At 38.7% G+C, this 144179-nt stretch overlaps 9 protein-coding genes and 1 long non-coding RNA gene across 11 annotated transcripts; 4 read left to right on the top strand and 6 right to left on the bottom strand.

The window, feature by feature from the left end:
- Window positions 1–4748: 4748 nt before the first annotated feature.
- Window positions 4749–16343, top strand: LOC135081572 (mediator of RNA polymerase II transcription subunit 29). The gene is made up of 5 exons (XM_063976315.1): window positions 4749–5075; window positions 5250–5311; window positions 6235–6319; window positions 13543–13641; window positions 16155–16343. The coding sequence occupies exons 1-5, from the start codon at window positions 4863–4865 to the stop codon at window positions 16269–16271; spliced, it is 576 nt and encodes a 191-aa protein (XP_063832385.1). The 5' UTR covers window positions 4749–4862; the 3' UTR covers window positions 16272–16343.
- A 1921-nt stretch (window positions 16344–18264) lies between these two features.
- On the bottom strand, window positions 18265–30994 carry LOC135081751 (uncharacterized). The gene is made up of 8 exons (XM_063976535.1): window positions 30821–30994; window positions 28356–28411; window positions 27970–28104; window positions 25243–25381; window positions 24828–24889; window positions 24352–24486; window positions 23531–23669; window positions 18265–18822 (listed from the first exon to the last, which is right to left on the bottom strand). The coding sequence occupies exons 1-7, from the start codon at window positions 30903–30905 to the stop codon at window positions 23538–23540; spliced, it is 744 nt and encodes a 247-aa protein (XP_063832605.1). The 5' UTR covers window positions 30906–30994; the 3' UTR covers window positions 18265–18822; window positions 23531–23537.
- Window positions 30995–37725: 6731 nt separating this feature from the next.
- On the top strand, window positions 37726–55439 carry LOC135081876 (uncharacterized). The gene is made up of 19 exons (XM_063976661.1): window positions 37726–38187; window positions 38263–38522; window positions 38935–39088; window positions 39289–40033; window positions 42494–42689; window positions 44405–44529; window positions 45318–45450; window positions 45675–45848; window positions 49172–50026; window positions 50574–50759; window positions 50916–51034; window positions 51467–51575; window positions 52177–52283; window positions 52800–52900; window positions 53541–53757; window positions 53838–53933; window positions 54018–54113; window positions 54204–54287; window positions 55254–55439. Exons 1-19 carry the CDS (start codon window positions 38052–38054, stop codon window positions 55426–55428), a joined length of 4068 nt encoding a protein of 1355 aa, XP_063832731.1. The 5' UTR covers window positions 37726–38051; the 3' UTR covers window positions 55429–55439.
- A 4909-nt stretch (window positions 55440–60348) lies between these two features.
- On the bottom strand, window positions 60349–65602 carry LOC135081580 (regucalcin-like). 2 transcript variants are annotated; one of them, XM_063976324.1, is made up of 7 exons: window positions 65495–65602; window positions 65247–65337; window positions 64711–64870; window positions 64064–64261; window positions 63045–63263; window positions 62376–62491; window positions 60349–62069 (listed from the first exon to the last, which is right to left on the bottom strand). In XM_063976324.1, the coding sequence occupies exons 2-7, from the start codon at window positions 65331–65333 to the stop codon at window positions 61827–61829; spliced, it is 1023 nt and encodes a 340-aa protein (XP_063832394.1). In that variant the 5' UTR covers window positions 65334–65337; window positions 65495–65602; the 3' UTR covers window positions 60349–61826. The 2 variants fall into 2 exon arrangements, with proteins under 2 accessions (XP_063832394.1, XP_063832395.1); XM_063976325.1 differs by having other exon boundaries at window positions 65247–65596.
- Window positions 65603–67851: 2249 nt separating this feature from the next.
- LOC135081875 (SWI/SNF complex subunit SMARCC2) lies at window positions 67852–103920 on the bottom strand. Its single transcript, XM_063976660.1, has 24 exons — window positions 103701–103920; window positions 103096–103215; window positions 102427–102540; window positions 100775–100943; window positions 100050–100204; window positions 98392–98535; window positions 97489–97616; window positions 96524–96634; window positions 94903–96233; window positions 94480–94598; window positions 83808–83989; window positions 83136–83277; window positions 82351–82471; window positions 81299–81432; window positions 79035–79224; window positions 77586–77740; window positions 76913–77066; window positions 75233–75376; window positions 74842–74946; window positions 74401–74467; window positions 73862–73968; window positions 73491–73700; window positions 72714–72831; window positions 67852–68394 (listed from the first exon to the last, which is right to left on the bottom strand). The coding sequence occupies exons 1-24, from the start codon at window positions 103815–103817 to the stop codon at window positions 68301–68303; spliced, it is 4431 nt and encodes a 1476-aa protein (XP_063832730.1). The 5' UTR covers window positions 103818–103920; the 3' UTR covers window positions 67852–68300.
- Window positions 103921–104717: 797 nt separating this feature from the next.
- Window positions 104718–109397, bottom strand: LOC135081569 (regucalcin-like). The gene is made up of 6 exons (XM_063976311.1): window positions 109029–109397; window positions 107503–107638; window positions 106367–106573; window positions 105746–105964; window positions 105416–105528; window positions 104718–105082 (listed from the first exon to the last, which is right to left on the bottom strand). Exons 1-6 carry the CDS (start codon window positions 109113–109115, stop codon window positions 104834–104836), a joined length of 1011 nt encoding a protein of 336 aa, XP_063832381.1. The 5' UTR covers window positions 109116–109397; the 3' UTR covers window positions 104718–104833.
- A 711-nt stretch (window positions 109398–110108) lies between these two features.
- LOC135081570 (uncharacterized) lies at window positions 110109–110743 on the bottom strand. Its single transcript, XR_010259214.1, has 2 exons — window positions 110528–110743; window positions 110109–110285 (listed from the first exon to the last, which is right to left on the bottom strand). It is a non-coding gene; the product is annotated as an uncharacterized LOC135081570 (long non-coding RNA).
- An 11170-nt stretch (window positions 110744–121913) lies between these two features.
- LOC135081568 (mitochondrial glutamate carrier 1-like) lies at window positions 121914–132643 on the bottom strand. Its single transcript, XM_063976310.1, has 8 exons — window positions 132446–132643; window positions 132026–132086; window positions 128680–128814; window positions 127388–127537; window positions 124852–124985; window positions 124151–124346; window positions 123236–123376; window positions 121914–122199 (listed from the first exon to the last, which is right to left on the bottom strand). Exons 2-8 carry the CDS (start codon window positions 132067–132069, stop codon window positions 122061–122063), a joined length of 939 nt encoding a protein of 312 aa, XP_063832380.1. The 5' UTR covers window positions 132070–132086; window positions 132446–132643; the 3' UTR covers window positions 121914–122060.
- A 613-nt stretch (window positions 132644–133256) lies between these two features.
- LOC135081749 (uncharacterized) lies at window positions 133257–135671 on the top strand. Its single transcript, XM_063976534.1, has 5 exons — window positions 133257–133600; window positions 133760–133916; window positions 134100–134274; window positions 134540–134733; window positions 135142–135671. Exons 1-5 carry the CDS (start codon window positions 133583–133585, stop codon window positions 135324–135326), a joined length of 729 nt encoding a protein of 242 aa, XP_063832604.1. The 5' UTR covers window positions 133257–133582; the 3' UTR covers window positions 135327–135671.
- Window positions 135672–136374: 703 nt separating this feature from the next.
- LOC135081566 (glutamate [NMDA] receptor subunit 1) lies at window positions 136375–141564 on the top strand. Its single transcript, XM_063976309.1, has 15 exons — window positions 136375–136523; window positions 136712–136834; window positions 136913–137184; window positions 137256–137408; window positions 137539–137712; window positions 137796–138057; window positions 138144–138357; window positions 138443–138610; window positions 138697–138821; window positions 138891–139125; window positions 139209–139357; window positions 139450–139607; window positions 139688–139860; window positions 139953–140206; window positions 140816–141564. Exons 2-15 carry the CDS (start codon window positions 136775–136777, stop codon window positions 140993–140995), a joined length of 2577 nt encoding a protein of 858 aa, XP_063832379.1. The 5' UTR covers window positions 136375–136523; window positions 136712–136774; the 3' UTR covers window positions 140996–141564.
- Window positions 141565–144179: the final 2615 nt, after the last annotated feature.

Genomic DNA, 144179 nt, shown 5'->3' with positions numbered 1-144179 from the left:
TGGGATCATTTTTATCAAATAGATCATAAAAAACATTAAGTGCAAAGGAAAGTGATTCATAACTGGAACTAAAAAGAGGGAGATTGTCAGATCTGTGGGTCGGGGACGATAGAGACTGAAACTTAAGGTAACTAGTAACCAAGCAGGGAATATATTTGTGGCTCCAATAACTAGATGTATTTATTATTTCGGAGAGGGATTGAAGTTTGGCTATAAGGGGGTGGTTAGAAAACTGAATAATTCTGAACAAAAACTTATCAGACAAAAACTGTCGTCTTAAGCTTAATGGAGGTTCACATGTTTCAACTTGGAGGGCGTTAATCGGACTAGACCGCATAGCTCCAGTTATCAATCTCAAAGCTTTATATTGAATTTTATCCAGTTTTTTAAAAGATGTAACACTGCCAGGTTCTAAAACGAAGGTCCCATAGTCTAATATACTCCTAATAAGCGCATTGTAGAGTAATTTCATGGAAAAAGGGTGGGCTCCCCACCACACGCCAGAAAGACATCTAAGCATATTTAAGAGTTTCTCACATTTAGTGATAACATAATTACAATGTGGAGTACCAGTGAGCTTCGAATCTAATATAACACCTAGATATTTAAAATGATCTACTAAAGGAATAATTTGATTATTATAAAGTACTTCTAGAAGTGGGGGTGAGCGCATACGAGAGAATAACATGACTGCACTTTTGGAAGTTGAGATTTGTAAGCCGTTGTCATCCATCCATTTGCTCAATAAGACTAGTGAGGAACTTAATACAGATTTAGCAACTGTAGGTGATTTATCAGCACAATACAGTAACAGATCGTCGGCATATTGAAGAATTTTGATAGTATTACCTAGCGCTGGTTCTAGGTCGTAAGTGTAGATATTGTATAGAAGAGGGCTGAGAACCGAGCCCTGTGGTAATCCTCTCCATACAGAGCGATCAGTATCTACAAATGGTAAACTAATACGACGATCCGATAAAATGTTAATAATAAAATTACAAAAAATTTGCGGTACATTCAATTTATCAAGTTTTGTTTTTAAAATCTGTAAAATAACGTTATCGTATGCAGAATGGATGTCAAGAAAAGCAGCTAACAATGACTCATTCTCGGACAAGGATAATCTAATATCTGAAATAAGTAAGCTTAAACTATCAACAGTACTCCTGGCCTTCCTGAATCCATATTGACTGCTAGCCAAGTATTTATTACTTTCAATATACCACTCCAATCTATTCTTAACCAGATGTTCCGCAAGTTTAATTAAAACAGATGACAACGCTATAGGCCGGTAAGAAGATGCATCGGAACGATTTTTACCCGGTTTTAAAAATGGCAACAGTAGTTGACATTTCCAAGATGGGGGAATATTACCTGTCATCATACTGGAATTGATTAATTGTAAATAATACTCAAGAACATTGTCATTGACATTGGAGAAAAATGAATATGGTATGTTATCTAGTCCAGGAGCGGAGTCATGTGTGTTATTGACAATGGCTTTAAGCTCGTGTAGAGTGAAAGGTGAGGTTAGGCCAGTAGATTCTGGGGAGACAGGCAAGTAGGTAGGACACTGAATCAACTCCTGAGCTACCCAAGGAGGTGCCAATTTGTCTAAAAAATCATTTACTAAGGTTTCAGGAATACTACTATTACTATTTTCTGAAAAGGCGGATCTAAATCTCCGGATGGAACTCCACACAACAGTGGACGGAGTATTTGGAGAGACAGAAGAACAAAATTTTCTCCAACTCTCAAACTTTTTGTTCTTGAACAGTTTACGGGTATCTGCAATAGCTTTGGACAATAATTGGAAATTTGAATCTGACATATCATTACTATAATTTTTCTCTGCTATTTTCCTTTGCCTAACAGCCTCTGTACATGCACTGTCCCACCACGGAGGAGAAGGGATTTTACGTGGTGAATTATTTTTAACGGGGAAGACTTCTTTAGCAGCCTCTATTAAAACATGCGCTAGACCTTCAGCACAAGCCGTTTCGTTACCAGGGCCGATGCTTGGGAGTGAAGAAAACCTATTTACTACACTACTTCTATATTTCGTCCAAAGATCACTATCATGGCTATTGGGTAGGTTAAAGGGAGATCTAGATATCTGTTTGGAGACGGAAACTTTAAAATTAGGGAAATGAATAGCTATGGGGTAATGATCACTACCAAAGGATGACAATAAAACCTCCCAGGTCAATAAAGGAGCAAGATTTGAAGTACAAATAGATAGATCTACTGCACTGCTACTTTGGTTAGGCTGTGAACGACGTGTTGGAGCACCAGAATTTAAGACAAATAGGTTGTGTGAATCCAATAAATCTGTTAGTTCCTCTCCATAACTATTAGTATATGTACAACCCCAGGACTGATGATGTGAGTTAAAGTCACCTAAAACTATATAAGGTCTAGGTAACATGGAAAAAATATCATTTAACACACTGAAAATATCAGATGAAGGATAGGGAATATATACAGACACAAAACATACATTATTTACATTTACAGCTACTATAGACATATTTACATTGTGAGCAGGAAGAGAGATTGAGGTGAATGGTAGGCTATTTTTTATTAGTAATGCAGCACCACCATAGCCATCAGGTCGATCATCTCTTACTACTGAATAACTTTTTATTTTAAAACTGTACATTGGTTTGAGCCATGTCTCTGCCAAGGCAAAGACAGAGGGCTCGAACTTGTTCAATAAATAAATTAAATCTGACTTTTTGTTAATAATGCTGCGGCTATTCCACTGCAGCACTGTTGCCAGCGAATCCATTTTTAACTACTTCTAAACATTTATCAATTATATTAGCAGCGTGGGACGGTGATGGGTTGGATTGAGTTATTTTAATTAATGAAATAATTAAATTAATTAGAGTAAATTGTTGATTGTTATGTAAATCCTGTTCTTTTTCTGAGGTTAGAGCACAGCCATTTGAAGGAGTAGGTATAGCAAAATCTCTGATAAGGGCATTATGAGCCTCTTGATCATAACCCTTGGTTAATTGTGGAGCTGACCTTGGTTTCATAAAGACTGTTTTTTTATATGATACATTATTATTTACATTACTATTTACATTCTTATCCACATGCCTAATAAATGATGTTGAAGGGCTAGCTTTAGAGGTTAAAACATCAGCATATGATTTTGAGACAGGTGGGTGTATTTTGGAAGCCTCTGCATAAGATATACTATTGTTAGCCATAGAGGTCTTGATGTTCTTTTGCCTTAAGAATTCTGGACAAGATTTATTAGTTGCAAAATGATACCCACTGCATAAGCAACAAGTAGCATCCTCCTCATCAACCTGGCAAGATTCACCGGTGTGTGATTGACCACATTTGTAACACCGAGGCTTTGACCTACATTGAAGCTTAGTGTGACCAAACCTACAACAATTGTAGCACTGTATGGTTGGATATACATACAAATCAACTGGCAAAGTGTTATAACACATGTAAATTCGCTTTGGCAGTATTTGACCATCAAAAGTCACCACTACAGACTGTGAGCGTTTCCAGACAGGAGAGCCATCAGTAAACGATTTAAAGTTTAGGCGTCTAACTTTGATAATATTGCCACAACCTTCAGGGACAGTGATGTTGCCAATTATTTCCTCATCAGACCACTCTTCAGGAACACCTCTTATGAGGCCCATTCTGGTCACATTGAAAGTAGGAATAAATGCTTTTAAGTTGTTTATCACTAAGCTGTCGTGTATGAGAAACAAGTTGGCATCCTCACTTTTCGAGAAGGCTATGGACATTTTATTTCGACCAATTTTTTTTAAACTGCCTTTAATAATGTTATGGAATGAATATCTTTGCAGGAGTTTTCCAAAAATGACAGGGTGCAGTGTGGTTCCAGAGTCTGGTGAAGTAACTATCTTTTGTACATGGACTACATAAGGTGCAGAATCAGAATTTTTGTACATTTGGCGGCCAATAGGAGTGTGAGATGAGGTCGGTACAGCAGAAGCAATCACAGGGTTTGTCACATTATCTTTAGTGGAATCACTAATTGGAGTTTGAGCGGGGGATGATACAGCCGAGGTATTCGTAAGGTCTTTTTTGGTAAAATCAACAACTGAAGTTTTAAGATGGCGGGAATGCTTTCGGCGCCTTTTTGCAGAAATTTTAGGGGAATGCTCAGAAACAGCCGCTTGTAAAGAACTAATAGAACTATCAGTGTCCATATTACCAGATTCATTCTCCTTTTCTGACAATACAGTGACAAAACTGGCTGGCGGAGGGACGAAACCCCCCGAAGGATCGGGGGGCTCGTTCATGTTGAAAGAAATATCAAAAAAACTTACCTAAATATCAGCAAACTACACAAACTATATATACACACACTAGAAATAAGTAATATTTAAATAAATAAACCCTTCTGATCACGTAATATCAGTAAATAAAAAGTTTTTAAAATTAGCAATAAAAAACGCGCCCGTCACGCTCACGTTTCCCGCGCTTTTTTCCTATTAGAACTTTTATCAAAAAAAGGAAACAGTAAACGTAAACACAAATCTACCGCGCTGTCAACTGTCAAAAGACAATCGAATTTTCGATTGAAATATTTTTTTAATTTCTATTACCACAGATTACTATCAAAATCGAACTTTTATATAGTTAGCCAATAGCCCTGTTCAACAGTCGCTATTATGTTTTATTGGACCGCAATCTTGTTTGACAGATTTATTAATCTGTGGTGTGACAGATGACAGCTGCTGTCAGGACAGATTTTTTTTTGACAGCTTGCAGCTTTGTTTTGTAAATTTTGTATTTGCAGAAAACTAGATTTTTGCCGACAAATATTTACTCAAACAAACAACATTTAAATCATAAACATGAATCACAACCAAATGAACATGCATGTGCCCATGAATCCCGTTGGAGCGGCCCCTAACGTGGGCATGCAGATGCAAGTCCCTGGCCCAATAATGCAGCAGCAATCTCCTCAACAAATGCAGCCAGCTATGCCACAGCAGCCCCAACAGGATAAGATGGATAATATTTCCAAAGTCAAGACCCTCATGGGATCTCTTAGAGAGTCCATACCAGTAAGTTTTTTGGTAGACATAACCTTGTGAAAATTGACTAAAATAGTCATTTCTTTTTCTAATTTAGATTTCCTTAAGAAGTCTAATCTTTTATTTGAAGATTCCTTCCTATTAAAGTCAGTTTAATTAAACTATTCACCTACTTTTGCTAAGTTTAGTTGCTTTTCATTTTAGATGACGCTCAAATCGGCAGCTCAAATACTGCACCAAAATCACAACACGGACTCAAGTTCACAGTAAGTGTCACTAATAATACTTCTGCTACAATCCTAAATATTTGTTAATACTAGTCAGCCTTGAAAAAAGATGAAAACTAACTTAAATAATTGAAAACTATTTGTTGCAGTACAGATAGCATCTTTAATCCTAAACTTAACAATATTATAATGTCATTAGAACACACCAATATCACGGTAATACTATCTATACAGTATTCCAACTCGGCCATATTTTTGAAATAAATGTCAACAACCGCGCGGTATGACAACATGCGATAGGGCTGCCCACTTGCAGACCCTATTTTCATTACATCTGCCTACTTAGAATTTCTATCTAGTTTTGTGGATGTATTTTGCGATTGTAATTTTTTATTTTATTTTGACAAACAAAATACTTTGTGAATGTAATAGGATAATGCATGTTGTTTTGTGATTAGTAGATTTAATTAAAAAAATATATTTGTGTTAAGATTTAGTAACAAATCTTATGAATTTGCGAACGAAAATGTATGCGCCTCGACTAAAGGCGTACAAAATGCTTGATTATTATACAGAATGTTAGGTAAATGCGTTTACAAGTGGACACTAGCCTATTTTAACATGTGCATATAAATGGTATGGTGAAAAGTCAGAAAATTGATATCATCATACACCCTGTATAAATAGGTACTTGTAAATATTTTTATAAAAAAAAACACTGTTTCAAAAACAACACATCGTCCGTTTATTGCTGTGGCACATTCGCGACACCCCCGACTTTTGCATGTCGAGCGCATACCGAGATTTGAATTTCGAAGGAAAGCTCGCGTTTCGTCCGTTTATATGAAGTTACAATACTGTATGATAATATTACCGTGCCAATATTGAACTGAGTTTATACTTAATTAAGCTTTATAATATTAGTATAGATAAGTATTCATTTCTCATTTTTCTTATTCCAGAAAAGGAATGGATAACCCAGTGCCCAGATTTGACAAGAATTTGGAAGAATTTTTCTCATTGTGTGATCAAATGGAATTACATTTGGTAAGTTAATACTTGATACTGATGTTACATCCAAGAAGTACCTTTTCATGCCTAACCTCGTAAGACCGAAGAGTAAATTTTGTCGACTTCTAAGTATCGCCGAATGTGCTTTCAGAAGAACGAATAATTTGAAGTAGTAAACGCCGAGCACTTCGAGTAAAAAAATTTCTATGTTAGAGATTTTCTTTTGCATCCATATTTTCAGGGGCCCTATATAATAGTGCATAGAGCTTATTTTAGGTGAAAAATAATAAAAAAATGTTTTCTCTTAAAAGAACATTCGGTATTACAGACTTTAAAAAGGAAAAGTAAATAAATTGTATTTTATAATTTAAAGTAAAACATAAATGTAACCTTCTTAATAAATTAATACTACATAAAGATACAATAATTATATTAATAAATGTAACGCAAAAGGAACAACGGTTTTAATTTTATTTAATGTTTCATAATTAGTACTTTTAAAAGTACTATCGGTTTTATAACATACACTAATGATAGGTTAGAATGTACAAGAAGTAAAGTGAATATTCATGTTAATTATAATATTTACTAAACTAAAAATCAGAATGTTCTCATGGTAAATTTTCCCAATCATATCATAATTTTAAAAGTCCAATACTCAATCCCATCTCAATAGAAAAAATATACAAAAATAAAACTTTCACCATCAAGACCGAATGTTCCTTGCAAAGAACTATTATTTTCAAACGAAAAAAAATATTATAAAACTACTTCAAATTGGGAAAAATAATTTTTTTGCTTGTTTAGCAGTATTTTAACTTAAATTATACTGGTCAGTTTTGCAATTAAACTACGTTTACGTGAAGAAAAAAAATTAATCGCACATCACGTCTTCTCGGATGAACCACCTTGTCAAAGAAAAATGATAATTTGACAGTGACATTTTGTTTTTTTTATATTAATAAGTTCGGATACCTAATTTTGAATACTTTGAGCCATAGACTATCACTATTTTTTTTCGATAGGCGCGAATTTTTGAACTTAAAGGAGAACGGCAAGCGTGTATGAAGGTTTAGTACACCTAAAAAAACTCGTGTTTCGCCACGAAACATTTACATTTATTAGGCAAAAATGTTACTTTATTGCGGCTATTATTCGTAGATTTTATAAAGTTGGGGTTATAAAGTTATATGCATTTTTAAGAAGTTAGGTTATGTTCAATGATATTATATAAAAACAAAAGCAGATATGTTATAAGCGCTCGCGCTGTGAATACTCAAATACGTCCCAATTGGGACGTCTTGTGTTTAGTCTTCGTGTGGCCTGCGTCGTGCGCAATCGCGTGTACCACACCGTAAGTTCCTGTGTTCTTACCAAAATAAATAAAAAATGCCATCGTGTGTGTTTCGAAAGTGTACCAATTATGACTCTAAAGTAAACAAAATACAAGGGATCTCTTACCACATGTGATTATGCAAAATTATTTAGTATTTATATTTTCAATTATTTATGCAAACAATCAAGACGCCATGCGCCATGTTCAAGTTAAGAAAGAGAAAGCGATCTTGTTTTGACGTTAGAGCGATAAGGATGCGTGCGCTGCGGACATAGATTAGTTAGTGCAGAATCGTTAAAACTATAGCTATCTCTTTCATTTGCGTGCTATTTCGTATCTTTTGTTTCACTTATCAGTTACATTTGTCAATGTGTGCAATTTGGAATAGCTCGGCACGGATTAAAATCGTAATTTCTATGAACGTAACATATCTATAGTTCTATAATATCATTGGTTATGTTTTATTTTGTCTCCCACACAACCGCCATCAGCTGGCCAGGTGTAATAATTATGATCATTAGAGTATATTTAAGCTGTTATATGGCTAACTTAAGCGGCTAGCGACTGAAATCTTCATCATATTCAAAAAGAAGTGGTTCAGTGGTAAGACAGAATTACTCTCACACTTATAATAAAATATGTAACTTGACTCAGGCCTGATTGCACTACTTACTTGAGTAGGTGATAGGTAGGATAGGTAATATACTATTGTTAATAAATTAAACAATATTTCTTTAAGATATAAATTAATTTATTTCATACAGCTTACCATACAACTAGATTCTTAAAATTACATCATCTAGGAAGGGAGCTGGTCGCATTATACCTTCATGGCGAGCATACCCTAGGTACCAGATGATGCTCATTACATGTGAGCAGCACCCTACAGTTCTAAGCCCCACAATGCAGTTGCAACAATAACTTATTATTGCTTCTCGTCCATTCATATTTCTCTCTGTCACAATAAAAACAAAATATGTCTTCCCTGATGAATGGCGAGATTTTATTTTTGCTCGAAGCAACAAAGGATTGGTTCCCTCCAATCCAGGTATATGGTCTCGACTCACTTCCAAGGTATAAATGCCATGAAACCTAAAGTGCTCACCTACGTATGACCGTGCCTGTCTGATCTGATAGGTGCCACAAGCAAAAAGAATTAGTTCGTTCATAGATAGCCTTGGGAATGCCATGGTTGTGCCATCAATAGGACTAAATATTGCACTGCGTCTATTTAAGTTAAGTTCTAAAACTAAATCCGCAATCGTGTTTTGGAGGAACATACGTTCATTTATAATATTTACAAACGCCTCAGCATTGAGAGAGTCGGTGAATTGGGTGCAAAATGTGTTTAGTAGCGCAGCAGCTATTTTAAAATTGTCCATTAGATGTGTACAGGCACGATTAAAATATTCGTGACGGAATATTTTAAAATCTCTTTTAAAACGGCCATTCACAGCTTCAACCACCCATCTGTTTATAGTCACACAGCGTGACCTGTTTGCTTCAAGGGTGGTCAACTGTGAATGACCGTCTTCTTTTGTTTCTGGCATATGGCCTATATATCCTTTATCGTGCAAAGCATCCATGCAATCCCGAAAGCCGCGATCTAGGACGAATATGTCATTTTCATCATAGAAATTATTAAATTCCGGATTATTTAACAATTCGCGCATTATTGTCGCATCATTTGTAGTGGCACTATATGGTCCGCGAACATCAATGATATACCCATTACAACAGCACAAAATAAATGGTTTGACCAAATTCCTATATTTATGGAGGGAATATGTTTCCTTTTGAAACAAATAGTTAGAACTCTTTTGAGTGTACAAATATGTTGCATCTGCAATGCTAATGGCTGGTTTTTGCTGTGGTGGGACATCAGGGTCACCCAGAATACCATCAGCAACGATAGAATTTTTAGCTGCCACTTGGTCCCTTGTCATGTGGTCAAAGCCTATATGTCGGGGTACATAGTCCCGTATTAAAATATTTCTAGCCACAGACATCAACGTTTCCAAAGTTCTTCGCGGAACTTGAAAAAGACAGGATAATCTGTCCCCAGAGTCCCCTGTTCTTAATTTGCACAGAAGTACGGTTAATGCAAAACTACCCCGATGCATATTTTTAAGATTGGGTGTTTCATCCAAAATCTGTTGGTGTTGCCTCTTTGTGAAACCTATAAAATACAGGACTTGATGATCAGGGTAGTTTTGAATATTTTCATAATTCACATTATTTAAGCCTTCCATTAATATAAATACAATTTCTTCTATGTAGTCAGCTTTAAATGTATCCAGGCTATATTCTGCTGAGTACAAACTATCATATTGTTCATTTTCTAAATGTTGTCTGCAGATACGTGCACCTCTTGGTATAAAATAATTAAAATGTAGCAATACACGGCGGCGAGTGTCTTCTGGTATAGTATGTCGCTCTAGCCCACTGCATTCTTGAAAAATGCAATGTCTTGGTGTTTCAGCTGCTCGTCGCATATTAGGCAATGAAATAAATTGAGGTTGCTGAACAACATCATTCTCATTTACATTTATTTGAGGATACTCTATTTCTTGTGCACGTCCCCAGCAGGCATGACAGAGTTCATTTGAAGGTGGCATCTGTAAAATTAAAATTAGTCTGAATTTCAACAGGTAGGCGATGTTATGACATAATTACAAGTGCATGTATTACTTGATTTTGTGACTTGTGATTAATCAGTAGGTCTTCGTCTCTTCTAATTTCTGGTAGGGCCCAAAAGATAAGGATATGTATGTAAAGTGCCCCATAAGGGCTATCTTTTTTTATTATCTTTGACATTCATAACTGTCTATCTATTTATCTACTTAATGATATTTACTTTTAAAACCACATAATGTTAACATAAAAAGATAAACACACACACACACACACACACACACACACACACACACACACACACTTTACCTGCTGGTTTTCCATCAAGTGGGAAATCATTTCCATTATCCTCTGTTCTTCTGTGGCAGATGTTTGCCTCATAGTAGAAAGCAAAGTATTTCCACATACAGAACAGGTTGCGTTTGGATCAGGTTCACTTTGCACAGTTGGATTTGTAGACTGGTTTTCTGGCTGTGGTGGCACCAGTGGTACATCCCTAGTTCTTGATGCTCGAAGCCAACATGGTACACAAGCCTCATCATTTTGGGTAAGCTAAAATCAGATGAAATCATAATAATTCCTGACAGTCTTGAGATTATTTACTAAAAATAAAAAAAACTAATGAAACTCATTTATTCTTGCAAATAAGATTTTAAAAAGCACTATTACACTTCCCAGTATTAACCCTAACACTGCTTCCTACCAATACTACTCGTAGTTGGTAGGGTGAACTTTGATAACATTAACTTCCTATCACCATACCGCAGGCCATTGAAAAAATATTTTTATAAATAGGAAAGATAAAAACTATACACTACCTGCTGTGGTTGGATCCATTGAGATAAAAACTCTTCGTCTATTAATCCTTAATATAGACCGTCCACAAACAATACAGACATTTTGATGACCAACTTGTCTTCTGGGTATATTGTCAGAGGATGTTGACCCGTGTGTTGCTAGTTGCCAGCAAGCATGGCAAATAAGGTCTGATGGTGTCAACTGGAAATAGAATATTGAAATAAGCTCAAGTTATTTATCTTATCTACAACACATTTCATGTGTAGGGAATAGGCATGTTGTTGAAATGACAGATTGACTTGTTGAGCATTATTTGATATACTTATTATGTTTTACACATTGTGGCCAATAACCAATGAGAAGAATAAGAAGTCATTAAGTCACATAATATTCACAGTCATGTTACCTCTCTAGGATATGTCCATAGCCGGATAGTGTTCACCAGAACATCACTCTCATCTGACAGAACGTGCCGCCTGATGCGACTCAAACGAACGTTACAATTAATGCATTGAACATTCGGCATTCTGGTCACAAGATGATAAAACACTTCACAAACAAACAAACAACAGACTCTGCGCCTGAGCAAAAAAAGTGTCCATAACACTAAGCGGGTCGATTTGTAAGCGTCCTTGTCGCAACAATAATAAAAGCGTCCTTTCGCGAAACAATTACTTTCGTATACGGAGGAGCAGAGGGCTCAACTCAACGTAGATAAAAGTTATGGTAGCTAATGTTTTAAAGGGCATAAAACACAGCAAAACACGACAATACAATCAACAGCACGAACGCAGTAAATTGTATTGACATTAATGTGACAATATACTGTCAACTGTCAAAGTATTTTTTTATTGTATTCTTATCGATTGATGAGAGAATCGATTACAGAGACAAAAATATGATTTTATATTATTTTACTAGAATAAGTTAATTAAGATATCTATAATCGTACAGTGTAGTGTTGATTAATAATTAATTATTTAATCTGATATAATAATACAGTAAAAAGACGTTAGTTATTCGGTTAAAATGTTATCGATTTATTAATCGATTTTATCCATTCATCAATTAAATTCCGGCTGCGTTTTGTTGTCTTTTTTTTTCGTTTTGTTTCAAGTTACATTAAATATGTTTTTTTTCACTAATCCCAACTTTTAAAAATGTATAGATTATTGGAAAATTAACAATTTTAGTTGTTTATTAAATTGTATAAATGTGAATCCAAAACAAACATTTTATGAGGTGTACGTCAGCTGCCGTTCTCCTTTATCGCTAAAGTTTTAGTTCCTCTGAAGGCACATCCGGCGATACTTCGAAATCACCTCCGAAAATGTCTCGGCGTTACTGACTACAAAGTTTCAGTTCCTTCTGAGGCACATCCGGGCTTACGAGGCTAAACTGCTGGACCATTTTGATTTATCTTTACTAGATTGCTCTTTGGAGAAAGCTGAGAGATGTACCCAAATAAAATCCTGTATGTTAGGTACTACATATTTGTAACAGGGTATTATGTCTCTGGATAGTGTATTTATTTATATTTACTTTTTAATGTGTGTAGTCCTGTTTCATACTACAAAATGTTGTGGTCTTCTGTACTCTCAGTTAGGAAATTGAATGATAATGATATTCAGATTAATTTGTTACATGATGAATCAACATGAGTGCTATGACGCACAATGTAAATTACTAATATTTACATTTCTTATTTAATTAATGTCAAATATGTTTACTCTTCTGATGTGTGTTCATCCTGAGATTATAGTTGCAACAACAATTGTGAGTAATTGGGTATTTTCTGCTTATTGCAGTAATATTTTTCCATAATTCATATCATTTGTCTACACTTTACAAATTGTTGTATGTTAGACAACTTTAAAATGGTATCAATTATAAAATGTTACAATAATTTGATCAATGATTGTTACTATATGGATGGTTTTGTGTCTGGATTTTATGCTTGTCATTTCAATTTAATTTTCGTATCTAAAAATTATTTTATCATTAATTAGTGTGTTTTTCAAATGCTCTTGGAGACTAATAGTGTTACAATGTAAGCGTATTTGTGAAGTCCTAGCGAGTAAACAGTATAAGTGCAACAATTAACTTATTGACCCGGCAACGGTCCGTATCTCAATTATTATTACTTGATATCTGATGTCTTACGTGACTAGTTATCGGCTGTCAACACTGACATTTAATATTCCACCCTCGGTCCACTCTGTGAAGAGTTGATCATGCTGTTATGTAATGTGTTAGACATAAAAAATGAGGTGATCCTACATTTTATGGCTTTAATATTAATGACGAATAAACAATATAAGTACCGTTGCGAGATAAACTTTTCTTACAACTTAAGGAAAGTTTTTTTATGACTATAAAGTATCTTTTGAGTTTAAAGTTCATGGAAAGCTATGTGCATATAATCGTAATAAACGTTATGACTGGCCAAGTGCGTTAAAACTATATTATCTACCTTTATGTTTGCTTTCAGCGTACAGCGGTGACCTGCATCCAGCAAGCGCAGTCGGCTGCCCATTACTTGCCCCTCAACGTGATGCCTTCGCGGTTAGATTTGGGACCCACAGCACAGGTAATATACTCATGAAAGATTTGGAAATAAAAGTTAATCTTCCATACAGAAATATTAATATGTGTGAGATATTAAAAGTGGGAGTCACAACCCAAGTTTGGGTGATGACTTTTTAGAAGCGCCTAAACACGTGTTTAGGCGCGGCACGGGTCCACATAGCTTATGACCGCAGTCTGTGGAGGAACACTATCTGTGGTCGCGATCCTCATCAGTGAGGGACGGAGGAAGAAGAAGAAGCACGTGTTTAGGCGCTGGGACGCTACTGGGACGCCCCAGTATCCTTTTAACCACGCTGCCACTTCGGCTAATGGGACCGCCAGTGGTTTAAGGATTTGGGGAGTGTGTAGCTTGATCAACATAAAATCAAAATAAAATCGTTAAAATAAGACCTACGTATTTACATCCGCTAAAAAGAAGGAGGCAGAATGAGTTGCTTGGCCTACATTCACTAGTACAAGCCAGTTACTTTGCATTTCGGTACACAAACACGGAGTTCATCGTCATCTTAATTGCGTTTGTAAACAAACGATTTGATAACTTCCACTTGTGTAAGTCCACGATAATGCAAATTGGACAATTGTCAATCAAAGTCATAACAATAGCTCTGAAATTGGAATGACTTTGGTTACATAATTCATTAATTAACGCTTACATAGGTACTAACAATTTGTAGTGAGTGATCAAATCATATTAAAGCAGTAAAGAGAAAAAGTTCCTTATAAATTTTCTTACAGTTTTTGCAGCAAACTTTTTATAAACCTATACTTGACCATGACAATAATGTGATCTAAATCAGCGGTTCCCGAATGGTGGTCCGCGGAACCCTGGGGTTCCGTGGAAAGGCCGCAAGGGTTCCGTAAAAAATATTATCCCACGTTTCGTGACCGACGTTGTTCGCTCGCACCGACTTGTTTACGCACAAGGGAGGGACAGGGCGTGCGGGCGGAGTGGTACGGGGGTTCCGCTAGGAAAAGTATAATCAGTTAGGGTTCCTTGGCAAAAAAAAAGGGAAATCCTCTAAATGGTCAAAAACAAGATGTCGTAGCCTCTAGGTACATCATGAAATAGGCCTCACTCAACATTTATCTATCTCGCATCCAATGTTATCAATTGAGATTGGCTGTCTCGGATCATTGATTAAGTTCATACAATGTACGGTTCAACTTAACGCACCAACGTCATCATAAACAAGAATATTAAGATGGTTGACGTAAACAAGTTGTATTATACAAACCTTGAAAAATAAAGCCACGCCCTTTACATGCTAGTAACGAATGGGCGGCTTAATGTGCGCGCGCAATGGGGACTTGTCACCGTGACAAGTATATTTTTCTCTTTTACACTTTTATAATGAGAAAAATAGAGACAATGTTGTACTTATTCTTATCTATGAAGAAAGTTTCTGTCACGGTGACAAAAGTTACCGCGCACAGCCCCCTTAGACAAAACGCACTTTTTGATCGAATCGAAAATCGAATCCGTCAAAACTCCATACAAAAAAGGGGCTTTTCGACCACTTTTCGACTGGTTTGCGATTATAATTTGCACTTTGTCTAGACCCACAGGTTACTTTTGTCACCGTGACAGTTACTCTAAAACTTTTGTATCAAGTGGGAAATGGCAAGCTTATTGAATATAGAATAAATTATAGGCCCTGAGAAAAATGATAATTGTTACTCTGGACTAAAATCTTCTAAAAGTCGTCTTACTAGTTCTACAATGTTTTTTTATATTTGTCACTACTTGAATTGCAATATGGCGCGATAAAATATTGACTCTCAAAATAATAACACCGTCGTATCGCATACTAAGTACTCGAAGTCTCTAATGATAAATGCAGTATCTTAATGGGGAAATCTAGGCAAGCCAACCATTTAAACATAGATAATGTTTTATAAAATTGAACCTTGTTTGTTTGTTGTAAAATGTCTCTGGGGTAGTGGCGTGTGAGGCGGGTCGTTACATTCCCTTTAATATGGTCGAGTGAAGCGATGGCTGGTTCACACGTCATGTCTGTGAACAGGCGCTGCCTTCGGGGACTGGTCAAGGAAAGATATACCTGACATAAAATATATATGTATCAAAACTGCCACGCGGTCTCGTGCTAGATGGCAGTCTTAAAGGCCACCTTCTATCAACGGGAGCGCGTGGTAAGTAACTTGCTTCTAAATGTATTGTAACTTCCTACTTTTTTATATTTTTAAACCAGCAGACAGTGGTGACTGAGTTTGTTGCGGCGCTTCTTCTCAGCGCTTGCCAAATGTTTGTCTCGAAGCGCTGGTAGGGCAAAAAAAGAATGAGACATGTATAGGCTCCTTAAGAGCATTTGACGATTTGCAAGTACTAATTTAATTAGTCTAAACAAATAAAGATAATTTTGATTTTAATTTGATTTTGATTTTTACCCAACAATAGTCCAGCTGTCAGCGCATATTTAATTTATGTTTTTCGATTGTCTATTGTTTCATCTTCTTTATGGCCAGTGAAGTAAATAAAGCAAACCTCTTTTCCAGGACACACCGCTAAGCTACCCTCAATACCTGAACACAGTCCGCCTGCAAATCTCGTACGCGAAAGACATCCACGACACGTTAGTTGCGGCTGCTCAGAATATATCCCCCACCGAATGATACTGGTTTGATAGCAAGTAAGGATAGTGATAATTTAATTTAATAGTACAATAAATAATGTTTTATAATTTACTTTTGGCATTTCATTGAGGTTTACGTACCTAGTTGTTGTAGTCTTATTTAATTGAGATATGAACAATATTAAGTCAGTGCTTATGTATCTTGACTTCCTGGTGATTATGATGATATCGTGACTTCCTTTCCTTCACGTAGTTTGTTATTCCTTTCAGTGAAAGAAAAACTGATCTATAGACTTAATATCTGGGGGCACGGCAGTGCCCCCACCAAGTCGAGCAAAAAAGCGGCACGGCCGTACCATCCTTTTCTCGAAGCAATTCAGGCCATTTTCGACTGCCTGTAACTTCGTTGTGGATAAAACTAGAAGGCTGAATTTTCATTAGCTATGCAGGCATTGTAAAGACACGGTATATTTAAAATTTCATTCAATTTGAACCAGTAGTTTAAGAATTATAACGGGTCAAAGTTACTTAATTTTGTCACTCACTGACTGACTCACTGACTGACTCACCGATCATCAAAATTCTAAGGCACTTCTAGCAGACCTAGAAGCTTCAAATTTGGAATATAAGTAGTGTTTGGTGTATGAATCAAGGAAAAACTAAAATATTTGGGGGCACGGTAGTGCAACCGCCAAGTCGAGTAAAATTTTTCAATTTCGGTCCAGTTTTCTAGATACATAACTGCTGTCTACAAAATACAAAAAGAAATGAGATTTGGGGGCACGGTAGTGCAACCGCCAAGTCGACTAAAATTTTTCAATTTCGGTCCAGTTTTCTAGATACATAACTGCTGTCTACAAAATACAAAAAGAAATGAGATCCCATCAAAAACAATACTTGTCAAAAAAACCAAGTCTCGCAACTCAGTTGTTCTACGGTAAAAAGTTGTGAGATCCATGTAATACCAAGTCCAGGCCAGGAAATCTTTAACGTTTTACATAAATATATTGACTTGGCCATCGCATGAAAACACGTGTAAATTAAATTATTTAGTGCGATGGCCAAGTCAATAATTTATGTAAAACGTTAAAGATTTCCTGGCCTGGACTTGGTATTACATGGATCTCACAACTTTTTACCGTAGAACAACTGAGTTGCGAGACTTGGTTTTTTTGACAAGTATTGTTTTTGATGGGATTATTATTATCTTAACTATCTTGAACATGATACTTAAGAACGTTTACGCGAAGCGCGGCGTTTCAAGGGGCATCATTGGAAATGATTCGCGCGCGGCGTTTTTTAATAGTTTTCAAATGTTTATAGCAAAACAATAACAATGAATTAAATATCGTTTCAAAGTAAATATTTTAAAAAAGATGTTGTTTTATTATATTAAGCTATTTTTATGTTGAATAAAGGAAGAATATTGGTGAAAAAATCACTTTGATTTTTGGGTATTTCACGTTCTTTTAATTTGTGATTTCTTATTGTAAAATACTTAAATCTAAAAATTTTCTCAGATTACTATTTGCCCAAGGATCTATGCTATAGGATATAAATGTTTTTTAAATCGTTTTCACAGTATTTTTATAAAAATTTCAGCTTGTAAACTGACGCTAAAGTGGAAATTTACAAAACCTGTGTGGACTTATCTTGATAGAATTCTTAAATACTAAACTAATCGCAATATTTTCTCAATTAACTATTTAGACGACGAAATTGCCTAACTATTTATGCCTATAACATATTTGTAGTATTACTGGTTAATGATTGTAACGAGTTGAAAAAGTACTGTTTTTGTGCCAAACGGCGTAAACGCTCTTAACTACTTAGTATAACTAGCTCGGCAAATGTGGATTGTGGATTTGAGTGCGACCTGAAACTATTCAATATTTTTTTGGCTTTTATCTATTTATTATCAAAAATAAAGATTAAATGTGTAATTATTGTGAAAATACTAAAATAATTTAGTTCTTGGTTGTTAAGCAGTTAGTCAAATAATCGGGTAAGTATGGGAAAATAAATAGAAAACGTAATTTTAAAGAATTTATTGACATGTAAGGAATAATTACATAGATACACACTGACACATCAATAGGCTAAAAATCAGTAGTAAAATGCTGATAATAATAATATAACATTTAAAACTTTTGACACCACCACATAAATATCTGAGATCATAAAATTTAGTAAGCACCATGCGAGTGGGACATGTAAATGTTCAAATAAATCATAAATTACTGCAATGATATATTCTTAAATTAATGTTCTGGGTTAAACTTATAAAAATAACTTAAATTTTATTAAAACTACCTAATATTAATGATAACAAAAATAATTAATTAATACAGTCAGACTCTAAAAACGTACACAATGCAGGTCTTCTAGACGGAACTGTTTTTCTTTTCACCGACTTAAAAAGGAGTTATTATTTCGACAAGGTTTTTTCGGATCTATCTATCTCTCTTTGACTCCCGTCGTATTAAACCTAAACTTAACTATCACATTCAATCAGAAATACTATCAGTCTTTACATTATAAGAAGACAGTTTCAGGAACCGATGAATCATCAATCAAGATTGGAAGCGTACCTGGAACAAAATAAATTATTCTTTATGCCACATGTAAAAAAGTTTTTTACACAATTTAGGGGAAAATCATGGAGGCCGTGCGTTTGAAACACAATAAAAAAGAATGACCATGTCTATCTTTAATTTCCCCCAAAAGTAACGTGATCAGCCTATACAACTGTCCACCTCGTTTCATCTTGTCTAACGTCATTCATTCGTCATCTTCAACATTATATGGCTAATATAATAATTAATGCAAATGCAACCGAGTATAACTAGTCTTCATACATTAGTCACGTTGACTAAATAAGCTCTATCTCGCAGTCAATTACCGATTGATCTTTCAACTAACGAAACGAACAATCGATAAGATACAGCATCACTGAAATAGCAACGGAAATTCACAATCGTGGGGACTCTCCACTCAGTCTGCCCAGCGACAAACCCTGGGGGGCTAGATAGGAAAGGACATAAATCCATATATCACAAAGAGAAATACACTCGCTCCTATGAAGCTTGTTTGCGACGACGACCCCTGATAAACTTATTATTATGACATAAATACAATTACCCGAGAGCCGTATGGAATAATACAAGCCCATTTAAAACCGTATCGGTCGACGGTGCTAACTGGGACAAACAACTGTCCATTCATTCAGGAGATTTCGAGAAAATACTACATTATTTATTTACGGGTCGCCCACTTATCGATTACGGTTGCTATTTGAGGAACTTGTTTTTATTTGTGGGCCACATGAGCCTTGTGATTTATCAGTGAGTTTATTTTTAGATAATTTCTGCCTTTATTTTGTCATTAAACATAATTACCCCTCGATAAGATCTTAAGCGAATACAGAACTTATATGATAAAATTAACCAGTTTAACTTTAAACTAATGTAATTTAATATCTTCTTTACTGTAAGTACTGCCTGAAAGGAGCCACGATAGATGTGTAGAAAGGGAATAGTCACAGTGTCTTCTCTAGAAAATCTAAGACTTAGTAAAACCTAGGTAGGTACCATTAGCTTATTGGTGAAAGTAAGAAACCAATAAACTCGTTCATTACTACTGTTTTGCGGAAAGGGTCGACCACCTACAACAATACAATACTGGCTGACTCCCTTATCAGTTGCAATTAAAAATTATTAAACAATGCTGATAAGTTTTGAAAAACAACTTGAGGGCAACGCAAGGGCTCGGACAGTTTGATAAATGCAGTAAAAAGATACCAACGTAAGAAAAACAAAATAAATTGATAATTAATTAATGTACAATTTATCGGTAGCCACGATATGATGCATGTGGAGTGTCTTCTATCCAAATTATTGTAATTTAACAATTATAATTTCTATAAATGTCTCATGAAAACATCTGGCTGCAATGGCGAAAAACCCCGTAATAAGTGTCATTTATAAATATTTAACCTAATTAGATAAAAATATCAATTATTTATAATAATTAAAGTAACAGGCCCCCACGTATAATGCAATAAATCAGTAAGTTGCTACAAAACAAACTTGATATTATGATAAAAAACTGTCCTTGTGTTTGATTTATGAAAGCAATTGTCATTTGTTTCAATTTATTGACGCTGATTAAAAGTTGAACAACAAGGGAATGTACTACATATTGCTTACTACATAATAAAACAGTATAAATGCTGTAATTTAATATAGCGCGGTAGTTAAAAGTTGCAATAGTTACATGAAATTACCTTTATCTGGTTTATTGTTAGATAACTAGTCGGTTGTGAATGAGGATCAGTACTGTTGTAGAAAATTCAATGAAACTAGTATCTACGTTAATCTTTAAGACATAAGAAAGATATATCTTTTTGAATTATCCAAATCGGACCATTACTTACGAAGATATTAAGTAATAAACATAGGCCGTTTTTGCCGCTATAAGTCAACGTACGCAAGGCCGCGTGACGTCATTATATCCGAATCGAGCGCAGCCGGCGTACTATTGGGATGGAAAATATTTTTTTCCGGCTAAACTATCAGTTTTAGAAAAAAACTTTTAATAACATTTATTCTTCAAAATAAGGTAACCTATCGACCAGTAATTTTTAAAAATAAAAATTGTGAAAAATAAATATTGCTATGTCCAAAAACCACATTTTCATAGGATTCGATGCAATGCGGAGACGCGGTTGGGGTGAGTGTAACTTAATGATTGTTTGTATGGAACATAATAATACATAATATGATGCTAATACCCAGTTTCTGGCCTGGGGGGGGGGGGGATAAGTCATACCCAGCTTATAGCCTGGGGGGAGGGGCAAGCCTTACCCAGCTTCAGGGGGTAAGTAATACCCAGCTTCCGGCCAAGGGGGAGTCATACCTAGCTTATGCTTATGGACTGGGGAAAGGGGCTAGCCTTACCCAGCTTCTGGCTTGGGGAGGGGGGGTGGGTTCAAGTCATAACCAGTTTCTATGGGTTGGGGGGAGGGGCTAGCCTTACCCAGCTTATGGCCTGGGGGGGGGGGGGGTCAAGTCATACCCAGTTTCTGGCATTTCTGGCATGGGGGGGGGGTGTCATACCCAGCTTCTGGCCGAAGGGGAGTCATATCCAGCTTATGCTTATGGCCTGGGGGTAGGGGCAAGCCTTACCTAGCTTCTGGCCTGGGGGGAGGGGGAGGGGTCAAGTCATACCCAGTTTCGGGCCGGGGGGGGGGGGGGGGGGGTAAATCATACCCAACTTCTGGCCGAGGGGTAAGTCATGCCCAGCTTATGACCTGGGGAGAGGAGAGGGGCGGGGTAGTCATACCCAGCTTCTAGGCTAAGATTAAATAGATTTCCAGCACGGAGCGGCTGTCCTTTCCTGCAGCAGCTGGCTCGCCCATGGGAACGGCGAATAGATAGGTAGGTGCGTAGGTTTAACTCAGAAAAACTAAATAACAGGTAGGTATTGCGTGTACATCGAAATGATTTTCATAGCAATGTCTTGTAGCCTAGGCAGAGTGTATCTGCCTCAGCTATACCTTATTGTTAGAAGTAAATAAATTAATACTTATACATTTTTATACTTTACTTGGAAGAAGATATGACTCTAACAACACTTATGAACACTTTATTTGAATAAATCGCCAAATATACCACCGCGGAGACCCCAATCGCGTCTCTGCGTGCCATTGAATCGTATGAGCGTATGGATTTTTTGCGGTATTTTTCACAATTTCTATTTTTAAAAATTACCTATCGATAGCTTACTTTATTCTGATGAATAAATGTCATTACAAGTTTTTCTCTAAAACTGATAATTTGGCTAGAAAAAAATATTTTCTATCCACGCAGTACGTCGGCAGCGTTCGGATCGGATATAATGACGTCATCGTCCCCGCGCCGAGCGGTCAGTGAACTTTTTTAGTAATTTGGCCATAACTTCGTCAATTTTTGTCGTAGAACAAAAATTTTTGCACTGTGTATTAAGGATTTCTTAGCCCTATAAATCTGCATTCACAGCTAAAAATCGAAATGATCCTCATTGTCGTGAGTTCAAATAATAACCTCCGCTCAATATGTAACAATAAATGTCAGATTCCAAGTATCTAGTGTGAACAACAAGAAACTAATCAAGATTTATGCGTTGATCCTTGCGGCCTTTGGCAATCGTGTGTTTGTTCCCTACTGAAACTATGGACCATTTAGGTGCGTTTTATGTGTTACTTTTAAAATTATTAAAGTAACGTTTTCAGGAAGATTCTACTCAAGATTATGAATAACTTACTATGGGATCAATATCCTCCTCAGAAAGTCGAAAATGTACAGACGACGGTACGTCAACGTAACCACTGTGGGTTCTTGTGCAGTTGTAATAGGGGCGAGTTTGCATTGCAACAAAAATGGGTAGCCTGATGTGCTGTCGTGTGTACATACATACAGGGTGTCCCAGAATGGGTGAATCAAACTGATAGGGGAGGTAGCTCTACTAATGTACTAGAAAATAATGACTAGATTTCGAGATTAGAGCACATTATTTAAAAAAAAATTCCGAACTCAAATTTTTTTTTCATATTTTTTAGGGATAGTACCTACATTAGTAGAGCTACCTCCCGTAGCAGTTTGATTCACCCATTCTGGGACACCCTTCCTGTATAACATACTAAACGCCAATGGATGTTATTATTATTATTATTGGTTTTGGGCCTTCATTTGCGCCAGCTCGACCAGGTTTGATCTATTGTGACAGCCCTTGTCTTTAGAGTTCACTGCTTAGTCCCGTTGAGTCTATAAATTTCCAGATTCTTTGGAGCGTGATATCTGCTATCTCATCCAATGGATGTTACAAAGGTTCCATTTAGATTCCGAAACTTCAGAACTTCGATGGATTTTGCGCTTCCGATTCAGTTCCGGTTCCGATTTCGGTTTCGATAAAACCAAGTTAAAAAATTCCGGTTCCGATTTAACTACTTCCGTAACATCCCTAGTCATCATCATCATCATCATTCTCAGCCATAGGACGTCCACAGCTGAACATAGGCCTCCCCCAATGCTTTCCATGTTGCCCGGTTAGTAGCGGCCTGCGTACAGAGCGCCTTCCTGCTACCTTTACGATGTCGTCGGTCCACCTTGTACCCACAAGGTAAGGACGTCCCACGCTGCGCCTTCCGGTACGCGGCCTCCATTCCAGAACCTTGCTGCCCCATCGGCCATCAGTTCTGCGTACTATGTGCCCTGCCCATTTCCACTTCATCCCTAGTGTCAAGTACCAATGGCACCTTACCATCGGTTCACCCGAAGACCTGCTGCGCGGCGTAGGTGATGTGAAGGTAGCCGTCGGCGCCGCGGAACTCCTCGTACGCCTGCGCCATGGTCATGCTGTGGCTGACCAGCACCTTGTCATTCACCAGCAAGTACAGCGCCTGTATGGGAAAGTGAGCCTTGTTCATTTGTGTTTGAGTTCAAGTTTGTTAAACATGAGTGTGTTAGATATGAGCGAGGTTGGGTCGTCACCGGTATAATTGCACGTTGTTAAGATGATAGACACGGCAATATCACGATAGTGCTGCCACGATTGTGTTTTGTTTAGGTATTACAATATTATGTATTTTAGGTTGACATAATAACCCACCCTTCCTTTTCCATAAATCTAAAACACGTAGGACTCAACCCAGTTTTCTACCGAAACATGTTTCTTTTCACTGAGTAAGTAGGTATTATAGCATAAAGCAACTGTAACTATTTTTCTGACCTTTATAGCCATTAATGCATCCTTTTCAGACTATGTCAAAAGAAAAACTTTCACGTCTCTTTAGTTTCAACTTCTAACTTTCAGTCAATTAATGTATGATAGTGGCAGCACTGTCGCAATACGTGCGGTAATTAAAATGACTGAGTTATCTTTATGCATTATTATGACTACGAAGTCTTGACACTTATGGAACTGCATAACGCTTGCAAAGATAATAACGATAAAGATGTTTTTAAAAATCTTCGCCAGGGTTCTACTAAATAAGAATATTAAATTAGGGACTTCTTCTTGACACCATGCCATGAGCAAGAAGTGTAACGATTTTTTTAAACTAAGCTATTAGGTTTTCTTACCTGTGTATCCCTTAGTTTCATTTTTGTCCGAATGATGTAGAGAAACTGGGACATCGTAAGCTCTTGAGGAACCAGGAATTTGGTTTTTTCTAAGGTGGGCACTTCTCGCTCCCTCACGTAGCGTTTTACATAAAGCTGAAAGAAAAAAGTTAAACATTATTTTGTAAGAACTATTTATTAGTCCAAACAAATAAAGAAATTTTGACTTTTTGACTTTATTAACTTACATAATAAAAGTAATTAAAAGGTTATTTTTTGCTAAAAGCGCTGTACTTTTATGTACCAACAATCGTTACTTTGTAAGTGTATGCTATATTAAGAGATAACGCTTCGCAATACAAGGAGTTATTTATCTATTTATTTCTGTCGTGTAGGTTATCAGGTTACCGGCAAAAGGCCGGGTGCGGGTGATATACTATTTTAAATTGTTATCTTATTTTTATGCAACTTTTGTTTGTAAGTACTTAGATACTTACAGGTACTTTGTTAGGAAATCTATGTCTGATGACTTGAACTTCTTCTTCTGATCCATTCATATCTGGAAAAAGAAATATTTGTAAGTAGGTAACAGGTTCGATGAAGAACCTTTTTGAAAGAGTTATCAGGCGATGTATTTTCAAAGCATTTCAATTCTATTTTCGTATGCGATATCGCATAAATCGTATAAAATTCTTATTTAGTTAATAAGGCGGTTGTGCAAATTCGTATGCGAATTGTATTTCTAATGCGTCCAAACATCTGCTAATATTGTTTATGGTAAGTGCCTACCTACATGATTAGATTTGAATGTAAACTGAGATAGCAATAAATAAATAGTATTCTATTCTAGTCTTATTCTATGGCTTATCAATTTGCTGAAGCATAAAGGTATTTAGGTACTACTATATTTACCATCTTGGTATCCGAAGACTTCTTGTGAGGCATAAGTAATGTAGAGGAACCCGTCTTCGTCTCCATGAGATTCGTATGCCTGTGCCATCGTCAAGCTCATGCTCAGCATGGATCTGTTGTTTATAATTAAATACAGGGCCTGCGGACAACAATCAGGCATTAATTTTATGGGTTTGTGGCTTAAATTCTACTTATTCACTAGCTTCTAGTCGAGGTAATATTTTGAAAACCGTTTTTAGTTATCTGCGGTTGGGATTCGTTTACCGTTTATGCGATTATGCGAAGTGTTTCGTACTATGCGATTTAGAATTAAAATGCTTCAAAAATATGTCGCCTAGGTTAAATATCTGAGTAAATGTATAATAAATAACCCACCAGTGTAGCTACATAGGTAAACTTACCCACCTATTACGTACACTGCAGCACTGGTGGGTTACTATTTCCAAATAATCATTTTGATAGTCTTTGTTCATCTCAAAATCATGCAAGTCATATTAAATTAGGCTGTCTAGGTTTAATTATGACTTCCTTACTTGACTAATTAGACAGCTGATCTCTGCACGAGACTTACTTTCCCTAGTAAACTTCCATCCATCTTGAATAGATAAACACATAACATCTACTCTTCGTATACAGTGTGAGTCACGTTAAAGTGTACATATGAAAATAGATGAAACAAGACCTATTTTTATCGACAAAAAAGAAGTCAAGATTTTTTTTTATTTTTTATAGAATTTTTTTCTTCCAATTACTTATTGTAGATAAAACGTAATAACTTTTAAACTAAGCGGTATATCCTGATAAAATAAAAACAGTAATAATGCTAAATAACAGGCGATACTAAAAAAATGCATAAAATACACAAAAAAGGCCAACAAATAATAAAAAAATATACTTTTTGAAAAAAATTTGCTTTTAAATTCGTGTTTTTTTGGTTATTTGATCAATTTCTCCAAAAAATGCCCCTATAATGGGTGGTTTTTATTACTTTGTATAATTCTCTATCGTGTTACCTTCGTAAAACCAAAAATCGCATGTATCTATCCCTATCACAACGTTTGCAATGATATCGTTTCAGCCAAAAAAAAAACGATATCATCCTCCACCTCCATCCGCCTCCAGGATCGGGACTCGAAACCTATCCAGTTGCAGCGAGGGGTAAGACAGGGAGACGTCATATCTCCAAAACTGTTTACCACCGCCCTGGAAGATGTCTTCAAGCTCTTGGACTGGAGCGGATTTGGCATAAATATCAACGGTGAGTACATCACCCACCTTCGATTCGCGGACGATATCGTAGTCATGGCTGAAACCTTGGAAGATCTAGGCACAATGCTCGATGGCCTCAGTAGAGCCTCTCAACAAGTGGGTCTCAAAATGAACATGGACAAGACAAAAATCATGTCTAATGTCCGTGTCGCACCCACTCCTTTGAAGGTTGGAGACTCTACACTCGAAGTTGTTGACAATTATGTATACCTGGGACAAACAGTCCAGTTAGGTAGGGCCAACTTCGAGAAAGAGGTCAATCGTCGAATCCAACTCGGCTGGGCAGCGTTCGGGAAGCTACGCAATATACTCACGTCCGAAATACCGCAGTGTCTCAAGACAAAAGTGTTCGAGCAGTGTGTGCTGCCAGTGTTGATTTATGGATCTGAAACGTGGTCGCTTACTATGGGCCTCATAAGAAGGCTCAAGGTCACCCAAAGGGCGATGGAGCGGGCCATGCTTGGAGTTTCCCTGCGTGATCGAATCAGAAATGAGGAGATCCGCAGGAGAACCAAAGTGACCGACATAGCTCGCAGAATTGCTAAAACCAAGTGGCAGTGGGCGGGGCACATAGCTCGTAGAGACGATGGCCGTTGGGGCAGAAAAGTTCTCGAGTGGCGACCACGGGCTGGAAAACGTAGCGTGGGCAGGCCTCCTACTAGGTGGACCGACGATCTCGTAAAGGTCGCGGGAAGAGCCTGGATGCGGGCAGCGCAGGACCGTGCATTGTGGAAAACCTTGGAGGAGGCCTTTGTCCAGCAGTGGACGTCATTTGGCTGAAACGATTGCAATGATATAAAAAATTAAAAAAAAAAAAAATTTGACCTCTTTTTTGTCGATAAAAATAGGTCTAGTTTCATCTATTTTCATATGTACACTTTAACGTGACTCACACTGTATACCCGTTATAGTTACCACAACAAATTAACCTTCATGACCTTTTAAGGAACTTAGGTAGATCCAGTGTTTACTGCTGTGATCTAGATGTTATGTGACGTCAGAATGCTATCGGCTAATTGATTTTCTGTATTTATTGATTTCAATCTTGGAATGGGGTAAACATCACACATCTGTTGCTATTTGAATGGAAATCTACGATAGGACGATATTCATTCAATTTATTTTACTTTTTTCTTTAAAATTAAGAGCACAACATGAAAGATCTAAACTTTTTCTACCAGTGTCTTTGGGAAATAAACGCAAACAATGTTTGTCCTACTTATGTGCGCATAATCGTTTCAGCCAAATGACACTCACTGCTGGACAACTGCCTCCCCAAGGAGTTCCACAACGACCGGTGCTCCATTGCCCGCATCCATAATAATTTCCCGCGACTTTCACCAGATCGTCAGTCCACCTAGTGGGAGGCCTGACCACACTACGTCTTCCGGTCTTTGATTTATCAATGAAACTTAAAGCTGTCATGTCTAAACGTAGGATAGGAACATAATGACTTACTTGGTTTGGCTTAATTCTTATCCTGTTCCTTATTATGACTAGAAACTGTGACATTGTAATATCTCCGGGCACTAAAAACTTCGTCTTGTCCAGTGACGGCAAACTTTTATCTTTGTGGTATTTTTCGACTATTAACTGAAAACAAAAGGAAAGTTTAAATTGACGATATTTAAAGTAAGTACCAAACTATAAGTTCAAATTGCAGCTAAGAAAATAAATTCTATAATGAATTTTGGACCACATACAAAGAAGTTGGTAAGTTTGTAGGTAAGTAGGTAGTAACATTATTAAGTGATGATAGTAATTTTATTAGATTGCAATGCTAGGAAGGAACACTGCACTCGTAAACAACTTGAAAGAAAACAGAAATACTTAATGTCACTTACCGGTATTTTATTTGGAAATTTTGTTTTGATCGCCAACACTTCTTCTTTTCTGCTCACTGCAATAAAAAAAAACTAATCATACAGGGTGTTATAAAAAAATTTATAAAATGGTATCCGCCTGTGGAGGACAACGCTACTGAAATCTTCCCTTTCTTTAGTTAACCCCTACTGGTGGACACGGCTAGGAAAAATTATGTCTTGTCTAATGGTGGAGAAACCACGACAAACGACATCGGAAATAGACGTCTAGGTATTTTTTAATATTTCAACAAGATCAAAAGCATATCAAAAGTAAGTATTATTAGCGTATTTACCGAGAATATTCAATCTAATTTAATTGAATTTGTCCCGCTTTAGGCAGTTCGATTTTTTCAAGTTGTTTATTTAAAATCTAATTTAATTTAATCAATATATTCGAACACTTTAATAAATAACTTTCACTTTAAATAGCTACCATTGTCTTTAAAAAGCATCATTACGGGTGATTACGGTTACATTTCTTTAACCGACTTCAAAAAAGGAGGAGGTTATATGTTCGACTGTATGTATTTTTTTTTTCTATGTATGTTCACCGATTACTCCGTCAATTGTGGACCGATTTTCAAAATTATTTTTTTGTTCGATAGGGTACACTTCTGAGGTGGTCCCATTGTCACCAAGTCAGGATCTGATGATGGGATCCTAGGGAAATCGAGGGCAACCCTAAAATTTTATAGGCACGTATATCGTTTTTCAAACTTTTTCTTAAGTTATTCAAGTATTTGCTCCTGGAAATCATCATCTCATATTGATGAGCTGATGATAGAAGGTAAAACTCCTTAATGCTTAGGAGTTGGAGGATAATTCTTTTAATTTTATAGATAAGTAAGTATAGTTTCTAAAGTTATTCAAGTGTTCACATCAGATATTCATCATCTCATCATGATGAATTGGTCATGGTAGGTACAACTCCGTAATGCTTAGGAGTTGGAGGATAATTCTTTAAATATTATAAGTACAAATAGACCAACAGTTGTATTCTTCCATGTTTTTAAGGTGGGCTGACGGTTTAAGGTCTTTTAGGTTTCCTATATGGTAACCTGTATTTTGTATGGAATATTATTTACACTAGACATGAAGAATATGGTGTCAATGTACTGCCTACCTTCAGTGGTAACATCAAGGTAATTAATTAGTTAACTAAAAAGCAAGAAATAAGTAAAATTTTATAAAAAAAAAATAAAACCGACTCCAAAAAACCTACACTAAAAAGTAGAAAAATAATTACTAATTTCCTACTTATTTATTAGGACGAATTAATATTTATGTAGGTATACCATGATTGATACTTTTAGAGTCGGTGCAGGCAAACTTTACATGTTTCATAATCTTGGCACCGACTCCAGAAGTATTAATCATGGTATACCTACATAAATATTAATTCGTCCTAATAAATAAGTAGGAAATTAGTAATTATTTTTCTACTTTTTAGTGTAGGTTTTTTGGAGTCGGTTTTTTGATTGATTTGATTTGATTATAATCCTTAACTAATTACCACTTGTCATGCTGTTCGTTTGTTTGTTCGCAGATGCTAATAAGTCACGTATTCATAGCAACAACTAGCTATTTGGCCCATTAACTAATTAATTTAACCGACTGATAACAGTGCAAACAAACGCATGCGATCGAATAAACAAAATCTCAGGTTCGTTGAACTTTATCTTTTATATCTAGAATGTGTAGTAATGATTTAAACCCTATTTTGTATCTAATTTAATTGCATTCGCACTAAAAGACACTTTTGACATTAAATTATTTTAATTAAAAGTCATAATTTACAGCTTTCCATTTCATTAAATAATTTAAAGCCGTATTTTGTATTTGCTGAATTAACTCTTAATATTTAACGGTTTACAATGTTTGAAAATATGTAACCTATTAAGTACAAGACATTTTTAATGATGAGCGAAAAGTTAAAAGACTTAAGACAATTTATTTATCAAAATATAAAGAATTATAATAAATCACCGCTTTTAAGTGCAAATGTAATCAAAACCTCGTGCACATGCTTATAGTAACTAGCGTAAAAACAAGTTTAAAAGTAAATAAAACCTTTAACAAGACAGAGCATTTCTTATCTCTGGATTTACTTTAGTTAGACGCTGAAGTTCACAGGGGTCTTTTAAATCGCGTATGTGCTGATAATCCATTTATTTAATAGATTAACTTGGACAAGAAAAACACTATAGAACAGAAGAAAGATCATCAAGGTTTAATAAAAGCAAACCTTCCGGTTTTAGAACTTTCTATTCTTCCGGTTCCGGTCCTTGAATTTAGTAGGTTCTCTGTTCCGATTTAGGTAATTTTTATGGAAGTTTAATTCAAATGTATCACACATTAATAATTATAATCTAAGTATTGGCATCATTCTCATTGATCATGCAACAATTTATTTTAAAAAAAATCTTTAGTGCAAAAAGACTTACCAAACGGTTTTTTCGTTTTGAAACACTGTGTCACATTATGATTCACATCGTGTTTTATTAACGTTGTTATAAAATTGAGTTCCATTTTCGATTGTTGTTCACTTTTCAAACAAGTGATAAAGACCGACCGTGCGCGTCGTCCGCCGTCCGATACAAGACTACCGCAAAATAAATAACATCACTAGTTTTATCAATCGACGAGGGGTCCGACTCGTAAACATCCGATAATCAGTGCCATTTATTTTTATTGTAAAAATATCTTTATCGCGAGTGCGATTCCGCTATTACATATTTACTTTCGCGGGGGTATCTACCTAGCCTACGCGTTGGTATGCTGGTTTACAAATACCCGCGAAAAAGTTTGTAAAAGTTTTTTTTTTTTCAAGTCTTTTATGACAAGGCATTTGAAACACAAATCTTTTAAAACTACGTGACTGTGCTGTTGTTCCAGGATTGTTTTAATTCCCTAATGTGATTACTCGTCGGATATTTTTGGTGGATTACCGGCAAATATTTGTAAACTAATTAATATTTGTTGTTTATTTTATATTGTTGTCACTTAGTTTTCGAGTCATATTTGTAGGAGTAATATTTAATTTGTCATTACACCAATAAAATTAGACATAGAAGATATGTAGTGTATTCCAGCTAGGTTGCTTTTAGAAGATTTGGTGGGTAGGTAAACCTTTAACGAGCTGATGTTTCGGTTTATAAATAAACATTATCATCTCGGCACTATTTTTATTTTTGTTCTTTGATGTATGGACCCAAAAAGGAAGAAAACTGATAACTATAAATATTTTTCAGCCGCAACTTTGTCCACTTGATTCTGGTTTGTTACAGAAACTGTGTCTTTGAGGAAAAGGAATTTAACGTAAATAATTTACTTTAACAAGTAAATAACACAAAAATAAGTGAGATTAATCAATAGCCAAGTAACTATTTGTAATAATAATATCTTGCATTTACGTGACAGATCGGACGATTGGTGATATTATGCATTAACGCTGAGGTCATACTTAAGTTAAGTATACTATGTGATTAATAAAACGTTACTTAATTCATTAGAAGATCACTCTACAATGTAGTTCGGGATACCTAGTTACATCTAGTTAAATACAATAAGTATGGCAATATTAACTCTAGACATCTAGGTCATCTATCAGTATAGGTACTAGTTGGACTAAGTAAACGCCGAAGAAGAGGATTGATTTGGTGGGTATTTTTCTACCTAATGTAAATGGAAACAACCTTGACTATGTACTTATATAAAATCAGGAAAATCTAAATTTGTTGCCTCTGTCTCTGTTTGGCAAATTTCAATTCAAAATTATAATTCAAATTTTAGCTGGGGAACCTAAGAAGAAGGCGTCATTCAGGCTTTTATGGATGGCTAATTTAGGATTACTGCGCACAAGAGTTGAAGTTGGGTAGGTACCTACTTACGTGAGTTTTATAAGGTGAAAGTCTTCAATCAAAGCCGCCTAATCCGAATGAGGATGCTTTGTCCTTAAGGTCATGCCGCTACTGTACTGAATTTGGTAAACCTGCAATGTTTTAACTGTACCTAAGTAAACCCAATTGAGAAACCGATAACAACCTTAAGTGAATCTAATTTGTGTCGGCATAAAATGCTTGTTCATTTGTTTACTGATGACTAAATTCTGCAATCTAACGGTCTTATTTAATTTCCCGACCATTTAGGTATATGTTTTTACACTTACCTAATATTATTATTATCACCACACTCAACTCCAGATCAAACTGTGTACAATTTTATGTACCTAGCAGAGAAATGGACGTAGAAAAATGGGTAAAGCACACGTCTTGTTAATAAAATGAAAACCACAAGTTTTTAGAACCGAGCAATGCCGTACCTTACTTGCTCTGTGAATAATGAAATATTTTATTGCAAAATGTGGGTAGTTACATAAAAAGGTCTTTAGAAAGCATTTTAATTAATCAGATGAGAATGAATGGCGAAGGCATGAAAATTCAAATTCCATTTAATTTTCTCTAATTTGGTACCAAATAAATGTTTTTTCTTTCTTTGTTTTTCTTTCTAATGTAGGCCTCTCTTCCCGCTTCCCAAATATAGCATCTTTGCACTCCGAGTTATGAAGTTGGTAAATAGTAAATAGGTAATGGTCATGGTCCCCCTATTATTATTTTTAGTGATAGCGCGCACATAGCTTTCCTTACAGTAAACTCTTGAGCATCTTCTATCGATATTTTCTACTTGTACGTTTAACCTTTTGCTCCTCGTTAACTACTAAGGCCCAGTTTTTTGATTCATAGTTAAAATAACAAATTGTTAAATTTTGCTACTAATGGTTAAATATTAACAATATGTCAGGGTACGGAAACTTCCATACTACGATCAAACTTGCTTCCAAACAGCGACTTCAGTCGATAAATTCCAATACTTTTTTTTTTTTTTTCTTCTTTATGGCTCTCGCGGATTGCGTTTAGCCACGACGGGGTTCTTGATTTTTGCGTTCAGTTTTGCCATAAGTTTTGCGGACATTGCGTTTAGACAGGGTGGGATTGGGTTAAAGTTAAAAGGTAGGGAAACGAATCAATTACGGAAGGAAACGGAACAAAGGATGGTTTTCATAGGATCAATTTAGGTGTGATATAAGTACAAAATAATAAAAATAAAATAATATTTACATAAGTACAATATACATTACTATTTACAATTTTATATTATTATGGGTAATAAATTCGGCTAGGATATTATAAACATCAATGTTATTGGTATATAATAGGCAAGTGATGGATGTAGGAAAAGGAATTTTAATGGCTAAAAGAGAACTAATAAAAGAGGAACGATCATATAGGCAACAGTAAAAAAATATGTGATTTAAGTCTCCGACGCCAGAACCACAAGTGCACGAATCATTATCAAGTACATGAATTTTAGCCAAGTGTGCTGGAGTGCACACGTGACCAAGTCGCATTCTAGTTAAAATGGTAGTAACTGTTTTGGAAAGATTCATTTTAACAAACCATGGTTTACAAAGGATGGATGGTTGAATGAGCTTGTAATGTTTCCCCTTAGATTGGCTAGTGAACTCCCAATTCTCATCCCAGGCAGATTTGAGATAAACTTTGGGAAGGGCTGCCGTTAAGTCATGGCAATAATTTGTGTACGGATGTATATCTCCACACTCAACCGCTTCATTGGCCAGCTTATCAGCTTTATCATTTCCTGGAATATTGGTATGACTAGGAATCCACGCAAAATTAATTAAATGACTGTTAAGACTACATTTGTGAAGTAATTTCCTGCATTCTGTAATAATAGGATAATTAGTATTGTTCTTAAATGGAAATTTATGTAATGCCTGCAAAGCACTTTTAGAGTCACAAAATATTACAGTTTTGTTTAATTTCATAAGGAGAGCATACTCTAAAGCCTTAAACAGTCCAAAACATTCTCCTGTAAAGACTGATGATTCTGGAGGGAGTTTTATTTTCTGGACAATATGATATTGTTTATGGTATGCGCCAACGCCAACATGACCCGTTGGAGAGTGCTTAGATGCATCGCAATAGATATGATGCCAATCGCCCCAGTGTTCGTCTACGATCTGATTGAACTTAATGTTAGCATTGTAGTCATCCTTATGTATGTCTAGGTTGAAATGAATTGTCGGAGTAAGAATAAGGGATTCAAAATTTACAGAAAATATCGGAAGAAAGGAGGTTCTGTGGACTGGGGCTTGGATTGATATAAATTTACGAAAACTAATAATCACACAAGGAGGAGATTTACGTGACCAATAAGAGGAAGTATCAATTAAATCATTAAGTCTGTTGAGTTTGCTATATATAGGATGGTCAGCAAATTGAAGTACACGGAAAAGATACTTGTCACATAAATATTGGCGGCGTAATTTCAATGGGGGCTCAACACATTCAGCTTGCAAGGCATTGATTGGACTCGATTTCATAGCACCAGCTATAATCCTTAGCGCTTTAGATTGAATCGCATCCAATTTACTTAAACCAACTAAATTACAAGGCTCTAGATAGAAACTGCCATAGTCAAGTACACTTCTTATAATAGCATTGTATAAAAGTCTTAATGACGCTGGGTGAGCACCCCACCAGACTCCAGAAACACATCTTAAAATATTTAAAAGCTTTTCAGATTTTGCAGCAATGCTATAACAATGAGGAAGCAATACTTTTTAACTACCCTAAAACGCTCTAGATGTCGCTGCTCCTGTTTCCTTCATATTTTCATTTTTTTCTTAATTAAAATATATTTCAGAATATTGTTAATTACAATGTGGAAACTTTTTTTAAAATGAAATTAATTTGTTTTAATTTAAAACTGAACGGTGACATTTTTTGTTATAATTTACATAATAGAGTAGTAGAAATTACTATTTAACATATGGCAACTTTGTTTTTCCTCCAAAATGGCCGGTGTTGTTTTTGTTAGGTTGAATGCATTCTTGTTTTCTTAGCCATCGTTTATGAGTTCTGTGGCCCTATTAAAGTATTGAAGAGTCGAGTCAAATTCAAGTTAAGTTCATTCCTTCGTACCTGCTGCTGTTCTGGTTCATCGGAGTTTTGTTCGTTCCTTCGTGAATCGCGAAGAAACTTTCTGTTATGTTCACAAGTGATCTGAGTTTTCTCAAAGTGCAAATGCTTTTTTAGTGTTGTTGAAAACTTTGCGAAAAGACGCTTTTGGTGTATAATATTATGTGTGTTCATAAATAAAGTAAAATTATTAAATTGAAAAGTTTTTGTTTATTTGCATTTCCATGTGCAATGTAGAATTTTTCCAAATCCATTGTTTTGAAAATAATACAATACGTACACCATAAAGATAAATACTTTCAAAATAATGGATTTGAAAAAATTCTACATTGTACATCAAAAAAACAATAATTCTTTGAAGGTTATGAGGGCCTATGTGTGCGTGAACTGTGTGTATGTGTGCGTGGACTTTATGTATGTATGTGTGCGTGGACTATGTATGTATGTGAGCGTTACGTACGTAGGTTAAGTACAGGGAATTTAACACCAGGCTGTCAATTAGTAGGTTCAAAAATTTGACAGAGAGGGTTCTCTATTTCCTATGTATTACTTTTCTCTATGCAATATGTTAACTAATAGTTAAAAAATGTACTAAAAGTCAAGCTAACCATTGTTCGAAAAACATTTTTTTCTGATATTTAACCACTTGTCACTTGACATCTGTCAAATTTGACTATTGGTTATTTTAACTACGAATCAAAAAACCGGGCCTAAGTTGTTTATTGAAACAGGTAGCCTGCGCCTTATTACTGCGCATACTAGATTAAGATCATAAATTAATGTCTTGTAGGTACATGAAACTTTACAGTATCATTGTTTATAACCCAGAATAACTTATAGGCTATAATTTATGACGATCATCACAAATCGTCATAAATTATACCCGCGGGCAAAAGCTAGTTAGAAATAAATTAAATAAGTATAGCCCGACCAGAACATAAAAACCCTCGCCATGTTGCGGAAAACTAATGGTACTACCTAATTTCTTTTAATGGCAACAGTGGGTCTAGACAAAGTGCAATTATAATCGCAAACCAGTCGAAAAGTGGTCGAAAAGCCCCTTTTTTGTATGGAATTTGACGGATTCGATTTTCGATTCGATCAAAAAGTGCGTTTTGTCTAGGCTTCATTGACATGTCCTTGCATGTCAGTCTATTGCTGTCAAAGTGTAAACAAACTTTATTTTAAATGTGCGCAATTGATTTTGTGAATTAAATTGCTAAAATCTTTTTATAGTCGTGAAAGAAAAGTGGTTCACAATGTGTTAAAGTATATGTCGAAGAGAAATACTAAGGGTTCGGACAATATTTTCATTGAATAATGTTTTCGACAAAGGTTGTCAAATTGACTGACATGTTTATCGTATAGTACAGTCCACTATGAAAATTAGCTGTGGTTTGTTTCAACTACCTATTTTAAAGTTTTTTGTCACTTTCTAAGTGTTGAATTTTATGGAATTCGGAAAGAAGTACCGAGTTTGAAGCGATCAAGAGCAGAGATTGCAGTTGAATATTCAAGTTCTGAATTTGATTATTGATGAATAATAAAATAAATCCTACTAGCTCGATTGATGGTTTCATTTAATTCATTTAAACCAGGTTACCTTTAATAATATTTTTTCGTTAATTTATGAAAATATGAAATTAGCCCGTAATCCTGAATCCTGATACATAAAGTTAGCCTATTAATTTAAAACAGGTACGACTGTACTCAGTGTTGCACTATCAAATGCAATTGACGCGCCTCTATGCCAGGGTTTTTATGTTCCTGCCCCCTTAGACAAAACGCACTTTTTGATCGAATCGAAAATCGAATCCGTCAAAACTCCATACAAAAAAGGGGCTTTTCGACCACTTTTCGACTGGTTTGCGATTATAATTTGCACTTTGTCTAGACCCACTGGTCAGGCTATACTTATTTTAACAGGTTTAAAAATGTTATTAAAAACAGATTTTGCGCACTCCTAGTTGTGTAGAATATAATTTGTTTTATACGCATTCCCAACAAACACGTTATCTAGTATCTTTCTTTATTTAGATCTCAAGAAAATTAAACGTAAAATAATATAACAAAATATTTAGCCTTAGTGAAATAATATTTTGTGAACGCACGCACTCAAATCTTTTGACATTTGTATCTTGTACACTTCATTACGCGCAGAATTAATTTAGCGTATAATTTCAAAGAAATCCCTAAAATACCCTAAATTGAATTAATTAACCAAGAAAATAATCAAATGTTTATGAAACTTATTTTTAAAGTGTAATCGAATAGTTTTGGTTGGTATAAAACTTTATTCTACCAGCTTTAATATTCCAAGACTCGTACTAAATGCCGTAAATGGAACGTTCATCCTTGGCGACTGAACTGAAGTGTACGAATTATTGAATTTCTGAAATATTTTAAAAGTATTTGGTATTTTCACAATAACTTAAGTTTAATTATTAAAAAGTGTTTCAAAAACGATGATTTTATTTGCTTCATCAATAATGTGACGAAGGTTTTGTCACTGTCTTAGTAAAGATTATATCACAAATCAAGCAACCCCAGTGGACTTTAGAATCGATAACCCAGTTTCGCTTAGTGTTTTTAAAAGCCTAGCTAAGTTCTTCTAATTAAGTATGTCTCTGTGAATATTGTGTCGCGGTTGGGCGTTGTTTAACTCGCTGTGAATATGTTGTTCACCCCGATTTATATCGCAATGACTTTCATAAAAACTTGGCGAATTCGCTCCTTCAGAGCCCGGTTACTTGAATTTTTAAATGGAAATACGAGTGTAGCTTTTTGTAAAGTGCCTGAAAACGCAGCCGGTAAGTATAACATTTATTAAAGGACATTGGTTTTATTATCACACAACAAAACATTAAAATAATTATTATTTTCAGAAACACCAACATTGAGCTCAAAACTTTGTACAAATCCAAAAAATGCATATCTTTGTGACTTACTGGATTACACAAACACAACACGGATATGTAGTATGAAGCCGACACAATGTATTGAGATCAGCGACTGGGTTTCATGTTCCGGGGGCCTGCCGCTTGGCTCCAGTGAGCAGTCCCCGGTGACTGATCTGGACGTAGATGTTCTATTTGAGTGTGAGATGGAGCCCCATGAAGGCAGCTCACAGCAAGACATCATAACTGTAAGATATGCCTTTTTAGATGATAAGTATAAATTGAATAATCTAAATTGCCGATGCAGACATTGCAATAGAAACTTAATTATCTCCATTAACAATGTTTAATTTTTATAGTGTTGTTAAGAAAGTTAACACATTTTGTAATTTTCTGTTTTCATATACACTTTTATCATAGCCATAAATCAGTCTCAAAAGAAAACATCATTATATAACTTATTGTTAATTTTAATTAAGATGATAAGAGGAATTAAACATAAACACATGTTTTAGGAGTAATTCTTTTTTATCAAATTAAAATAATTGCTTGTGCAATTAATAAATGAATGATCATGTGATAATCAGCATGTTCCAGGCTATGTTACATGAAATTATGTAATAAATTATGTAGTTTATTTAAGTTGAATTCTTATTTCAGTTGGAGTCAATGGGCCAGCCGATGGCTTGGAAGGCAGGCTCGCATTTGGCAATAGTAGTGAAAACAAATATTGAAAAACTTAGTGTGATCGGTTTCAATTTTGTGGGTGGCGAATTTGTGATAGACCATAAATTACCTGTAGTTAGAGTACAGAGTAAGTATTATTATGTATCTTATCAATTATCTACCCAAGAATTATTTTTCAAAGCTATAAATGATAATGCAAAATGTTGACTATACCATTAATTAGATATCAGGCATAGAAGAATTCATCTTATCATAGTGTGATATACATAAGTAATTGTCTATGATATTTTAAGCAGTTCTTTGATATCATGTTGTTCTATTTTTTAGCTGTACAGTTATCAGGGGAAGCCAACAAAGCTACAGACCCTGCAATGAGGAGTCTTAGAAGTGAAGTCCAGCACGGCTTAAAAGTTCCCCCTGAAGAATTCCAGTGGCCCATCCACGCTGCTCTGCTTAGGAAATTATCAAAGGTCGTAGATATCAAGTCCGATGTCAAACATACAGTAGAAATGAATGGCAGTACGGAAATAACTCTAGATACACCAAGGAAACACATCACATTGGCTGACGTTAGTTGTAATACTGGAAAATCTTTAGGTGAAGAGGAACCAGTTAAGCTTGAAACTAAATTAACAGAATCGGTTCATAAAACACCAGAAAAGTCTCCAGAGAAAAAAGTACAGCCAGAACAACCAGAAGAAGTGGTATTAGAAAATGTTACGGTTGAAATCCAGCACAACATAACACCAAAGAAGTCCAGTTTGAAACTCGATTTGAAAAAGGGTACAAGTTCACTATCAACGTCACTACTAAACATATCCAGTCAAATTAAGTCAGTCACCACACACAAAAGAATAGTTAGTACGACGAAAAAGCAGCCGCCACAGATAGAGTCTAGTGTAATAAAAGAAGAGAGCCAAAAGGAGTCTCCTCAGCAGAGTACGCCAAAGTCTGCGAAATGTTCCCGTCCATTAGTGAATACTAAATCACCGAATGTGTTGATATATTCTGATAGTGTAGCAGCTAGGGATAACTTGGAAGCGTCGCTAAGGAAAGTCTTGGATTGTGATAGGTGAGTGCCAAATGGAGCTATTTGTTATTGTTTTATGTAACAGCTTTAAGTTTTCTTGAGTTGGCTTGTCGCCAATTACAATGCAGTGGGTTTTGAATAGGCATGGAACATTTCATGAATAGCAGGTGAAAAATCATATGAAATGAATTTCATTAATCACACCTGCTATTTTACTTCACATAGACTGCTATAATTTCACAGTCAACGAAATCACGAATCACATGAATTTCATTCATTCATTCGAGCGAAGTTCGTGAGCGCAGCTCTGCGAAGCGACCGAGCGAGTAAGAAGGAATGATTTGATCATGTGCGTGTTAGAAAAGGACAAGAGATGTGATGACGGACGAAACTGGTCATTTTAAATATGAACTTTAAACTCAAAGGTGTAAGGTTTAGATTTCCTTGTCATGATTCGTGTGATTTCATTAGATAGCAGGCAAATGAAATGAATGGTTTTCATTAGTCGCGCGGTTATTAATGTGCTGTGAAACTGTTTGTTTTTTGTTGTGCGACATAAATGAAACAGATATTGTTACATTTCATATTTTAGCTAATTAGCAATCTTTCATCATAATTCATACTTCATTAAGTAGCACATTATATGAAAGAGCTACATTAAAACACTGCGAATAAAAATCATTGCCTGTGAAATTTCGCATGTGAAATCATATGAAAAAAAATCATCATTTCATAGAATGAAAATGAATGAAAAATAGCAATCAATTCCATGCCTAGTTTTGAATCAATAACATGCATGCGTGATGTTGCATGCATGTCAATCATAGTATTTGACTACTTTTATTTGAAAAGTTTACTGAAATGCAACCTTGCCAAAAAAGCTCTCTAAAAACTTGAATCAGTTGTAGTTAGAGATATTTATTTATTTATTTAAAGGCACAACCACAGAATACAATAGGTATCTTTATTGCATTTCGCGCTGTCAAAATCTGCGCGCGCAATACTTCGCCGAAGACAGCGCGCCAAAGAGCTCTCGCGGCTACACAGTATAGAAATACGCAGTTGGTTAGGTTAGGTTGACTTCCTTCCGTTCAAGCGTCACACTCACAGCACTTTCTAATACAAATCATATCCAAGTGATACAAATTAAAACAATTTTCAGAATTTTTGGGAATATATTTAGAATCAAATAAATATAAAATATAACTGCCAAAGTAAACACGGTTCAAAGAGGCGTGGCGTCACCCGACCTTCCGGAAGTTCCGCGCCGGCCAAAAGAATTTCAAGATTACGTCACCCGACCTATCGGTAGGTCCTCGGGAGCTTGAGCGATTGGAAAAACATTTTATGATCAGTTACTCGTAGTAGCGATTATTTAGAGCTTGGATAATAAATTATAGTTGTTGCAATTCACGAAACTTTGCATGTGGTTAATTACATTAATCAGTACACGCATCAATTTTGTTCAGTCTTTTTGTTTATTAATAAAAAAAATTGATAATTCTTAATTATAAAAAATTTTAGCTTTCTCCAGTAACACTGATATTATTATACTGTGACTCATCAAAGTCATCATTGTCAAAAATATTGACAAATCGCGAACTGTCACGGCCAAAAAACTGACACGCGTCCGTCCTCCGTAAGCGCCACCGCGCGACTGATTGAGATTGTCCAAGGCGTCATGGACGATTTTTTCCACATTTTTTAACATAGTAACTAAATAAGACGCAATATAAAAATTTCATCCGTTAAAAGCCCTCAAGTTATTTCTGAACTTTAGTTTAGTAAAAGATTTAGAATCTCAAATCGCTTATTTTAAAAATAAAACCATAAATAGAAAACGAATAGAGGTAACTTTGGGAATTTATTCTATCGAGTCAACTTCATCAAATCGTGTTTCCATCCGTTAATAGCCCTAGAAAATAACCTCAACTATGCCCAATAAAAATCTTAGCCTTTAATTTTACTGTTTAGTACCTCAAAAATGAAAAATGAAAACCTTATTTTCGCCATTTTCTCTGCTACCCGGCCTTAAGCTGAGGTATCTATGACATTATTTGTGAAATTAAACTACGAATTAAGTCTTGGTCTAATAAATGATCAAAATCTGTAATCAAATGCAATAAATACACATCAAATTTCATCTGAGACTGAGTGTGGCGTGTTAGCATTAATACATCGACTTCAAATAACGTGTTCATCGCAATCGATCTGTAAAGCCTGCATGCCAAGGATGCACGCCGCGATAAGCGGTTATAGTTCCAAAATACTGAACTGTCCTATCCATGACATTGACAGTGGGGCGCCACCGTCAATACCGAATTGCTGGTTCCGATTTTTGCCATGTTGGAAACCATATACTTAAACGATGGTAGCGCCTTCCTGTCATTGAGTTTGGTGGGACAGTTCAGCGTGGGTCATCTATATCACGCCATTTTATCGATTTTGACGTCGAAAAAAGTTATCAAGGCGCGCATCTTAGGCCTACTGTTCGCTTTTTAGGTATATCCTGTACAGCGTGTCGAAGGAAACGCTCGAAGCGGGCGCGTGGCGCGGTCGGGCCGCCTTAGTAGCGGTGGCGGGCTGCGTGGGCCGGGGCGCGCCGCTGCTACTGGCACACTTATTGGACGGCGGCCGGCTGCTGGCACTCTGCTCGGACCTGCTGCACACTGTGCTGCCGTACTACAAGACTGCCGAGGTACGTAATGTATGAGCGGTCGGGCCGCCTTCACCTGCTGGACGGCGGCCGGCTGCTGGCACTGTGCTCGGACCTGCTGCACACTGTGCTGCCGTACTACAAGACTGCCGAGGTACGTAATGTATGAGCGGTCGGGCCGCCTTCACCTGCTGGACGGCGGCCGGCTGCTGGCACTGTGCTCGGACCTGCTGCACACTGTGCTGCCGTACTACAAGACTGCCGAGGTACGTAATGTATGAGCGGTCGGGCCGCCTTCACCTGCTGGACGGCGGCCGGCTGCTGGCACTGTGCTCGGACCTGCTGCACACTGTGCTGCCGTACTACAAGACTGCCGAGGTACGTAATGTATGAGCGGTCGGGCCGCCTTCACCTGCTGGACGGCGGCCGGCTGCTGGCACTCTGCTCGGACCTGCTGCAAAATGTCCTGCTGTACTACAAGACTGCCGAGGTACAAAATGTATGACATTGTACGTGCACTTGGTATACAAAATCAGAAGCCTTAGTGTCATGGAGTATATCGAGCGATAGACGATTTAAACACCTGCTGGCACTGAACTCCGATCTGCTGCAAAATGTCCTGCTGTACTACAAGACTGCCGAGGTACGTAATGAATGACTGTGTACGTGCAGTTGCTATACAAAAATAGAAGCCTTAGTGTCGTGGAGTATATCGGGCGATAGACGATTTAAACACCTGCTGGCACTGAACTCCAATCTGCTGCAAAATGTCCTGCTGTACTACAAGACTGCCGAGGTACAAAATGTATGACATTGTACGTGCACTTGGTATACAAAATCAGAAGCCTTAGTGTCATGGAGTATATCGAGCGATAGACGATTTAAACACCTGCTGGCACTGATCTCCGATCTGTTGCAAAATGTGCTGCTGTACTACAAGACTGCCGAGGTATGACTTATTGAGTAGACTTATTGAGAGACACCTGCTGGTAATGTTCTTTGACCCGCGGCACACTGTGCTGCCGTACTACAAGACTGCCGAGGTACATTGTATGACTTATGTACGCGCACTTGGTATACAAAAGCAGAAGCCTTAGAGAGCTGCCACCCTGGCGGATTGCAAGCGGTTTCAAATCGGAGCGACGACGCGGCAGAAACGCCGCGGATGCGCAACGTTTCCGCCTAGAGATTTCACCTCGTGTTCGCCGCGGAGACGCTCCGCTTTGAAAACGCTTGCAATGCGCCATTAGTCGCTGTCGTGAAGTGTATCGGGCGATAGTGCATTAACTGGACGATTAAACACCTGCTGGCACTGAACTCCGATCTGTTGCAAAATGTGCTGCTGTACTACAAGACTGCCGAGGTATGACTCAAATTAAGGACTCTTGGCGTAGGTTGTTTTAGTCGCAGTCGTGACGTGTGTGCACCGCTGCTTGTGCTGGACGATATAGACACCTGCTGTGTGATATCACTGATATTCTGCAAACGGTGCCGCTGTTGCGTGTAGCTGGTGTAGCGTGTGGATAACTGGCCAGCTTTGGTCGTGATCGCGTGTTGTGCAAGTTTTTTGAATTACTTTTAGACCTTATGACAATGCAATAGGGTTCAAAAATTGTTGTACAATATTTTCCCTGAGTCTGTTAGCATCTGCTCTAATAATAGGGCTACCGTATTTGCGAGTACAACTAAGATAAAGTAAGATCCTGTCTCTCACGCACTGCACACTAGTGATGAAATAATTCTTTTTAATTTTTCAGGTTCGTGAAAATGAAGTTGTGCAATTCTCCTTTGATAAGTGGAAATCGGTGAAAATGAAACATCACATTTTCTGCTACCAAGCATCGCCAGCGAAGAAGCAATTCTCCACAGAAAGCGATAGACAGTAAGTTTATAATCTGTTTCCAAATCAAATAATTACTATCACGTGTATTCTTACTATAGCTATTTTGATGAATTTTACAGAGCAAGTCAGGAAAATAATATTTGTCGGTACGCAAACGATAATATTATTCAGCAAGGATTATTTTATTTCCTTATGAAATCGCATTCGTTTTATTACAGCGCTTGACAGAGTACTTTTCTTTTAAAAAAATGTAGACACGCGAATTGTTGAAATGGCAAGCAAAATTGTAAAAAGATAGAATGCACATTTATTAAGCTTGCCCGTGAATAGATATCAAATAAATTGCTACTTTATAGTTTATTATTTCATATAAACTTGTCATTATTGTTGAAAAGTTCGTACAATTTAATTTTTCTAACCCCTGACCCTGCACGACATGATTATCTTGAATTAGAATGGTAGTGTTAGTTTCAGAATGCCACTAGTCTGATGGTGTAAATTATGATAATCATCTCCTTGTTTCGTAAATTAGACCCTCTCAAATGTCATTGGTACTGCATTAGATCTGTTAACAAAATTAACTAAATTACTACCTGCGTTCATCTTTAGTGTATCATGTCACAGGAGTTGCAGCGGTGGGAATAGTCGCTTAAAATAATGTCACCTGCTGGTATTTTCCCTAATGCTTACAATTCTAATACAATGCGGTATCAAAGACAACCCATTGCTTGCATGTCATTTTTAGATTGTAATTCCGATTAGCATGTAGTTAATAAGATTCCTCAGGGACCAATTTATCGTCTATTTGACCCTTTTAACTATTTTAGGCCGTCAAAATACACCGGTCATCCGGGTCACGAGCTGGATATCCAGGTTCTGGCTTCGGAAGAGACGTGGCGGACTCCCTCGTTATTGCAAGCGACTGACTTGACCAACAATGGCATTGCAATTTTTTCACAGGTAAACAAAGCCAAAAATACTTGTGTAACGAATACGGAGTCGGTTTTGAAGTCGGGTTTTTACTTTCTCATCAAGGCATTCAGTCTCCACAGCAAGGATCATAGTCCTTTCTAAGTTACATTCTAATTATCATAGACTGCATACTATCCGATCCTAGATGCAGTCTAGGGTTAAATTAATAATGAATGATCCACTTTACATAATTTAATTTTTGTGTATTTCAGATCCATTTAGCCGATCCCAGCGATTATTTAGGCGAAGAAGGTATAAAGAGCAACGAGGCTCGACTAGAGATCATCCACAAGATCCTTGGGGATATCCTGGGCCTACACGTCAGGGAGCCAAGCCAACTGCCGCGCGTCGAATACACGAGGGGATTCTTCCTGGGAAACCACGTGGTAAGTAACTATTTTGGTTCCATTTCGCCTTCGCATCACCATTATAGTAGCAATTGCTGATTAATGATGTTCATATTTTGTTTATTCTAAGCCGGGTCTCCAGCGCGTGTTTTAATCTACACAATCAACAAAAACTTGTCAACATTCAACATTTTTTGTAGACAATTTTGTTGATTGTGTAGGACAAAACACGCTTACTTAGCGTCAACTTTTGTAATTTTTTGAAAACCAAAAATATTAACATCATTATTATGAAATGATAGTTATTTAGGTCTGAGTAATTTGTGACGTGATAATAATATTATGCATATTTAGATGTATGAGTAATATTTAATTAGGTAAAATATGGGATATGACCACTACATAGTACAGCTTTATAGAGACACCGTCATTTGGTTTCACCATCACAGGGTAATCCATTACAACACATTTGTTTGATATACTTAGCACTATGTATTCTAGAGACAATACACGCGTAACGGCCTAGCGTAAGATATAACTGAATTAATTCAATTGAGAAATATCTGAAATCGCTTTGCAGCCCCTTTACCACTAAGCAGATATAGGCATTTGAACTCAGAAGTATTTACTATCGGCAACAGTGTTAACTGCCCATTGCCAGTCATGTCATCTCGTTCTATCGCAAAGAATCACCATTTGATTAGAGCGAGAGCAAAAACGGAAATGGATAGTTAACAGTGTGGCCGTGTGTACGCGCTTTCAATATTTTGTGTTTTATTTTGAGTATAAGTGTAATTAATGAATACTGTAAATATTTTCTCCCAATGTATATTAAAGTGTGCTGAAGTCAATCAGAAATGTGCTGGAAAATCCGACACCAAAACAGGTAAAGTATCTTTAAAATCGCTTCTGTCTCAGTTTGTACACTCCTCAAAAGAGCTGTCTCAGAAAACATAGTGCTAATGCCATTCCAAATTCACCCTTGTACCGTTGTAATAAGTGACGTCGGGTGTTGTCCGTTAGGGCTGGCCGGCGTCCGGCGGCGGGCCGGGCCACGTGACGGTGTGATCCCCGGTGAGAGGCACCGCTTCAAGTATTGTGCCTTTGTACGGCTTGCACGCTCGAGATTTTGATAGCAATTTTAATCGGCTATGAACTAACATTAATACAATCCATACTTAATATTATAAATGCGAAAGTAACTCTGTCTGTCTGTCTCTCTTTCCCGCCAAAACCACTGAACCGATTTTGATGAAATTTGGCATAGAGATAGTTTGAGTCCCGGGAAAGAACATAGGATAGTTTTTATCCCGGTTTTTGAAACAGGAACGCGCGTGATAAAGTTTTTCTGTGAAAGACAAAATTCCACGCGGGCGAAGCCGCGGGCGGAAAGCTAGTAATAATATAAGTCTGATTCTGCTGCTTCGAGCTCCTCCTATATTCTTCTGATTAATTTCGTTGCGGGTCCAATGACAGTTTACCTTTCCCCCTGCACAAACTTGACCTTCACTGGTTGGGTTTTTATAGGCGGTCAAGCTGTAGATCCTGGCTACACAGGACTTGCAGCGTTGGGAACTAGAGGTGGGAATAGTCCCGTATTCAGTTACTTATCACCTTAAAATAACCTTAATCGAATCTAACGTTTGGTCACTACTTACAAAATATTAATTTTTCTGAGTTATGCCCGGTTTCCACCAAGGAAATTATGACTTGGAGTTATGCAACGAATAATTTTTGTTCTGTATTGAGTCTGGTCTCCGGCGCTGTTTTTTATCTTGCGGAAAATTGGAATACTCCATCTTCTTAATTTCTTATTTTAGGTAGCGTGAGTGAGTTTACTATGTAAATTGAATCTATCATAATAGTCGACTGTAAGTATTAATTACCATTTAGTATATGATACAGCAAAGGTTAGAAGTCCGTTTTTATTTATCCAAACAAATCTTGTATTACGCTAGTCAGTGTTGAGGTATTTCTGTAATTGTATTTAAATTTACTTCAGTCTGATTGAAGTATTTAAGCGATTTAGTCGAGCTACTTGGAAATACATGATGTATTTTATTCTCTTTACTTATATGTGTGTAAAAACACATTGTAAATTAATAAGTGTATCGCAAAAAACTTCTTGTTTATCTCTTGAAATCTCGAGCTGTATATGTATCGCCCCGTATATGTATCGTTGCTTTTTACTCAATTTAATCATCTTAATTTTTCATAAAATTACAGAAACTTGTTCATTATTACGACTTACACGCTTCGTTTTTGCTTGCTGCACTTACTGATACAACTAAGTTTTACTTTTTAGCAAATAATAATATGTGCATTATAATGTGTGTGCTTATTTTTACGCTATCAAGCACAGCACTAATATTAATGATATCTTAAAAATGATTGTATTTTTTAGCTTATTTCCCTGATAATATCCATGATTCATCTCTTGACGAATGATTATTTATTACTACTTTTGATTGTATTTCATTCTTAAATTCGTATTTTTATCGATCTTAGTGTTGCATGTTTTATTTGACTTATATCTTACCTTATTATAAAAAGATAGATCATAGTTCTGACTAAAACTTGGGATGGTTGCTCCATAAATTGATATTCTAAGTGTTTTATGCCCGTTTTCACCATCAATCCCTAATTTTTAAGTGACCCGTATGGTTACAAATAATATGAATTTTGTTTTCATAGGGGTGACTTAAAAAATAGGGATTCATGGTGAAAACTGGCATTAGACTATCTTTACTTTACTGCAATACTCTTAATGCACTCGATTCATAGTTTATTATCGAATAAATCCAAAAAACGCGAGTAAAAAATTACGATGCTATCTTAAACCTTTCATTCTAATCAATATAATCTAATTAGTATAAGTAAAGAATTTTATTTATTTTCTAACGTTAGCTTTAATAGATAAAAATCTTATAAAATGGCTAATAGTTGACTCCAAAAGTGTCATCCCTGTACCTCCATGTTATCATTGAAGAAACAACCCTTGAAAGATACACCTGATCTAAAGTCCTACCGCACTTTGCGGCGCTACGCAAGACGCAACACATCGTTAAAATATTCTTTATACATTTTGTATGGTGTGTGTTACATGAGGGCGGCGCTGCATAGTGACGTCTGCGCCATTCAAATACGCCCCAATCATTTAGCCACGCCCCCCATGCGTTTTGGCTTAAGGTTCGGTTAAACCAACGCGATCACATGCAATCAGCCGGCGTGCAGCGATGGCGATCAATGCATTTAAGTGTGGTCGCCATCGTTGCACGCCGGCTGATCGCGTTGATTTGGCCGAACCTTTAGCCAAGTGTTGCTTTATTATAGAAAACACTCACACGTATCCTTATCTGTAGCACAAGCTGTCGCTAGTGGAGAAATGGTGCGGGGGCGCCTCACCGCGGCTGCAGAAGTTGGGCGCCATGACGCTGCAGTGGTGCCTGCGTGACGAGGCGCCGCTGGAGCCGCCGGCGCCCGGCTTCCTGCCCGTGCACGTGTACGAGTGCCCCGAGCACTTCTCCACCGTGGAGTACTACACGGTGAGTGTCTGCAGGGCGCCGCTGCGGCGTCACGCCCGGCTACAGGGCGCCATGACGCTGCAGTGGTGCCTGCGCGACGAGGCGCCGCTGGAGCCGCCGGCGCCCGGCTTCCTGCCCGTGCACGTGTACGAGTGCCCCGAGCACTTCTCCACCGTGGAGTACTACACGGTGAGTGTCTGCAGGGCGCCGCTGCGGCGTCACGCCCGGCTACAGGGCGCCATGACGCTGCAGTGGTGCCTGCGCGACGAGGCGCCGCTGGAGCCGCCGGCGCCCGGCTTCCTGCCCGTGCACGTGTACGAGTGCCCCGAGCACTTCTCCACCGTGGAGTACTACACGGTGAGTGTCTGCAGGGCGCCGCTGCGGCGTCACGCCCGGCTACAGGGCGCCATGACGCTGCAGTGGTGCCTGCGCGACGAGGCGCCGCTGGAGCCGCCGGCGCCCGGCTTCCTGCCCGTGCACGTGTACGAGTGCCCCGAGCACTTCTCCACCGTGGAGTACTACACGGTGAGTGTCTGCAGGGCGCCGCTGCGGCGTCACGCCCGGCTACAGGGCGCCATGACGCTGCAGTGGTGCCTGCGCGACGAGGCGCCGCTGGAGCCGCCGGCGCCCGGCTTCCTGCCCGTGCACGTGTACGAGTGCCCCGAGCACTTCTCCACCGTGGAGTACTACACGGTAAGTGTTTATATGACATCAGCCATGGTCCTTCGAGCCGGATCGATGTAAACAATGTTGTTGTAAAACCAAATCCTTTTTTCCCTAAACCATGTACATGTTTAATTGAGTTAGTTGTAATGAGGGTTTTCGCGTTTGAAAAATCCGCCAGATACCTTTCAATGTCATGTCAAAAATAACCAATCATGCAGCATTTGGACCTCGCGTCTACGTATTGCCATCTGGCGGATTTTTCAAACGCGAAAACCCTCATTATTTTCGGCGGCACCTGACGTCATCGCAGCTGGACCGCGTAATACGCAGACGTGCTGGGTTCCACGCTGGAAACTGTTGATAAATTGCACCTATTACGACTTCATAAGATGATCGATTTGTTTCGCGTATCCCTACGCTGACCAGCCGGGTTGGGAAATATGTTCTTATATAGTTATCTTTGCGGGCAGCGCAGGACCGTGCATTGTGGAAAATCTTGGAGGAGGCCTTTGTCCAGCAGTGGACGTCATTTGGCTGGAACGAACGAACGAAAGTTATCTTCAACTTGTTTCAGCACCTGACCTCATCTCAACTGGGCCGCGTGGTAGTATACGCGGACGTGCTGAGCTCGACGCTAAACGTCACGGGCACGCCCCTGGCACATGGCGTGGCGTGCGTGGCGCGGCGGCAGACGGCGGGCCGCGGCCGCACCGGCAACGCCTGGCTCACGCCCGAGGGACAGGCCGCTATATCTGTACAGGTACTTATAGCCTTCTGACGTCATCACAGCCGGGCCGCCTGTAGCATAATGTCAAGAGCAGCAGGAGTTCTCAGAAAAACGTGATCCAAAGTAGAGAAAGTTTGCCATCCCTCTCGCACAAAGCGAGGTGCCAGCATGAGCGACGGTGACAAATAGACCCGAAACAACGTGAACAGCGTTTCGTCCCCTGGCCGCGTGGTGGCGGGCCGCGGCCGCACCGGCAACGCCTGGCTCACGCCCGAGGGACAGGCCGCTATATCTGTACAGGTGGGCTTGTGACGTCACACTAGAGGTGACGTCACACTAGACGTGCGTGGCGCGGCGGCAGACGGCGGGCCGCGGCCGCACCGGCAACGCCTGGCTCACGCCCGAGGGACAAGCTGCTATATCAGTACAGGTACTTATATCCTTCTGACGTCATCACAGCCGGGCCGCCTGTAGCATAATGTCAACAGCAGCAGGAGTTCTCAGAAAAACGTGATCCAAAGTAGAGAAAGTTTGCCATCCCTCTCACACAAAGCGAGGTGCCAGCATGAGCGACGGTGACAAATAGACCCGAAACAACGTGAACAGCGTTTCGTCCCCTGGCCGCGTGGTGGCGGGCCGCGGCCGCACCGGCAACGCCTGGCTCACGCCCGAGGGACAGGCCGCTATATCTGTACAGGTGGGCTTGTGACGTCATCACACTAGAGGTGACGTCACACTAGACGTCACGGGCACGGCGTGGCGTGCGTGGCGCGGCGGCAGACGGCGGGCCGCGGCCGCACCGGCAACGCCTGGCTCACGCCCGAGGGGCAGGCCGCTATATCTGTGCAGGTACTTATAGCCTTCTGACGTCATCACAGCCGGGCCGCCTGTAGCATAATGTCAACACAGCAGCAGGACTTCTCAGAAAAACGTGATCCAAAGTAGAGAAAGTTTGCCATCCCTCTCACACAAAGCGAGGTGCCAGCATGAGCGACGGTGACAGATAGACCCGAAACAACGTGAACAGCGTTTCGTCCCCTGGCCGCGTGGTGGCGGGCCGCGGCCTCACCGGCAACGCCTGGCTCATGCCCGAGGGACAGGCTGCTATATCAGTGCAGGTGGGTTTGTGACGTCACACTAGAGGTGACGTCACACTAGACGTCACGGGCACGGCGTGGCGTGCGTGGCGCGGTGGCAGACGTTGACAAATAGGCTCGAAACTACGTGAACATCGTGCTTGTCCCCATTCCAAAACCGGAACAAAAATTATTCTGTGTCTCTAACTTATCTCAATACCAAAGAAGAGGACTACATTATCACAATAGTCAAATGATGAGCGAGATTAAACTAGTGCCCTCCCTAATCGGCAATCTGGTATATAAATCTGGTTCCTCAATTGTCGCGTAAAATAAATGTAAATGTGCACATCAAAATGTATTATGTTTTCCAGGTGTGGCAGAAAGTCACACCGTCGCTGCCGCTAGTACAACACGCGTCCGCGCTGGCCGTGGTAAGAGCGCTGCGCTCGCAGCCTGCCTACGAACATCTCGAAATCAGGTAACACTCACATAAAAAGGTTTAGGTGGCAACACCTATAGACTTATTAGCTGGATAACCACTCTTTTCTTCTTAGGCGCAACTATCTATTGTGAGCGTGCCTTGCGCAATCAAAGCACTGTCTCGTTCGGTGTTAACTTAGCTAAAGCAACGCTTGAATTTTGACGCTCATCATTTTCACTCTAAGAGTAGGCGCACACCGTTGATTTTTCGTCGGGCGATAGTTTAGTCGGGCAGTTGGTCAGTATGGGCATGTATGGGAGTGCGCACACTACGCCGATTCGATTTGGCCGATTCTTCATACAATTTAAAATCGGGCACAACTATCGGCCAACTAAAAATCAACGGTGTGCGCCTACTCTAAATAGCTTTTGGTCTTAATGAGGTAGTTGACATCATTGACTAATAATTCCAAGGCTTCCACAAGATATCATTTTTTAGCCCTTAATGTATTTTAAAATGCTTTTAATACAATAATAATAATCAAATAATTCATACTTATATCTCTATTTACAGGATAAAATGGCCTAACGACATTTACTACGGACGCGAGGTGAAAATAGGCGGCACCGCTACTGAAGCGAACTGCACCTACAATGACGTCGTCATTAACATAGGTCCGTATTACTTTACTACTTTCATTTCACTGTTTACCTAAAAAAACAGCTTAAAGAGAATAACGTTTTAACCGCCTCTGTGGTCTAGTGGTGAGACCACCCGCTTCAGACGCAGAGGTCCCGGGTTCGATACCCAGTGAGGGCAGATTTTTCTATTCGGTTTGGTTGGTGGTAGGGCTTGTTCTAAGTCCGCCTGGCTAGCTACCACCATCTTACCTAATGTTAACAGCATTTTTATGTTCCGGCAGTTAGATGTAAGATAGCAAGTTCCTCCTTGGTTGAGGATTCCGGGTGAAGCTCGCTTCCACATTCGGCCTGCTCATCACTTACCATCACGTGAGATACAGGCCAAGAGCTTCCTCGTTGTGGATAAAAATGAGTTAAAATTAATGACGAAACTACTTAGATGATTAATATCTGCCAGTCAAGTTAAATAAATTATCTCCATGTATCAATTATTCTTTTTCGGATTGTTGTCTAACCATTTACTGAACTTCCGAATACTTGCACATTACAGCGCTTTACAGACCTAAAAATACTGAAACGATGTTGGGATCTGATTAAGTGACAATAATAGTCTGTTCATTGAATAGGAACTTTGTACTTTATAATCTTTATCCATCTTCTTTCACGCATCCAGGCACTGGAGTGAACATCACAAACAGCCAACCGACGATGTGCGTGAACGACATCATAGCGGAACACAATAAGCGGCACGGAACGAGTCTCGCACCGATATCTGTGGAACGGTTCCTGGCGCGATACTGCTCCGAACTGGAACGGACTTTAGAGTATATGGCGAGCGACGGCGGCGTGCAGGCCTTCTTAGAGCAGTACTACCAGTACTGGCTGCACACGTGAGTACCCTTAGTGACTGTATGGAATAGGTATTAAGGACCTAGTATTTGAAACAGTGACGGTGGAACGTTTCCTAGAGATACTGCTCCGAGCTGGAGAGGACTTTGGAGTACATGGCGAGCGACGGCGGCGTGCAGGCCTTCCTAGAGCAGTACTACCAGTACTGGCTGCACACGTGAGTACCCTTAGTTAGTGACTGTATGGAATAGGTATTAAGGACCTAGTATTTGAAACAGTGACGGTAGAACGTTTCCTAGAGATCTTGTTCCGAGCTGGAGCGGACTTTAGAGTATATGGCGAGCGACGGCGGCGTACAGGCCTTTTTAGAGCAGCACTACCAGTACTGGCTGCACACGTAAGTACTTAGTAGCGGAACAGGTATAGACCAGGAACTAGACTCACGCCGATAACTGTGGAACGGTTCCTGGCGCGATACTGCTCCGAGCTGGAGCGGACTCTTAGAGTATATGGCGAGCGACGGCGGCGTGCAGGCCTTCTTAGAGCAGTACTACCAGTACTGGCTGCACACGTGAGTTCACTTAGTAGCGGGAATAGGTATAGACCAGGAACTAGACTCACGCCGATTTAGTGACTGTATGGAACAGGTATTATAAGGACCTAGTTTCGGAACAGTGACGGTGGAACGGTTCCTGGCGAGATACTGCTCCGAGCTGGAGAGGACTTTGGAGTACATGACGAGCGACGGCGGCGTGCAGGCCTTCTTAGAGCAGTACTACCAGTACTGGCTGCATACGTGAGTCAACGTTATTTATTTTATTTTGTTCGGAAAACATACAGTACACTATACACCATTTACGTTTTCGCATATGTGTAGCAATACAATTAAACAATTATAATTGGTTTATTTTTTTCTCTAATTTATCGGTGGCAATGGAGGATTTGGAAGACTTCATTTAACAATACGATGATGATATAATTATGAATGGCAATTTCTTTGGTGATGGAATAAGTTAGTCTTAGTGAAAAGTTATGCGTTTTCTTAAGTCATAGACGACATAGAAGTCATAGAACATCCGCCGCATACTGGTACTTAGACCGCAAGCAACGGATGCCATTAATTGATCGTGCATTATATGCCGCGTCGCCTCGCGTTCAGGCGCCAAACGGTACGCGACCTATTCGCGCTCTTTTGATAACTTAGGACATCGCTTCAAACTATCACGGGATGGAGAGAGGTTCGAAGCTACGCATCCATGTACCGTCAAGGCATTGAGATATGGGAACGGCACGAGAGGGTGTTTTTGAGATGTCAAACGTCAACGAGACTTCAGTTCTCTCCTTCAGATTTGTATGGTCTGTCATATCATAATGTCAATGTCAACTCTCCCGTGCCGCTCCCATGCCTCAGGCACTGGCTGAGTTAAGCGCTAGAACTACATATAGCAGGAAGAAGTAACTCAAAAGTAAAAACGGATTTTTTCTAAACATGAAGCAATAAAGAACATTATTTTGAGTTTGAAATATCTTTTCCCAGCGGCGAAGAGATCCGCGTGTTGCTCAAAGACTCCGGCACGCCAGTAGCGGGCTGCGTGGCGGGCGTGGACGAGGCGGGCTGGCTGCTGGTGGCCACGCCCACGGGCGAGCTGCGCGTGGCGCCCGACGGGAACACCTTCGACATGATGGCCGGGCTCGTGGCGCCCAAGATGTAGTGGTGAGACACTAGTGACACTCCGACGCGCCAGTAGCGGGCTGCGTGGCGGGCGTGGACGAGGCGGGCTGGCTGCTGGTGGCCACGCCCACGGGCGAGCTGCGCGTGGCACCCGACGGGAACACCTTCGACATGATGGCCGGGCTCGTGGCGCCCAAGATGTAGTGGTGAGACACTAGTGACACTCCGGCGCGCCAGTAGCGGGCTGCGTGGCGGGCGTGGACGAGGCGGGCTGGCTGCTGGTGGCCACGCCCACGGGCGAGCTGCGCGTGGCGCCCGACGGGAACACCTTCGACATGATGGCCGGGCTCGTGGCGCCCAAGATGTAGTGGTGAGACACTAGTGACACTCCGACGCGCCAGTAGCGGGCTGCGTGGCGGGCGTGGACGAGGCGGGCTGGCTGCTGGTGGCCACGCCCACGGGCGAGCTGCGCGTGGCACCCGACGGGAACACCTTCGACATGATGGCCGGGCTCGTGGCGCCCAAGATGTAGTGGTGAGACACTAGTGACACTCCGGCGCGCCAGTAGCGGGCTGCGTGGCGGGCGTGGACGAGGCGGGCTGGCTGCTGGTGGCCACGCCCACGGGCGAGCTGCGCGTGGCGCCCGACGGGAACACCTTCGACATGATGGCCGGGCTCGTGGCGCCCAAGATGTAGTGGTGAGACACTAGTGACACTCCGGCGCGCCAGTAGCGGGCTGCGTGGCGGGCGTGGACGAGGCGGGCTGGCTGCTGGTGGCCACGCCCACGGGCGAGCTGCGCGTGGCGCCCGACGGGAACACCTTCGACATGATGGCCGGGCTCGTGGCGCCCAAGATGTAGTGGTGAGACACTAGTGACACTCCGACGCGCCAGTAGCGGGCTGCGTGGCGGGCGTGGACGAGGCGGGCTGGCTGCTGGTGGCCACGCCCACGGGCGAGCTGCGCGTGGCACCCGACGGGAACACCTTCGACATGATGGCCGGGCTCGTGGCGCCCAAGATGTAGTGGTGAGACACTAGTGACACTCCGGCGCGCCAGTAGCGGGCTGCGTGGCGGGCGTGGACGAGGCGGGCTGGCTGCTGGTGGCCACGCCCACGGGCGAGCTGCGCGTGGCGCCCGACGGGAACACCTTCGACATGATGGCCGGGCTCGTGGCGCCCAAGATGTAGTGGTGAGACACTAGTGACACTCCGGCGCGCCAGTAGCGGGCTGCGTGGCGGGCGTGGACGAGGCGGGCTGGCTGCTGGTGGCCACGCCCACGGGCGAGCTGCGCGTGGCGCCCGACGGGAACACCTTCGACATGATGGCCGGGCTCGTGGCGCCCAAGATGTAGTGGTGAGACACTAGTGACACTCCGGCGCGCCAGTAGCGGGCTGCGTGGCGGGCGTGGACGAGGCGGGCTGGCTGCTGGTGGCCACGCCCACGGGCGAGCTGCGCGTGGCGCCCGACGGGAACACCTTCGACATGATGGCCGGGCTCGTGGCGCCCAAGATGTAGTGGTGAGACACTAGTGACACTCCGGCGCGCCAGTAGCGGGCTGCGTGGCGGGCGTGGACGAGGCGGGCTGGCTGCTGGTGGCCACGCCCACGGGCGAGCTGCGCGTGGCGCCCGACGGGAACACCTTCGACATGATGGCCGGGCTCGTGGCGCCCAAGATGTAGTGGTGAGACACTAGTGACACTCCGGCGCGCCAGTAGCGGGCTGCGTGGCGGGCGTGGACGAGGCGGGCTGGCTGCTGGTGGCCACGCCCACGGGCGAGCTGCGCGTGGCGCCCGACGGGAACACCTTCGACATGATGGCCGGGCTCGTGGCGCCCAAGATGTAGTGGTGAGACACTAGTGACACTCCGGCGCGCCAGTAGCGGGCTGCGTGGCGGGCGTGGACGAGGCGGGCTGGCTGCTGGTGGCCACGCCCACGGGCGAGCTGCGCGTGGCGCCCGACGGGAACACCTTCGACATGATGGCCGGGCTCGTGGCGCCCAAGATGTAGTGGTGAGGTACTTTTCTTACCCCCGTATTCACAAACGACGCTTGCGTAGGTGAAGCAGTAAATCGAGCGCAGAGTGTTGAGTAGAGCTCTGTGATTTGTTCGTGTGTCACCCTGTGCGTTCACGCGTACTGTGAGACCTCATAGTAACGTTTGTGAATACGGGCGTTAGTCTTGGAGCAAGATACCGGCGACGGCCGAGCGATGGCGGGACGACGCGACGGCGGAGCGTTGCACTCCATTTACGTTTCAGCTTCGTTTGAACTAGCTGTCAAAACGATACCGCGATACGGATTTGTCAAAACAGCTGAAGTTCGTTCGTCGTCCAGTCGCGTTGTAGTTCAAATTTTTTAGCGCTATCGGGGCCCAGGTAATGCAGTGAGCTGTCAATATTAGTTTACACATTCTTTTTGAGTTAGGTTACATTTAGCTGCACAGGAACCCCCTTTTAGCAGCAAATAGCTACCAGTCAAACCTTTTTCTATGTACATAAAGCTGCAGATAAGGTTGATTACATCAAAAAACATCTACCGTTTAGAGACCACCGGTAAGTTATGGCCGTATGTCCCGACATTCTCCAGCAAAAAAGCCCACCTCTGAACATTTAATTTTATCTTCTAAAGTACTAGAGTTATAACAAGCGCCCAATGCGCAAGTTTAATGTAATTCGTTGCATCGAAATTCATAAAGCAACCGCGATACGCAGCGTTTTAGACGCACGTCTCGAATGCCTGCCCTAAAAACAATAACTTTTTAGTAAAAATAATATTTGTCTACAGGCACTAAACTACCACCGTCACCGTCGCCGTTAATGTTACTAGCATAATAATGGACAAACAAAGTCAAAGTGATGTCAATAAACGCTAACTTATGTGATTTAAAGTTAAAAGATGATGAAATGACTTTAGAAATAGGATACTTGCTCACTACAAATGGAATAAATGGAATGAAATGAACGTAATAGCAATACAATGTAATTCACGTCACTGTCAAGCCATGTTGTTATTTAATATAAATTTTATGTATACAGAAACTTTTTGTGAAGGTTTTTATGACAATAGAATAGGATTTATTTATTGTAATTTTAAATGACGTGCAATAAAAGACACTAAAAATTTTAGTTTTAAAACAAATAATTTATGTAAACTTTCGATAGGTATACAAAGATGGTAAGTAATTAAAATTTCACAGTTTCTAATTCTCTACAAATTATTAAAAATACAGTTACATTTCTATCGATAAAATGATTGTTGATATTCCGTTAATTAATCTTAATCACAACAAATAAAAGCAATATTACTACCTAACCTATTTTGAGAAGTTAAATAATAAATCTATACCTATGTTATGGCTGTTATAATTGTATTATTATTTATTTAATGTTACAATAGTTAATTAATTATTAGCAATAATTTATTTAATGTAAAGAAGGGAATTAAATTTTTATGATCCGGCACAAATTGTGAGCACTAAGTCTTACTATATTTTATTATAATAATGACGTTTAATGTTATCGAATTGACGGTGTTAAAATTATAATTTGCTTTGCATGCAGTTACGTTAAATAAAGGTGTTTATTAAAATTATACGAAAGCGTGATAATAATGCTAAGTCACGCAAATGTCAGAAATTATGGGTATTGCATAACTTAAGCAGTTCGATATAATTTATTGCATGAGTCAATAACCCTTTATCTGATATGACTTCATGCAAATTAAGTACTTTATTAAATGTTTCACATAATAATGGAGACGAATTTAAATGATTTTGTTGGTGTTTCAGTCGTGTTAATTTTAAGCAAATAGCTTAGCATTGATTCTCGCTAACGATGATAAAATATCTGATCTGAAAGGGTTTTACTTTTTTTAGTTGCGTACCGGTACCTGTTTTAAACCTTTGTTTGTCACCTGTCATCCGCTTTGCAATGGAGGGAAGTCGAACCTTAATTTCGAACTCCTCCTATGTTCTTCTGATTAATTTCGTTGCGGGTCCAATGACAGTTTAACTTTCCCCCGGGACAAACTTGACCTTCATTGGTTGGGTTTTTGTGGCGGTCAAGCTGTAGATCCTGGCTACACAGGAGTTGCAGTGGTGGGAACGAGAGGTGGGAATAGTCCCGTACCGGTACCTGTATATTTGTATACATATTGTTAATTGTGCCGTCACGGTATCCCAGAGAAATAATTTATATAATATATTTATTGTTGGTTGCGTTGTCAGTGTCCTAATGAAATAAAGCCCATTAAGTTGTAGTTGTATACATATTGTTGGTTGCGCAGGTTACGCTACCATAGTGTCCCAGTACAATAGATCCCATAGGGAATAAAATGAAATAGGTTCCTTAGGAGTAGCCCCACAGATAACTATTATACCCTCATTAACTCCGGTACTACAATAGTATTGGTTCTCCATAATTAAATATTTGTATAGATCTGAAATAATTATGGCGCGATACGTCCAGCAATACAATAAGTATTGAAAGAAAGATGTGGTGATTTTAGAGTACGATCATAGACCGTACTCGAGTCTCGAATGTATGTAACGTAGATGTTACGGACTATATCACTTGTAGTAAGGAACAGCCTAGACACTGCCATTGCCCGTATCTATAGTTCGTACTTCTTATTCTATAAAGTGTTTAATGTTAGAGAAGTCCGTTCATAGAGTAATATGTATCTTAACGTTGAATAGCTTGCATCGATTAGAAAGGTCAATTAAATGACACATAAATTAGGAAAGTTACGGAATCTCGATTGTAAACCTTATATCTCTAGAATATGGTAGATATTCCAAATTTTATAGTTAGCAAAGGTAAACGACTATACACCTTGTTTGGCAAATCTTATCTAGTATGAAACATTCTAAGTGTTACTACCTCAATTAACCAGCTTGTCAATATTTATGAAAGCAGTAAATCTTTATATTACAGGTAAATTAAATCAACAATATCCAATATATTGTGTGTAGGTTGTATATTTATTACAAAATAATATGTTAACAAAGTTTTTAAATACAGCTTAACTCGACATAGTAAACGAAGTTCTCTGTGTATATAAAAAAACGTATGTATAGCGATTTATGTGATAAGTATGCCGGTGATTAGCGCTTCGTTTTATTGTTTATGGGATAATTAATTGTATCGGAAAAATGTGCCTAAACTGTGTTAATGCAAAGCGTACTTGCATTCAACTATGTTGTTGTTAGATTATACGACTGTTCATAGGTTATAAATAATGTAGATATTAGAACATTTATCACTTCACGTTTTGGTGTAATATTCAAGTTTTTCGATTGTAAAATGGATTCGCATATCTTTTTTCAAAATTCTAAATGAATGTCACAAATTGTTGTAAATTGATACTAGTCGTTCTCTCGCTGTTGTCACGTGATGATTTTGTTAATTATTGATGGAGTCTAAAATGTTAATATTTCTTGTTAAATTGCTCTTGTTGTAGGTAATCATGTCCTCTTATTAAAAATAAATTATTTCAGAATGCAATCGTATATTATTTATTTTAATCCAATCCCTTGAATATCATGCTCATTCACAATTTATTTATTCTCGAGTCATCATTTGCATCATTGATAAATTAACAGTGTAGTTTCGATAAGATACGATAAAGAACAATGTTATGATGTCTACCAAGTAAAAGCACATAAGTTGTAAATAAAAAACATATTATTATTAAAACAGTTTATTTTCGTACTAATAACTTATATTATCATTGGTCATTGGGGATGCCTATGTTCAGCAGTGGACTTCCGTGGCTAAAATGATGATGATGATGATGAACTTAAGTAATCCGCATTTCATAACATGAATTTTAACTCTAGATAAAATTCTTGTGTTATAAAATTATTTATAATTGGATATTCTACCAACACCATTATAAAGTTAATGTTTCTAATACATGTTGAACCGTGTTCAATTTGAATTTTGCCGCCATTCATTACATTGCGATATTTCGCACAAACCTATAGGTATTTTATACATTATATACAAATCGTGTCGCATGCAAAAGCAATATAACTTTGTCACTGGTGTGTAATTAATAATTTAATATTTTTATAAATAGTACTACCTAAACAATTACAATTTTCTTTGATTTTAGCTTTTTTCAACCTGTAATGACTCTTTCCTAGTCACTAGTAGCTAAGCAGAAAAACTTAGACTTGTAGGCCTATGATGCGCGCCGCGATAAGCGGTTATCACGCCATTTTATCGATTTTGCCATACATTTTGACGTCGATAAAGTATATCGCGGCGCACATCCTAGCCCGGCTGGTTACATCTTATTTATCACCTTTATTACCAGCCGGCATAAGATGCGCGCCACGATATAATCTTATCGTAGATTTTAGACGATAAATGTATTTAGATCGTCTAAAATCGATAAAATTTCTCGATGAAACGATATAAATGCACTAGTACGTTAATACTTATCAGCGTTGTCAAACTTGAACAAATTCGGTTCTACGCCCCTACTGCCGGTGCCCCGTATCGTGAACACGGCGCCTGCCAGCGGCTCAAGGGTCGATTCCACCGTGTCCTCTTTGCCCGTAGTAACGAACAATTCGTCCAGGTTTGGTCCGCCCCAGCATACTGAGGTTACCCGGGAGGCGGGGATTTTGTAACCGTAGATCACTTGCCGGGAATCCGGGTCGATGTGGAGAACCTGGGTAAAGAGGAAATTAGAAAAAATGTATGGAGAATCATCATCATCAGATCATTTATTAGTATCTGAATCAGGAGCACGACCCTCTAATTTATCAGACGTAGATTTAGGCTACGCTCCCCACGATTAGGGAAGCCGGAAGTTCGCATATTTCTCCCTTAGTCACCTCTTAAATACATCGACGTGAAGAGTAGGTTCCTTTGTAGTTATTTGACTTTGCCGGAACCACACGGCTATAGGAAATATTGTAGCCATATTCTATGTATATGTAAGTAATTATTCAATATGTAATGTAAGTTAACTTACAGTTCCCCCAAACATCAGCGCAACCCACAGGTGTCCCTTGCTGTCGATGGTCATGCCGTCAGGGATCGCATCTTCGTACCCGTAATTTGATATGTCTACAATGGTTCGCCTTCCGCCTGGAGCAAAATAAAGTTACCTACATATAAATAAATCACTCATTCTTACTTAATAGTTTGATCAGCTTTGTTCATTGAAATTTATGAAATAGCAACTGAAAAAGCGCGCTTTAAACTATACTACCCGGTCAAGTTAACTGCGCACGTCGCTTGAATGCAACTCCTACACACCTCGTCCGTACCAGAGCGTCGATGTGACGTCACGGCCGCCAGGTGCGCAGTTAACTCGAACGGGTTATAGCTACCACGATGAGGCATCAATTTAATCGACATATTAATTGTCTATTTAACTGGAAGAATAAATAAGCCATGGATTTCCGTTAATCACAGCTCCGAATTTCAAATCCATCTGATGTTTCCTCCTTACTGTCTTATCTGGTCAAAATAGGGTCATCAAAGCCCAACAATAAGGCTTAGTTGCACCACCTTATTTTAACCGTAACAATAACATTAACCGGTGCTTTTTGTATGGAGTTTGACAGATTTTTGACGTTTGTCAAAGTTAAAGTAAAGTGGCGCAACTCAGCCACTAAAAGTATACAGATATACTCACTGATCTCTCCCCTTACACTGTCGTAGTCGAACGCCTCCACCTTCTGCGTGGGCGAGTCTATGTAATACAGCACGGTGTTGTTCAGAGACCACGCCAGCCCGTTGGAGATCGATACCGGGCGCAACTGGACGCGCGGGTGCGTGAAGCTCTCTTGTTCTATGCTGTAGAATGTCGCCTTGTCGGGAGTCACGTCATCGCCGGTTTGGGGGCCTTTGGTTCCTGAGGAAAGTAAATTAGTTTTAAGATGAGTTTAAAAAAAGTAAATTAAGTATGATGCAGTGAAAATTTAGCCTGCGGTTGTAAGCGTTTCGATGACTCTTTTATAATGCGAACAGCTAGGGACTGGAATTCGTTGCCTGCTGCTGTCTTTCCCGAAGACAATCCGTGCCTTTTCAAGGCGAGAGTGAATAGGCACTTACAGGGCAGATATAGGGTGGAATTTTGTAATGCCATCTGGAGGGAAAGTACTCTTAATACTGTAGATAGAAAATTTAACTGAAAGAAAACATTCCTTTATTTTTGAAAAGAAAGAGAACTGCATTCAAAGATTTTCGAAAATTTTCTACCATACCATACAATTTCCTGTACATAATTAAAATAATTTAAGATTTCATGGTTTTCCTTTCGTTTGATTTATCAAGTTTCTTAGAGATTTCATCCTTATACTTACCCCTAACGATCGATGCAATAAAAATACAGGGTGTAATTTTTAACAGATTTTAGTTGGTTCGAATCCCGGGTGTGGCGAGCAAATTTTTGTAATTCTTCGAATGCAGTTCTATTTCTTTTAAAAAATAAAGGAATGTTTTCTTTGAGAAAAAATGTCTATCTACAATATTAAGAGTACTTTCCCTCCAGGTGGCATTACAAAATTCCACCCTGTATACCATCCTAGACTGCATCCCACTTAACATCAGGTGCGATTGTGGTCAAATATCCGCCTTGTTATGCAGAAAAAAAAGTCATTCCATCCCGGAACCAACTACATAGATGAATGGATAGCTTATATTCTTTCTTACCTCCCCAAAAGCGCCCTTCGGCGTCAGGTTTGCCGTCGTTGATGACGTTGTCAGGCAGTCCATCGTCGACCGTGGTGAGGAGCCGCAGAGCCGCGTCCCCGGGCACATCGAAGTCCAGCAAGTATACACCCGCCCGAACTGTTACTAGCAGTCTCTGAGAATTCGCTACTAGCGACACCACGTTCACTTGCCCGTAACCTAATGAGAAATAGGAATTTAATTAATTATGATCATCAGGTCACTTGCATTGCAGGACTCTAGAGGATTTGGCCTAATTAGCGTGGAGAGCCACGCTGCCCAGATAAATAAATTAATATTGTTTTTATATTGACTGTGCATATTTCATAAGTAGTCGTAAACTTTTCATTAGAAGGGGCACAAAGTCACTCACGACCCTTCGATTCGTCACGACACTCGCGAGCAAAAGTATCAGCCTGTTTTGGCTTATTCCACTATTCATTAATCCCCATTATTTTAAAAATGAAATCCTAATATAACGGGGATTAATTAACTTTTTGGTTCATTATTCCCCATTATAAGCTACCAATTGACTTTAACGGGGAATAGTGAACAAAAAGTTCACTAATAGACTGGAATAGTGGAATAAGCCCCTGTTTTTACTGAGCGCCGATTTTACACCCACTTACTTATATGTTTGGTATGTATTCTGCCAGAGCTGTACTCTAGGCGATGTACATTTTGTTGGTGAACGTCTACGAAGTAGAGGCTCTGCGTTACGGGGTCCCACACGGGGCTTTCACCATGCTGGAACGTTGCCGGCTGACTGGGGTTTAAATCTGATGATACCTGAAGATAAGGTTTGTTATTAATTTTAGAAGCCCGGTGCAAGTTCTTTAACTGCATTGCATCTCTAACTTTAAGACTTTTTGCGCCCACGCATCGCCCTAGTTATGGCAATTGCGTCAATAAAGTTCTCAAAACCAAAATACTGACGAATTCAAGTCAAATTTCGATGCAAGTCGTTTATTTTGTAAGTAAAAAATACAATTTGCGATATATTTTTGAATGCGAAAGTTCTAAATAACTTCCAACATAATCTCTAATTTCTCAATTTTACTTATGAAGTAAGTAGGTATAAATAAATAAACACTATTAATTAACAATTGGAATTTCAAGGACTAACTTTTTAAAACATTATAAAAAATGCACGAAAAAAACTTACCATAGAAATTTTGAAAAACTGATTCTGAGCTTCACATAATTTGATGATAATACATAAGAGACACCAATAAATCCAAACACCGTTCATTGTCCTGCAGATATTTATAATAATATTAGCACTATTTAAAATTATAAACAGACCATAGTCTTGGAAAATGTTTATTATCTAAGCCACTAAGTTGGCATCGTTTAACTAAGCAATCTGAAACTCTACTGGCGGTTTAGGCAGGTGTATACGTTCTCGCGTACCAATAAAAACAAAATGTGCAGTCGTGATTCTTAGCTTCACAAATAGAAAATCGCGCAGAACACCTGAGCTGCAGCTGATAGAACAATGCTCCAAAGAATAATGTTTAGTGCATCCTTTTATACGGAATATCAGTAGTATCAAGTAGATAAATCTGGGTGAAACCAGTCAGGATCCAGCTGATACCCTAATCCTTATTTTCTGATAAATATTAGCTAGATCTGATCATCATCTAGATCAGAAAATAAATATTGCTTATATAATTGAATAACAAAAAACAAACAACACAGAAATCAAGTTGGTAATCTTAATAAATCATTACGGTCACGATGCATCGTATTAGCCATGATAGTAATCGGCGGTTTCATCGCTCTGGTATCGTTTAATCCCTACAAAATGCGACGTATCGGAAAAACATATTATTAAAAAGATTGAGACATGAAAATATTTCATATAATTTTGATAATATCTTTAACCGAGTACAAATTATGATATCATTGAACATGTTTCCACGACGTGTTAAGCACATTTTTTTAGATTCACACAGATTTGGTAGTCTTCAAACTGATCCGTATTTTTTTCTATTCGAATCACTTTTGTTAAATGCGGTACCGTTCAAATACTGGAATACAATTTTCATTTTTCATATTGTTAATGAATCTCTTTGCACATTTGTATGGCTCGTCATTCCAGGTGCCGATGATGTCGTAAATATCGAAATTACCTAATATAAATGAATATTCTCCTATGAGAGGTGGATCTTATACAGGGTGTTTCCTGTAAGGTTTCAAGCCGAAGCCTGGCGACAGGTGAGGACCATACCTATCGATTTCACCCCCATGTATGTTCTACAATTTTTCTTCGTTTAGAAGTTATCGTTAATTTTGTAACTTTTTGAAAATTCATTACCTAGTAGGCTTTAGGCTTTTTTCAAGGTTGATTTTTCTCGGATTTCTTTTTTTTAACAGAATCCTAGCAAATCATTAATGGAAGGGAACTTCTACCACAGAGGAACTGGCTACCCTACCTCATCATATCAGAATATGAAAATGGATATGTGATTTTAAATGCGTACGTTTTTAAAACGACGTACTCATTTAGGAAATTGTAACTGTGTGGATGATGTATAAATAGTTTTAACTTTGATTTCTAAGAAAAAAGTTCCGTCTTACAAACTTTGTTACGTACTCCCATCTTTGCCTAGCGTAGTCAGGTACATATTTAACACGTAGTGTAGTCGTCAGTTGAAATGCGTACACTATAGTATTAATCATGCGTAATCAATCAGTATCAATTTACTTATATTGCGTGAAACTGACGAAACTATCGCATTTACCTATTATAATATTTACCGATCATTTAAAAGTTACCTACGCAACTGAAGTGGAACAAATAAAACTGAGGACGTTTTCTCATTATAGTTTATTGCATAACTAATCGTTATGGCCAATAATATCGGCTACTTCAAATATAAACTTACATTAAAATAATTAATTCTAATCACATACAATTAATTCATCTATTCCATAGTAGAAACATAAAATATAAAGAAATCAAATTATAATTACTGAAGATCTTAATAAACTATGATACAAATTGGAATTGGGAAATGCAGATCTTGTAATGTTATAATACAACCAAATTCGTGGCGGTGTAAAATAATGACAAAAATAGTTCATCTCATACAAACCTGAACAAATGAATCAAAGGATTTTATTTTAATACTCTTAATACAATTAAAACATTTGGATGCTCGCAATTTTGCATATTTACTGACTTACACATAAGTTAATTAGAACTAGTGATACATAACACGAACTATACGCTTAAATATCAAAATTGTGTTCACATTAAGATATCTGGAAAAATACTATATTTTATGTCAAGTAGAAATGTATTTGAGCTATAGTATGGTATAATTAGAGCAAACGAGGTATCACACGTGCGATTTGCCAAGAATTCCTTTAAATCAATTGATTCTAAGTGATTTACAGGAACCCTTCAATAATACGGACCTCGTACGTGGGTGTATAGGTAATCGCATAGAGTGAACATTGTTGTATTTAAAATAGTACTATGATGCCACGTTTTGCGACGAATGTTAAAATAGTCATGTCTAAATTGATCTCATACAAAACTAATACACGATAAGTGGCCTGAATTTTATACCAAACTGATTATTTATCTCAAATTGTCACTGCAAATTATCTTTCGTAGTTGTTCAAAATAGGACTAAGCGGAAAGAAAACACGTCTCGAAGACAAGGGTTCGCCATAACAGTCCAGCGGTGACGGGGTTCGAAACTTCGAACTGCCGATACTTAAATCGGCAGTTCTATATGATCATATGATTCCATCATTGGACTATTATCGTCAAAAACTGGCATGTACAGTCAGCGTCAAAAAGTTTGACACCCAAAGTAGCCAAAAAGTTCGCAACACGTCTTGATTACAATTGGAATAATTGTGTTGTCAACTTTTTAGCCAGTTTGTGTGTTACAACTATATGACGCTGACTGTACGAGTGAATATCGTCTATCTATACGAATCTGACGCTGCAATATCAAAGCCACTTATCACATAAAGTTTGTTTGAGAGTATAGTTGTTGCAATTCACGAATGCGAGCTTTACATGTGTGGTAGCTCGCTACTGTTCGTTTTTCAAGTTTTGATAGACATTACACTACGTTATGTGCATGTACACGCACACATAAGTAAAGCTCACTCGCCTTAGTATGTTGCAAGAATTATGACGTGTTCCCTAGGTGTAGAATAACGTACATTATTATTATGAACTAAGCCACGTGACCTAGGCGTGGTGCGGCGGCTGCGGCGGCGGCGCGTCCGGCGGCGCCTGCTCGGGCCCGGCGGGCGGCGCCGCGCCCCCGCTCTCCGCTTGCAACCTGGTAGGAGATATTATTTAAGGCGCTACCTCGTAAAAGTTTTCGGCCGACTGAATGCCTCGCACACAGAGGGATAGAAATATGATTTCTCAGTGCGAGGAAAGGGACAGCAATAGCGCGCGCGGCGCGGAATAAAATAACGTAAGCGACAAAAATCGGAAATCATGTATTTATTGAAAAACCAAACACTATTTAAAGAAAATAACTCGACCAGTACTTAGAATATGTTATTACCTTACCAATATACAAAATTTGGTATTGAAATATTAACCTATCTGCTTATAAAACGAAAAACCGAGTAATAGAAGGGTCATCTTTGAATTTTTTTTCTATCGAGAAAATTGTTTCCATTCATGTTTCGCCTTCGACCAGACACTAGATTTATTAGTCAACTATGACATATTTCAAAATAAGAACATAAGTAATAAGAAAAGTACGATTCAAACTAATTCTGCGCTTCTTTAAAACGCCCAATATTCGCAAGGCATCACTTTAATGAGGGTTTTCGCGTATGAAAAAATCCGCCAGACGGCAATACGTAGATGCGAGGTCCAAATGCTACATGATTGGTTATTTTTGACATGACATTGACAGATATGTCAAAATCCACCAATCACGCAGCAGTCAGACCCCACATCCACGTCCCGCCATCTAGCGGATCTTTCATACGCGAAAACCCTCATTCTATGTTGAAGCAGGCCTGTTCATCTCCGCGAGTTTACATCGAAAACAAAACACGCACGATTGCCCCCTACAAGAGTACTATTCGACAAGGCCTCACATACGAGCGAACATTGACTCACGCACGCGTATTCTTGTGTATGATGGAAAAAAATAAAGAAAATGGTGTACTAAATACTGTGCAGTATTTAACTGCCTAAATAATAATAAAAACACAGAATGTACTTTTTTAAGTTGCCTGAAGACACTGAGAGGTAAATAAGTAGTTAATATTATTCATGATAATTCATGCTAAATCATGTATTTCCTCCGCCATTTTCTGCAGATTGGCACCTCACGTCACATCATTTTACCGAAGTCAGCCCTATAGCTTCGGCGCAGTACCGATCACTGACGTTTGTCAACAAAACTTCTGACAAACTTGCTTGACTCTTGAGACAAGCTAAATTACACCATATTGTTAATGACATTGAGCATACATTTTTTTAAATACCTTCGCGAAGTAAAACTTCTGTACGTAGTACTTATTATTATTCTGTGGTTGAAGCCCTAGCTAGATATTATCATCATCGTCATCATTTCAGTCAGCCTTCCCCAATGATTTCCACAAAGATACTATAGTACTACAATATATTGTTGGCCAAATGTCTACGGTGCGGTACCGGCCATCGTGTAACACCACGGCACCGCTACCGGGAGACGGTACCGATGAGGTCATTTGAAGACTGACTGTTGATGAGGGTCAGGTTTGTCGAAAGTGCCAAATTCGATCATAAAAATGACAATTCGAATGCCACATTAATGACAGAAATTTAATAATAATAATAAATTAAAAACATCTACGTGCTTCTAAACTTGTAGTTAAGAGACACAAAAAAATAGTTATGATTAAAACAGCAACAATTTAGATGCAAAGTAATACAAAAGAATAAGTGTTATACACACACATGCATTTCAATTAAAACGATAACAACTACACATCCACACAACAAACATTAATCAGTAAAAAGATGAAGTGTACCGACGCGTTTTCTACTTAAAATTGTCTTAATCATTGAAGTAAGTAATTATAGACTTTGGTAACTTTAAATAAGAAATCATTAAGGATTATCACCATTATTGTAGTACTTTATAGTCGCCCTTATTTGTTTACCAAAGTCTATTGGTGCGGACTATAGTTGGAACAATAAATAGTTAACACTGCGAGTATAAATATAAACTTTATTGGACATCAAAAACATGCCACATGCAATCTTGCTTACTTGCTTTTTAAATCCAACTGTCGAGTGTTATTACTTATTGTTCTTTCTATTATGACCACATATCCATGGTAATTCAATTAGGTATCAAGATTACTTATAGTCCAGTCAAATTAGACATGAACCCTGCAATAATTCGCATACAGCTGAAAATTGGTACGAATGTTCGGAGCACCATTATGAACTACCTGTGAAAAGTCCCCATCGATCCGACATGTGCTAAAAAAAAAATTCAAGGTCAAACTTAAAAAATACGGATTTTTGAGATTTTCAGCCAAACGTTAAGTTTTATCACAAAAATATGTATGACAAGGTTTAAGACCATACAATTATCTATCAAAATTGTCTATACACTTTCTCCTAAGAGTCAGCGTTTCTGAGATTCGATGATCCGAAGAGACAAAAAAGTGTTTTCTTCATAACGGTCTTACACATAAATCCAATGTGATATCGCCTCGTGCCACGACTCAGCATTGTATCATGATGTGTTGTCGACGTCGAATATAAAATGATTAACCTCAATGTCATTTGTCATCTTTAATTGTCGAAAAATGTTTGCAACTTAGACGAAGGACTGCACCGTGAGTTTCTAAGATACGAAGTTTTCGTGTCTATTATGTTTATGAGCTCTTATATGCACACGTCACTACTCTACTTGTAATTCTATGGTCACTCTTTTAGCCCGGTCAAGTCAGAAAATCCAGGTTATAATAATTCGCATAGAGCTGAAAATTTGTGTGATTTTTGAGAACACCATCCTTAATGAAATGTCAAAAGTTCCCAGCGATCCGTCATTTGAAAAAAAATTTTACGAAGTCCAAGTTTTTTGCATTTTTCCGCCAAACAGTAAACTTATCATAAGAAATGATAAGAAATAGTAGTAGATCATAAAATAATCTATTAAAATTGTCTTTGCCCCTTTTTCCTAAGAGTCACCGTTTATGTGGTAACGATGCAAAAAGTTGGAGAATTCGCATTCTGTTAACTACTCCAAAAGTCCACAACTTCAACTCTATTAAAATAGTTTTGAATTGAACAGGATAACAAATACATCTTAAAAAAGGCCTACTGGGAAAACCTGGTAAAATAAATACGCCAAATAACCCTCATAGGTGTTGTGGAAACATGTGCATATAACGAGAACATCAAAACTAACTTTTTGAATCGTTCTACCTCATAATCGGTGACTCTTAGGAAAAAGGGGGTAAAGACAATTTTAATAGATAATTTTATGATCTACTATTATTTCTTATCTATTTTTATGATAAATTTACTACTTGGCCAAAAAATGCAAAAAACTTGGGACTTCGAGAACTTTTTTTTTAAATGACGGATCGTCGGGGACTTTTGACATTTCATTTAGGATGGTGTTCTTAACATTCACACAAATTTTCAGCTCTATGTGAATTATTATAACCTGGACTGTCTAACTTGGTCGGGCTAAAAGAGTGACCATAGAGTTACAAGTAGAGTAGTGACGTGTGCATATAAGAGCTCTTAAACATAATAGACACGAAAACTTCGTATCTTAGAAACTCACGGTGCAGTCCTTCGTCAAAGTTGCACCCATTTTTCGATAATTAAAGATGACAGACGACATTGAGGTTGATCATTTTATATTCGACGTCGACAACACATCATGATACAATGCTGAGTTGAGGCACGAGGCGATATCACATTGGATTTATGTGTAAGACCGTTATGAAGAAAACACTTTTTTGACTCTTTGGATCATCGAATCTCAGAAACGCTGACTTTTAGGAGAAAGTGTATAGACAATTTTGATAGATAATTGTATGGTCTTAAACCTTGTCATACATATTTTTGTGATAAAACTTACCGTTTGGGTGAAAACCTCAAAAACCCGTATTTTTTAAGTTTGACCTTGAATTTTTTTTTTAGCACACGTCGGATCGATGGGGACTTTTCACAGTTAATTCATAACGGTGCTCCGAACATTTGTACCAATTTTCAGCTGTATGCGAATTATTGCAGGGTTCATGTCTAATTTGACTGGACTATTAGTTGAATTACAAAAACACATCTAACATCCATATTCTTGTATCATCTTCACAATATTGAGCGACTCAACGATAACTTATTAGATCAACATCCAAAGTTCATATTTGATTTTAATTTTTTTGCAGGAATAAAACTGATTATACAGGATGTTACGTTAATAATTACTAAATCAATTTATTCCACGAAGAAAATAAATTCCTAACATATAATTTTAGTTCTAGCGAACCCCATACACAGTTTTTTTATCAGATGGAGCAGTTATCGCTCACTGGTGAGCTTATATTCGGGCCCAAGAACATGGATGTCAGACGGCAACAAAAAATTAAAGCGAAGTGAAAATAAAGAGGTGCTATTTACTTCAAAGCCGTGTACCTCTGGTGGGCCTGGTGCCGCGCGCGGAACTCCGCCGCCTTGAGTTGTTCTAGGTGGAACTGCTGCCGCTCTTGGATGAGTTGCTGCCGCTGGTATTCTAGACCTAGATGTGTATGGGCTCAGTGTGAGTGACAATTTTAGTGACAGTATGATGCACGATTCTAAACAATCTAACAAGCAATAAGAAAAGAGTCCACTGATAATACGTAACACTAGAATATCTCCCACTTTCTGTTTCCATTATTGCAACTAATGTACTATCGGCAACAGTGTTAACTGCCCATTGCCAGTCATGTCATCTCGTTCTATCGCAAAGAATCACCATGTGACGAGAGCGAGAGCAAAAACGGAAATGGGTAGTTAACATTGTGGCCGTGTGTACAGCGAGGATTTACAGCTTGACCGCCAATAAATTCTAACTTAGTCCCATGACAGTCTACATTGGTGGCCATTAACAAGGCGTGGTCTCACATCGTCAAAACAAAAATGACTTGCAATGACAATGCAATGGTAATAACAACGCGAGACAGTCAGCTTAGTTTTAGAGATTGCCAAAGTGTGATGTCATGCGAAAAACCTTTCCAAATTATGCCTGAACATTCTTATTTTGCATCTATATTTTTGGAAGACATTTGTAAACAGTGGTACAAATATACAGAAACATATTCCGCACAATAAATTTTATCGAAGTGGCTACGTGACTAGAATCGGTAGATCGCACCGAATCCGTGGGCTATTGCTGCTTCCAAAACCAAAACATACCTTCTCTCTCCCTTTCCATGGTAGCCTCCAACTCCTCGAAATGCCTGAGCTTGATCTCCAACTTCTTCATCTGAGTCTCCACCAGCAAAGCGACTAGAGACTTGATCTTCCTCTCCTCCACGCCGGCCAAGTGTTTGGCTTTCACCGCGGCCGCTGCCAAGGCTGCTGCTGCCGCCGATTGCAGCTTGGCGTCCACTGTTGTTGGGGCATCTGGTTGGAAAATACACGATTATTGAAACCATACCTTTTGTACACAATAGATTTAGCTCTCTTTCCCATCCCTACCTTCCTTTTATCACATCCGGGTCCGTTGAAGGGAAGACAATGAATGAAGATAGAAAAGTGACAGCTCATCTTTGACGAGCACTCACCCAAAGTATTTTGTGCCGGCCGGCCACACGTTTTCACAACATCAAATATCATCAAAACTATGTAACTGAGCTGAATAGAATCACCAACACAGTGCATCACTGACCGCCTGTGACCAGGAGAAACCGCAGTAAAACCTTTCCATACCATTTCTCTTGACCTTTTGATTGGTTGTGCTCGTATTGTAATTCTCCCGTTTTGCAGCGATAATTTACGTAGTCTTTAGATTATACAGTCCACTCAAGGGTATCTTAAAAACCCAAACACCTTTTAATTTTTTGACGTTCTAGGTGCTAGATCTTGGATAAAATTTTATTTACATATTGGCAGTGCACTGATCTATATCTTTAAATAATCGACACAGATTAGGTTAGCACAAATAGTAATAAGTAAAGTATTTGTTATTATCGCTTATCTCGAAATCGGGCATTATATATTCTTTAAACATAACCCATTATTGATTGTACCGCCCTCCTGCTAGTTATATATTTTTGCCACTTGACGTTTCAAAATCGTTGGACTATAAATTCGAAGTACTTACCAGCTGGTGGTTCGGCAGTCCTTAGCCTCTTTGACCTCGGGCTCGGGCTCCTCCACCTCCATAGGTCCTAGGTGAAGGATAAACGCGGCCTCGCGACCCGATGGAAAAGTATCAAGTAGTCGTGTAAGGCCTATGTAGTCGCATATGACATGTGTCATACGTCACATGAAGTCGTTTCATGTCGCGTTTCGTCGCTCACCTAAGGGTTATGATGTAATTGAAGTACTGACCAGGCTGTAGTTCAGCAGAGTCCTTGGCTTCCTTGGCCTCGCGATCCGACCCGATGCGAAAATATCAAGTAGTCGTTATATTGATAGTGGCCAACGTAGTCACTTGTCATACGTCACGTGAAGTATTGGTCGCATTACATCGGTCGCTTATATCGCGTTCCGTCGCTCATCTATTACAACGGGAAAGTAAGTACATAACTAATGTACTTACCAGCCGGTGGTTCAGCGGAGTCCTTGGCCTCCTTGTCGTCGGGTGCGGGCGTGTCGGGCGCCTCCTCCTTGACCTTGGGCTCGGGCTCCTCTACCTCCATGGGTCCTAGGTTAACGACAAACTCGCCAACGCGACCCGATGCGAAAGTATCAAGTTGTCGGTGTCATAATATAGTGACTTACGTAATCGCGTGTTATGACGTGTCAGTCGTCACGTGAAGTCGTTTTCCGTCGCTCACCTAAGACAACAAGTTACGGGACTATTCCCACCTCTCGTTCCCACCGCTGTAACTCCTGTATAGCCAGGATCTACAGCTTGGCCGCCAATAAAAACCCAACCATTACCAGTGAAGAACGGAAGACAATGGGTTAGATAGTAATGAAGTACTTACCAGCCGGTGGTTCGGCGGAGTCCTTGGCCTCCTTGTCATCGGGTGCGGGCGTGTCGGGCGCCTCTTCTTTGACCTTGGGCTCGGGCTCCTCCACCTCCATAGGTTCAGTCTTCACATCGCTGGCGCCTTCTTTCTTCTCCGCTGCTAAGAAAATAATGTATTTGTTAAAAATGTTGAGTGAGTGTTCTTGGTTAATTTTTTTTGCTATAGCATGCATGCATGATTTCGGTTGCCACTCGGCCAAACCGGTTCGATAATGCTTTAGATAGGTGTCTGATATTATTACGTTATCTAACAAATAAATATTGATTTCCGTTGGCTGTTTTGTCTTTACAGTTATTTATATCCAACATCTGTCATTATTAAGTTTTATTCATATTATTTAATGTACAGTCACGGAATGAAAAGGTTCGTCAGTTTTCAAATTGATTCCTTCAACGAATCGCGAGCACATAAAATATTACCTTTTGAAACTATGTTACAGAATAATCTCGAGTTAGAGAAAATAATCTTAAACTGTTCGTCAGTAAAGTTCAAAATTATTCAGATCAAAGTTGTTTGACGATTTAACTTGTCAAGAAGATTATTATGATTGCTAAATTAAAACCTTCTTGTTGGTTCAACCTGCCATTATCTATTAAATAAATAAAAACTACATTTTGTAACATTGCACTGATGGGATAGAAAAATAAACAAGCAAAACCTTATTCGTTAGCAAACTACATATTTATTTAAATGTTAGCAGCAATGTTTCTTGCACGGTTATGTTGGCAGGTTTGACTCTTACAGTACCTAGTGCAAGCGAAAACCGGCACTAAGGTGACCAACCTTTTCATTCCACGACTGTACCTTTACACACTGGACAAACAGGTTGTCTCATACAAATGACAGCTAATTTTGTGTGCCAATTTGAAGCGCCACTACGAGTGTCACCAGAACTAATTTTGACGTACTATAGGAGTAAGCGAGAAAGAAAATCATTTAGTTACAGTACAGTATGGCCTACAGCACCAAAATGGCAAAAAATAAATAGGCACACAAATATTATGACAGCAGCCAGTCCAGTATGTATAAAGGTCAGTGATCAAAAGTTATTATCTGAGCTTATTTGCCACTTATTTGAGCGACGTGTCATCTGACATTACTCGGATGTTTTTGTTCTTTTGACATAGGTATTTAGGCGGGTTTTAGAATGGCGCTGACCGCTCGCTGATCGTCGGCGCTGACAGATCAATATGTATGTAATTGAAGGGAACGTTCCTGAGTGACGCTGATCGCTCGGCGCCGACGCTTCATACATTTCGGCTGTCAGCGCTGACGGTCAGCGTGCGTCAGCGTGACTCTAAGGCTTGATTTTCTCCTACGCTGACATCGGTCGCGTACATCGGTCGAGCGTACGAATAAACACAATGTTCTATGAAGCACCGCACTGCAACGCCGTCGTCAGCGGCAGATGATTACATAGAACTAGTGTGTAATCGTGCGCGTCGCTGACGTCGGTCACCGATGTCAGCCTAAAAGGAAATCAAGCCCTAGGCTTGACATCCGCCGCTGACGACGGAGTTGCAGTGCGGTGTTTCATAGAACATGTGTTTATTCGTACGCTCGACCGATGTACGCGACCGACGTCAGCGTAGGAGGAAATCAAGCCTAAAACCAGCCTTAGAAAGTGGAACTGACCTGTGGGTTGTGCAGCGGGAGCGGCGACGGCGGGCGGCGCGGCTTCGCCCTCGGGCTGGGTGCCGGCGATGCCGGTGGCGGCCAGCGCGGCGCCGGTGCCTTGCGCGCCTGCGGCTTTTACATGAGCCTCCATCATTGCTGCTGGCACTTCGTCCTGATGATCAAACAAAGAGAAAGAAATACATATAGTTAAAATCTATATGGTAAACACAGAAAAATCCTGCCAAAAATATTCGCCTTAAAAATGTTCGCGTATCTTCGGCTGCACTCAACGCACACCCCTTTCACATCACGCCACCGACGACACCGTACATGTAGGAATTGAAAAGCGTTAATATTTCTCCAGCTTTGTATTTTTCCGGGATAAACCACAAGAAAAGGAAAGTCTTCGCTCCGTCGTAATACAATCGTCTTCTGTTCTGTCTTCTTCCAAAACCACGTCTTTCTTACTCACTCATTCATTTCTTTTCACTCACTCTTTGCGTTCCGTTTCACACTCCCACATACATTTTATTTGCTTGTCTAGCACAAATTTTTAAACGTATTATCTATTTAATTAATTAATTAATCTCGCTTAAAAGCGAGGCCTCTACATTTTGGTCCTTTGAGCCGGATGAGTGTTGTAAAACCTGTGAATTTGAAACGGAATACAAGTAGAATATCAATATGTTACCTTGATGGCGGCAAACTCGTCCATAGCAGCCCTGGTGGCCTTGGAAGCGATGCGCGGGTCTACCACAGAGGCTAGGAAAGCCACCGTGCTCATGACCGGGTTTCCCATCTTGCTGAATGGAATAGGCTGGTACGCTAGAGGACCTAGCACGCCTCCTGTTGGAATGAAAATATCACATTATGGTATTTATAATTTAGACCATGCGATTTTACACGATTAACTATACTGTCATTAATGGTTTCAATTTGATTAGATGTTGCTCTAACGTTTCCAGTAGTAGTCTTTTCTCGGTCCACTCATATAGGTGAGTGCTGCACATAGCTATAGAGCTAGCTTAGTTAGTTACCGTTGAACCGACCGACCGTCTGCAAATACTGATCATCGATAGGCGAGTCCTGGGTCAGAGCCAGTCTTCTAGAACTCCAGAACTTTCAGCTCTAGTAGCACCGAATGACTAATTTTAGAGCAGATAGCTCTAAAGTTAGTCAGTCGGTACAGTTACATACCTGAAGAAGCGTCGTGCAAGTAAGGATCCTCAATAGGTAATCTGAGGAAGTGCAAGATGCACTCGTCTTGCGTCCTTGTGCCGACATGAGCGGCGACGCGGTTCCAGTCATGTTGGTGTAGTTCCAACGCTTCCAGTAGGAGTAGCGTCCATACATTTAACCTACTCAATATCTAATGAGGCGCCATGCAGGTACTGATCCTCGAACGAGGCAGTCTTTTGCGACTGCAAAACTTCCAGCTCTGTGGTCTAGTGGTAAGACCACCTGCTTCAGACGCAGATGTCCCGGGTTCGATTCCCAGTGGGGGCAGATTTTTCTGTTCCGTTTGGTTGGTGGTAGGGCTTGTTCTAACTCCGCCTGGCTAGCTACCTCCATCTTACCTAAGTCTGTCGCCATAACAACAATGTTAACAGCATTGTTGTGTTCCGGCAGTTAGAGGTAAGATAGCCAGTTCCTCCGTGGTTGAGGATTCCGGGTGAAGCTCGTTTCCACCTTCGGCCTGATCGTCACTTACCATCAGCTGAGATACAGACCCAGAGCTTCCTCGTTGTGGATAAAAAAAAGCTCTTGTACTATCTGCTGTTTTGTCCTAAAGCTAGTCAGTCGGTACAGTACATACCTGAAGAAGCATCATGCAGGTAAGGATCCTCAATAGGTAATCTGAGGAAGTGCAGGATGCACTCGTCTTGAGTCCGGGTGCCGACATGAGCGGCGACGCGATTCCAGTCGTCTCAGTGAAGTTCCAACGTTTCCAGTAGAAGTAGCGTCCATACATTTAGCCTACTCAGTATCTGATGAGGCGCCATGCAGGTACTGATCCTCGATAGACGATTCCTATTGCTATGTGGCCTACGAGTCAGTGTTTTGCGGCTGCAGAACTTCCAGCTCTTGTACTATCTGCTGTTTTGTCCTAAAGCTAATCAGTAGGTACTATACTAGTTACCTGAAGAAGCATCGTGCAAGTAAGGATCCTCAATAGGTAATCTGAGGAAGTGCAGGATGCACTCGTCTTGCGTCCTTGTGCCGACATGTGCGGCGACGCGGTTCCAGTCATCCCGGTGTAGTTCTAAAGCTTCCAGTAGGAGTAGCGTCTCTTGTTCGGTCCATTCACGGCCGCGGGCACCACCGCGGTACTGAGAAGAAAATGAGTTTTAAGGAATACTGAATCTACAGTAGTATTCAGACAGTTTTTAGGGCGCTGTTACACATGCCAAAATATAGTTTACCTTAGCACAACTTACATGAAACATGGACCGGTACATGGCCTTCCAACTATGTGAACATAATCTTCATTTATGATTCTAATTTATCATGAAAAAGGGACAATCAAATTAAAAATTAAATCACAAAATTGCCTGATATTATTACTCTATTCCATAGCCAAGTAGAGAACATTTCCAATTTCAATACATAAATGTAAACTGTTTTGTTATGTATTTTATAAGCACTACTTTAACAAGTTGTTGTCGTTTTAATAGCATGTAGCCAAGTAAAGTACGGCCAACTAATTCAAATTTAAAATTTTTATTGCATATTAAGCAGCAATACAAAAGGTCGATTCGACTGTCGAACTGACAATCTATTCTGTCTCTTCCCATCTTGTGTATTTTTCGTAATGTCTCGTTCGCCAAAGTTCGTTCGTCAAAGTCAAACCCCTGCTTAGTCCAGTCATTTAAGCTTAAATTAGGTAAGAATCTCGGAATTAGAGATACCCAGCTGTAAGTCTGTAAATACTTGTATATTGACACCCTAAAAGTTGTCTCAAAACCTACATATGGTAGGGTGTAAGCAACTATTAAATTTTAAGGTCAAAGGTCACAAAAATCGTTTTTTTGCGCTTTTTTTGGAAATATCTCATTTCCTATGGGTTTTTTGCTATTTGTATTTATTATCAATATTGTAGAATACTAAATTCTCTACAAATTTTGTTTAAAAAATTTTTTTATACGGTGAACCGTTTTCGAGATAGAGTGCGGAGAGCGCGCGGTCGCTGCATCACTTCAGGTCAACTTAAGCGGTTTAGGTTTTTCATACAAAAGGATTTTCCCGCTAATTCCCGTGGGAATTTCGGTAATTACTTGTTGTAAATAAGCTTTAGGTTTACTAAGGTACCTACATGCCAAATTTCAAGCGTCTAACTTCCGTTAAGCGTTTAGATTTTTCATACAAAAGGATTTTCCCGCTAATTCCTGTTCCCGTGGGAATTCCTAAGTAAACTATAACCTGCCCAGGTGTATGAAGAATAATTGTACCAAGTTTCGTTAAAATCCGTCGAGTAGTTTTTGTTTCTATAAGGAACATACAGACGGACAGACAGACAGACAAAAATTTTACTGATTGCATTTTTGGCATCAGTATCGATCACTAATCACCCCCTGATAGTTATTTTGAAAATATATTTCATGTATAGAATTCTGTCCGTCTGTATGTTCCTTATAGAAACAAAAACTACTCGACGGATTTTAACGAAACTTGGTACAATTATTCTTCATACACCTGGGCAGGTTATAGTATACTTAGGAATTTCCACGGGAACAGGAATTAGCGGGAAAATCCTTTTGTATGAAAAATCTAAACGCTTAACGGAAGTTAGACGCTTGAAATTTGGGATGTAGGTACCTTAGTAAACTCAAAGCTTAGTTACAACAAGGAATTCCCGAAATTCCCACGGGAATTAGCGGGAAAATCCTTTTGTATGAAAAATCTAAACCGCTTAAGTAGACCTGAAGTGATGCAGTGACCGCGCGCTCTCCGCCATCTATCTCGAAAACGGTTCACCGTATAAAAAAAGTTTTTAAACAAAATTTGTAGAGAATTTAGTATTCTACAATATTGATAATAAATACAAATAGCAAAAAACCCACAGGAAATGAGATATTTCTAAAAAAAGCGCAAAAAACCGATTTTTGTGACCGTTGACCTTGAAATTTAATAGTTGCTTACACCCTACCATATGTAGGTTTTGAGACAACTTTTAGGGTGTCAATATACACGTATTTACAGACTTACAGCTGGGTATCTCGAATTCCGAGGTGAACTTACTATAATGACTGGACTATGCTATTCCAAATGACCATGACATTGAGTTTGTTTACATTTGGTATCGCTTCTCGTTGGCCGTACTTTAGGTGATGTCTGTATCATACATTTATGTGTGTATAGGAGGCCTTGTTTTTTTCTCTTGAGATGTATTAATATCGCGGTTACCTGGTCGAGCTTGAGTCCGGGCATGGCGCCGAGTTCGATCCCTGGCTCGTGCTTGAGCGCGGGCGGTGCTCCGGCGCCCGCTTCCGTGCCGTTGGGCAGACCTGCCTCCACCTTAGGCACTGCTGCGTTCTCCGCTATAACAACAAAATTTATTGATTTATTGTGCATACATTTATAGTGCATACAGTACATATTGGGTAAAGCCTAATCAGCATGAAATAGTTTAGCCAAAACCGTGTTAGCCAAAATAGAAATAATGCGAGCTTCATGCCCGTTTTCACCATCAAAACCTAATTTTTAAGTGACCCATATGAAAACAAAATTCCTGTTATTTGTTACCATAGGGGTCCCTTAAAAATTAGGGATTGATGGTGAAAACGGGCATTAGACTAGTAATAAAACTTGCAGAAGTTGACTTCCGCAAGCTGTTTACCACTGTGTAAATAGCTGTGCCCAGCCAATTTCAGCAAATTTTATCGCTAGCTAACTCTCGCTTAAGGTGTGTTAACAACTTTTTGACCACTTTGGGTCTCAGAACTATTTGACGTTGACTGTGTAGATGACATTAGCAGCAATCGTTGCAATTATTATATCACGAAATCCTAAGTTTACAGGTAGATTAGAGAGTTTACACACATGGTGCCAATGAAAGATTGAAACGTGGTTGATGTAACCAACCAAAACATTGAGATCTTATGAGGCTCTGGCGAAAAGTATGGCACCACAAATTGAACCTTATTTACATATCATAAAGTCGAAAATATGTTTTGCTTTATACAGGGTGTTAGGTAAATGGGTATATGAGCCGACACTAGCCCATGTTAACATGGTCATATAAATGGTATGGTGAAGTCAGAAAATTGATATCTTCATTTTAATTATTTAAATTTTCATACAAATCAGATTTTATAAAATTTATTTTGTATGAAAATAAAAAAAAATTATGTTATCAAATTTCTGGCTTCACCATACCATTTATATGACCGTCTTAACATGGGCTAGTGTCGGCTCATACACCCATTTACCTAACACCCTGTAGAGGGTTAACTCACCGGGGCGGGGCTGCGGCGGGCGCGCCACGAGCGGCTGCAGGCCGGAGGGCGTGTCGGACAGCACGTGGAAGTGCGACGTGGGCGGCGGGCCCATCGCCGTGGGCCGAGACTCCGCCTCGATCTATGTAAGTAATAAAAAAAAAATTCATTTATACTATGAAAGTGTCCGTCAGGAATAATTGTTTTTATATACAAAGTCATATCATTTCGAACCTAGGAAGTTATTTTTCAACACTATTGGTTCTTAGGCGAACAATGTATGGATAAAAACATAATAAATATGAGCGTGACGTCACATGACGCACTCAAACAAAACACTGCGTACTGTTAACTTGTCATGTGACATTACGAGATTTCAAATTATCAATACCTATTTAAGATATTTTAAAGCCTTGAATCCACTTGTTAGTGGCTTATTTGGGCGAACCATTCAAAAGGAGATAGTGGCTCGGCTCAGGCGTCTCCACTTGACACATTCGCCTGAGCATGCCAAAAGGATACAAGGCTTTAGATCAGTGGTTCTTAACCGGTGGTCCGCGGACCACTGGAGGCATTCCAAGTGGTCCACGAAGACATCGTAATAAACAAGTGATGTGACGTGATGAGTAGAGTCAACATAACGCAAACGGCGCACAGTGGGCGAGAAATCGACCTCCACTTTCATAGGATTTTGAAAAAAAAACGTGGTCCCTGACAAGACAGAAATTTGGTAAAATGGTCCCTCGTGACTTAAAGGTTAAGAACCACTGCTTTAGATATTTCTGCAGTCGATTCCCGATTGTTACCTGGTAGTTGATGAGGCCCCACTGCTCAAGAAAGCCGTGTACACGCATGATTGCGCAAACGTCACCCGCTAGGTTGCGGCGGCAAGCGGTACTTGTGAGGTACTCCGTAGGGTTCAGACGGTAGGTGTCGATCATGAAGTTCCTGACCAAAGAGTACAAAAAGTTCTGAATAAAGTAATTATATGTATGCTACTAGATACGTAAGAAACAATGGGGTTACTCCTTAACACTGTTTACGTAGTTTCCGGTAAATCTGTCACCGTAAAAAAAAATATGGGATTCATTTTTAGGTCAGTCAAAACATGGCACGACTAACTAAAGGAAGGACAATAATATCTCCTCAATAAAAAGCAAACGACACAACAAAATTAACGCCCGTACTCACAAACATTACTATGAGATCTCATAGTGTGCGTGGACGCACAGGGTGACACGGACCAATCACAGAGCTCTATTTAACGCTGTGCGTTCGATTTGCTGCTTCACTTAAGCAAGTATCGGTTGTGAATACGGGTGTAAGAGTGTTCAACGAAATAAAGTCATTACTGATTAAAGACGGTTATAGAGGGAAAAGTTGACGGCTTTTAGTTAGAAACAATTTTTCTTCAGATCTTTGTCCTCTACATTTTATACTATTTTCCCAATCATATAATCGTGAAAAGTAACACGTACCTGTAAGCCAGGTATATCTCCGGAGTCTTAGACTTGTTCTTCGCATTGAAGAACTCCGGCAAGGCGCGCTTCTCGATGGTGTGGATGGAGTTGTAGTCGAACCACGCCGAGTAGGACGGGACCACGATGTGGTGCGTCTGGTCCGTCACGTTGTCTTCTAACTCCTCCTTTATTATCATCTCCTGATACATACATTAGGAAATATTATAACAAAACTATGAAGCATTTTTTTCTTATTTATTCGATTGTTTGAGATAACAATTTAGAATTATCTATGTCGTGTTATTGTTAATTATCTGTGTCGTGTTGTTAATGTCGTGCATTACACAGATAATGAGTTGGTCAGTATAGTACTCCTTGCGTGTAGTTGCGTTGAATAATGTTTTTTATTTAAAAGGCTGATATTATGTGGGTGACGGACGCTATTGGTCAAGCGTTTAACTGAGTGAGTGCCTGAGGTATGGGAGCGGTACGGGACGGTGTTTTTGTGACGTCAAACGTCAGCGATACTTCAGGGGGCGACTTGACTTTTTACTTCAAACGCATTCGATATCGACTGTGTAAAAAAGTGACATTAAATGTATGACGGATTGTACAGCGTCCCTAGCGGAAACTATCACGGACAAAATTAAGATTTTAGTTTTTGAAAGTTATAAAAATATATGAAGTATATTTTATTACCGCAGTCGATATCAAATGCGTTTGACGTAAACTCACACTACACCCCCAGATGTGCTTCAAAGTTCACATGTCAATGTCATCCCTCCCGTGCTGCTCCCATACCTCAGACACTGTAACCTAAAGTATTAATAGCTTATTTATTGTTTGTACCCTTAACCACTGACGTACGTACGTGGTACGTCGGTCAAACGGTTTTTCGTTCAAAACTTCATTTTGTGCAGGAATTTTTGCGTGTCCTTTTTGGTAGTTTCCTAGTAGCCAGAGATGCGTGTGCGAAGGGAGAAAATAAATGGATAGCATGTTCCTAAGTAGGAGAACTAGACCACCCGACGTATGTGGTACGTAACGTCAGTGTAACTTTTTTTAAATCGTTTATGTATGGTGGTCCAGAGATAAAATTAATCGTTAGCAGTCTTATTTATTTTCTTGATCGTCTATATGTAAAAAACCTCATTTGCGCACAAAAATATTGCAAATGACGAAGAAATTAGCAAAAAATCCAGGGGATGTAAATTTTTATATCGGTTGCGTCTTTCGAGGACAATCATCATGATGGTGAAAGAATTTCAGTTCGTGGCTTTGGATTGACTTTTTCTGAAGATTGTATACCATATTTTCATATTTCCTCACTAGTTTGAAGCACGGCAAACTGGTGACCAGGTCATCAGTCAAAGAAAGACTATAGAAAATAGCCTTCCTAAATGAACTGTATTAAAAAGTGACTTATTTTGTGAATTATTGCTATTGTGATTTTTTCCTGTTTAAAACTGTTCTTAATCATAAATATGGCCAAAATAGAAGTTCGTACTGTTATCGAATATTTTTGTGTTGATTTTTAAAAAATGCCTCTGTAACTTTTATCACCTCTGGAGGATTTCACCTAAATCATACTATTCTATTAATCTTATTAAGTTTTTTTTACTATCTCTATTTAATATAAACATGTGTAAATAATTTCAATTCAAATTTCACCAATGTTACACTCTATTGATACATCAAGAGATCTTCAAAGTTACGTACGTATGCCGTACGTACTGTTATGACGGGATATTAAAATGTCTTTTTAAAAAACAATTATTTTTTATTAACTGAAATACGTTTACTTTAAACACAGAATTTTACTTTGAATATCCGAACTGACTCTATTTTGAATGCCCGAAAGTTAGAGGTCCTTACTGGATGGATGCCCGGTCTGAACTGCGGCTCCGGACTGGAGGTTCAGGCTCGCTGCATCGTGAAAATGCTGACTCTGCAGGTTATGATGGCAATACAGCAGTTTAGCCAACATTTTCAAGGTGTAACAGCCCCCCGTTTAAGATGAAACTTACGCTATTTGCGAAGTTTCAGGATAATATTCTAATTCTTGGAGCAGGTATTTCTGCTAATTCTTGAGCATTTTCCGAATCATTATCATTACTATTAGAGTTATTTCCAACCTTGTAACTAAATTTCGGGCATTTACTAATAAGCTTTTTATAAAATATAAAAATTAAAATTATAAAGATTACAATAGTTACACAATAAGTGAGAATGGGGTAATGCGAATCATATTCAATTAATGGGCTAGGTTCATTTAAAATTTTATCAACATCTGTTACTATCTGGTTATTATCGACAGTTAAAAGTTTTTTCAATTTAACATCAGTTAATTTAAGAGGTTTCGTTTTTTCTTGTAACAATTTAAGCTTTTCTACATTGCAACAGTTATCTTTAATTAAATTAAAATCTGAATATTTTATATTTATTGAAAAATTTAAATTAGATTTAGCAATTAATTCTCTATTCTTGCAAAAGGCAATACATCCAGATTGTAAATTAAGGATGCCTGTACCTGATAATTTAGTCTCTGTAACTTGGGAACCACACTCTACGGTAAGTTTAGTAGGTTCACTTTCAACAAATATCCATCGGTTGCCCTTCAATTCTTGCCAGATGTCTATTTGACCATAAATTAACTTTGATTTACATTGTTGCGGCAATTTATTTACTACTTTTAATAACATTTCAGTTTCACAAATAGGCGTATGTTGTACAGACAAAACGTTTAGATCGCCGCATATATAAACTTGGTTATTTGGTTTAGCGCATTCCCCAATATCTCTGCTACATACATATGTTAACTTATCTCTACTTACAGCTACATAATTACAGAAAGGCACAATCATGGCAAATGTATCTGGATTTTCTTTATTATGTGGTACTGGTATCGGTAAAGGTTTATACAGATTATACTCAATTCCATGAACTAATGGTATTTTAATTACAAAAACAATGTTATTTATAGTGTAATAACAATTTAATTTTGAAACATCTATTAAATTATGAACAGTTTCCAAACTTAGACTTATGGGCAACTCTTGGTATTTCGGTAAATTTCTGACACTATTTATTAATTCATCATAAAATTGTTTTGGTGTAAGAATAGATGGATGAAGAGAGTGACTTTTAGTAAACATTATTGCATTAACCAAATCGTCAATTTTGAATGATAAAGTAAGTAAACTTGAGTATAGTTCATTACAGACTATATCCATTTTGGATTCTATTATTAACTTATTAGAAACTACAGATAGGTTCTTAACACTAGCTGACAAATTTTCAATAGCGTCATTCAAACGTGCTTCATTTACGGTAATGGCTGTTATGGTTTCATTGTAATGCAAAAGTGCCGTACTAGTCATTAAGATGTTGTCCTTAAGTAATGATGCAAGTTTTTTATCATTACGTTGAAGGGTTTGAATGGCGTTACCATATTTAATAGCGTCGTCTTCGTCCATTGTACCGATTATTTGTTTAAAAGCGGTTCCAATTCCGGCGAACCAGGCTGATCTTTTATCGCGATTTGAAATCAAATGTGAGATAGAACTATAATCTCGTTTTATGTCACTGAGTCTTGAAACCAGGGGTTGTAATAAACTATTACATTCAATATCTGAAATATAATCATTTTGTTGGCAAAGATACCTAGCAGTTCCCAGGATGGAATTTATATTGTCTATGTGAGGTTTTATATATGCTATGTCTACCGGAACCAAAACGTGAAGGTCATCACTGGTGATTCTAACTGTTCCAATTGGGTCGAAGTAAATTCCTGGGTTCTCGTCTATCTGTTGCACTATATCTGAAGCGACAATGGTGAGGCTGATTGAAACCGTTCTGTAATATAATATAAAACTACATGTTATAATTATATAATAGAAGGAGAGAATTAGTTAAGACTAATTCTTATATTAAAATAAAATGCCTTAAGGGCAGTCCTAACTAACTAAGCTTGGGTTTGCAAGCTTCAGTTCGTCGTAGTGATGCTTCACATGTCGACGATTGATAAGTATCGATAAGGTGTTTCCTCCGTGTATTTTTACGACCTTATACGGCCCTTTCCATATCGGGGCTAAGGCTTTGCCTAGCCGGGGGTGATTTTTAAGGTAAACAAAATCACCAATTTTGTACTTCACTGCACGGACATGTTGATCATAATATGTTTTAGATCTTTCTTTGGAGGATGTTATATTTTCTATTGCTTTTTGGCGGGAAACCTTAAGTCGGTGATGAAGTGTTTTAATATATTCAGGGTATGTGAGGTCTTCTCGTAGATCATATACTGAATCTGGAATGAAGGGTTTGTGCCCAAAAACTAATTCATATGGTGTAAACTTAGTTGTAGAGTGAACTGCACTATTGTAAGAGAGCATGGCTGTATAAACAAATCTATGCCAATTGGTTTCATTATCATTAACATATGATTTAAGGTACTCTTTGAGGGTACTGTGGCTCCGCTCTAGAGCACCTTGTGTTTGTGGATGGTATGGAGCTGACCAAATTTGTTTTATTTTCAGAAATTCACACGTTTTCTTGAAAAGTTCTGCAGTAAAGTTTGTGCCCTGATCAGTTAATATAGACTTTGGAATTCCAAAAAGTGATATGAAATGAACTAGACATTCGCAGGTTTCTTCAGCTGTTGCGTTGGAAATGGGGTATGCTATAGAGAATTTTGTTAAATCGTCCTGTAGAGTGAGTATGTATCGTAACTTGTTAAGTCCAGCTTCAGGCAAGGGACCTACTATATCGAGACTAACCCGTTCAAAAGGACGTGTGGATGTTGTTGTTATTTGCATGGGTGCACGATTAATCTGTCTTAAGGCTTTGTTGGATTGACAGGCTGAGCAGTTTTTTACGTAGTGTTCTATGTCTGATTTCATGTTTTTCCAATAATATCTTTCTCTAATTCTATTGAGCATTCTTTCAGTACCAAGGTGTCCGGCAATAGGAATATCATGGTTCTCTTTCATGATCTTTGAGATCTCACTGGGTGTAGGATAAATAATGTTGTTATGGTATATATTTACAGAGACAGAAGTGTTGTTAAAAAGGTATGTTAGCATATTATAAATTTTGACAAAAGAATGTTTTTCAAACGCATTTTTGAAATCTGATATAGCGAATTGTGAAACATGAGCCTCGGATAGTAGTTCAGTTTTTACATTTTCTAATGTTCGGAATATATCGGGGTAAGTTGCTTCGTCAAAGTAATGTACTTTTGTGAAAATGAAATAATATATTTTATTATTACAAGGGATTTTTTGATATCTAAAAAGTTCTTTTTCAGCTGCAACATAGGAGGTTGGATCATCTACTTTGGATAAGATTTCTTGCACATACGGATTTGAGTCATCTAAATCCAATGAAGTGGGGATAAGTATTATTGAACAGTTACTTTTAGTTAAACTTTCATTATGTTCCAAAATGTTTGTGTCAAAAGATTTATTTTTATCTCCAATTGCTTTAAGAAATTGACTGTAGTTACTGTTTTGTACATTATGTTCATTAATATTTATATTTTCTGTTTCAGGTGCGGTAGCGTGAGAAGGTGACGAGACGGGAGAACCGGTATTGGCTGATGGTGGTGGACGAGCGGCAGGACCTGGTGTTTCGACAGGTAAGGTATCAGGTTGTGGAGAGGGAATTTCTAAGACGTCGAAATCAACGTTGAGATCATCACTATGAGGGCTGATTTCAAGGAGTCCGAAATCATCAAGATTAATGTCGAGCAAAGGATCTTGGGATGGTGCTGGATCATTAAGTGGAGGATCTCGATTACTGGAAGAAGCAGGAGGATCATCGTTGTGAAAATTCTGTGGCTCAGTTGAATGTTGTACAGGATTTACTGGATAGCGGGATAACGCATCAGCGTTACTGTTAACTCTACCCTTTTTATATTCGATCTCATAATCAAACTCTTCGAGTTTAAGTCGCCATCGGACTAATTTTGATCCAGGATCTTTACAATTGAAGAGCCATTTGAGAGGCTTGTGATCCGTTAAAATTTTGAAACGGTGCCCATATAAGTATGGACGGAAGACTTTAGTTCCCCACACGATTGCTAAACATTCTTTCTCCGTTACACTGTAGTTACATTCCGCTTTATTCAAGGTTCGAGACGCATATGCTACTGGTTGATCCTTTCCAATGGGACCTTGGGACAGGATTGCGGAGATCGCGTGGTTGGATGCATCACAGGTAAGGTTAAATGGCTGACTAAAATCTGGATAGGATAAGATAGGAGCAGTGGTAAGTTTTTGCTTCAGTTCATCGAAAGCAAGTTGTTGAGGATTTTCCCATATAAAAGGTTCGTCTTTCTTTAATAAAGAAGTAAGTGGTTTGGCAATCTTTGAAAATTCTGGAATAAATCTTCTATAATAAGAAACGAGCCCGAGGAAGGATTTGACATCTTTTGGGGATTCAGGAATGGGGAATTCAGTAACTGCTTTAATCTTGTCTGGATTCGGTTTGACACCTTCATTTGTTATTACATGACCAAGATAAGTGACTTCCTTTCTGAGGAACTCACACTTATCTGGTTGTAGTTTTAAATTGAATTTCCGAAGTTTGTGGAATACTGACGCTAAATTATTTACGTGTGAGTTTAAATCTGGTGAATAAATGACAATATCATCAAGGTAAACGAAGCATTGTATACCATTGAGTCCGGATAGGGCGGTATTCATTAATCGCTGAAAGGTTGAAGGTGCGTTTTTGAGGCCGAAGGGCATTCTGGTGAACTCGTAATGCCCTTGAGGAATATTGAAAGCTGTTTTGGGCGCATCGTTTTCATTTAATTTAATTTGATGGAAACCTGAGGCTAGGTCTAAGGTTGAGAAATATTTGCTATTTCCAAGTTGATCTAATATTTCATTAATTTGAGGTAGGGGATATGTATCACCAATGGTAATATCGTTCAATTTTCTATAATCGACAACGACGCGCCATTTGCGTTGTCCGGATGCATCGAGCTTTTTGGGGACCACCCATATAGGGGATGACCATGGAGAATTGGAAGGTTTGATGATTCCATCATTGAGCATCTTATTGATTTGAGTATCAACTTCTGATTTGTGACATTCTGGGAATCTGTACGATTTGACGTGAATAGGATTTTGAGAAGTTGTCGTGATATCATGTTTTATAGCGTCAGTATAGGTGAGTTTTTCGTTAGGAAGATGAAAAATATCTGAATACGTAGAGCAGATTTCATGAAGAGCTTCAATTTCTTCTTTATTCATATGAGATGTACGGAGGAGTTGTAGAACTTTTTGAGTCCGTTCGAAACAGTCATAGGAATTAGAGAATTGAGAATTAATTGGTTTGACATTGTCTTTGATAGGTTCTTCCAAGGGAGTAAGTTTTAGTTTCAGGTTCGAGTTAACGGTTGTTGGGTTTTCGGATGTATTCAAAATTGAAATATTGATTCTGTGATTTTGTTTTACTTTTGTTACACAATTTGCAACAAACAATTGGTCAGAAATATGTTGGTCAAGAACAAGTCCTTCTTTTACATCTGGATTTAATACGGAACATTCAATGACGGTTTCTGATCGTGGTGGAATCACGTACACGGGGTCATTGAAGTAAAGATTCAAATTGAATTGATTGATCATAAGGATATTTTTGTTGTAATTAATATTACATTTTAAATTGCTGAGGAAATCGTTTCCAATGATTCCATCGTAGGGGAGGTGAATATCTTTAACTATGTGGAATTTGTAATTAATATAATTACAAGGGATTTTATCAGACAAATAAAGAGTTAAATTTAGATGTCCAAGAGTTGGAGTTGGTTTTTCTACAGGATCAATTCCTTTGATCTGAATAGGTTCTCTGATTATTTTGGGTCGATTTAGAATTGAAGTTCTTTTCAAAAGACTGATGGAAGAACCTGAGTCAACTAGTAGACATAGAGGTATATCAGATACTGATGTTTGGATTAGCACATGTGGTAACGATTTTTTTGTAGGATCAGTTAGGATTTCGTAGACTTCTTTGTTTGTATCCTTACAGGATTTAGGAATTGTGGGTATATACTTTTCTGTTTTGATATTTGAATGGACACTTGTTTGGGGCTGGTTACCCGTGTGGTCCTGGATTTCGGAGAATTGGACACTTGCTTGGGGCTGGTTACCCGTGTGGTCCTGGATTTTGGAGGATTGGACACTTGCTTGGGGCTGGTTACCCGTGTGGTCCTGGATTTTGGAGGATTGGACACTTGCTTGGGGCTGGTTACCCGTGTGGTCCTGGATTTTGTAGGATTGGACACTTGCTTGGGGCTGGTTACCCGTGTGGTCCTGGATTTTGGAGGATTGGACACTTGCTTGGGGCTGGTTATCCGTGTGGTCCTGGATTTTGGAGGATTGGACACTTGCTTGGGGCTGGTTACCCGTGTGGTCCTGGATTTTTGTATGATTGATGGTGCCATTGATAGAATAGGGTCGCGCTATTGTCGTAAATTTGGGCTGCACGAGACACCTGCGTGAGCCCACTACTCGTTTAAATGATTTGTTGGGATTTGGTCATCGTCTTCGGGCTGTTGAATTGTTGCGTCCTCATAAATATAGGGTTGAATTTCAGGATCAGGATATTCGGAATTTTCAACGCAATGAACGCGTGCTGGTTGAGACGTTCTAGATCTCTGGTTCTGATTAAAGCTTGGACGACTGGAATTTTGCGTCGGATTTTGAGAAAACTTGAAGCGGTTGTTATTGTATTCTCTCCTTCGACAGTTTTCAATTGTGTGACCTTGGTTTTTGCAATATCTGCAGAAATTTGGGTTTTGGTTAGGATTTTGATTGGGATTTTGAATATTATTTATTGTGGGTCTAAATAAATTATTTCCCGTATTGTTAAATCGGGGACGCGGTGATGGCCCGGCCACAGGAACAGGATTATGGCGGGTCATCAATTTTTGGATCTTTTCTTCTGAAATGGCTAGGTTTACGGCTTCATTTAATGTTGCGGGTTCTTTCATTCTGATAATATTTGAGATTTTGGGTGTTAATCCCAGAAGGAAGGTATGGAGAGCTAAATCTTCCATTGCAGCGATTTTTCCGACTAATTCTTTTGATTTTTTATTGGATAGTGTGATTTCTGTTAATAATTTTGAAAGGCAAGTTTCAATCCGTAACCCGAATTGATTAACGGGTTCAGAATTTGACTGCCTACATTCCTGTAATTCAGCAAGGAGGTGAGTGTAGTGCTTCTTTTCTCCGAATTGGGTTTTCAGGAATTCACTGAGCTGGTCCCAACTGTCGAAGTCTTTTATAGAGCAAGCTACCTCAGCCTTGCCTTCGAGCTGGCTCAATATATATTTAAATAAAATCGGCTTTTGTGTTGAATGTGCGAGAGAGTTGGCATTATTGCAGTTACTTAGAAATGAATTTAGATTTTCGCGTTTTCCGTCGAATGGTTTAATAAATTTGAACAAAACTGATATGTCTAATTTCTCCTCTGACGTTTCGGTTTCTGGTTTTGGCGGCATTTTTAATTTAATGTATTACTGAATTGAATATTATTTATGAAATATTTTAACTTGCTGAAAACAATGAACACGACAAAAAATAATATAAGAGCACAATAATTGAATGATTACGTAAAATTCACGAGGAAAATCTGTAATAAAAACCGACACACAAACAAAATAAATTTACGAAGAGACCCTGTATAAAAATATTGTTTAATTTAGCCACCTGGTTTGAAGACACTGCGAGCGGCGAGTACAGCGATAACGAAGGTATGTGAATGCGTGGGCGCCGGACGAGGCGACGCTTGTTTTGACTAACACTTACTTACAGGAACAGATATTAATTAAGTACAAAGTTTAATTTAATATGTTGTTACTCTAATGAATAATGTTAATGCTATGATATAGTTATTTTTCTAAAAATTATTCACTGGATGTTGTTGAATTTATCACTGAATTAGATCTTGAACCGAAGTAAATAAAAAGTTGTTTTAACTCACAGGATGATGCACTTCATTTTACGATGCACTAAACGGGATTCGAAGTGTTGACCTTGGAACTGGAACACTGTAGTTGAACTCGTTGACACTGGACACGTAGACACGACTTGCAGAGCAGGATACAGCGGGACATAGAAGAGCGATGCGCGACCACTGGAGAGCCGGGATAATTTCGGCTTTGGATGAACCGGGATACTTCCGGCCTCTGGATGATGATGAGTCCAAACCGGGATGACGACGATGATGATGATGACGGACACTGGGCTATGATAGTTCGGGTGATGACGATGTTGGATGCGTGGCACTGCTGATTATTTTTGCACACTTGGAGACGTCCTTGAGATGTACTTTTACATCCCTTCTCGCTGACACCAATGTTATGACGGGATATTAAAATGTCTTTTTAAAAAACAATTATTTTTTATTAACTGAAATACGTTTACTTTAAACACAGAATTTTACTTTGAATATCCGAACTGACTCTATTTTGAATGCCCGAAAGTTAGAGGTCCTTACTGGATGGATGCCCGGTCTGAACTGCGGCTCCGGACTGGAGGTTCAGGCTCGCTGCATCGTGAAAATGCTGACTCTGCAGGTTATGATGGCAATACAGCAGTTTAGCCAACATTTTCAAGGTGTAACAGTACGTTAGTGTTAGTGTAACAAAATGACACGTCAGTGGTTAAGGGTTAATATTCACCTGCGTGTTAGAGTCAGAGTGCTTGCCCTGCGAGTCGTCGTGCGCGTCTAGAGGCGGCGCGGGCGTGGTCGGAGCTTCCGTGGGAGCGGGCGCGGCCGGCTCGGGCGCAGCCGCGGGCGCTGTAATAGTACAAAAGGAGCTGTTTGACTGCGGTTCAATGAGTATCGTTGGAGTTTCTTAACTTTAGCTAGAGCAGGGGTAGCCAAACTTTTGATCTGTGACGTCTACTTATGCTGGAAATATTTCTTGCGGTCGACTGCAAGGTAGAGTTTAGAAGAGTGAAATGAAACATTTTAGCAGCAACAATACTACCACGTTACGACCGACCGAAGCGTGTGAGTGCCTATATTTATAGGTAGAGAAAATAAGCAATATTATTTTTTAATATTGTTCTGTTCAGTTTATTTAACTCTCGCGGGCTACCAAAATCGTATTCGCGGTCGACCTTTAGCTCGCGGTCGACCGGTAGCTCGCGGTCGACCGGTAGCTCGCGGTCGACTGGTAGCTCGCGGTCGACCGTTAGCTCGCGGTAGACCGGTAGCTCGCGGTCGACTGGTAGCTCGCGGTCGACCGTTAGCTCGCGGTAGACCGTTAGCTCGCGGTAGACCGGTAGCTCGCGGTCGACTGGTAGCTCGCGGTCGACCGTTAGCTCGCGGTAGACCGGTAGCTCGCGGTCGACTGGTAGCTCGCGGTCGACCGTTAGCTCGCGGTAGACCGGTAGCTCGCGGTCGACTGGTAGCTCGCGGTCGACCGTTAGCTCGCGGTAGACCGGTAGCTCGCGGTCGACTGGTAGCTCGCGGTCGACCGTTAGCTCGCGGTAGACCGGTAGCTCGCGGTCGACTGGTAGCTCGCGGTCGACCGTTAGCTCGCGGTAGACCGGTAGCTCGCGGTCGACTGGTAGCTCGCGGTCGACCGTTAGCTCGCGGTAGACCGGTAGCTCGCGGTCGACCGTTAGCTCGCGGTAGACCGGTAGCTCGCGGTCGACTGGTAGCTCGCGGTCGACCGTTAGCTCGCGGTAGACCGGTAGCTCGCGGTCGACTGGTAGCTCGCGGTCGACCGTTAGCTCGCGGTAGACCGGTAGCTCGCGGTCGACTGGTAGCTCGCGGTCGACCGTTAGCTCGCGGTAGACCGGTAGCTCGCGGTCGACCGTTAGCTCGCGGTAGACCGGTAGCTCGCGGTCGACTGGTAGCTCGCGGTCGACCGTTAGCTCGCGGTAGACCGGTAGCTCGCGGTCGACTGGTAGCTCGCGGTCGACCGTTAGCTCGCGGTAGACCGTTAGCTCGCGGTAGACCGGTAGCTCGCGGTCGACTGGTAGCTCGCGGTAGACCGGTAGCTCGCGGTCGACTGGTAGCTCGCGGTCGACCGTTAGCTCGCGGTAGACCGGTAGCTCGCGGTCGACTGGTAGCTCGCGGTCGACCGTTAGCTCGCGGTAGACCGGTAGCTCGCGGTCGACTGGTAGCTCGCGGTCGACCGTTAGCTCGCGGTAGACCGGTAGCTCGCGGTCGACTGGTAGCTCGCGGTCGACCGTTAGCTCGCGGTAGACCGGTAGCTCGCGGTCGACTGGTAGCTCGCGGTCGACCGTTAGCTCGCGGTAGACCGGTAGCTCGCGGTCGACTGGTAGCTCGCGGTCGACCGTTAGCTCGCGGTAGACCGTTAGCTCGCGGTAGACCGGTAGCTCGCGGTCGACTGGTAGCTCGCGGTAGACCGGTAGCTCGCGGTCGACTGGTAGCTCGCGGTCGACCTCTTGGTCATCACTGAGCTAGAGTATATGTGTTATAATATGTATAAGACAAGGTCAAGACCACGTGAGCTGCGAGTAAAATGAAATGGTCCAGTTTGAGTCTTCAAATTCAAGCAAGAGCATCTGAATGCGATACTTATGTAGCAAGGGTAAAAAGGGCGTTAGAAGCGCGACAGCAGCGTTTTTATTATAATCTGAAGGCATGCATCCGCTGTCACATAGTATGTAATTTTCGGCAGCGCGTCTGTCGCGCGGTTGTCGCGCTGCTAAATCGCCTAAATGTGAAAGCGCTCTAAATATCACTGACTGTCAGCTGAGCGTTCGGTGTCGGGCGTGGGCGCAGCGTCGGTGTTGTCACGCGACGCCGTGTCTTCTTCGTCGTCGGCGTCGTTGTCGCGCCGCTTCGTGATGCGGCTGCAACAATACACGCGGTTTATACGTTGTGTCGTGGAAGATGGGAGATTTTTAGACGGAGCTGCGGGGACAATAAATAACTCGCGGCTCCGTTTCATTGGGCTCCTGTATTTACACCGTCGGATTTTAGTGGATAGGCCTCTCTCTCCTCTAGAGGGGAGAGTCCCACATAACCTACTGGTCCTCCCTATCGGCCAGTGGGTATGCGCAAAGCATTTACCAACGTAAAACAACAAGGTGGAGCGATTCTTGTACAATAAATAATAGAAAAAGACAAGTCTGTACTTTTACGAATGACAATCAAGTAAAATTATTCTGGCTATTGTTTCATTTTCAAATTGCAAATACTGATGATGATTCAACTAAGAAGTTTTTCACTATACCACCCACAAGGTGGATCGACGACCTCGTATTGGTAGCAGGAAGGCGATGTATGCATGCCACCCCTACCAATTGGACAATATGGATATCATTGGGGGAGGCCTATGTCACCTATGTTCAGCAGTGAATGTCCTGTAGCTGAAATGATTAATTTCACCATACGTAACAAAATATTCATTGGTTTTTTGAACTCCTATTTTTTATTTCATCATCATCATAATCATCATTAGCTCAGCCTCCCCCAATGCTTTCCATGTTGCCCGGTTGGTAGCGGCCTGCGTCCAGCGCCTTCCTGCTACCTTTATGATGTCGTCGGTCCACCTTGTGGGTGGACGTCCCACGCTGCGTTTTCCGGTACGCGGCCTCCACTCCAGAACCTTGCTGCCCCATCGGCCGTCAGTTATGCGTACTATGTGCTTTGCCCATTGCCACACATTTTCTATTTAGATTCTTATTATTCTTTATTCACTGACCTCTTCCTCTTGCCGTGCTTCTGCGGCGGCGGCGAGGGCGAGCGCTTGCGCTTGCTGCCCTTCTTGCCCTTGCCCGAGCTCTCCGCGCCCGGGATCAGGTCGTCCACGGATAAGCGAAGCTTGTGCACCTGCGGCAAAGATAATGCTGGGATTTTGAACCTTATTGCTTTGACTTAAGATAACAGTCAGCGTCAAATAGTTCGTGACACCAAAAAATTCGCAACACATTTTTGTTACAATTGGAATAGACGTTGCATTGTGTTGTCAACTTATTGGTCACTTTGGGTGTCATGACAACATCACGTCTAGCTAAACACTGTGATATCTTATTCGCCAGTAATACGGGCGAATTTGCAATAAAATGTAGTCTGATATACTGTTATCTGTAAAAAAAAAATACTTGCTTAGCCTGGTAGCATAGAAGTCAACTTGGTTGGTACTACTGAGGAATGCGCTTCTACTCCTGCTACCAACGCTGTTACCATTAACGCAGTTAGTAAGGTGGCATTTTGCACGCTTTGACGTCATAGAGCAAGAAGCCTAGTTAACGTTATGCTAGTTTGCGAATGAACCCTTACGTACCCTATATTAATGTAACGGCTTATAAATCCACACACAAAATATACTTGAAAATTTTAATTGGTTTTCCAATATAACAATATAGGGAGCATGAAGGCAATCGCGTTGATCTGTTTTAACACCAAAGAAATCAAAGTGGTCCCCTTTCAAACCACTGGTCTACCAGGCACTAATGCCTGTTTTCACCATCAATCCATAATTTTTAAGTGACCCCTATGGTAACACATAACAGGCATTTTGTTTTCATAGGGGTCACTTTGATACAAGTAGGGATTGATGGTGAAAACGAGCATAAATCACGTGGCTGATGGATCTGTTCCTTACCTTCTTTTTTCCGTTGACGTCGACCTCGTAGTCCTCCTCGTTCATCCACTCGTTGTACTGCGGTAAGTCGAGGACCCATGATGCCGAAACGCGCCAGGGCTCCGAGCGGTTGCAGTCCCAATTCGCTGTCTCTGGGATGTCCACCTGTGAGAACAAAGATTGGTTTATTATTGTGTTCATTGCTTAGCTGCCATATTACAGCACTCATCAACCTACAATAAAATGTAACTTCTATCACTCATCATCGGGTCTCCACTGCAGGAGCACAACCACCTTAATTTATGCCCATTTATTTTTTAATTTCTGTGATGGGGCTGTGTAGGTATGTTTATATCCGTTGTCTAGTGCCCATTAGTAAAAGCTTTGCTTAGTTTGGGACTAGAAGCGTAGTGTAAAATGTCCAAGGATATTATTATTGTTATTTATGTTGTACAGAAGTGGTCGTAGGGCAAACTATATTTGGGATGTGTATAAATTCCCTAGAAAAGGCCTATGTACTGAATAAACTATTTGAATTTTGAATTTACCAGAAATAAAAGGTGGATTTGGCCTACATTCCCCGCGCTGGAAAGACAAGTTGGGGAGGCATTTATGTTTCGCATATTGGTCGCTTTTTACGACACCCACAGAAAGACTGGAGGTGGTCCTGTTCAACTCTGACGGAACAATATTTAGAGCTAATAACCAATGGTAACAAAAATTGTGAAGGTCCGTCGTCATATATTTTTAGAAAGAAAGAAAGAAACATTTATTACGATGAACATCACTTAGTTATGGACAGAGAAGGTATACGGAAAAAACCGGCCAAGTGCGAGTCGGACTCGCGCACCGAGGGTTCCGTACCATTGATTTATGAAATTAAAATTATTATTTTTTATTTAAGTTATTAGTATGAAAGATTACGCGGTAATAAGCGGTTTAAGGTTTACGAGGTATTAAAAAAAAACTACTTACTAGATCTCGTTCAAAACCATTTTCGTTGGTAGTTTTTATAGTAATGTACATCATATGTTTTTTTAGATTTTTCATTTTCTTATTTTAGAAGTTAGAGGGGGGCGGGGACCAACTTTTTTCCACTTTGGAAGCGTCTGTCACGCAAACTATTCGGTTTAGAAAAAAAGTATTTTAGAAACCTCGATATCATTTTTGAAGAGCTATCCATAGATACCCTACACGTAAGTGTTTGACGAAAAAAATTTTTTGAGTTTCAGTTCTAAGTATGGGGAGCCCCCAATATTTTTTTTATTTTTGCATCAAAATCTTAATGCGGTTCACAGAATACATCTACTTACCAAGTTTCAACAGTATAGCTCTTATATTTTCGGAAAAAAATGGCTGTGACATACGGACGGACAGACGGACGGACAGACAGACATGACGAATCTATAAGGGTTCCGTTTTTTGCCATTTGGCTACGGAACCCTAAAAAAAAGACAGAAATAGAACACAAATATGACAAAGAAATAAAAAGTGAACCGAGTAGTGCTATCCTATCGCTTTTTTGAAGCTTATCCGATTTTGAACCTAATGTCCATAGACTGGTGGGTAGGTAGGTAGGTGGGTGGGCCATATGGTAGGTTGACACTACCAGTGTCAACCTACCATATTGCCGCGTATTATTTTGAACCTTATGTCGATTGACTGGTGGTACAAATTACCGGCAAGTCGGCCTGCGCCCAGGTGTCGTGGCTGTCGGGCAGGTAGTACCAGTGCACGAGCGAGTGGTTGCCGCGTCGGAACACCGGCCGCGCGTACTCCTCCTCTAATGGATCTACCGTCGGGTAGATTATGTGGGTGGCATCCTCTTCGTCTTCTGTTTGGATAAGGTAAACACATTATCAATGTTTCGTTATAATTAAGTGACCGTTAAAGATGTAATACTCAATATTTACTAGTAAATATGTCGTTAGGACATCGTGTAAAGTCCGATCGACGAGCACATAGAATATTGTCCAATGACCCCAAGCTACCCATCCTTATCGCTCGCGCGTAATTATATTGTTGTCGCGCTCGCACACTGACTGCGGCCGCCCGTTGCACAGTCGCAACAGCAATTTATAATTACGCTCGAGCGATAAGGATGGGTGGCTTGGGGTCATTGGACGAAATTTTATCTGCTCGGCGACCGGACTTTAGTTTATGTATACTTTTTGTATAAAGATTACAGTGGTTGCACCAAGTGTTTAGAGGGAGACCAATGTCATGTAGTTAGATATATTGATAGGTATTAGCAATCTCTCGCTCTTTCAATGACGTGGTTATTAGACTTCGACGACGAGACCAAAAACTCGAATCAAGCTCAAGCATGAACTGTGGTCTTAGTAAGCAGTTCAGTGTCATAGCATTATACATATTAAACAAAATCAAATGAATAGTTACTTACCGCAGATGTCACCCTGATGATGGCTGACGATGTCCTTCACCTTATTCGCAGTTGCCTTGTCCACATCGGGGCGGATATACACACAGGGTGTGCGGATGACCTCAGCCGCCACGAGTGATGACTCAATCTCCATCATCATCTGAACGTTCAGGTCTTTGCGCGACGGGTTCTGGAAAGGGGTAGTGGGGAGGGGACGAGAGAAATGTCAGTGTTAGTATGGATACATCATTCGGGACTGCTTTTTTGAGAAATGTATAAAGTTATACACCAATAAGATCAGTTTTAAGTGACAAAACTGGCCAGTTGTTTTCTAAATTTTGAATATGTTTTAAGTGCCAAAGGACTAAGTTACTAATTTAAAAAAGTTTTGGAAAATATCAAGATCAAATTAAATAATAAATGGTGTGAAAAATAGCAAATAGGATCAAAGTTGGTTTAATTACGGGATTTAGCTGTTTTGACATTGCAATTTCTCTTTGCACAGTGTAAGCATGCATAGTCCTAGCATTACAGAGATTTGCATGCTAACATAGATGTTTAAATTGAACCCTCAGGATTAGTTACTAAAACAACACAGTGTTATTTTGACACACAATGCACAAGGTGTTATTGACACAGAACACAAAATTATTTAAATTTTTTTGTCATTTTTTACAAAATCATGTTTAGGCATGATACAGCATGAAATGGTCAATGTAATGTTGGAACTTCCCAAAGCCAAGAAGGAACCCAAATTCCATTAATGATCCATAAAATTGTGTGTCAAACTATTTAAATGACATTGCATTTGCATCAAATCAAAACTTACTTGTGGAAAAACACTACAAAATATTGAAAGATTTTTCTGCAAAATATAAGAATTGAAATATTTACGGTGCTAAGTTGTGATATTTACAAAAATTGCACAAAAGTGATAGGTAACAATCCTAACCAACAAAAATCTTAAAATATCTTTGGTTAATATAGAATTTAGATCATACCCTGAAGAATTCGTGCTTTTGGATAAGCAACAATATGTGTGACACTTAAGATACAAAACCTTGCCAAGGTTTTTGTGTGTTATTTTTTTGTGTAGATAGATACATCTACCCCAACTTTGTTTACTTGTTACGTATGTAAATATTTCAAAAAGGTTCTAGGTTGAGATTAAGTCAAGAAACTAGCTTTTTTAAAATGCTAATTGCTTAAGTGTACTTTCTTTTGTTTTAGTGAAGGGACATAGCTTCCTAACAGAAAACGTTCAGATCGCGCACGTCAGTTAATGGTAGTACTTTTACAGTGCCAGTCTATAGCACGCTATGAACGCGTTCTATCAGGGTGCGTGTAAGCTAAGATGTCGGCGATGTTACACAGAGCAGAGCAGTTAAGTAGCATCTAACGAAATAATCCAAATCTCGTATGTCATACAGTTCAAATTTCATCAACCCAAGGAGTAACTTAAATTTTAACTGAGTCAAGCTGATTTGGACCTCAGTTGTTGGAGTCATGGTCTACATTTGCTTGAAGCTGCTCTCCTTTGCGTTCCGTCGCTAGCATCTCGGCATACTCAGCCTTAGTGTCACACACAGTTGCGCGATGCAAGTTATCTGTGCAGGGCGGCAGGACTGCGAGACGGGGTCGGTGAGCGAGGCAGCGTGCGGGACAGTGCATACCTTACCGACCTGGAAGTCAAACTTGCGCCACCGCTGCTCCGACTTGAAACGGAACATGGTAGCGAGCACGGTGCAGAGGGAACCGCCCGGTTTCATGTCCATGAATACTTTCATCTGGAATAATGTTTGTTGTTAACCTCTTGTGTGTAGTGAGCATTAATTATTTAGTGTGAGACACAACGACTCAAATTATTGTCTGGAATCTTGGCTTACAATCAGTTAATGACAATTAAATATTAGCAATTTAATACAAATTAATATGAATCCAATATCCATAGACTAGTAGGTAATCAATATCCAATTATAATAATGATTTTGTAACCCATACATTGTGCCTTCTGCATACTCAAGAATAAAAATTTAAAAAAAATTAAACTATAATTATTCATACATAAACTGTGAATATGTATATTACTATGCAAGTTTCAAGCTATAACTCGAACATTCATTGAATGTATTATTACATGTATCTGTCAGTTTGGATGTCTGGATGTTTGTTACTCTTTCACACAAAAACTAATGAACGGATTTTGTTAAAACTTCACAGTATTATTGTTTATAACCCAGAATAACATATAGGCTATAATTTATGACGATCTGTGACATACTAAATTTCACATGGGTGATGCCGCGGGCAAAAGCTAGTTCATAAATAAATTAAATACTTACAGGAAGCCTCAAGAAGGGTGGGTCTGCTGCATTCTTCCCCAATTTATTCTCCTGGTACTGGATGAGCTGGACGACCAGCTGGGCCAAGCCCTCCTTAGTGGGGGGGTCAGTCTGGACATGCTGCAATAAGTTTCAGGGTGTACAATATCAATATCTCATTACTACAGATAGTACTTCTGGGAAAGGTTATTAATAATAAAGTTATTGTTAGATATTATAGCCAAATATACCTTACTATTGTAATGATTGCCTTACAAGTTTCAAACAAAGAATATGAGCATCCTATAGAATTGACCATTGAAATAAAATTTCCATATTTATGGTCTAGCATCCTAGCATTCAGTATGTTAAGGTCTTGGATTCATTTTAGTGAGAGACACAATCAACACATAGGTGAAAAACTTTGAAATGCACTCTTTTTAACAACAAAACTGGATTTATAACCGAGACAGATACTACTAAGTATATGCCTCCTTAATAATTTGGATCATCAGTTCAATACAAGTGTGTAGTTCTTCATGTAATAGGAGTGAAAAGTTATGAGTTACGGCAGTCTTGTAGCCATTACAAACATAATTTACCAAAAGATAGGAAAACATACTAACCTTTTTGCAATTTTTCTGCAACCAAACACGAATTTGATCGAATTGACCTAATGATTCTGGCGATTGAAAATATTCCACATTAGGTCCGCCGTCTTTTTTGGGACCTATCGTAGTCATTTTGATTCAGTTTGTTTCCTTTCTATTAGTAAGACAAATTGATTAGAATGTAAAATTAAATTCAATAAAATCTGAAAAACAAGCCAGTGCGGCGTCGTTCTTTCACAATTTGACGTTTAAATTAAGGGATGCGCCATGCACCGACTATTCAATTGCACCATTTGAATCGATTCAATACTAATTGAATAAATTTTCGAGTATGTTTAGAAATTACTTTCAAATGGTCATAATTAGCTAAATTCACCATACAAAAATAAGTAATTTAAACAACATATTATTATTATACTAAATAATAATAAAAATGATTTATTTCAGTAGATCTTTTACAATAAACTTGCTGGGGCCTCCCAGGAAGTAATCGTACGTAAGATACGATAAGATGTAGGAAGTACCTCGCCTACCTTAATAATTACAAATTTGGATTTACCTTAATAATATTATAATTTGTTGTTTTCAATAATAATATCAAATCCACATTCCACTTTCATTAGAAAATTCTTAATCACTTTGGACTCAAATATTTATATTCTCTTTTACATTTTTTTTATTTTGTAAAATAATAAGATCGCCTAGCTTTTTAAAAATTAAAATCATAATAAACGTTTTTAATACTTGAATTATCCAAAACGATTACTAATAATTATGTCTAGAAATTAATCAAATTCAGAACCCATTAATAGATAGTGGACATCCCCATTATGTAATGTAGCCAGCTCAAATAAACCATTTAATGTTGCCACTTCACTATGAGAGTGAATAATAACTATAATAACGAAAACGATAACGGTAAAATAACTAATGCTTTTTCTGCAGCTTTGCCTTTAAATAAAGCTTATTTTATTTTATTGCAATAAATTCCTACTTTTGGGATTCAATTACATTCTTAAATAAAAATGCTAATTTATTTTATTGATTTATTTTCATTACATGAACAAACAAAAAACATATTAAAAGTATTTAACATTATGAATAGATAGTTTAATTTGGAAAAAACAACAAAGCCATTATTGAGAAAGCTAATATTGATCAGCGTTAGGAAAATAGAACTGGTTCTCGGCTAGGCCCTTGGAGCCAGTTCCTTCTATGGCGAAGAGAGAACCCGCTTCCGGCTGCTGTGCGAGCTCGGTCGCTGTCAGGCCCCGCTTGCTGGTGGTGACGTAGAGAGTGGACAGGTCGTGTCCTCCCCACATGACGTCAGTCACCTTGGACACATTTAGGGTGTGCTGTTCCAGAAGTTTTCCAGCCCTGGAGTCAATTTTGATAACCTGTAAGAAATGAAAACGTTAATACTATTAACACCATACTGTCATTTACAGGTCCGTTCCATTTACCCAGTTGAAATAACTTTCAGTATGGAACAGCGAGGTAGTTTTTCCAACTTTTTTATATTTTGAGGATGTGTGCAGGTACCTACTTTAATACTAGGTATACTATTTATACCAATTTATACCATTAACCCCTCGTGGTAAGCTAAATATGCTTGTGTTACGAGTGGGTTCACCACAATAGTCGAGCGGGGATCGAACCCGCGTTCCTCTGATCACGAATCGGCCAGTCCGCTCAGTTTATCATCGCTTCAAAGGGGGAATATGCCATACCTTTCCTCCATTGTAGCATGCGACCCAAAGGTTTCCGTCGCTATCGATGGTCATGCCATCAGGAAGCCCGGTGACATTGTTAGCTTGGAAGCTGAACAAAGTTCTTCTGTTACCTGAAACATGCATTTCAAGAGTAAACAAACAGATCTGAAAGTCAGTAGGTCTGGCTTTTGATAACATCTCCGTGATGATCCAGTGGTTGTCTTGACTTACAGGGGTAAGCAGTAGGTTCGAATCCCATTTTTCCAAGTGGTTTAAAGGCCTACATAAAAGAATAACTAAGGACTGCTAATCGTTATTAGGTACTTAGTTAGATAATAAATTACTCACGGATAATCCCATCTTCAAGCGCAAAGTCGAACACATCGATGTTCCTCGTAGGGGTGTCGATGTAGAACATGAACTTGCTGTCGGACGTCCAGGCGATCCCGTTGGACACCGACACCGGGCGCAGCTTAATCTCCGGGTTGGCGTAGTTGTAGGCATCCACCAAGTATAGGGAGGCTCTGTCTTGGTCGACCACCTCTGATACTTCTTTGCCTATGGTTCCTGTAGGGACGATAGGACAGCTTTTTTATTCCCATCAAATCGAAACTAAATAATACCTCTACCAAATTCCAACATCATTAAGGCGTAGTGCTTATTTTGATTGATTTATAGCAATATTTAATTGTTTTTATTACTTCTACTTACTTCAATTTATTACTTTCCTATTAAATCACGTTTTAATTAAAAGTTATGGAAAAATGAAGGAGTTGACTTTTTATGCTACAATGCCACAATAATTATATTATTTCAATGCATGGTTTGTTTATTTTTGCAAATATCAATTCCAAGTTTAGTCCCTTTTAGCATTTATTTAGGTTTGCCAGTTTGGTTTTGGGCCTCTGTCCAGCAGTGGACGCGTCTTTTGGCTGTAATTCCTAAACCATTAAGTTGACAACAACTTACCGATCCACAACCTGCCTTTAGCGTCAACCTTGCCATCGTTGCATCTGTTATCCGGGAGGCCGATGTCTAGCGCGCTGAGTTGCCTGAGGGCGCTGTCTCCGACGGCTGTGGAGTTCCAGTCGAGGAGGTAGAGTTCAGACCGGACCGTCACGAGGACCAGCTTGGGGTAGTCTTTCACGGTCACCACTAAGGAGATGGGCCCGTAACCTGAGAAGTTATGAAATGGAATAAACAACATCCTGTAGGTACAGGCAATAGCACATCAGAATATACTCGTACATTTTTGTGGGATGCACAATCGCCCATGAGCTACATTTAAGAAATAACGTCCACAAGTATGCCATACATAGTTACTACCCAAGTATGTATTTACTTTACCTATATTTACGGATATTATTTAACATCTAGTAGAGTGGCTAAAATACACTATCCTATCAAGGCGTAAAATGTATGCCACCTCGCTTTTCAGGATATGAACAAACAAACTATAACAAAACACTATTCATACTCTCTACGTAGGTATAAGTAGGTACTTATTCACTTTTATTATACTACCTATAGTGCACGAATTTCAGGCCTGAACGCCAATTTACAAAATGCTACAAGTACCATTTATGTACCCATTTGTTTCAATGCAATGTTTTACATGACTGTGTGTGTGTATCAATTGTTGTGTCATCCACGAACGTTCAAGCTTTGATTGGTGATAATAAACAAAGCATTCAATAGCATGCATTGCCCACGGCCCTACTGCTTTTGATCTCTGTATTATTAAGTGACGGATACGGATAGTATAGTATTATCACAGATAATATAATATTATAGTTTTTCGGTGTTACAACTACTCATATAAAATCTTTTTTTTAAAGAAATTAATAATTAACCTCTCGTAAGTTAAATAATGCTTGTTACCGCTGTGTGTGCCCACCATAATAATAGTCCAGCGGCGCGAGAGCGCGCAGCGGGGATCGAACCCGCGCGCCGCGCCCGCGTTCCTCGGTTCCGAGTTCCGACCCGAGACCGAACCCATACCGTTGAGCCATTGTCGCTGCTACTATTACTATTCTCTATTATAGAGTAAGTATTGTAGGAGTGATCAGTAAGGCCAATAAGGGCAACGCAAGTATTAAACTTACCAAATTCCCTAATAGTGATGTTCCCAGTCTCGTCGTCCAATCTGTGCACTTTCTGCCCCGTAATATCCACCCAGTACAATGCATTTTCTGTGGAAGACCAGTGCGGCCCTTCTAAGTGATCTCCGCCAGAGAAAACCTGTAAAAAAACTGAGTGTCACTATCAATAAAGTACGATAGTAATCTAATGTGGGCTGTAAGTAAGTAGGTAGGTACAGTTTAAGATCACAGTATCATGAAGTTAGACACCATAAAGAAAGTATAATCTCGGAATATCTATAAAGCTATCTGTGATTTTCTATTTGATAAATGATTTCTAAGTAGGTATACCAACTCGTTAGTTACTTACTTGAATGTACATGTGAAACTTAAAATGAAAAAGAAAGGAAAAATACCAATTTTTAATTTAATTAACAGTGCATTTAAATCTGCCCCAAGTAGGTATGTCTAATTTCAATGTGTAAATTAAGTAGATAATAGATAGACACAAGTTCCACACCTAGCTGGTGATAGGATAGCGTCTACGTCATAGGTTCGAACAATTAACATAACAAATTAACTCTAAAATAGGTAGGTAGGTACCTATAAAATTAAACGAAATACTTAAGGCTAGAACTTACAATTTGTATCTAAATAAGTACCTAAGTAATTAGTGGGATAGGTAGGTACACTTGCTACCTACCTACTTTCTATAGTTGTTTTTATATTTCTATCATACAAGATTTTAGATTTCAAGACTTGTTTCTGATATAGTTTTTTTCCCAAGACTCATGGATATCTAGAGTTGTCAAAATCAGTTTGATACTTTGACTGGAAGGGAATGCCTTATACAGCATTAAGTTCGCGTTTTGTACTCCAATTTGTGTGGAGTACAATAATTTTAATTAGATAATTAAGTACTTACCTACTCATAAAATCCTTATAAAAAATAAAAATAAAATGGTTTAGCGGAAAAAACGCGAACTAATTTAGTATGTGCTGCTTTGTTTATTATTTTCGAATGATTACATGAAAATCACTCAGGAAAATTACTGAAATTCGAACTCTAAATCTGTACCTTAACCCTTAACCAGGCTCTGGTATCCACAGAGACCACATCAATTTGAACCTTATGCTGTGAAGATATGATTGAAAACCAATTACTTTTTTCAGGCCTGGTTAAGGGATAAACACCCTGTAGATTTTGATTTGATGATTAACTTCAAAGCTTGCATGCACCGTAAATACAAACAAGTTTACTCTTATTATTAGCCTACAAAAACAAAACGGCTTTATTAAAAAACTGGTTACAAAGTTTAAGTAAATAAAATTTGATTATTTGCTAATGATTGACTAATTTATTAATGTTATACTAATTATTCCCACTATCATTATCAATTTGTGTTGTTTTCTTTAAAAGCTTCGATTCAGTTGCGCAACATAAAACTTCGCAAAAAATACAAAAATAGAGTTGTTCCACTAAGTTTAATGTCAAAAAAGCTCAAGTCTGAGTATGAATTTCTATGGTAATAAGGTAGATAAGTACTTACTTTTTTGATAAGAGGCGATGATGACCTGGAGACCACAGTGCCGATCACAAACACTGCTAAAATCAATGCATATCGTAGCACCGCCATTGTTGATCTTCCAAGTTAAGCGTACCTACGTCCGCTCTCGTGTGAAATTAACCGGTCAATGTTGCGCGCGCGCAACGCAAGTGACTGTACGAATCTGAAGACAACGTTCACTGATTTCGTCACAGCTGTTGCGATTTTGTTTCTAATAGGCCTAAAGTTCGGTTTTTATGGAGAATTGGTCAGCGATATTGCTCTATGTGAAATTATTGCAGTGCCGTAGAAAGTTCAAACTATCGCAATACTTACTCTTCAGTATTCGATAGCCTTATGGTGCGCTGGAAAAAATGTTGAGAGATTTATCAAAGAGATAATGAATTTGATTTGCATTGCAATTAAAAGTTATGTTAATTTTAAGGTAGGTAACTATTACTTAGGTAGGTAGAGCTAGAGCAATTAATATTTCCTCTCTCATTAGCTAGTCGATATTGAAAGGAACACTGTCATGGTTCGATGCGGCCAGACCACGGAAATGTGATCACTGCAAGGTCTTGATTATCTTAAAGAAAATACCAAACGTTCTTGTTCTGTCTTCTTTTTTCGCTATTCGAATAGAAATTAAAAGTAATTTACCCCTATAGACTACCTACTCGTCTATTGTTCACACATGACAATGGTTTTAATTGTCTAGTTCCTGATTTAACCTATGTTATGCCCTTGCCCGGGTTAAGTGCAAGGATTCATATTCATAATGATCCAGTTACGAACATAATAGGGTCAGGGAGGCAACAGTGACTCACTTTTTTTTCGAAGCTTAATAAAAATAGATATCGCTTTAATATTGGCCTAAAATTTGCTCACATTTTAGATACACTATTGAACTGTAACTGAGCACTCATGATTCTACATTATTTACTACTTATGTCAAAGTAGGAACCTAAAACAAAAAAATGATAATTGAGCCACTGTGGACTACTAGGTGTACACACTGACTCACTACCGTGGTACACAGTATTAACGTGGTACGGCAGTATTTATATGAAAAGAAAATGCCCATTCCGCGTAGTTTTTTATTAGAAATAATAACAAAACTGCACAAGCTATTCTTATTATAATCAACAATTCAACACGACTCTTAGTACTTTTATTGCTACCTATAAGATCTTAAGTCATCTCAATCTCTTCGTTATTTATTTCTTCCCTATTTTTCTGTCGGTTTTTTTCCGTGGCATTCTGTAAATAAAAAACAAAATTCGATTTAAAGTTATAAAATGTTGAATTCGTATAAAGTATTAAAATTGAGTCACTGTGTACTTCTACGCCATTTTGTAAATATTTGATCAAAAAAACCAAGATGTAAAACAAATTAGTCAAAATTCGGATTAAAGACAATTGATACAAGACCTACTATCCGATAAATATAACGGCTTTTACCTATAGCAACAAACAAAGATATGAAAACAATCGAAACTCACCTTAGAATGTAATTTAGTGGGCGCGAAAACAAAAAACATTCCCTCACCCTTCCGCACGGCACTTGACCGGCGAGCAAACTGGTTTAAATGTGTTCGGGTACCAAGACCTTTGAATCGGTAAAAGAGACAAATATATATTCCTATGCCTTCAGGTCGAAACATGACTGAGCCACTGTAGCCGACCGAGTCACTGTTGCCTCCTTGACCCTATGCTAATTGTCAGTCTATTAATAGACACGTCACGTGTAACTAAGAAAGTAGAGGTTTATTTGCCTATCGCCCGTAATTGCAGTTGATACATTATGTACAATCAACAACAGAAGTTAATTTTTTTTTTTTTTTTTTTTTTTTTTTTTGGCTCGCACGGCTTGTGCATTTGCCACGACAAAGGTAGGGAAACGAAAATGTAGGAAATATCGGAATTTCGGAAATTAAAAAGGATAGGATCAATATAGGTAGGTAGGTAGATGTAATAAGATATTAAAAATATAATATAAAACATATGAGGTACAAAGACTAAACCTTTATATCATTTTTAGATAGGAATAAGGAGATACATTTATAAATATCTTGATCGTTTGTGCATAAAAGGGTATTAATACAAGTGGGAAAAGGGACACGGAGGGTTAACAATGAGGACATAAAAAAGGAGCGATCATACTTCGGACAGGAAAACAGGATGTGATTAATATCACCTACTTCAGAGCCACAATCGCATAAATTACTATCAATGATTTTAAGTCTGGCTAAATGTGCTGGCGTACACGTATGCCCTAACCGCATGCGAATGAGAATAGAGGTGGCTGTCTTATCGAGCGTCGTTCTGAAAAACCAAGGTTTAACCGGGATATTGGGCTGTATACTCTTATAATGCTTCCCTTTAACCAGGTCACTACTGTTCCATTCACCTTCCCAAGCTTTACGAAGATAGGATTTAGGAAGGGAAGCTAAATCATGAGAGAAGTTTTTATATGGGAAAATATCTCCACACTGTACTGCCTCATTTGCCATTTTATCTGCTATTTCGTTACCGGGAATATTACTGTGAGAGGGGATCCAGGCAAAAATTACCTGAAAACCATTCAGTCGGCATTTGTTAAGTAATATTCTACTATCAATAATTATTGGAAAATTAATATTAGCTTTAAAAGGGAATTTAGCAAAAGCTTGTAATGCACTTTTTGAGTCTGAAAAAATTATGGACTTTTTAAGTTTCATGAGTAATATATATTCTAATGATTTGTATAAACCATAGCATTCACCCGTAAATACTGACGTCTCAGGGGGGAACATCTTTTTTTGATTTATTTTGTACTGATAATGAAAGACTCCTACGCCCACGTTACCATCAGGTGAATGTTTCGAAGCGTCACAATAAATATGGTGCCAATCATGCCAGCCATTAGATTCTAAAACAAGGTTAAAAGTAGAGAAAGCAGAACTACCATATTTTGGAATATCCAAGTCGAAATAAATGTCAGGGGAGAGAATTAGGGATTCATAATTGGAGCAGAACAGAGGCATGTATGCAGATCTATGGCTAGGAGCTTGTAATGAAATATATTTACGAAAACTTATGACAAGGCACGGTGTAGTTTTATGAGTCCAATAAGGTACAGAGTCTACATATTCTGACAAATCTTGCAACTTAGAATAGAGAGGATGATTAAGAAATTGAAATGCACGAAATAGATATTTATCACTTAAAAATTGCCTTCGAAGACTAAGGGGAGGCTCAACACATTCAATTTGGACCGCATTATTAGGACTAGACCGCATTGCACCAGTGACAATACGAAGGGCTTTAGATTGAACAGTGTCAAGTTTGCGCAAACCCACAATGCTACAAGGTTCCAAAAAGAAAGACCCATAATCTAGAACACTTCGAATAATAGCGTTATACACAAGTTTCAGACTATAAGGATGTGCACCCCACCAAACTCCCGATAAGCATCTTAAGATATTCAAAAGCTTTTCACACCTAGCTAGTATATAGTACAAATGAGGTAAACCGGTTAACTTAGAGTCGAGGATTAAACCTAAAAACTTAGCCTCATTATGAACAGGTATAGCCGAATTATCATAATACACAGAAATAGGCGGTGGACATCGCATCCTGGAGAATAGAACTATTGAACTCTTATTTACTGACAGACTTAAGCCATTTTTATCTAGCCATGTCTTTAAAACGTTTAGAGTGGTAGACAAAGACTCACACAAATTTTGAATGTTTGAACCAGTAATATACATAACAAGATCGTCTGCATACTGTAACATGTAAACTTTGTTATGTAAAGATGATTCTAAATCATAAGAGTAAATATTAAATAATAAAGGACTTAAAACTGATCCTTGAGGTAAGCCTCGCCAGATTGATCTAGATCTTGTCGATTCGCCACTTGAAACGTTAATGAATCGCTCAGATAATATGTTCATAATGAAATTTACTAATATTATAGGAACATTAAGCAAAATAAGTTTATTTTTAAGAATAGGTAATAACACATTATCATAAGCTGCTGTTATGTCTAAAAAGGCTGCAAGTAGAGATTTATTCATAGAAAATGCTAGGCGGATATCACAGGTGAAAATTCCCAAACTGTCAGAGGTACTCCTTCCTTTTCTGAACCCATATTGAGTATCGCTTAATAACCCTTTGCTCTCAATGAACCATTCCAGCCTATTTTTAATCAAGTGCTCTGCTACTTTAATAAGAACTGATGAGAGAGCAATAGGTCTATATGAGGCGGCATCATCCGAGGGTTTATTAGGCTTTAGGATTGGAATAATGTCCTGAGACTTCCAGGATGGAGGAACAAAGCCATTAATCATGATAGAATTAATAAGGGTTAAGTAGTATAACAGACTGGTATCGCTTAAGTGAGAGAGAAAAGAATACGGAATGCCATCACTACCGGGAGACGAATCTTTGACAGATGAAAGAATACCTTTTAGTTCGTCAAGATCAAATGGGGCTGAAAGACCAGTTCTAAAAGATGAGGGTGAGGTAACAGGAAGTATGTTATATAAAGGTACAGAAGGAGGGGCCAACTTATCTAAAAAGTTTTCTGTTACTTGTTCTGGGAGATGAGAAGAAGTGGAATTTTTGAAAGCAGATCTGAATCTTCTTATATTTGTCCATACCATTGAAGGAGGAGTGTTAGGAGAGATCGAAGAACAGAAACTTCGCCAACCTTCCCACTTTTTACGTTTTAATAATTTACGAGTACTGGTTATGGCTTCAGATAGTAAGTTATAGTTCTGATCAGTAGTGTTTTCACTGTATGTTTTCTCAGCCTCTTTTCTTTTTTTAATGGCAGCTGTGCAATCATTATCCCACCATGGGGGAGAAGGGATTTTACTGGAGTGATGGCCTTTCACTGGAAACACCTCTTCTGCAGTCTCCAACAGAAGGGTGGCCAGTGCCTCCGAACATATCGACTGGTTCCTCTCCCCCACAACAGGGAGGGAAGCAATGCTTTGCTCAACTTTCTCTTTGTACAATTGCCAGTTAACATTGCCTAATTTAAATTTCATGCGAGGTGGGCGCCTAAAAGTAGATTTGTTAGGTACAGATGGAAACGTTATGAATATGGGGAAGTGATCACTACCATAAGAAGAAGCAAGTGTAGTCCAAGTCAAAGATGATGCTAAACTAGGTGAACATATAGAAATATCTGGGGCACTCACACCCTCATGAGGTGGAGTTCTTCTTGTTGGGAGGCCAGAGTTAAGAATACATAAGTTTTCGGAATCAATTAAATCTAAAATCCTACTGCCATAATAATTAGAATTAGAACTCCCCCATGCCTGGTGCTGAGCATTAAAATCCCCAAGTATAATTATGGGTTTAGGAAAACTATGTATTAAATTATCTACTTCATCATAAATTAAGGATGATGGGTGAGGGATATATATAGATACATAAGTAATATTATTTATACTAACAGCTACAATAGAGAAATCAGCATTATGATGAGGAATTTGGATAATAGAAAAAGTGAGAGAGTCATGGATGAGCAGTGCTACACCACCATAATTATCCGCTCTGTCTTCTCTAACTGTAGAGAATCCAGAGACTTTAAATAAGGAGTCTGGCCGAAGCCACGTCTCCTGAAGAGCAAATATAGAAGACTTAAACTTATTAATTAAAAACAGTAAATCGCTTTTCTTGTTAGTAATACTACGGCAGTTCCACTGTATTATGGACAACTGGTCCATTATTACAGTTAATTACTTCTGAAGTATTCTTATTAGGAAGGGCAACGTTGGACAGTGAGGTAAAATAATTAGACTGGGACAAGGAATGAAGAAGAGTAATAAGCAGTTCTTTAATTGACATATCGGACAAAGAATCATTTTTGCTATCGTTTACAAGAATGCTTTGGGATGGGGAAAAAGGAGAATTCAAATCTTTAATCAGGGCCTCATGACTGGCCCGATCATATCCTTTATTAAATTTGGGAGGATCTTTTGGTTTTAAAAATATGGTCTTTTTGTATGAACTACTGGGGCTCATGTTATTTTTACTAAATCCAATATTCCTTTTATTTGGGCTTGGTGGAGATGGAGAAGTTAATACATCCGCATAAGATTTGGTAGCCGGAGGGTGTAATTTCATTGCTTCAGCATAAGTCAAACATTCTTTTGCCATAGTTTCTTTAATATTTCGCTGTCTCAGAAACTCTGGACACTTTTTGCTAGTAGCAAAATGCGAACCAGAACATAAACAACACACAAGGTCATCTTCATGAACAGAACAGTTATCCCCGGAATGACTTTGACCGCACCTAAAGCAACGAGGAGTCGACCTACATTGACTTTTGATATGACCGTACCTGCAGCATTGAAAGCATTGAATGGTGGGGAATATGTACAACTCCACCGGTAAAGAAGTGAAGCACATAAATATTCTTTTGGGTAAGACTTGTCCGTCAAAGGTAACAACTACAGTTTCAATTGGTACAAATTCTGATTTACCATTGTTCACATTTTTCCTTTTTAAACGCCTAACTTTCAGAATGTTCCCACATCCAATTGGAACAGACATGTTCTCAATGATTTCCTCATCGGACCAATCTAAGGGTACCCCTCGGACAACCCCCATACGAGTAACATTAGTAACCGGGATGAACGCTTTGTACTTATTTAGAGTTAATAACTTGTTAGTCAAAAATGCATTGGCAGCTTCATGAGTTGAGAAAGATACAGACAATCTATTCCTACCAATTTTTTTCAGGCTTCCATTAATAACATTATGGATTGAATTCTTTTTTAAAAAATGGCCAAATGACACAGGGTGTACATTAACGTTATCATTGGGAGAAGTTATCTCTCTTTGCACGTGTATTATGTATGGTGACAAATCCGACGCTAGATATGACTGCCTACCAACAGGTTGTCGTAAAAGATTCTCTTCAGAAACACTAGCTGAATTTGGTACTGAAGGGTTGATATTCAAAGTAGAATCCAAAGCGGATTTAGAATTTAGAAGTGACTTGTCCGATGAACTTTCGCATTGACAATCGTTTTCATTTATCACGCCTTGTTTATTATGGTGCCTCCTTTTTTTATTGCAATGTTTACACAGTTTTCGGGGAGCATGAGTTCGTTTTCGTTTGCTACTAACATTGCATTCAGAACCGTCCGTATCCACAAAAGAGCTTTCGCTTACCAAGTTTACATTATCAGACGAGATAGTTACAAAGTTAGAAGCCTGGGGGATGCCTCCCCCAGGATCATCAGAGACGTCCATCGGACCAATTAAGAAAAGAACAACTTACCAGTTGCCCGATGAAAAAGTACACAAATTATAAAATAAATACAATAATACACTTAAAACAAATACACTACACTACTTTACTGATCCTATTTAGCTATTAATTATAACAAAAATTAATAAAACCGTAGAATGACGTCTACACCGCCCGACGTTTCCCGCGCTTTTTTTTCCAGAAGTTAATTATGTGATAATTTTCCATTAGGATAGCATTTTAAGAGAAAAAAATAAATAAATTGTACCTATTGTTTCTGTAAAAAAAATAGGTTGGTATCACTAACAAGGTACAGTTAAAATAAAAAAACTACATACAGATTGAGACAGTGACCACCAGTCAGGAAGTTAAAGGACATACTAATATTATAAGTACGAATGTAACTGTAAATTTTCACACTTCCACTGAAACCCATTTAAAGATAGTTTTGAAGCTCAGGGAAAAACGTAAGTTCAGTTTTTAACCCACTTTTGAAAGGTTGGACTGCGCGCCTATATTAGCCTTCTGTGACGGACCAATCACGGACGAATTGCAGGTAAAAAGCAAGTAAGTATAGGTAATATATTTACGACTATTTTATTTTGCTACTGACTGTACTTGAAAACATAAAGGAAATGGTAGACATATAACAATACAGGATGTTCGCATAAAAAAGCAATTCACATCGAATTAAGGATCTAATATCCTAAAAAATGTGTTTCAAGTTAATTTTGCTGTCTATCTTTTACTTAATTGAGGTCACAATACTTAGTAATGTTTATTGGATTAAAAATAAACAATTAAAAATATCCACACTAATCAAACAAAATAAGTGTGATAAATCTCACTTGCGTGCGCATTTATTTTCTAATTTTAACCACTGTATTTAACCTATTAAACTTTAATGATAGAAGACAATGCGCACCATATCATTTTGCAATACCAAATAAGTTATACAATGGCATCCATAATTTCTAAGGCAGAGATTAATGTGTGCTTTATAAAGGTGTGTCATTAATTTTATTTTTGTATGACCTTGGCAATGGTTTCTTTGACGTACAGACGGCGTTACATCAAACTAAACGCTGAAGGCTTTTATGTAGTTATACTAGGGGCGAATTTGCAACGAAAATGTGTAGTCTGATGTCGTTGTACTACTACTTTAAGACTACTATTGTTGAACGATTCTGAACCGTCCTAGCTTTGAAATTGATAGGAGGGCGCTACTATCAATACTGGGTTATTAATTTTTGCCATTTAACGTTTCTGAATCGATCAACTATATCCTGATTTCAATATAGTGTTGTCAACGACAAAACTATAATATCAATTTAACTTTTCATATACATTTTCCAACACAATCGATATGAAATCCATTACACAGTCATTTATGATGAAGAACTTTTAGGTGTAATCAATGAAACAAAGTTGTAATTTTTCTACATTTATAAACATCTATTACCTATAATAACAAAGCACGTGTAGTTCATGCAACATTCGTCAATTGAACCGGATTAACAACGATACACTTAACACCAATATTTGATATAAATTAGTTTGTTGCATATTTTAGACATAAAATTGACAGTAGAATTTGTAAGGACTGTCGAGTGTACAGTCAAAAGCACATCAACCTACAACAAGATTTTGGATTTATTAAATAAATTATATACTTATCTAAATAATAAGTTTGAAACAGTTAAAGAGAGATAGGTTGATACTTTTACACTCTGACTTGTAAAAGATATTATAAAAGTTAAACAATCACCATCATGTATATGTCTGAAGATTTATAAATGACGCATTTGAATTCCAATTATCATAATTTATTTACACAAATTGTTTAGTTGCTTTTATAGGTACGATTTGTGCAATTTCTTATCTTAATTAGAATTCTAATGTCTTAAACAAATAAAATCAAGTGTTCTATTTTTTCTAAATGCCTACGTATAGAACCTTTCTCTTATGGAATCTTTTAAAACTTTTTATTACAGAATTAATCGACCAGTTATTATATTCGTGATCTTGAAACAATTAAAAGACTTGATCAAGGCTCAAATTAATTTCTTAGTTTTCCTTATTTTACGTTATGGAATTTAGCTACTTTTCTTTTCACTGACAAATTCAACAAATCTTACTACTATTTTTCATCATTATGTAGTCTGAAGTTCAGAATTTGTAAAGCATCAGGAACATAGACAAATTGCAAATTCATAAGTTTTTTAATTATTGCCCTCTTAGGCATTTTGTACTTTACATAATTTAGCAAATTAACCACTGGATTGGATGGAAGATTGAAATATAACTAATATTTATTTATAAGCTAGTGTTACATAAGGACGTACTAGTAAGCCAAATTGTAATGATGATAAGCTCATTGGCACTTTGTTCTTTGATTGATGATATTCTGCCGTTACAATGCAAAATGGTACAAAAAGCATTTTGTAAACTTCTAAAATATTTTTTTTGATCTTTAAATGTTCTTAAATATTCTGAAGCACACAATAAAACTTGAGCAGATTGAGAGCCTTTTGTCAGATTCCCAAATTGTATAAACTTCATTTGAGAAAAAAATAGTTGTACCCTTTTTCATTGAGGCGGCCAGTATTTTGTAAAGCCTTGTAAAAACTGAAATTGACACAGTTCAAAAATCCATTTTATAGTTTATTGATTGGCAAACATCAAAAGCCCTTTAAAAATACATTGACGATGAAACTAGTCATTTTCATGACTAAAATATCCGACAAAAACATTAAATTCATACACAGATATACATCCAGTTCCACAGAAACGATCTTTTAGACCCACAATTGACATTTATTATACATATACGAGGTAACATTATAGTATAATGCTTACTATATTTTCAAGTTTCCATAATTATTGTCATTATGTACTATAATTGAATAACATTCGTTAAAACAAGGACACGAACATGACATAATTATACAGTATACACCCTTAGAATACATCTGCATGAAATGATCGATTAATTAAATATTTCACGATTGACTATCACAATACAAGGACATCATTTAGTAATACTTAAAAAATAATAAATAAGGTCATGAATAACATATTATTTAAGTAAAAAAATCAATTCCATTGTTATAATAGGACTTACAATCGATTTTATATGAAAGCACTCACCCTTGGCAGTTGGTAGAATAAATGCAAACCAGGCTAGGAAGACATGCAATACACCGTAAATACACTTCATTATTATACATAATTTATGTGAACTAATATCATGAGAAAGTAAATATATCGTATAGCTATGAAAATTCGAAAGCTATCTAAATTAATATACCTAGCTTCTTTATTTATACACAAATGGCAACAAGAAAATTTTGCAACAAATATGGTTTACATAATAATAATATCACTTAAACTCTCACTTGAAAAATGACTAACAGAATATAAAAATAATTGAGCTATGCAATAGCGGACCATTTTATGGCATTGGAAATGTGAAATGTCTTAATTACAACTCATGTTTATTATCAATTATAAATGAACTAATAAAAAAATAATTGTCATTTTGTTATAAACAAATAAATCAAAATTCAACCCAATATGAAAATGGTCTAGCATCAAAAAAGGCATTCGTTTTCCGTGAAGTTTTGCTACGGTAAAGGTCGTGCCGCATTTGAGTGACTGCTCGTCACTGTTTGTGTCGCGACACTAGCAGCAGTGCAGCACTGCCCTAATGCGACATGGTACTAGTACTAAGGTCGCATCCTTACATGGGCGTACCAAAAGGGGAAGGGGCTATAGGGAGCCTCGCTGGAAAAAAACCCCTACAATCAACCTTAACTTTCATTCTCAAGTGTCTAAGAGCGGTGGGAACTTCCATAAAAAACCTGATTAACCCCTTCCTTTGGATCAGACTGCCCCCTCCCTACCCCTCCCTTTTTACGCCCCCTCATAAATATAAATGAAACGATAATTTTGGGCAATCGCCAGAGCCTCGTCCGTTGGTCAGCAGAGTGCACCGCGCGCCGGTGAGGATGGCTCAGCCCTCCTGGCTGGCGTTGAGGACCTTTACACCCCTTTTTAAGCGGAACCTAATGGGAATATTATGGTATTAGGAAGTTATCGGGCCATGGGGACCTTTACACTCCTTTTTAAGCGGAATCTAATGAGAATATTGCAGTATTTGAAAGTTTTCGGGCCCTCAAAATGATATCACAACGCGGTTTGTTACATTTTGAACTATTTGTCACTGTTACTTATGGCAACTTTTTGGTATGGATGAGAGAGATGAGATGGATTAATTCAAAAATGTGGGCAATGTCTTGTATGATGCCCCATTCAATATTCAATACGGGATGGTATGGTTGGGCCCGTAAAATTTATACTATGTAGTGTGAATTATATTTTATGCTGTACTTATTTCATTCCGAGTACTAAAGCTTTACAATTTTTTTGTCTTTCCATATTTTGATAGGTCATATGTATCATTGAACAAAACTTTAACTTAAACAATTAAATGTTTCTTCGTTTATACGAGTATTTATACTGAACCAGATTTTTAACATGGTTTTGATACATTTTGTAACTTATTAAAATCATATTGCCTTTTTGATGCCAGTATTTTAGTATTAGTAAATATATTATGTCACTGGCTGGTCATTACTCCTTGCATGCCGCAAGGAATAAGATTATTATTTTTCACTGGTAACACTGATGATGATTTACAGCATGTTGTGAGTTAGCGTCGGTTAACACAGTTATCAAATAAAATTGCCTACTTAACAAATTATAAATTAGCTTCTAATCTGTTAAAATAAATTATTGTCACAAAGTAAAAGTAATGCACTTTAAAAAAAAGACGTAGAAAATAATTAAAAATATCAGGTTTATTTGTTCTAAGTGGCCAGCACTTGACTGCAAGATGTCAAGAATGTATATCTGTATGTTTCAATTATATTTTTATCTTGCTGATAGTATAGTATACTATGTAGGTTTACATAAGCGCTGCCAATACTTACACATTGTCATATGACGCGTTTTCAATAATACAGACAGACATTCTTCACATCACTTTAACATGAGCGTCACACACTTCATCGATCAAGCTCATTCTTTGGATATTTTATTCGAGAATCTGATTAGTTAGTTAGCAAAATCAAACAAAGACAAAACAGTGATTTATGGAGCAAAAACTCAAGAATGTAGATACGAGTTTTCTGATAGCCAAATCGATGAAACATGTACAACGCGTTTAGAAGCGTGTAGATATCTCGAGACATTGATATGAATTCGCATGTTAAGAGATTATATCGCACAAGATAACTTGATACTAAGCGTATGTGGCCTATTCCAGATAGGATACTGTGTGGTTACTCAAGATGAGAATGTGAGAATCGTTATGTCCAATACATCAACAGCCTATGTTTCCATAGTGGGGTGAGCGCAATTTGACCATTTTAATGTTTTCAACATTTGATCCAGATACATAAGATCCAGGTTTAACGAATAGCAATTATCGAACAAAACGTTTTTTCCTCGTGAATTGAAATTCAGCAGTTTTTAAAAGTTACGTAGTATGTATTTCCATAAACTATGGAACTAACTGCTGATAAAATATTTTTAGATTGTAAATAACTATTGTTAATAAACTGATAAGTTTAAGCACTTCACAACCACGAAACTCGGGTCTGATTAACTGTAAGATAATGCGATCCCAAATCAGATATCAAACTATTTCAAACTCATAATCGAATCGATTGGCATATCGATAACAATGTCTCGAGATATCAAACACCGGTACCTGTTTATCGGATACCCAGCAACCTCTCGGCGATGCCGACGTAGTAAATGGCTTGAGCGATACCGAAGAGCGGCGCGATGACGATCATTCGGCAAGCGCCGCCTTTGAAGAACGCCGTCGGACCTTCGTGCTTCAGCATTTGTCTGTAAAAAAACAAAAAAGTTTGAAAACAGTCTAGAAACAAACTTTTTTTCTTTTAAAAGGTAGAGAATCAAGTTGCCAAGTATCCTGGCAAGAGACTAGCAAGCTATGAGATTAATTTCACGTTATAATCAAAGAAATGATTCTTCACAATACTATGACCATAGACAAGTCCGTGTTAGTTAATGTTAGTGGACCGATGAAGAAGGATGAAGGGCACTTTATTTACGAAGCATGTCACACTTTTTATCTTGGATTGTGTACCGCTATCGAAAATCAAGATTACAGATGAGATAATTTACAATGTTTTTGACAATCGTAAAAATAAGACAAAATTAAGCTAAGGCTGTCTTGGGATGATACGTTTAAATGCGGACTTTAGCGTGTTAACTTCAATGCATAACTAAAATTACACAAAGTGAAGTTTTTTTACAGAATCACAATAGCTACGTAATTAAACTGTTTATGATATACAGTTGTAAACAACGATGATAAATCACCGAAATTAATACTTATTTCACGTTATCAGCTGGTGGCGACTTTAATTGATACTCGATGTAGACATAATACGTTATTTAGTGTCGATTTTGATAATAATTATCGCCAAAAAAGCGCGAGATTGTAGGTGCAATTTGAATCGCTCCAGCTGTTTATAAAATTGATCAAACCGTTGGAAATATTATGTACTGCATGACATTCAACAGCATACATTGTCATATGAATCCAAAAAAGTTCAATAATATTTTACTGCTTTAAAAGTAAACCAAAAAAAGTGCGATAGTGCCACTTTTACGGACACAAAATGATCCCAAAAGAATTGCAATAAGTCACTGTAGTTTAGTCAGGCAGTTAATCAGTTTGGGCATGTATGGAAGTGCGCACATTACATCGATTTGGTATCGGCCAATTCTTCATACAAAATAGAATCGGGCCCAACTATCGGCCAACTAAAAGTCAGTGGTATGTGCCTAGGTTTAGGGGGAGTCGCTCCTAGCAAACTTTTAAAGAAAAAAAAAAGAACTAAATAGTTTGACTCACGTGATACAATCCAAGATGGATGTATACTGGCGCTCGCCGCTGCCCTTGGTCAGCGTCTGCATGCGAGTCTTCACCACGTCCATTGGGTTCACCATCAGGGCTGCCGTCGAGCCGGACGCGCAACCAGACACGAATGACCACCTGGGGGCAGAAGGAAAATTGTTTTAGTGAATATTATTGTAAGTTTTGGTTAATTTTCGACTTTAAGATAAGACGGTAAGGTTTGAATTAAAGACAGCAGAGGCTTGGTGGACGTGCCACCTGAGCCACTGCCTAAAATGTGTCTCGGTTATGTCACGCTCCTCGTGGAGTTCCGAGCGTGACGAACAGCAGTATATCACGCTGAATGACACGTCCCGTCTTGATCGCCGTCACTTCCATAAACAGCCAGGAAATTATGTAAGAGATGTACTTATAAAGGAGCTTACCAGAAAGGTATAGTACCAGAAGGGTCTCTCGGGCCTAGGTCGTTGAGCGTGGCAAACAGCGAGAAGTAGATCACGCTGAATGACACGTCACGCCCCGCGGTGGACGTCACATCCTTTATACAGCCAGGAGATAATGTAAAACATGTATAAAGGAATATACCAGAAAGGTATAGTACCAGCAGGGTCTCTCGGACCCAGGTCGTTAAGCGTGGCGAACAGCGGGAAGTAGATCACGCTGAATGACACGTCACGCCCCGCGGTGGCCGTCACATCCTTTATACAGCCAGGAGATAATGTAAAACATGTATAAAGGAACTTACCAGAAAGGTATAGTGCCAGAAGGGTCTCTCGGGCCCAGGTCATTGAGCGTGGCAAACAGCGGGAAGTAGATCACGCTGAATGACACGTCACGTCCCAATCGCCGTCACTTCCTTAGCCCTTAGTTACAGCTCGAAGACAAATATAAGAGATGTATAAAGGAACTTACCAGAAAGGTATAGTACCAGCAGGGTCTCTCGGACCCAGGTCGTTAAGCGTGGCGAACAGCGGGAAGTAGATCACGCTGAATGACACGTCACGCCCCGCGGTGGCCGTCACTCCCTTGTACAGCCCGAAGATACCGCGCTCTCTGATCAGCTTCTTTGTAAGCTCCATCGCCGTGATGCGCTGGAATGTTTTGCCCTCTGAAACAAAGATATTATTTTGAGGTGCTTAAATTCTGTGATAGAAGTTAGAAGTGTTGACCAAAATTAAGCTAATCTGCTGCAGCGACACCAACTTCAAAGAGCTTGTTGCTGACGGAATATGGCAAAATAATATTACATTAGTCGTTGGTTAGTCAGCAGTCTTATGGCGGTTCATCCGACTCTACCCTCAACTACTACGTCAAAAGTAGTGACCAGTAGATCATACACATTTGTAGTCACTGGCCAGTAGAAAGAGTGTCTCCCAAAGACACTAGTGCAAAATCAACCATTGAAAAAAAATGGTCAAACTCGTTCAAAGACAGTTGAATCCCAATGGAAGCTGTAATAAAATATTCGCTTTAGCCTGATCCATGAGCAGCTATAGGAAAAATAGCTTATTCCCAACCAGTCACACTATACTGTGACTGGCTGGGAAAAATATGGTCCAATTGATTTTTCGTTCAATGTTATTTGAATCCCAGTGGAAGCTGTAATAACATACCCGCTTTAGCCTGAGCGGCTACTCGACCCGCGTCCTGCATCTGGATCTTGAGCAGTTCCATGGGAGTCGTGATGACGATCTGGCACGCGCCCGCCAGACCACCCGCCAACATTTGACGGGGAATTGGCAGCGAACTGGCAAAAAATAATTAAAACTTAATTAAACATAGAAAATAAAAATTCACGTAAGACACGCTGTAGTTTTACTTGGTGGGTCTAATAGGTCTTGGGCTTGTTTTAACGATCGAACCTAGGGGGTTGAAAATGTTGAAATAAATTCAGGAGATATAAAGAAAGAACTGAGATTTGAGTCGCTTTATAAAGCTCTCGCACTTGTAAATCTCTCGCGATTTCTAGTTGACGACTAGTGTTTTTATTTACTTAAATATTATTTTATTGACATACATAATCTTCATTCTAGCATATATATCTATATATATCATATATATATATATATCATATATATATACAGTCGTGGTCAACTAATTAGGGACGCTATATGACTAAAACACAAGATCGTCTCTCCAGTCCGAAAAAAAATCTTCACGAGGCTTTGTAGCTTATGCCTATTAGTAACAAGTAATTTGGCTAGTATTCTAAATATTTAAAGGCCAGAGAAGAAACTAGCTAGTTGCGATCAATATTTTTAAAATAAATAAATCATTGCCACCTACACATTTATTGACCTAGGGATGGACAACTAATTAGGGACACGTAACACTTTCACTGTAAATGTAAATAAATTGGTAATTATTTAAGTGTTTATTACATAAAATGTTTTCATTAATAAAAATAGAATACAAAACAAAATCATCAAACGCCTTTGTTGGTTATAACCATTTGACATCGGCGCGGCATCGATGCAATGAAATCATTACAGGTTTCTAAAGAAATATTATTCCGAAAACCTTCAAATGCCTCGAAAAGCTGATTTTTAGTGCCAGTACGTTGAGCTGCAACTTTTTTCTTCGCTTTATACCATAAGCTCTATCGGGCTTAAGTCTGGGTTGTTTTCGGGCCAATCTAGTACCGTCACTGACTGTTGCGCTAAGAACGATTAAACAGAGTACGCGGTAAGTTTTGGGTCGTTATCGTGTTGAAATGTTCATGACTCTGGTAAGACTTCTTCAGCATACAATAGCATCGTTTTTGCCAATATTCCTTTGTATTGGAATTGATCAAGTTTACCTTCAGTTCCTTTTATAGGTCCTACTCCATATTCAGAAAAACAGCCCCAGATTTGAAGATTGCCGCCTCCATATTTCACCTGCTTCTTCGTTTACTTTGGTTTCATTTCGGACTTTATAGGTCATTGCATGTATTGTCTGCCATCGGATGAATTAAGATTTATCTTGGTCTCGTCAGAAAACAGCACATTTCTCTATTGAGCAAAAGCCTAATGTCCATACTTTCTTGCAAACGCCAATCTTGTTTCTTTGTGTTCCATCTTCAGTAGTGGAACTTTTCGAGCAACTCTTCCTACAAGCTTTGCCTCCACCAGTCGCCTTCTGACGGTCCTCGCTGATACTCCAGCAGTCGGTTCTGGTCCAAAAACCTCGCTCTTGATCAGAATGGAACCCTTAAAGGGGTCTCTCTTCGCGAGAGTGACCATTCTGCGATCGTCTTGTGGGGTTGTTTTTATTGGCCTCTTCCTTCTAGGCACACTTTCTGTGGTTTCATGATTTTGAAATAAGCCACTGCATTGTAGATCATGTTTTTGCAACATTTCAGATGATCTGCAATTTACCGGTATGGCCATCCACGCTGATAAAGATTGATTATAGCTTAGCGCATTGTTGTTTTTCTTTCGACCCATTACCTTTAATTATTTGATGCGTTTTTAACTCGCACGATAAGAATGTCGCTTTTAAAATTGTCGCCGAAATTATACATGAACAGAATAAAAGTTGTTACTTTTTATTTTTTTAATTTTGAGGGAAAACCTTAAGCGTCCCTAATTAGGTGGCCAGGCCATCCGTACCATAATTATCAATTCATGTGTTTTGCTTAAGAATTTTTATTAGATTAGTAAGTTTTTTTTTTGTTATTGTATTCTATTAACTAGAGTACTTGATAGTCAATATGTTTACAAAGTAACAGTCAGTAATCTCGAATGAAGCTCACAATAATAGCATATGAACACTTAATATTGCTTAGTATTCTATCTGTCCCTAATTAGTTGACCACGACTGTATATATCATAGTCTGGTCTGTGAGACTGTGAGCACGTAGAAATTTGTCCAATGACCCCAAGCTACTCATCCTTATCGCTCGCGCGTAGGTAATTATATTGCTGTCGTGACTGTGCGACGGGCGCCCACAGTGCGAGCGCGACAGGAATATAGTCAGTCATTGGACAAAATTCTACGTGCTCACAGACCGGGCTTTAAAATAGTTAAAGTTAGCATATTTTTTTAGAAGTTATTAAGAAGCTCTTAGCAAACTTTTGTAATGCTGCTTCGTTTCCTAGCTCTTTACTCAATTTGTTACAAAAAAAATGAATCGACTGAACCTAACGATTAAAATGGTCCACATACCCGTCAGGCAGGGTGAGATAGTGTCGGAACATATCGTTGGCGGCCAGCTTGATCGCCTTCTCCGGCGTGATGAGGATGATGTTCACGGCGGACCCGCGGTACATGCCGAAGTAGCCCTCGGCTGCGTACGTCTTCTTGAAGCAGTCCAACCTGCGAGGGATATCCTAAGTTATACCAGAGTAAATACAAATGAGTAGGTCATCTTCATAGAAACGCACCGAGCGCGGTTTGTATGTGGGCGCGCGCCAATAGGTATGCGGCGCGCACGCACACACTGACAAAATTTAGCGTGGATTAGCGGTGAGGTGCATGCATGTGGTATTGGCGCGCTCACATACAAACCGCGCTCGGGCGTTTCTATGAAGATGACCTACTCATTTGTATTTACTCTGGTTATACAGTGTGTTAAGGACAAGCAAAGACCATAATAAGGTAAATTCTACCTATTTAGGATTTATTTTAGGTACGTTTTACATAACAAAGAAACTGCATTCAATCTCAGTCTTAGATTATGTCCTTTCTAATTGTTGAAATAAAATTAAAACGAGTTTTGTGGCGAACTTATGCCTTAAAGGGAGTCTCTGCCAGTTTAACTACGAAGCTACTAAGCACAAAAAAATGGTTTGGCGGTGCTAGAAAGCAAAGAAACTTTCGAGCTTCGTTTTGTAATAGGTATGCGTCTAATATTTAAGCTCTCATTGAAATGAACACCATGAAATTTAATAATATCATTGGATCTAATTAGCAGCAACCGGTCTTTAACAGGCAAACCTAGTTGCCAGTAGCTTATTAATTAAACAAACATATTGACACAAAACCGGATAGACTAGCTGGATCAGTTATCTAACGTAATATTCAAACTCAATAAACACTGGAATTCTGCAATATCATTCCACTCAAAATTCACAACAAGTTGTTTTTTTGTTTTCGAGAACAACAGGTAAACAAATCAAAACTACAATACGTCATAAAACATACGATCGTCATTGGTTTAGGGCATTTCTCATACTATTCGTAGTTTTCGTTTCAGCCAAATGACGTCCACTGCTGGACAAAGGCCTCCCCCAAGCATATTTTCCACAAAGACCGGTCCTGCGCCGCTCGCATCCAGCGACCTTCACCAGATCGTCGGTCCACCTAGTGGGGGGCCCATACTACGTCTTCTGGCCCGTGGTCGCCATTCGAGAACTATTTTGCCCCAGCGGCCATCAACTCTCCAGTTCGCTCGCTCCTCAGTTAGAAACATGTTAAAAACACGTGTATTGCAAATTGAACTCTATTACTTGACTTACATGTTCTTATATTGCTTCTCCCCATTTGGCCCAATGGTTTGGTTCTGCAGGCGGGTCTTCACAAGGTCAAGGGGAAACACCACGGAGACTCCCACGATGCCGGCAATGCCGCCGTTTATGATCTTGGGTAGCAATCTGCGAATAAATCGGTACAATACGACAATTGATATGGCATGCCGGTGAGTACAGATAGCATGTGAAGTTAAACATTGCAGCGTCTTATGTAAGTTGCAATAAGAGCTGTTTTCCAATAAAAATGTATAGCCTGTTGAGTATGTGCTACAATAACGCCTATCATTGTGAAAATTGCTCTGTAATCAATATGGCACACTCCATAATCATTTTAAGATTGATTACAATATTGTAGTGTACTGTAGTTCTATCGGTACCTATAGCATTTTAATTTATGTTGAATAAAAATAAGTTAGGCTTATTATTGAAGCATGAGAATACTAATTGTAATCATATAGGAATTCGTACACGATTTTGAATAAAAAAAAAATCGGTTTCCCTATCAATAAATTGATTGAAGGTTCAAATAATGTGACCCAATTTATGATCTATGTGACTGAAATAAGAAGTTTATGTTTTTAGACCTACTGTTAAATATTTCTCTCATGACAATTATAATAATTACAACATAAAACAATATGATTACTTACTTAGGATTTAACATTATATTGTGTTTATTCAGGCAATAAAGTTGACAATAATATACAGGGTGTCCCGTAATGTAACGTCAAGCCGGAACTGGGTGTTGAGGCAAGTTATGCTGGTTATCAGAAAAATATAAAAAAAAAATCTATGTGGCATTTTGTCAAAATAATAGGCATGTTAAAAAAATCCAAAAATTCTACTCCCGGTGACGGTCTTTTTACTCGTGTTGCCACAAATCTTCACTTTTTCCAATTGTTTTTTATGTTATGTAACCCTGAATAATGCTTCTCTAAATTGTTATCAAAATTACAAAACCAGCTGCTCCAACTTGGATGAAAAAAATACATTATTCCCAAAAAAAATATCAAAATAAAAATTTTGCCTAGTTTAAACTGACTGTACTGAAAAAAACTTGTACTACGCGGGTGTGGCAAGTGACGTCATAATTTGGCGCATTTAGTAAGGATTCCAAAATGGTATAACACTTTGTAAAATCATGGTGTAATTATCGACAATTTTTGTTTATTGGAAATAATCCCGATTTTAACTTTATCTACCTTGGTTAAAAATATTATTCTAATGTGCCCAAAATTCAAGTTTCTGGCTTAAGTGAGGTGGAGAAGCCATTTTAAAAGGTATGAGCGGGACGGAGAGGGCCATCTTACCAAGCAGGGATGTTATGGATATCCGTAACCGTAACCGAAACTATCGGATATCCGAAATAAAAAAATATCCATAACCGTAACCGAAACTGATTCAAAAGTTACGGATAGTTTCGGATAAAGGCGGAGTCTAAGTCTGCAAAACTCTATGAAATCTGCAGTATACACGCCGCAGCTGCAATGCCGCGCTGCCGATTTCATAGTTTTGCAGTTTGCGGTTGCAGTTTGCGGTCTGCGGCCCGTCTTGGAATTGTACCTTAAATCTTAATATTTGTTACCAACTTGTCTGGCATTGGCTGGCACCATCTAATATGCCAGCCTGTTTTACCTTTATCATACATAGGTGTCGTCTTAGTTGGTACATAAAGTAGCTATGTGGGTCACGCTCACGCAGCATCTTGCTATTTGTATTATACCTACATTTTTGAAATTCTAATAATTCCGTAACCGAAATTATCCGAAACTTTCGGATAATCTGAAATGATTTCATATCCGTGACCGTAACCGAAACCGGTATAATATTATTCTAATATCCGTAACCGTATTCATAACCAAAACTTCATATCCTTATTATCCCTGTTACCAAGTACAAGTGCAGACAGAGCAGGTAGTAAAGGCGCGCGCGCGGGTGACTTTTGTCACAGTATGTCAACTACTAATTACTGTCATGGTGACAAAAGTTTCTGTGACTGACTGTACGGTAGTCAGTCACAGAAACTTGAATTTTGGGCACATTAGAATAATAATTTTTAACCAAGGTAGATAAAGTTAAAAACGGGACTATTTCCAAAAAACCAAAAATTGTCGACAATCACAGCAAAAATTTACCAAGTGTTATACCATTTTGGAATCCTTACTAAATGCGCCAAATTATGACGTCACTTGCCACACTCGCGTAGTACATTTTTTTTTCAGTACAGTCAGTTTAAACTAGGCAAAATTTTTATTTTTAAATTTTTTTTGGGAATAATGTATTTTTTTCATCCAAGCTGGAGCAGCTGTTTTTGTAATTTTGATAACAATTTAGAGAAGCATTATTCAGGGTTACATAACAAAAAAAAAATTTGGAAAAAGTGAAGATTTGTGGCAACACGAGTAAAAGGACCGTCACCTGGAGTAGAATTTTTAGTTTTTTTTTAAATGCCTATTATTTTGAAAATATGCCACATAGATTTTTTTTTATATTTTTCTGATAACCAGCACAACTTGCCTCAACACCCAGTTCCGGCTTGACGTTACATTACGGGACACCCTGTATACAGTAAAAAGATTAACTGGTTTGCAAATAAGATAAATGAAAAAATAGTTTAAATAAACATTATTACAAATTCCTTTTATTAGAAAGAGTTTAATCTATTGTTAATGAAGTAAAGTTTTCATGAAGAGTATTTATATTTTTTATTTAACCAAACCAAACTAACATTTCTACTAAAATAAAAAGACAGCATAAAAAGAGTCATTCTAGCTTTGCTTCAAAAAATTAACATAATGCAGTCAATGACAAATACTCCTCAAACAAATACACAGTAATGGTCCTAACAATACTCAATCTTCATACAAATAGGTTGAAATTATAATGAAACTGTGCAACATTGAGCCAAGGCCACTGAAAAAATGTGTAAAACTATGTGACTACAGTGTTTATGCCAACTGAAACTGACTCTACATAAATTGTTGTAATTGACCCTACAATATGATATTCATTTAGCAGCAATTGTGTATGTAGGGCATGGCATGTGCCAACAATAGTTTTAATGAAGCCACTACCTAAAATTAAAATTTTAATACTGTAGGTACAATGGCTCTGAAAAGTAGAATATTTATGTTCAAAGAAGAGTACTGTAATGTATAAAACAGGAAGGGAAATGTTACCTAGTATAGTATTTTACTAATAATGATTCAAATTCTCTATAGGGGTTTTTACTAGTCAAAAGTTCTAAAATGTGATGGGTAGCATTAAATTCTTCAATCTAAGAAAAATTAGGTATAGTGATATAAAAAGCTCAAAAATTAAATTAAATACATACGAGAATTGTTGTGGTGGTGGCGGTGGTAGTTGTTTTGAACCCATGTTTGTTCTGTTTGGATCTGTGAAGAATAAAATTAGAATGAACTTTAAAATACACAGTAAAATTCAATTCATAAATATTTAAAATAGTCTACTAGTTATGGGACGTTTTTTGTATCTTTAAAAAAATGTGAGACTTAGCTATTACTTGAACTCACTGTGATGAAATATTAAACAAAAATTATTAAATACATTTAAAATAAATATTCCACACAAAAATATAAAAAAATAAAAATGTTTAAATTGAATATTTTTCTACACTTTATGCAATAAATATTAACTGAATATTTTATTTAAAATAAATTTTATTTTTATCAAAATGCGGCACGTTCTATCCCAATATTTTACGTAATCAAAATGGCATAAAACTAAAACTTACTTTGTGTTACACAGAAGCTTCTTAATTTTTGTGGCCAAATTAAAGAAAACACATACTGGATTTAATTCTATAGAGGGGAAATGAAGTTGAAAACTATTGAAGAAAATTGAAATCGATAAAATCCCGGAGATGACAGTTTGATTGATTTTTTGATGTTTGACACAACACCGCGTATCTGTTTGACGTTTGAAGACAGCTGATGGTCGATAAGGATGGAGCACACAAATGAAAAATACCGTTATCACTAAATAACGTTATTAATACCTTATCTTTCTTTTTTTATCTTGTTTGCTGTTTTTGTGATGGGATAATCGGAGCCACCATTTAACACATGATTGTGTAATCCAATATTCTAATGCTTAACGCTGTGTGATACACAGCGTGTTTTAAGCAAATAAATGTATTCTTATTCTTCTTAAAAAGCATCCAAAAGCTCACTTGTACGAATTTGTAACTATAATAAATAACGTGGTTACTATAATAAGTAGGGCTAGCTTAGAGAATTAAAAATCCTCTAAGAGGACTAGGATTCAGAATCCTATCATCTACTTATTATGACAAATTTATATAAGTCGGTATCCCACATGTTTACGCAACATAAAGTTAGATAGTTGTCCCTTAAAACTTCCTAATTGTTTTACGATGCAAGAAAGGTAGAAGAGATTGTTCGTCTAATCTCCTCGACACGGCGACGCACAATGATAAGGTAGATATGGATAATATCATAGCAACAAGTTTCATAACTTTATTATTAAGCCCAAAACTTATAAAATCAAATAGTCGCAGTAAATGGCACACATGGCCACATTAATGCGCTAGAACTAGTTTATCAAAAACAATATCATCAAAATGGTGATCCTTAATTTAAAGACATAAAGCTCAGAACAGAAATACACTGTAAGTTACGAGTCACAACAATCGGATCATCGAGAATGAAAGTACAATTAAGTTTTATGTGGTACTTTGAACAGAACTGTATACCCGTTTTTTGCACTGGGAAATTATAGCCATTGCCTATCAGGGCAGTCCCTTTCAACATTATTTTCCGTGTCTAACCATATAAAAGATCCCATATTTCTCTATCGGAGCATCACATCATCAGTTGCTATCAACCAGTGAACAATACAAACAATCGACATGGCATCTAAGGTTTTGGTAAGAAATAAATAAAAATAAATAAATTAAAGGTTGATTATTCCTAAAATCGATAGCAATCAATCTCCTACATTACTACAGGACTTATGTCATACCATAATATAGTGGTGATCCTTCTGTCGCTGGAATACACAGGCTACAATGTTCGTCAACTTACAGGTCTCATTCCTGGCCGTCGTCGCAGCAGTCTTGGCATCCACTAAGCCAGACAAAAGAAGTGTGGGGTACGACACTGCCGGATGGAATTCATTGGCTGGATGGAACGTCCCTTTCCCGCCTGCATCTCATAGCATTGGAGCCTATTCTCACGCTCATGGTATGGGTAAAACTCTAACGATTCTGTTTTTCATACCAATAAAACAATGATGATAAGTGTCTTTTAGAGCAATTTGTAAGAAACCTGTGTTCGATATGTCGAAAAAAAAATTTGTTGATGAAATCTGAAGTAGTCAGACTCACCCTAATCATGCTGAACTCCATTGAAGTGATGGTTTTTCAGCGCCAGCTTCAGACACCAGTTCAGACGTAGCGGGAGCCGTAGCAGCAGCCAAAGACGCGGCCGCAGCAGTGATGGCTGCCCAGCACGAAGTAGCAGCTGCGAAGCACGCCGCCATCGAGCAGCAGAGCATCGCTGGGGCGAAGGAAGTTGCTGCTGCTCACGCAGCACACAAAAGGTTAGTTAAGGAAGAGCTTATTGCAACTCTGACAACAGAAACTGATTTTGGAAAGGTTCCAATAATAACTTTGGTATTATGAGCAATCGTACGTAATACTCGTATAAATAACTTTTTATGAGTGGTTCTTTAACCACAATGAGGAAACTCATGGCCTGAATCTCACCTGCTGGAAAGTGATGTGGTTGAGGATTCCAGATGTAACTCGCTTCCACCTTCAGCATGTTGAGTTTAGTTACTGCCACGAACTAAATTAATGTTTTAGTGAAGAGGCAGCCAGACACGCGCGCGCTCACGCTCTCGAAGCTGCGCAGGCGGCGGTCCAAGCCCAAGCTCAGCTGGCAGCCGCCAAAGCCCGCGCTGCTGTCGCGCAGAAGATAGCTGCAGCGAGGGAAGCGGCTGCTGCAAGGGCGCTGCAGCGAGCTGCTCATACACAAGCTGCTAGGCTGCATAACGCTGGTAAAATGTTTTGTATTGTGACGGCGTTGCACTTGCGATTTTCTATTTTCATTACCCTGATGGGTAACTTCACTTGCTACTGCTTTAAACGAAATGTGGAATGTAATTTGCACAACTCTGAAACTGGCGAACTAAATTGTGTATGATATAAACCAAGGCAACTTGAAAGCAATCCGAATTAGAATAATTTCTGCATGAATAAAAACATTTTTTGACGTGCGAACTGTGTATAACCCGCATAACATCTGCTTAATTAATTTAGACAACGTAAAAACAATTTTTTTGACGTGCGAACTGTGTAACCCGCATAACATTTGCTTAGTTAATTTTAGATAACGTTTTAATTTAATTATTGTGCTAACTTCAAATTCCTTCCAAACATTTTTAAAGCGACTTTCTTATTCCTAGACATCGAAGCCCTCAAACTATCCGTGATCCAGAGCTCCGGAGCCGCTGGCGCTGCTGGTGCGGCCCAGCACGCTGCCACTGCCGCTGCCGCTGCTCTAAACACAGCTGGATGGAACCCCACTTGGCCTAAGCCTTGGGCTTCTAACGGCTGGGCCCAGAACTCTAGCCCTTGGAACTGGTCTTAAGACTACGATTGAGAAATCTCGGAAGAAAATTGAATTTTGGAAATTGATTTTGACCTTAGTATAACTTTAATTAAGTTTGATTTCATATCGTGAGCGTTGGTTTTTGCGACAGGATGTTTTTGTTGATTTTAGTAAGTAAATACAACCTACTATCGATTTTATACAACTGTTTATCTGATTTTGCTGATAATATAACTTTATCTCTGCCTATGATGAAAATATTTTCGTAGTTTTAAATTAGGTTTACTTAAAAATAATAATTTAGAATTAGTTTACTAGGTAATAATAAGTTTGTATTCTCGAATTGTTTTTAAAACCATGTTATAACATTACAATAAAGCATTGTTACCACAATATACTTCGTTTCGTTAAACTTTAAGACAAAACTCCGAACTATTTGCCCTAAAAACATCGGGATTGATTGGTATTTTACGCCTGCGCGGTTGCCTAGGCAACGGGAGAAAAGCTCCATCTACCGATCCCTCCCAGCATCCCTCATCTGTTCCTCACAAGAATATTTTTCACTAAAATGACGTAATAAAAACAGTGAGTGTTATGCAAAACAAATGAAGAACATAATATAAGGTAAGGCTGTTGGTGTAGTGTAGTAGTGCCCTTATATCTTCATAATTAAAGCACCATTTAGCTCTGAAGGTGTGGTCAAATATTCAAGAGCTGTCTAAGTTAGTTTCATGCTTAAAGTACCTACTTACCTAGGTACGTCTTGCTTACGGGTTCACTAATCTTGTATGAGTGAAGGGATGATCTAAGAAACCTTTTACATAGGCTTAACATTATGTCAATGTTTATAGTGAGTTTAAATATAAAAATACGTATTATGAGACGATGTTTTCCCCAAAATACTGATAAAATGTTAAATCAATAAATAAATACTGTTACTACTCATAGGTAGATAGATTAAAAAAAATATCACATCACACAAAAACTGGTAAAACAAGAAAATAATAGATTTCTTTTCTAAGCAAGAAAATACATAATTATAATCATTATGTATCTTAACACTAGGTCTTCCTAACAACCATGTCACTAAGCGTGATACTGGTGGTGTTGTGCTGCGGCACACTGCTGGAAGCAGCCGACCCTGATCGCCGTCGGTATACCAACCCCACTTACTACAATGTGGGGGGAGTACTGTCCAGTAACGAGTCTATTGCTTTCTTCAAGGATACTATATCGGTGAGGAATAGAGCCAGATCAGTATTAAACTAGTTGCACCATCTTACTTTACTATAACATCAAAAGTCTGTCACAACTCCATACAAAAACATCGATTTTCGATATTGTTATGTTACGGTGTAAGTTATGTATGTAGTTCCCTAATAAAACAGTTACCTAGTTTCTAAAATTAAAAACTACTTTTTCAGAATCTGAACTTCAAAGACCAGTATGTGCCTCGAGGAGTGACTTATCACGATTACTCGATATTAATGGACCCAAATCCAATCAAAACAGCGTTAAATGTTTGCAAAGACCTCATAGGACATAGAGTAAGTAAACAGAAACATATCCTACGGATAAAAGACGGGTAATATCTTCAAGCTTGATACTATATTCGTGCGTTTTAGGTATATGCGGTGGTGGTATCTCATCCTCTAACTGGAGACTTGTCTCCTGCAGCGGTATCTTACACAAGTGGCTTTTACCACATTCCAGTAATCGGCATATCCTCAAGAGATTCTGCGTTCTCCGACAAGAACATCCACGTGTCCTTTCTGAGGACCGTACCACCGTATTCACATCAAGCAGACGTGTGGGTGGACGTGTTGAAACACTTCAACTACATGAAGGTAATCGTGATTCACAGCTCAGATACTGATGGCCGAGCGATTCTTGGAAGGTTAGTGCATGTCTTTCTTTCATTACTTCGTTTAAATAACAACTGATTTTAAGGAACTAAATAATTTTCAGATTCCAAACAACCTCGCAGAATGTCGACGATGACGTTGATCGGAAAGTGGTCGTTGAACAAGTGATTGAGTTTGAACCAGGTTTGGATTCCTTCAGCGATAAATTGATCGAGGTTAAGAGTGCACAAGCGAGGGTTTTCCTTATGTACGCCAGGTAAACGGAACGCCTAGAATATTATTAACAGCATATTCACCATGCAGAATAAGTCTACGAAGATTTCTTAGATGAAATCCATATAGGATTAGTTTCCTAACAAAGTACCTACACTTCTCTCCTTTTGCAGTAAGACTGATGCTGAAATTATCTTCCGTGACGCAACGTTCCTGAACATGACCACTACTGGTTACGTGTGGATGGTGACAGAGCAGGCGTTGGATGCTGCTAATGCACCTGAAGGACTTTTGGGGCTGAGACTAGTCAATGCTACTAATGAACATGCTCACATTCAGGACTCAATGTAAGTACCTTTATTGCCAAGATCTCAAGTGACTACTCACGTAATGAAAGACCAGTCCAGTTATAACTTTAAACGAATTTCAGATACGTGCTCGCGTCAGCTATTCGCGACATGAACACTACAGAGGAGATCAATGCTCCACCATCAGACTGCGATAACTCTGGCTCAATCTGGACCACAGGGCATCATCTCTTCGACTACATAAGGAAACAAAAACTGGAGAATGGGGCGACGGGATATGTTGCGTTCGACGATCACGGCGACAGAGTCCATGCTGAATATGATATGGTCAATGTGAGGGCTCAAGGAGAACATGTGGCAGTTGGGAAGTACTATTACTCCAAGGTACCTATTCTATAATAATATGTGCTTGCCTTTCGCTTGACTAAATAGGTTGACGATTTTCACTTAAATATGAGCTTTATTTATAGGAAACACAAAAAATGCGTCTGGAGTTGAAGGAAAATGAAATCATATGGATGGGACGAAGTCCATCCAAACCAGAGGGTTTTATGATACCAACACATCTCAAGGTATTGACTATTGAGGAGAAGCCTTTTGTCTACGCTCGACGGATAAATGATTACAGCGACTGCACACATGAAGAAATACCATGTCCACATTACAATGCTAGTGATGAAACAGGTTCGTACTTCATAACAAAAACTAGTGACATACTACAATATCACAAAGTCATCAACATAACTTCAAAATATACTGCTCTTGACAGGTCAAATGTACTGCTGCAAAGGATTCTGCATGGACTTATTGAAACACCTCTCAAAAGTGATCAATTTTACGTATTCACTGGCTCTATCGCCTGATGGCCAATTCGGCAACTACATCATAAAGAATTTCTCCATGCCCGGTGCGAAGAAGGAATGGACGGGACTCATAGGTAACAATATTCTACATAATTTACCGAAAACTTACTTAAATCTTCAAATATCTAGAAATATCTACAGCTAATTTTGAAACTTTCAGGTGAATTAGTGTATGAAAGAGCAGACATGATCGTAGCACCATTGACTATCAATCCTGAGAGGGCAGAATTTATTGAATTCAGTAAACCCTTCAAGTACCAAGGTATTACAATACTGGAGAAAAAGGTATGAGACACCGTGACTCTCTTGACTATTTGCTGACAAGTACCATCTTGTAATTAAATCTTTTTTCAGCCATCTCGATCTTCGACCCTCGTATCTTTCTTGCAACCATTCTCAAACACCCTATGGATTCTTGTCATGGTATCCGTGCACGTGGTTGCTCTAGTTTTATATCTGTTGGATAGATTTTCTCCATTCGGAAGGTTCAAGCTAGCTAATATTGACGGCACTGAAGAAGATGCTTTGAATTTGTCAAGTGCCATTTGGTTTGCGTGGGGAGTGCTCTTGAACAGCGGTATTGGGGAAGGTAAGAAACCTGTAATATAAATTCCCTAATTTACACACAGAGTGACAATATCGTACAAGAAAATGTTATTTTTGATTTTTCAGGTACACCCCGCAGTTTTTCGGCAAGAGTCCTCGGCATGGTCTGGGCAGGTTTCGCTATGATCATCGTTGCTTCCTACACTGCCAACTTGGCCGCTTTCCTCGTGCTCGAAAGGCCGAAAACCAAACTTACCGGGATCAATGATGCTAGAGTAAGAACCCTATAATAATACCTAAGCTATTAAGTAATATCCATCAGGTTGAGATCTAGACCTTTCACCAATTTAGTTCTAATGTTCCACAGTTGCGTAATACGATGGAAAATCTAACATGTGCAACGGTGAAAGGATCTGCCGTAGATATGTATTTTAGACGGCAGGTGGAATTGTCCAACATGTATAGAACAATGGAAGCAAACAACTACGATAACGCGGAACAAGCTATTCAAGATGTGAAGAATGGGTATGTAAATAGAAGATAACAACAGGAATTCGTGACTATTTCAGATAACATTTCTGTAAACACTGAAAATGTTTTTTTAGGAAACTTATGGCGTTTATTTGGGATTCCTCCCGCCTGGAATTTGAGGCAGCCCAAGATTGTGAGCTTGTGACGGCCGGAGAACTTTTCGGCAGATCGGGATATGGCGTGGGATTGCAAAAAGGATCACCATGGGCCGATCTCGTTACATTAGCTATATTGGATTTTCATGAAAGTACGTAATAATGCAATTACCTACTTAATTAATGTCATATAGGTAGATAGGGGATGAAAGGAACAATACTAATAGCGTTATTTTTTTCTTAGGTGGGATAATGGAATCTCTAGACAACCAATGGATCTTACGAAACAATATGCTGAATTGCGAGGAGAATGAGAAAACACCGAACACTTTAGGGCTCAAAAACATGGCTGGAGTATTCATTCTGGTGTTAGCTGGCATTATTGGAGGAATAGTGCTGATAGTTATCGAGGTCGTGTACAAACGACACCAGATACGAAAACAGAAGAGGATGGAGATAGCCCGACACGCCGCAGACCGCTGGAGGGGAGCCGTAGAGGTAAACAAGGCTAAGGCAGAAACCATTATGGATCACTACAACGTCAAAAACCAGATAGAGAGCAAAATATAAACGACAGGCGTTAAAATATTGTCAACTACCAATACTTAAAGTATTTATTCAAATAAACACGTTTCACGTTCATAAGAATCTTAACTTTTATTGTACGACAAAGTTGTCCCCGCTGCTTATCTGAGGACCACCGAGTCGCTGGGTGTGATAGAATTGGTGTCGTAAGTAGATTTACATCTCTCACTGTAGTTTTTGACATGACCTAGGTGCATTTAGGATGGGAATGTACAACCTCCGTCACTCACAAACTAAATAGCTCTTACTATTCCAGCCAATACTTAGCCCATTTCAAGTTAACAGTAAAAAAATGTCCTACAACTTTTCATTACAGGACCATCCCACATTGCATTTTGATCTTCCAACTTATGCCTGTTTTGTTCTGTCCATAGGAATGCGATGATAGATTTTAGTAATAGAAGCAAAGGCATGCGGTACTACTTCCTCTATCCTGTATGCTGAGATGTTGACGCAATCTTCTGGAATGCTCTTTTACTTAGGTTCATTTTTTATGAGATTCTGAACGTGACGTAATTTCAGAAACGCAAGTCGCTCCGAGCTGCGATTCTGCCTGCCCAACGGCGGATCAAGTCGAACGGAGTGAAGGAAGCTGGCAGCATCAGTTTGGCAGTGGACCGTGGAGCCCGGAGGAGGGACGAGCCGCGTGTGCCGAGATATTTACCAGCCTACACTCCTGACGTGTCTCACCTTGTCGTTTAAGTTAAAAAACAAGAACAACTAAGTGGTAAGAAGTACAGCTACTGATGTAGTCAGAATTAAACGACATGGTCAAGATTTTGCATCTTAGTCGTCAATTAAACCTAACAAGAACATCTTGAGAACATAAATTGGTAATTAGCCAGAAACAGTAGAAAATGGTAAGGAACAAAGAGTACGACCACGTCAGTATGCGAATAAAGTCAGAAATAAGTAGAATCAATGTTGTTTATACATGCTGATTTTTTAAAAATAATTCACTGCATTTTTATCTAGCTGTGACGAACAACTCTTGGTCAAAGGTTTCAAGTTCCACCAAGCCACCGTTGATAGTCTATATTAGTTTCATAATGAAAAAGTTGGCCTACAAAAATTTGTTAGGTAAAATTACTACTATTTAAAAAGTCTAAAAAGTAATGTCATGGAATATGTATGTCTAGAAGGTAGGTTATAACTTTAAACTAATGGTATATGAGAAAAATAAGATAGACTCGAAGTCATTCTAAACTTCTAAAGGCTCGAAAATTTTTGATTGCGAGAGCAAAACGAGATTGGCATGATTTTAAACTTATTTCTAGCAAAAAATATGGATAAATTAATTGGTAAATAATAAACTATAATAATATTCGTACATATAAATATTATTATTATAAAGTTCCTTCACGATTGGCTGTATTTACATACAGGCACAAACTTAGTTGAATAAATGTGTAGCTAAATTACATAACTTTTAGGATAGGGTACATAAGAACACCATTAAACTATTATAAAATTAAATATGAATCGAAATTCTTATTAAGAGCGTTTACGTCTAGCGTGGCATGTCAAGTTTAGGTAATTTCGATGCTATTTTTATTCACACTAAAATAATTATGACTGTGTGCGTGTTCTCACGCTCTATAGTCAAACCAAAATACTTTGATCCACCATCGTAAAAGTGTGCCAGGCTGTCAAGTGACAGCTCAAGGAAACTATAAAATCTTCAAATCTTCCAATACCGACTCCATAATTATAAATAATGGTATACATTAGTCCTAATCAATAATAAATACGTAAATTCTTTATCAAATAGTAAATTATCAAAGGTTTTTCACTATTTTGAGAATATTTTATACAGCCTATGTTCAGCAGAAAAAAAATTGAATTTTAATGGTGAGAGATTTTTTCAAATCGGTTCTATTCAAAACAAACTTTTCCTGTTTACTATTCTTTTTTTATCCGGAAAATGCATAACATTTCATACCCACCAGCTGCGGGGGCAGCTAGTGGGTTATGTGGGGTTCTTCCTACCAGAAGGTGGGTAGCCCCTACACCCACTAAAAATCTGACTGTTTCTGCTATGATCCATATGAGTGATATGAGGGAACGCGGGACATCGCCATTGGCTGTTGCCTGTAGGATTCGTCCTTAGATGCCACCAGACACCTCCATGTCTAGCGACCGAGGCCTGTTAGGAAGGGACAGTTGGAGACCATAAGCTGTCCTCTTGCGCCCAGGGTGTCGGCGGCGGATAACCGGAGTGTCGGCTGAGGCCTCTCGCTCCCCCTTTCCACTGCTTCTTTCTGTGAAAGAACACTTTCACAGAAAGTAAGCACACTATACCATAAGATTATTTGTCTCATCATATATTTTATATACTAATGTAGATATTGTTTCCGAAAGCGAGCGGGTTCATTCCGTACCTTCATGCGTTCTCTAGCAAAAGCTGAAAATCAGTGTTCTGCCCTTTTGAGGGTAGTGTTTATACTGAGCTCTTTGCTTTTTACATCGCTGCGGCACACATCACTCTGACGCAGGGAACTATTTGAAACGCTAGTCATCTTTATTTTATGTTGTTTTGTCACTTTTGTTATGTTGCAACTGTTGAAATTATTACTAACCTGTGTAACAAAATACCAGTGGTGTCACCTAGTGTGTTTCTTGACTAACTAACTTTATTTCGATATTGAATTGAATTTCAATAGCAACTATACATAATGTGTGTGTTAAAAGCATTAAAAAAAGTGTGTTACAACAAATAAACAATTTATCTGTCTATCTCACGCCTCTTCCCGATTGGTAGGGAGAGGTCATTTCCAACCGCCGCTCGTTCGCTTAGGCTGGGCACTGTTGGAACGTGTCAGTCTGCTGCGGTGACTCACGTGCCAAGACTGCAGTGTTAACTGACAACCATCTACAGGCTCTCGGCCTATACGGTGGAGGAATGGCCCGAAGCACCCATGGCCCGGTAGAACCTGGGTCGCCCTTTGTGTGAGGCGATCATGCCGTCGCACCCACTCCTATAATACAGGCAGAACTGCCTCTATGGTGCGACGTAAAATTTGGCTGACGGCCAGGCGTACCCTTCAGCACTCTAGGGCCTAGATCCTCAAGCCTCTACCTTTTGGTTTCCACCTCTCGTGGTGCACGTACACGTACATTTCCCCTTGGGACCTATGGTCACCTCGCAACTGGCGTCTATTCTCGATTGTCGACACTAGCTTTGTCGCCACTGAGGATAAATGGCATAAATAATATCGATTGTCACCAGTGGTGACACATACTTTCCCAGTTGTAGCTACAGGCTTTCTCACAACTTATGACAAATTAGAAAAATACATCCCAATTATGCCTAGTGGGGACGTACACAAATATTGACGCAAATGTCATCGTGCATGACATACGTAAAAAAAAAGTCAAGTAAGACCAGATGAATAGAAATATTATTAATTTTATTTTGAACTAGCGGCCGGCCGCCCGCGACTTCGTACGCGTGGACCTCGTTTTACTCCTTAGTTCGTAAAATCTGTTGTTTGATATCATGTTGATAGATGGCGTTTCACGGCTTCCCCCGCATGAATATTTACGAACGTCAAAAACAGTAGTTTGTCCAGTGCTGTAGATTTTAACCAATGACGATAGATTGCGCTTTTTAGACACGTCTTATTTATTTATTGAAATTTATTTGTCACATATCGTCATAAATTATAGCCTATAACTATGTTAATCTGGTTTATAAACAATAATACTGTAAAGTTTCAACAAAATCCGTTCAGTAGTTTTTGAGTGAAAGAGTAACAAACATCCAGACATCCAGACTTTCGCATTTATAATATTAGTAGGATTGTTATACGTCACCACTAATGACAATATTTTTTTTCCCATTTATCCTCAGTAGGGACATAGTCAGTGTCCACAACCGGGAATA

The sequence above is a fragment of the Ostrinia nubilalis genome, chromosome 20 (assembly GCF_963855985.1).
Source record: "Ostrinia nubilalis chromosome 20, ilOstNubi1.1, whole genome shotgun sequence".
In the NCBI taxonomy this organism is placed as follows: Eukaryota; Metazoa; Arthropoda; class Insecta; order Lepidoptera; family Crambidae; genus Ostrinia; species Ostrinia nubilalis.
The sequence above is the reverse complement of the archived record's forward strand: the minus strand, read 5'-3'. Positions and strand labels throughout refer to the sequence as shown.

Excerpts from the sequence above, each read along its gene's own strand:
- LOC135081572 (XM_063976315.1), top strand. The coding sequence starts at position 4,863 with ATGAATCACAACCAAATGAACATGCATGTGCCCATGAATCCCGTTGGA. Across the intron at positions 6,320-13,542 it reads ATCAAATGGAATTACATTTG|CGTACAGCGGTGACCTGCAT; the intron begins GTAAGTTAATAC and ends GTTTGCTTTCAG. Across the intron at positions 13,642-16,154 it reads ATTTGGGACCCACAGCACAG|GACACACCGCTAAGCTACCC; the intron begins GTAATATACTCA and ends CCTCTTTTCCAG.
- LOC135081751 (XM_063976535.1), bottom strand. The coding sequence starts at position 30,905 with ATGGAACTCAATTTTATAACAACGTTAATAAAACACGATGTGAATCAT. Across the intron at positions 28,412-30,820 it reads CAAAACGAAAAAACCGTTTG|TGAGCAGAAAAGAAGAAGTG; the intron begins GTAAGTCTTTTT and ends TTTTTATTGCAG. Across the intron at positions 25,382-27,969 it reads TAAGAATTAAGCCAAACCAA|GCCCTGTATTTAATTATAAA; the intron begins GTAAGTCATTAT and ends TGTTGTCCGCAG.
- LOC135081876 (XM_063976661.1), top strand. The coding sequence starts at position 38,052 with ATGTTGTTCACCCCGATTTATATCGCAATGACTTTCATAAAAACTTGG. Across the intron at positions 40,034-42,493 it reads AAAGTCTTGGATTGTGATAG|GTATATCCTGTACAGCGTGT; the intron begins GTGAGTGCCAAA and ends TTCGCTTTTTAG. Across the intron at positions 53,934-54,017 it reads TACCAGTACTGGCTGCACAC|ATCTTGTTCCGAGCTGGAGC; the intron begins GTGAGTACCCTT and ends CGTTTCCTAGAG.
- LOC135081580 (XM_063976324.1), bottom strand. The coding sequence starts at position 65,333 with ATGAACGGTGTTTGGATTTATTGGTGTCTCTTATGTATTATCATCAAA. Across the intron at positions 64,871-65,246 it reads AGTTTTTCAAAATTTCTATG|GTATCATCAGATTTAAACCC; the intron begins GTAAGTTTTTTT and ends CCTTATCTTCAG. Across the intron at positions 64,262-64,710 it reads AATACATACCAAACATATAA|GTTACGGGCAAGTGAACGTG; the intron begins GTAAGTGGGTGT and ends ATTTCTCATTAG.
- LOC135081875 (XM_063976660.1), bottom strand. The coding sequence starts at position 103,817 with ATGACTACGATAGGTCCCAAAAAAGACGGCGGACCTAATGTGGAATAT. Across the intron at positions 77,067-77,585 it reads ACGAGTTTGCCGCCATCAAG|GACGAAGTGCCAGCAGCAAT; the intron begins GTAACATATTGA and ends TTTGATCATCAG. Across the intron at positions 73,969-74,400 it reads GACTGCCGAACCACCAGCTG|GCGGTCAGTGATGCACTGTG; the intron begins GTAAGTACTTCG and ends TCCTGGTCACAG.
- LOC135081569 (XM_063976311.1), bottom strand. The coding sequence starts at position 109,115 with ATGGCGGTGCTACGATATGCATTGATTTTAGCAGTGTTTGTGATCGGC. Across the intron at positions 107,639-109,028 it reads CATCGCCTCTTATCAAAAAA|GTTTTCTCTGGCGGAGATCA; the intron begins GTAAGTACTTAT and ends GTTTTTTTACAG. Across the intron at positions 105,529-105,745 it reads GCTTGAAGATGGGATTATCC|GTAACAGAAGAACTTTGTTC; the intron begins GTGAGTAATTTA and ends TGCATGTTTCAG.
- LOC135081568 (XM_063976310.1), bottom strand. The coding sequence starts at position 132,069 with ATGGGTTCAAAACAACTACCACCGCCACCACCACAACAATTCTC. Across the intron at positions 128,815-132,025 it reads CCACCACCACAACAATTCTC|ATTGCTACCCAAGATCATAA; the intron begins GTATGTATTTAA and ends ATTTATTCGCAG. Across the intron at positions 124,347-124,851 it reads AGCCGCTCAGGCTAAAGCGG|AGGGCAAAACATTCCAGCGC; the intron begins GTATGTTATTAC and ends TCTTTGTTTCAG.
- LOC135081749 (XM_063976534.1), top strand. Across the intron at positions 133,917-134,099 it reads AGCCTATTCTCACGCTCATG|CGCCAGCTTCAGACACCAGT; the intron begins GTATGGGTAAAA and ends ATGGTTTTTCAG. Across the intron at positions 134,275-134,539 it reads GCTCACGCAGCACACAAAAG|TGAAGAGGCAGCCAGACACG; the intron begins GTTAGTTAAGGA and ends TTAATGTTTTAG.
- LOC135081566 (XM_063976309.1), top strand. The coding sequence starts at position 136,775 with ATGGACCCAAATCCAATCAAAACAGCGTTAAATGTTTGCAAAGACCTC. Across the intron at positions 138,358-138,442 it reads CAATGCTAGTGATGAAACAG|GTCAAATGTACTGCTGCAAA; the intron begins GTTCGTACTTCA and ends TGCTCTTGACAG. Across the intron at positions 139,358-139,449 it reads CCGGGATCAATGATGCTAGA|TTGCGTAATACGATGGAAAA; the intron begins GTAAGAACCCTA and ends AATGTTCCACAG.